Raw genomic sequence first — 102,545 nt, 5'->3', positions numbered from 1 at the left:
CAGGGATTCGAACTGCCAAATTGCCGACCTTTCTGATAGACACTGAGTCGTCTAGTCAGGCTCGGAGTCCTCTATCGCTCCAGGGGAGAGAGAAGAATAGAGTTGGAAGAAGCCTTGGAGGTCATCTAGTCCAGCCCCTTGCTCAGGCAGGAGACTTGCCTTCAGACGTTGTGGGAACTTCATCCCTGGAAGCTTTCAAGAAGAGACTGGATTGCCCATCTGTCAGAAATGGTGTAGGCCAGGGTCTCCTGCTTGGCCAGGGGGTTGGACTAGATGACCTACCAGGTCCCTTCCAACTCAATCTAAATCTAAAAAAAATCTAAACCTGTACTAGGGATTCGAACCGCCAAACTTTCTGATTGACAAGGTTAGTGTCTTAGACACTGAGCCACCTAGTCAGGCTCCCAGGGAAAGAGAAGAAGAGAGTTGGAAGGGGCCTTGGAGGTCTTCTAGTCCAACTCTCTGCTTAGGCAGGAAACCCTATGCCATTTCAGGCAAATGGATGTCCAGTCTCTTCTTAAAAGCCTCCAGTGATGGAGGCACCCACAACTTCTAGTGGCAAGCAGTTCCACTGGTTAATGGTCCTCACTGTTAAGAAAGTTTCTCTTTAGTTCCAGGTTGCTTCTCTCCTTGATCAGTTTCCATCCATTGCTTCTTGTCCTGCCTTCTGGTGCTTTGGAGGCTAGCTTGACCCTCCCCTCTTCTTTGGGGCAGCCCCTCAAATACTGGAAGGCTGCTATATTCGAGGGGCTGCCACCGAGGGGCACACCCAGCATCTAGCCCTCAAAGAGAACAAGCATCTAGTCCTCATGACTACTGTTACACTGCAAAGGTGCGGCTTCAAATAGAGACAGGAGCTGTGGTTTGATCTCCTCCTTTCAGCCAACGCCAGGCAATTTGAAAGCCTTCCGGCCGCCGCAGAACTACAACTCCCATCACTCCCAGCTGGCACGATCGTGCCTGGGTCGTGCCATGTACTGTAAAACCCTTGGGGGCGGGGGTGGGGAGTGGGAGGGGGCGGATGGCCGCTGTTGGCAGCCGTACTTCGTGTGACGGATGGGGAGGGGCATCGAAAGGCAGCAGCCTGGAGCTCCTTGGTGATGGAGAAGTGGCATGTTGGCACTGGGCGATCCTGGAAAGGGAGGGAGGGCAGCTGCCAGGATTCCTGCCCAGCCGAAACTCCTGGCAAGAGAACCGGGACACACACAGACACACACACACACACACTGTGGCTGTCACTCACTGGCATGCCTATAAATACAGTGACTTTCAGAGAAAGGTCACAGCTGGGCTGCAGCAGCTTGGACCAGTCTTAGCCCAACCTCAAGGCCCTGTACCTGTTTAAGGCTGCCCCAAGGCAGGTTGGGAGATGTAGTCGTCTCACACCTGGGCTTTAGGTTCGAAGGAGCCCCACCAACTGACGTCCAACCGAGCAATGGCCGTTCGGTTCCCCAAAAGCCCCTTGAAAGAGTGGCAGTTTGGTCTAGTGCCGTGATGGCGAGCCTGTGGCACGCGTGCCACAGGTGGCACGCAGAGCCATATCGGTGAGCACGCGAGCGTTGTCCTGGCTCAGCTCCAGCGAGCCTGGGGAGAACGAAAAACGGGCCTTCCGGTCCCACCGGAAGTCGGGAAACGGGCCGTTTCCGGCCTCCGGAGGGCCTCTGGGGGGAGGAAGGCTGTTTCAGCCCTCCCCAGGATCCAAGAAAGCCTCTAGAGCCTGGGGAGGGTGAAAAACAGGCCTGCCGGGCCATCACGTGCCAAAAGCGGGGAGAGCCTGGGGGGATTGCGCACGCATTGCAGGATGTAGAGCACTGAATTATGGATGTGGGCACACGTACGTGCGACCCGTTTTTGGCACGCGACGGCAAAAAGGTTAGCCATCCCTGGTCTAGTGGTTAAGGTGCCATGGTAAAAAGCAAGAGGTCACGAGTTCAAGTCCTGCCATGAAAGCCAGCTGGGTGACTTTGGGCCACTCCTTCTCTCTTAGCCCAACCCACCTCAAAAGTTGTTGGTGTGGGGAAAATAGGAGGGAGGTGTGTTGGGATACGTTTGCTGCCTTGAGTTATTTGTAAAAACAAAGGCGGCATATAAATAAAAAAATAAAATAACATAGTCCTCGACTTATGACAATTGAGCCCCAAATTTCTGTTGTTAAGTGGGACATTTGTTAAGTGAGTTTTGACGCCTTTTAAGGCCGTTCTTACCGCAATTGTTAAGTGAATCCCTGCAGCTGATAAATTAATAACCCGGTTGCTAAGTGAATCTGGCTTCCCCATTGACTTCGGCGCCAAAAGGGGATCATTCACTGCGACCGTCGTAAATCTGAACCCAGTTGTCAAGCATCTGAAATTTTGCTCCCAGGATCATACGGATGCTGCAAAGGTGGCAGCTGTGGAAAACGGTCATAAGTCACATTTTTTCAATACCATTTCAACTTTGCATGGTCACTGAATGAACTGTCGTATGCTGAGGACTGCCAGTAAACACCAAAAATAAAATAAAAATAAAACACCTGTGCATTTCCAGGTCAAGCAGGGGATTGCAAAGGTGCTTTGGGCCTTCAGGATGTCAGGTGCCCTAAACAGAGAGAGATCCAGGAAGGTGCAACAGATCCAAGGATTGGAATTGGGTCCTTGTTCCATCGCCTGCTCTTCCTTAGATGTACACTCTATATCAGTGATGGCCAACCTTTTCGGCACCGAGTGGCCAAACCGGAACACGCATGCATGTGCGTGCATGTGTGTGCGCCAGAGTGCCGGAAATCCAAAGAGCATGTCTGTTTTTTGGCTGTTTTGGGGGCCGTTTTCAGGCCATTTACAGACTGTTTTTGGGGCAATTTTCAGGCTGCTTTTGGAGCCATTTACAGGCTGTTTTGGGGGCATTTTTGGGCCATTTTCAGGCCATTTTCCGGCACTTGAGTACCCGCAAAGACTAGCTTGCGCACCGGAAACCAGAGCAGTAGCTGGCGACGGCACGCGTGCCCACAGATGTCTCTGCGTGCCACCTCTAAATAATGCCATCACGGCGTTATTTATTTCCCATTCTTGTGGGGTGTGTTGCACGTTCGATGCAGAGAAAGGAAGTTTTCTGGAAAATGCGTTTTTTTTTTCCCCACTTTGCAAACGGGAGCCCTCCGTAGCTCCGAAAAGCGAGAGCAATTCTCGGCAGATTCCATCCAGCTTTTAAAACTTCCACGCCCACCGTATGAAATATCCACCAGGAAAAAAAGGCCGAGCTTCAACAAAGCCGGCCAATGGCTTTGAAAGGACGGGGCGCAAACAATTGAGGCTGGATCCAGCTTCGATCCCAAGGCAACCGAGGAAAATCTCCAAGGGAAAAGGACAAAGACCCCAAGGTCTTTATACAGCTAAATTCAGCTCCTTTTTGCAACGATAATGAAGGAAAAAAAAAACAATTTATACAGAAGTCAGCAATTTCGGGTAGCTAAGATCTTTTGTGATAAATGTTCAAAGTTTGCATTCCCCCGGGATCTTTTTTTTATATATATATTTGAATATTGTTTTTCGTACCCATGTAAATATATTTGAGGTGGACGTGTCCGTAAAGTCACCAGATTTTAACTTATCCCCCAAATATTTTCACACTATATTGTCCTCGATTTAGCGACCATTTGGCGATCAAAGTTACAAACTTATGGCCATCACAGCGTCTCTATAGTCGTACATCTGGAGGCTGGACAACTGGCACGTTATTTACAATGGTTGGAACTATTTCCGCAACCATGTGCCCTCCAGGTATTTAAGACTACAATTCCCAGAATCCCCTTGCTGGCGTGACTACTCTCTTTTGAGTAGGAATTATGGGAGTTGGAAGGTACTAAGTCAAGGATCCCTGACCACTGGACAACCATGGTAATATCTTTTGAAAGTTTTATCAGGTTTGATAGTGACCAGGGTCCCATGAATCAGTCCTTAAGACTTTCTCCTGTAAGTTTCTAGTCCTCATTGTTTTAAATAGGCGGCCAACTTAAAACAGTGTATTAGAAAGGCTGCTTTGATATTCAGAGTCTACTGCTTCGATGTCATGGCTGTTTGCCCTCTTAGCATTATTGTTTCTCAGGTGCCCAAATTCCTGGGGATTTAAGCAGGATTCCCTGAAAGAATGCAACAGGATTCCCGTTGCATTCTAGGATGCAGCGAGGGAAGAGATCCCAGCCCCATCAGATCAATTGTACAAAATCTGCCTTTCTTAGCCCAGGCTAGTGCAGTCTTTCTCAAGCTTGGCCACTTTTTTAAGACCGGTGGACTTCAACTCCCAAAATTCCCCAGCCAGCCAGCCAGCCATGGGGAATTCTGGGAGTTGAAGTCCACCGGTCTTAAAAAATAGCCAAGTTTGAGGAAAACCCAGCATAGCGCATCAAGAGCCGTGAATTTCAACAGCCCGAGGTTCCCGAATGATAAAATATATGGGGGGACCCTATTGGAACTTGAGATGAAAGATCTGGTGGCTGAGAAAACCCAGGGTGGATTTTGTTAGGCGGCTCCGAAAACCCACCCTGCCCGAAAATGGCAGATGGAAACTTGAATCCTTTCTCAACACACCCAAAGCTGTTTAAGAACGAGACAAGGAGCAAACGCAACCTTCTCCGGCCTGCCAGTTAAAGGTCAAATATGAAACTAGGAGCTGAAATCCGATCAGCCGGAAAGTTATGCAGGATCCTCAAGGATGGCAGACCCACTCAGGCTCCAAACTCCTGCCACAATTCAGCAAAACCGTTTCAAAACGCGGCCACGGAAATGAGCATTTCTAACGGTTAAGAAATTTGAGGATTGTTTCTATTTTAAATACATGAGATATTTGAGCCCCAGGAGCTTCAGTCCAGCCTGGTGGCTTTATCTGGTCTGATAACTCATTTAATAGGACTTGCAGCCAAGTTGGCTTGAAGTTGGTTTGTTAGGCCTGCAAACATTAAGAGTTCACCCATTTTCTCCCAAGACAGCAACTGTTTTTAAGGATGCTCCTTTTAAGGCTCAATAAAGACTAAAAACTAGGCCCCATCCATTTCACTAAATGGCCTTATGGCTTTGTGTGTTCAGGGTCAACCAGCTTTATTGTGGTTTGTTCTGTAATTTAAAATTCATCTGGTCTGGTACAAAATACAAACCCAGCCAAGTTCCCTGATGGCATTTCCCTCTGTATCTACTGTTGCTCATGGACTTTAAAAGATCCATGGACTTAAAACTCCCAGAATTCATAGGTGCATGTATGCATCTACTGTGTTTCCCCGAAAATAAGACCCTGTCTTATATTTTTTAACCCCGAAATAAGCGCTTGGCCTTACTTTCGGGAAGGTATTATTTTGGGGCGTGTGGAGCAAAATGGGGCTCCTATTGCCATCTTACCCGATTTCCAGTTCTGGGTTTAAATATTTTTGGGGAACGCTTATTATTGGGGGGGGGAGTATTTTAGCACATACGCTCAAAAGCCCAATTGGGCTTATTATCGGGGGAGATCTTATTTTCAGGGAAACAGGGTATCTAGTATCTGTCTCTTCCCACTTATGACTATACTCATGTTGCTTTTATCCATTTATATTATTTTTGTTTCCTAGTACGATTTGATAGCTTATTAGTGACTTTGACTATCACTAAGTGTTGTATCTTTTTATTCTCAATGAATGTATTTTATTCTCCTTATGTACACTGAGAACATATACACCAAATTCCTTGTGTGTCCAATCACGCTTGGCCAATGAAGAATTCTATTCTATTCTATTCTATTCTATTCTATTCTATTCTATTTTCTATTCTATTCTATTCTTTCTATTTCTATTCCATTCTATTATTTCTATTTCACTTTATTCTATTCTATCCTACCCTGAATCCTATTCTATTCTGTTAAATTCTGTGGACTTCAACTCCCAGGATTCCGTGATCCATGCAGGCTGGGGAATGCTGGGAATTGAGGTCCATGCCTCTTAAAAGTCAGAGAGGTTGAGATGCATTTGGCAAAGACAAAGGGAGGACTCTGGACTACAACTCCCTCCACCCCTTGATGGAAGCAGACTTCAAAACCAAACCAAACCAAAGCAAACTGAAGAGCTCTTGGGGTGCCTTCTGCTGAGCCCCCTTACAGACTGCCCTGGAGGAAGGACCCCCTATTTTCCCCACCCCAAGCTCCTTATTCTAATCTAAGCCCACCTCTTGGCTGGACTCTGGTGGGAGGGAGAGAGGAAAACGCAAATACTCTCCTTTTCCCTTTGCTGCCTAATTGAAATTCTCCAGCGTCCACCAGAAACAGGGAAGGTCTCGCTTTTGACACACCATGTTTTCTGGCAGAGGTGAAGGAGAAAAAGGGACAGGGCCAAGTGCTCGGGAAAGGAAAGCCCGGCGCAGGTTACTAGATTTCAGCCACTTTGGATTACATTGTCCCTGTTGTTGTCGTCCGTCCCCCACACCTCTCCCCAAAAATTGGGCTCTGAAGGCCACTTCTGGGCGTGGGTCAAAGGGTAGCAGAGACAATTGCAAAACTCCTGGAGGCTCAGAACAGCCTATTCTTTGCCGAGGATGTTTTTTTGTATTCAGGTGGCGGATAAAGTCATCCACAAAGGGGCCTTCTTGGAAAAAAAAACGTTACCAGAAACACAGAATTTAATTTATCCCATCACGGAAGCCGCCGCAGCAGCAGTGACGGCTGTTTGCACAACACGCTAAGCCCATCACGGCTAGGTTCGAAAGAGCAGACAAGGGGCTTATAAACTACGGTTTATGGCCTGCCAAGCCAAGCCCTGCAACCGTTCCTGCTCACTGAGGCTCTTAAACTTTTCCCGACTTGGCCCTTGTTTCCCAGCATAGGGAAGAAAAAAAAAAAAGATTGATCTACTCCAGTTTCTGGCAAGCTTCTTGCCGGTGAGAAAAATTTCAGAGTCAGGAACCCCTATTTCTTTTTTTTAAAAAAAATAAATGGCCCTTTGTCAACAATTTTTAAAAGGAAACTGCCCTAAAACCTCATGGCTACTACTGCCAGGAAAAAAAAAGTTAGACTTGTGTTGCAGCAGGACAACTTTTGTTGACTTTTCACCAGAATTGTCCCCCATGATGACCCATGGCAACCAAATGGGAGAGGGAGAAAGGCCCTTCCCCTCCCCTGCTTCCAGAGGACCCATGTGGCTGATCCCGAGGCCTCCATCTGCCGAGACCAGCAGCCAAAAGACGTTCCCTTTAAAACGAAAAAGGAGAACGACGAGAGGGCTATTTTAAAAGCGGCATTTATTTGGAACCTCCTTTTTTTTCTGCATGGGGTTTTATTCTTACACACACACACACACACACATACATACACAAAAAAAAGTAATTAAGAAAAATGGTTACAAAGAGACAGGGACCTCCACATACACACGTCGTTGTCAACAGAAGCCATTCAATCAAGGGAGGGGAGTGAGTGTGTGTGTGTGAGGGGGGTCACCACGGACCCACAAAACTTGCTGTGTAAAAAAAAGAAGGGAGAGGGAGGGAGGGAAAAAAAAGTTTCCAGGCTGATGGGACTTCAGGAGAGGCCGAGAGGCTCCCTTGCCTTTTGCTTTTCAATCGGGAGGGAGGGATTTTTAAAAAAAGCTCCCTCTGGAAGGCAGACACGGCCCAAAGTGACCGGAGACTTTTGGGGGTGGGGGGAGTTAGAGAGAAACGCCCATTGACAGCCCCCACCCCAAGCCCAATTTGGTGCATGTGGCCTCCAGACACATCCGTGGATTTCATCAAACAATTGTTGAGGGGTTTAAAGCAGAGGATTCAAATGGCTGCAGAGAGAACTCAAAAACAAATCCTATTTGGCAAGAAGAAGTCCAAAGGGACGCTAATGCTGTCCTTCCTCCTGACCATAAGCCACAGCCTCTCCGGCCCTTGCCAGCCTGGACCTGACCCCATTCAGCCAGGAGATTCTCCCCCCCTCCCCCAAAGTTTCTTGGTCTCTCTCTCTCTCTCTCTCTGAAGGGGAAGGAGGAGCTCCGAAAGGAGAGAGCAGGAGTTCAGAAAAAGCAGGCTCAGCTACTGAAAGACACCTGTCAATCAGCCCAGAGGAAGATCGCAGAGTCACACACAGACGACAAGGGCACATACCTTTCCTGCTTTAAATTTCATCTCTCTTCCCCCCCTCCCCCAAAAAGTCCAATTCCTGGCTCTGTATTGGTGAGGAACGGGGGAAAAAAAAAGTAGAAAAAAAAAAAGGGGGGGGTTTCTTCAGTTCTGGGGAGGGGGCGGTGGGGGAGCCGGGGGCATGCCGAACGGTGGCAAGGCCGGTACCCCCACCCCCATCATGGTGACAAAATTAGAAGGGTCCATGGGAGGCGGAGGAGGGGGAGGCGCGTACATCATGCCCGCGGAGCCAGGCGGGGGGGGCGGGGGAGGAGGCGGGGCCCCGGGGGGCAGCGGAGGCTGGACCCCGGGTGGCAAAGGCACCATGGAGGGGCTGCCTTGCATCTGAGGGGCCCCCGTAGAAGTTGCCGCCCCCGCCCCCTGCTGCTGCTGCCATGGAGGGAGGCCCCCGGTGCCAGCGCTCGTGGTGGTCGTCGTATCTAGAAGCGAACAAGAAAAGAGCCCCAGGTCAGCCCGGAGCTCAGATCCGGGGTGGGGGTTGAAGGGGGTGTCCCACGTCCCGCTAGGGAGGGAAATGGCTGACCCCTCCCTGTCCTGCGTTGCAAGAAAGGTTCATCTGTTGAACTGTCCTGAAAAGATTTCCCCCGCCCTCCCAGGAGTGTGGACCCCCCACCCCGCCACCAGGCCCGTGACTGAAGCGCCAGACTCGCACTGCCTGAGGGGGGAGAGTAACTACTCATCTTTGGGAAGCTGCCCTGGGCCCCCCGAGAAAGGCACCCCCTGGGAGACCCGATGGATTTCTGCAGGCATGAGGTGGCTCTAATCAAGGGGAGCGGACGAGGGGGACCCCTACCCCCAGAGAGGCAGAGGGTGGGGGGGGCAGGCCTGACCCAGGGCGGGGGGGACGGGGACCCCGCGGAGGGGGAGACGGACGGAGGGAAGTCAAAATTCAAAGAAGTGCTCTTACTCACTTTGCTGCCATGGCAAGGGAGTACTGCTGCTGGGAGGCGGGGGTGGCGGCTGCTGCTGTTGCTGCTGCTGCTGCCATGGGGGGAGAGGACCAGAGGGAGGCGGGGGAGGCTGGCCACTGGGCGGAGGGGGCGGAGGGGGCATCATACCCATCGGAGGCAGCATCATACCTGCAAGTGCGGAGGGGGGGGCAGAGAGCCCGTTGAGCCCAGAAGACGGGAACCACCCCCTCCCGTCGCCAGCTTCCTTCCCCCCTCCCTTGCCTTGCCCCGCAACGCCACCACTCACCTTTTCCTTGGAGGCGATAGGCCCCAGAGCCCACTGGCGCATTGCCCAGGTACTGATCTTAAGGGAAGGAAAGACCGCAGCCTTAGCAACAGCGGGAAGAAAAAGCAGCCCCCCCCACTTTTCCCAGGACTGAGCTAGCCAGGCTTCCAACGAGGGACCTCCCCTCAAATTAAACAAAGGGGGCGGCCCTCTCCTGCTCAGGAGGCCAGGCCCCGGCTCTTCCCTCGGGGGGTTTCTGGCTCGTACTCACCCATGTGGTGGGGGCCAGGGGGCCCATGGGGATGTGGTCCCTGGTTCATGGGGGGGTTGTGAGGCTGCATCCAAGGCGGGGGGCCACTGGGGTTGTGCTGCATGGGGTGACCCCCATGTCCTCCCATGCTCGACATGTGGTGAGGGAAATTGTGGGGGCCGCTTGGGCCTGTGGGACCCCCGCTGCTGCTGCTGGCGCTGCTCCCGCTCCCCCCGTGCATGTTATGGAAGGGCCTGCTTTCCGAAGGGCCGGAGTTCATCCAGGGTGGACGGTTCTAGGAGGAGAAAGGAAGGCGGGAAAGGAAGGTCAGGCCAACCATCAGAGAGCGAGGAGAGCCACTTGGTTCCGTCACACAATTGGGACCTCCCCTCCAAGCAGTGTCTGCAGCCGAACAAAAGATGCAACTGCCCCTCATCGTGTCTGTCTTTTGGGACGCACGCTGTGGAAAAGCCACCTCCCTGACGGGAAATGTGCACCAGGCGGGTTTTTCCGACGATGGGAAGATTTCGGATACTCACAGGAGGCGGCTGGCTGTTTCCCGGCCCTGATGGTCTTGGGCCACTGGGCAGTGGAGGGTTCGACGGTCCGGAAGAGGATCCCACGGAAGCTGGCACCGGAGCTTCTCCCAGTTCAGCCATGAGAGACAAATATTCCTTGTCCATGCGGGCTTTGTCTTGCGCCGACTGGGGATCGCCAGGCCTGTCCAGGGAAAACCATGCTTTAGGTCACATGCACACATGACCCGGGAGAAAGAGATGCTGTCCAGATACGATTAGAGAAGGGAGGCAGGAGCCCCCAGCGGCTTAAGAGCCAGAAACTTAGGAAGGATCTGTCATGGTTGGATCACTACGAAACCCCTGCTCACAACCAGACAGCAGCAATAGAGGGAAGGAAGCCACTAGGATGCGGGGGAGGGGGGAGTATAATCGGGGAGCGCAAAGGAACAATTCCAGCACTCCAAAGTCATCGGCTGGGAAAGTCCAAGGCGGAGAGACAGTTCCCCAAAAGTGAAGGAGTGTAGTGATTGGTTAAGATGAATGGACAAGTGGGAGGACCAGAGGAAAAGGGAACATTTTCCTATGCTGTTTGCATGTGAAACTGTCAGAATTGGCTTTTCTACTTCTGTAGCCCTTTGGAATCTTCCGGTAAAGTTATTACTCTTGGTAAAAAAGATGTCCCTTTACTAGTTTAGCCAATGGGATGGTTTGCTGTGGTCCGCCAGCAACCTGCGGAGCTGGCAGCGGAGTCGGACAGTGAGGAACATGGGCCAGTCCTGGAGTCTGGGGAAGGCCCGGACGAGGGCTCTGTGTCGGAGGCAGAGATGGGGCCAGGGCCATCTGGGAGTGATGCACGGACTCTGGAGCCTCCAGAGTCAGATATCAGAGAGGCAGTAGGAACAGGAGGAGCCTGTTCCTAGTGCGCGCATGCGCAGAGCTGCCAGAAGGCAAGAACAGTGAAAACTACAGGACCGGCCCTAATGGATCAGGTGGTTAAAAGGAGGAGCCGGCAATCTGTACCTTCAGAATTGCCACGTTCTATTAATGTAGCCTTTAACAATAAAGTGCTCCGGTAGTTGTGCTTCAGAGGCTTACCGGGCAAATTTGCAGTCTGATGCTATGTGTCCGGCTCCTCCGCATTTGGTGCACACGGTGGTATTTGTGATGCTGCGAGTCTCCGTATTTTGCCATGGACGTAGAATCCTTTGGACAAGAAGAGAAGAGAATCAGGACAGGGATAAAGGAGAAAGGGCTCTTTCCTCCAGCATCTCCTTCAGGCGGTCCCAAACCTTACCTGTTGTCATCTTCACGCAACGTCCCATTGAGACGGGCCAGTTCCCGCAGCTGCATCTTGCGCAGGTCGTTCTGATCCTCGGGGGTCTCGATGCCTTGCTTCAGAATATTCCTGATCTGGGAGAGACAAAAGGCCTGAAATGTTGTTTCTGCCTTCCCTGTGCACCAACTGGCCTCACCGGTCTTCTCAACAGCACCGGGGACTGCCAGAGCTTGGACATGTTTCCGGAACAGGACCGAGCTAGTCAAGGATTGTATGATAAAATGGGCACAAAACATAGGTGAACCAATAATGATGGCTACATGGGAAAAGATATGGGTTAGAAATGTAAGATTCACACAAGCTCAAAACTTAAGAGAGAACTTTTACAAAATGTTTTATAGATGGCATTTAGATCCAAAAAAACTAGCCTGTATGTATCCAAATTTACAACCTAAGTATTGGCGATGTGAGTGTGAAGATGCTACAGATTTTCATATATGGTGGACATGTAAAAAAATTAAGGCTTTTTGGATAAAAATATGGTGCATTATTCAAAATATTTTAAAGAAAAAGATTAAATTTACACCACAGTTTTTTTTGTTGGGAATAGTCACGGATTGTACTGTAATAGAGACCAAGTTGGTTTTGAATTTAATAACAGCTGCCAGGTTACTGGTGGCACAGTACTGGAAGAAGGAAGATCCACCCACCATTGAGGAATGGACACTAAAAGTGGTGCATTTGGCAGAGATGGCAAAAATTTCATCATATCTTAAAGATCATTCGAATGAAAGATACATATCAGAATGGAGAAGATGGATTGACTATATACAAAAAAAGTATCCGAACAAGAAGATTCATATAGCTTATGAATGAAATATTTTTAAGTAGTTTATGTTTATAGTTTTTGAGTTATAAGGAGTTAAAGACTTAGGGAGAATATGAATGCAATAATTTGTTAGTATATTTTAGCTTTATGTTTGTGAATACTATACCCTGTGCCTGTTCTGGGAAGTCTGGGGGGGGGGGGAAGAGGGGAAGGGGGGTGGGAGGGAGGGGGTGGAGGGGGGAAGGGTCGGGGGGAGAAAATGTTTGTATTTCCTATAAAACTTTTCAATTAAAAAAAAAAAAGTCTTCCTTTGGGGAAATGCAGCTGTGCATTCCAGGCCAGAAACGTTGCTCACCATCCAAGAGTTCTGTCACCCAACCTTTCGCTGCTCCCCTCCCAATTTGAAAGGGGATGGCTCAAGAACCTATCTAAGAGTAAGCCAATCGTGTCTTGCCCTCCGTTTGGCAAAGCAGCCAAATAATTTGACAGGCGTTCCAGGCAAAGCCCTCATTTTTGCCACCTTTTCTGCCAAACCAGAGACCCTCCTCAGAGCAACTTTCCCTTGGAAAAAAGACTGTGATGTTTCTCTGTGTCATATATGTATGTGGGTACCTGCCTAATGGTTATCTTTTGAGAGCTGAATGCAATGCAATTTCATTTTAATGTATGCCAATTAGTGTATATTTAAAGGGACAATAGAGTTATATTCTATTCTGTTCTACTCTAGTCTTCTGGAAGATCATACAAGGGACTGACATTGGATCAGGCTTAGGAAGAGAAGCCCTGGCAAATCGATGGGGAAGAAATGGAGGTAGTGACAGATTTTATTTTCCTGGGCTCCAAGATCACCACAGATGGGGACTGCAGCCAAGAAATTAAAAGACCCTTGCTCCTGGGGAGGAAAGCCATGGCAAATCTGGACAGCATACTATAAAAAGCAGAGACATCACCCTGTCAACAAAAGTGTGTCTAGTCAAGGCTTATGGTTTTCCCAGTTGCAATGGACGGCTGTGAAAGTTGGACCCTAAGGAAGGCTGAGAAGGCCAAAGGATGGAGGCCTTTGAACTCTGGTGCTGGAGAAGATTCCTGTGAGTCCCTTGGATTGCAAGGCCATCCAACCAGTCAGTCCTAGAGGAGATCGACCCTGACTGCTCTCTAAAAGGCCAGATCCTGAAGAGGAAACTCAAATCCTTTGGCCACCTAACGAGAAGGAAGGAAGGACTCCCTGGAGAAGAGCCTAATGCTGGGAACGATGGAGGGCAAAAGGAGAAGAAGGGGACGGCAGAGAAGGAGGTGGCTGGATGGAGTCACTGAAGCAGTTGGTGTGAGCTTAAATGGACTCCAGGGGATGGTAGAGGACAGAAAGGCCTGGAGGAACATTGTCCATGGGGTCGCGATGGGTCGGACACGACTTGGCAACTACCAACAACAAAGGAAATTTTAATATAGAAAAAGGAACAAGGCAAGGTTGTCCCTTGTCTCCATTGTTGTTTATTTTGACACTGGAAATTTTACTGAGTAAAATACGTGGGACAGATACAATAAAGGGAATTAAAATTAGACAGCATGAGTATAAATTACGAGCATTTGCGGATGACCTGGCTGTTACCTTAGCCCAACCAGCACAATCGATTACAGCCTTGACGGATATAATTAACCCATATGGACAGGTATCTGGTTTTAAAATAAATACAGCTAAAACAAAGATAATAGCTAAAAATATGACTAGAAGCCAAAAAGAAGAGATAGAAAGGGTAACAGGATTTGAGATAGTAAAAAAGGTTAAATATTTAGGGGTTTATATTATGACTACAAATATGAAACTATACCAGCACAATTATGAACCGTTGTGGCAAAAAATACAGAATGAGATGGAAAATTGGAAAAAATTACAATTGTCTTTGCTGGGAAGGATAGCGGCAGTAAAAATGAATGTCTTACCAAGGTTTTTATTTCTTTTTCAAATGATACCTATACTTAAAAAAGATGAAAATTTGAAGGAATGGCAGAAGGGCATAAATAAGTTTGTGTGGGCAGGGAAGAAACTGAGAGTAAATCAAAAGATAATACAAGATACACGAGAAAGAGGAGGTCTTAAAATGCCCAATTTAAGATTGTATTATGAAGCCGCTGCCCTCTCAGCAGTTACTGATTGGATAAACTTAACAGAGGAAAGGATATTAAACATTGAAGGATATGGTCTGGTCTACGGCTGGCATGCTTATTTATTGTATGATAAGAAAGTAGATAAGACTTTTAAAAGTCATATATTAAGGAATGCTTTATTGCGTGTCTGGAAGAAATATCAATACAAATTAAACGATAAGTTACCAATATGGACAGTACCCAGACACGTGATAGAGAATATAAATGTGGAGCAGAAACAAGATAAGATTACATATAAGGAACTCCTTTATAAAGAAGGAGTTAGACTACAACTAAAATCTATGGAACAATTAAGAAGGAATAATTAGAACTTGGTTTCAGTATGGACAGCTGCAGGCCAGATGGGGAGAAGATCAGAAAATTGGTATTTTGCAACAGGATGAGAATTTGATAAAACAAGAGACAAAAGTCAAATGCACATAAAAAGGTTGTATAATGTATTAGTGGAAATAGATTCAGAAACAGAGCTAGTCAAGGACTGTATGATAAAATGGGCACAAAATATAGGAGAACCAATAATGATGGAAACATGGGAAAAGATATGGGTTAGAAATGTAAGATTTACACAAGCCCAAAATTTAAGAGAGAACTTTTATAAAATGTTTTATAGATGGCATTTAGATCCAAAAAAACTAGCCTGTATGTATCCAAATTTACAACCTAAATGTTGGCGATGTGAGTGTGAAGATGCTACATATTTTCATATATGGTGGACATGTAAAAAAATTAAGGCTTTTTGGATAAAAATATGGTGGATTATTCAAAATATTTTAAAGAAAAAGATCAAATTTACACCACAGGTTTTTTTTTGTTGGGAATAGTTACGGATTGTACTGTGACAGAGACTAAGTTGGTTTTAAACTTAATAACAGCTGCCAGGTTACTGGTGGCACAGTATTGGAAGAAAGAAGATCCACCTACTATTGAGGAATGGACACTAAAAGTTGTGCATTTGGCAGAGATAGCGAAAATCTCATATCTTAAAGATCAAAAGATATATATCGGAATGGAGAAGATGGATTAATTATATTCAGAACAAGTATCAGACTAAGAAGTTTCATATAGCTTATTTTTAATCTTTAGTTTATGTTTATAGTGTTTTGAGTTATAAGGAGTTAAAGACCTAGAAAGAATTTGAAGTCAACAATTTGTTAGCATATTTTAATTTTATGTTTGTGAGTGCTATACCCTGTGCTTGTTCTGGGAAGTCTAGGGAGGGGGAGGGGGGAGGGGGAGGGGGAAAGGGTGGGTGGGTAGGCAAGGGGGTGGGATGGGGTGAGGGTGGGAGAAAATGTTTGTATCTTTTATAAAACTTTTTAATAAAAAAAAAACAAAAAAAACAAAAAACAAAGGAAGAGAAGCATGTTTCATTGGGAGGATCCTTGGCACCTTCTCTGTTACTGCTCGTACACTAGTTTCTGTGGCAACCTTGGATTCTTCCTTTTGAGGGACTTTGCGTGAGAACATCAGCAGAACATTCAGGCACTGAAAGCATCCAGTCTAATCGTATAACTATCCTGTGGGATGAACGCAGGTATACCTCCTGATATACTTAGGTGAAGCACCCTCTGGAGATGGCTATGAACATTGTCTGAGCAGCCTCTCCCAGCCTAGTGTGCCTCAGGTTTTGGGACGGCGACTCCTGGAAGCTTTACTGGCTGAGAAGTGTACAATCCTGACACAACTGCAGGGAGAGCTTTCAGTTCCACAAGGCCAAGCCCATGGACATTACTTAAACTTCTAGCTACAAGGTAAATGAATGCATTTCAGAAATAAATACGGGTAGTCCTTCACTTACGACTGTTCGTTCAGCAAGTGTGCAGAATTACGATGGTGCCAAACGAAGGGATTTAGGGATTTCTGCCTAAAGTTACAGCCGTTGCAGCATCCCCGGCACCATGGAAACAAAATTTGGGAATTTGGCCAACGATTGTAACATCCCAATTATTTCATGTTTGCTTTCTCTCACTGCTTCATTCTATAAATAATGCATCGCCAAAGCTGTATTTATCCTCTGGTTACAATTTTTTGGGGGGCCACTTTGGATATAGCAGTGATGGCTAACCTTTTTTCCTTGGGTGCCAAAAGTGCGCGCACGTGATAGTGCACACACGCATGCCCACACCCATAATGCAATGCCCTCCCACGAGCCCCGTGCTGCCCTGTCCCCTGTGCATGTGCACCCCCTACCCGAGTTCCGTTTTGGGCCTAGCAGGCCTCCCCTGGAGACTGGAAACGAACTGTTTCCCGACTTCCGGTAAGCCTGTTTTTTTGCCCTCCCCAGGCTCCAGAGGCTTTTTTGGAGCCTCTGGGAGGGCAAAAATGACCACCCCTGGTCCTCCAGAGGCTGGAAACTGCCTGTTTCCTGACTTCCGGGAGGCCTGTTTTTCACCCTCTCAGAGCCTCCGTGTGAGCCCTGTACTTACCTGGCATCCAAAACGTGGAGATTCCTGGGAGGGGAGGCGTGGGCAGGGCCAGCTGAAAATCAGCTGGCCGGTGCGCAAACATGCACGGTGGGGCTGACCTAGGGCAATGGCTCGCGTGCCCGCAGACATGGCTCCGCATGCCACCTGTGCCATAGGTTCGCTATCAAAGGGATATAGCATGATGATATTTCTTCCTGGCTCCTGAGTGTAGGGCTACATATCTTTTTAGCCGAAGTCTAAGAGGCCCAGGTGGCCTACCTGTTCCACAGCCTTCTTCACATTCTCCATCGTATTGGCAGTGACCAAAGCATGCAGTGGCTCGTCTTCACCAGGTAACATCTGGCCATCTTTCCGTCCGACCTTTCCTTCTTTCACGGATCCTTTACCCCTGATCATGATCTTGGCATTACACTCTTTTTCAATGTTTTTCAGTGTGTTACCCCTGAAAATGGAAGGATTGAGAGATTACATCAGGCAGCCCATGCTGGACAACCTGGTTAACAGAGAAAAGCGTTTCCACCAGTAACAGCCTCCAATCTGGGAAATGAGATAAAGGTTCTCACAAGAAATATACACCTAAGACTTCATTATATAAAGGAATAGCAATAGCACTTAGACTTATATTCCGCATCACAGGGCTTTACAGCCCTCTCTAAGCAGTTTACAGAGTCAGCCTGTTGCCCCCAACAATCTGGGTCCTCATTTTACCGACCTCAGAAGGATGGAAGGCTGAGTCGACCTTGAGCCTGGTGAGAATTGAACTCCTGGCGGTTGGCAGAATTAGCCTGCATTTTAGCCACTGTGCCACCAGGGAATGATGTGATGGGTTGTAGATGAGCCTCCCCTTAGATTAAAATAACTGAAGAACATAAAAACTACGTCAGGAAAATATAGTTTCCGTATTTCATCTAAAAGCAAAAAGCATGTTTGCCCCATTAGAGAAGTGGGTAAAGCACTGCCACCATCATTCGTATGCATCTGCCTATTCTGTCATTGCCACCCCATCCGTCTACCCACCCATCATCCTTGAAGCATTTCCATACCTGGGTCCAATCAGAAGCCCAACAAAGTTAATCTCAGGATATTCATCCTGCGGAATCATCACTTTATCGCTCACTCGAGTTGCTGGAGGTCTGGAAAGAACGGAGAAGAAACATTTACAGTTACCTCCCCCATAAAACAAGGCTGCACTGACTCAAAGTGTTTTTTGCGTTCAACAAACTTAGAGAACTTTTACCTAATAAACACAGGGCAAAATTAGCCAACGAGGTTGTCAGCTGCAACTTTTCAGGAAATGGCTGTAGGGACTTCGAAGTTTTGACCGGATCTTCCTCAAAAATAGTACAAATAATACAGGTAGTCCTTGACTTACAAGTTTGTTTAGTGACCGTTCAAAGTTACAACGGCATTTGTACAGATAAGACAGCATTACCTGCCCAGCAGTAAAGGACCACAAAGTCACTTCAGGATTAAAAGCAACCTAAATGCCACGTATTCCCACTGTTCCTGCTTCACCCTTTAAAGTCCTGGGGGTGGGGGTGGGGGGTCAGTTCAGTGGGCTCCATGTTCTAAGATGCAGCAGGTGGTCGTGGTGATAAGGTGGTGTACAAGCCTGTCAGATCGCCATGTTAGCTGAGGTCAGGGGGACACCCAAAGAGCCCTTTAGCCTCTATTTCATGGGTGTCAAACCTTCCGTGTCACATTGCCATCCTGGGACATTTCGCGATGTATTTTCCCCTTCGCGGAGCTGGGGTGGGCGTGGCCTGCACATGACACATCCAGCTGCCAGTTTTGACACCCCTGTTCTATTTGAAGCCCCCCCCGCCCGCGCAGATCAAGGAATCCGCCTTTTGACGTACTTGTAATCAGCCGGCGGCTTGAAGTCTGGATTGAGAGCTACCATCTCCGTTATCAGATTGTGCCTCTCTTCTTCGAGCTTCTTCCGCGTGCGGAATTCCCGGGTGTTCAAGCGCTTCCCCTCGCTATTGTAAATGGGTTCAGGGGAAGGAGACCTGCGGGGGAACAACATCCAGTGATTTCTCACGGGAGATAAAAATATTCAAGGCCACTTATTAAGTACTGGCTCACCTCAACTCTAGTGCCACTCAGAAAAAAATAATTAAAATTAAAAGAGACCACAGGAAAAGGAAGGTGTAAATTTTCAAATCCATTAATGTGACATGGACAAGGCAGTTAGTGGCAAACCACTGCCAGAAGGAAAAATCTGGGTGGGGGGTGGGGTGGGGGGTTTAATGGGGAGAAGGAAGGAAAACAGGGTCAGACCTAGCCATGACAACAGCTCTGCCATGAGTGTGCCTATTAAAAAAGGGGAGGGGGCAGGGAAGATGGAGAAAGTTGATTCACACAGAGAACAAACTTTCCAACTTCATTATTCCACGGAGCCATACATTAGAAAGAACCCTGCCGCAGGAGATAAATCAATGAAGAATTATTCAGGTTAACTTTTGGACTTTTTTTTGTTTTTTGTTTTGTTTTAAACATCAGGAAGTAACAAGACAGGTTAGGCTTCTATCGAATTCTTGCTGGCAAATATAGATTAAGCCTATTCAACTGGCACCAACGTGAAAAGGGTTAATGTTTCTGTGCTGGCCTTTACCTTCTGCTGCTGCATCCAGACCAAATGAAGCTGTTTATTGTGTTTAAGAGTCAGAAAATGCTTAAGGTACAAATGGAGCAAATGTACCCTTTTCTCATGCCACCTTCTGGGCCTTTAAAACCACTAGAGACAGACCTGCTTTCTCCATGAGGTTCAGGTACCCAGAGAGCAGAGATTTTAACAAAGAAAAACGTTGCAGTTAAAAAATCAAATTAATTTTACCACAGCTGGGCTTATGGTTTATTTATTATTTTTAAACCACACCTCTAGAATTCTGGTTAAGATTATGGATCTTTTCTCCCCCACACCCCGAAACATATTGCAATAAAAATTTAGAATCAGCTGCAAGAAGGGAAGAGATGTTGGTCATGTTATGTTAAAAAAATATATATACATCCTTCAAAGAATGAGAATCTAAACCCTGTGATTTTAGTTAGACAATCTCTCTTTTCTAGCTGGTTAAATGATTGATTACAGCCAGTTGATCCCCATGTCTTCTCAGCCTGAAGTGAATCATCAACACAAGAATATGAAATAAAATTGTCAGGTTTGGTAAGGAGTGATCATGTCTAAATTACACTTCCGTTACTAGGACCCAAATTGGCCTAACCAACCCAAAAGGCGAACATTGTCCCTCATCCGCAATTGCTAGCCAGTTTTTTTTTGAAAAACTCATTCACTAATTTAATAGATAATTTTAAGACACATGCAGACATGAAATAAATTGATTAAACCTTATGAGTTTCAAGCTTATTATATACCTAATAGTTTCACATTTCCAATAATAACAGCTGCCCTTTTGCAAGTATATAAAACAATTCATTTTTAATAAATGAAGAGGTATCAAATCTTTTAACCAGTATGGTCTCATCCAAGGAAACATTATTCAACCAACATCTTATATATATATATATATGAGTAACAATAACCCCTTTTTTTGCATTAACCTTTTCATTCACCTGTTAAATTAAAACCAACCACCCCATTTCATTCTTATAAACATAAAAAGAACATCAATCTAGTCCCACCATGAAGTTCACCTATTATGTTTAAATCTAAACCCCATTATTATGATTTAAAAAGCAAGCCAAAAAGGCATTTCGCAGCCCTTTGTAACAGGCAATATACGTATCTCAAGAGCTAGCATTGAAAAAACTCTTGCAAGGCATCCAAAAGTTTTAGCAGCCTCACTTTTATTTATACTTCCAAATTGCCGTTTCAGATGGGCTAAATTTAAGGAAAAGCTTTCTTCCATATTCCCATTTTTAACAGTAAGTACTGGCTTGCAAGTCGTGTAACGTGGCTAAAACACAACTCCCAGCTTACACCTTCTGATAAATTAATTTTTATGAGCCAATTTTCTTTTAAATCAAACCATGTGCATGTTATTTATTAAGGGATTACCCTTGATCCCAACAAGGCCACAGGTGCCCAATTCTGTGCACTTGTACGTACATAGTGCCCAGACCACAAGATACTGGCCACTGCTATGTAGTAGCTGTTACCAAAGAAACTGGTTAGTGCACACCCTTCAGCCACCACTGCAAAATACTGCAAAATCAGCGGTCAGAAAAAGTTCCCAGACTGCTCTGAGTCAGCGACTGGGCTGAGAATTCCTCAGCGTGAACCTGTGAGAAAGACCTCTGGACTCTGCCAGGACCAGCACTGCACATGTTAAAATGAGTTGGCCACCATGCATTTCCCCCCACCCCCACCCCCACCCCCAAGTCAGGTTAAGCATGACAGCCTACACAGGCTTATCAACAACCCCACATCAAAGATGAAACCTGATCTCTTTCTGGTCTGGTTTCACATATTCCCTACCAGTCAGATCTTGGCTACCATCTGTCAAGTCAGATCACTGAAGATATTTCATTAGGAAGGAACTTCATTGAATTGACATTATGATGCCACCAAAAATTCATTGAAAAAGGTAAAAAGTGTTACTGTCAGCTGGTTAAAACTGTTTTCCCAACCTGTCCTCAGGGTTAGGGGGGATGCCCAGGTCTCCTGTGCGCAGTTTACGAGTCAGGTCTTCTATCTGCAGTTGCACTGGAAGAAACCAGGTTAGGAAAGAAAAAAGGATGGAAAAAAAGACAATGTTACCAAAAAACATCTGAAATCTCAACATCAAAGCATGAAGAACTGGAGAATTTGCAAGGGATGACTGATAACATCAACATAAGAATGAGGAGACCTTACAATGGTTATGTCAGCCAAATAAGTTTACCAGGAATCCAGAAACGGCCCTTTTTATTTCTAAGCAAGTCTTAAAAAAACAATTATTCGTCAGAAAGCAAGACATTCATTTCAAGATTTTTTTTAAAAAAGGAAGTTTTTGATTGAGTCTGACACTGAAAAATAACCATCTGAACTTGCTGTAACTTGCTGACAGATTTTCATAGGAATTAAAATATCATTAATTCTTACTCTTTTACATCAGATCAGCCTCAAGTGTCTTATGCATATTATAATTACAGTTCATACCGGAATCATGTTTTTGGGGATTATGGTTTACAGGTCTTGTTTCTCTTAACTCATAAATACTAAATGCTGGTAGCTTATGGTTGATTAAATCTTATGCCTGTATCAACTAACCACCGAAATACACAATTATGCAAAATCTTAACATGCTTTCTTTCACTTGCTGGTTATCCAATTCTGCATAGGGACAATGGACACCTAAAGGCAGGACTAATAAATGTCAAGTATTTAGTTACCCCCCCCCCTTTTTTTTAGATCCGTAATATAACATTCTAATCAGAGTGCAAGACAACTAATATGACCTCAACTAATGAAGGGTATCAAGAGAGCCACAGTCCTTAAACTCTTTGATGGAAAGTGGCTTTTGGTCAGGGCCCACTGGCATTTCCCCGTGGATTTAATTTGGAGGCCACAAGTTAAAGCACCACAAAGCAAAGGTACACCCATTGTCACAGGTGCAGAAGTACATGGAAGAGGAAATTAACCATGTCTTGAAAAATCAATTCACCGGGGATAATGCCATCATCTATACAGTACCTACTTCTCTAGCATGTGACTTGTGTTTTATGTTTTTGCCGAAAACTGGGGTTTACTTCTGGCTTTTGGCAAAAATGGCCTACAGCAAATCATCAGTTTGCTTTACAGAGGTGGCAGTCAGGTTTACAAGGAAGTACAAGGTCGGTCATAAAAACGGGTCCGGTCACGCGGTGACCTGTTTTACGACAGTCACAACTTATGACTGTAACGGGCAGGCTCTGCAGGTATCAGGTATCTGCAATCTGTGGCAAACGATGGGTGGTTTTAAGTTCAGAAGAAAACATTTTCCACTTCAGGCACACCTGTACCAAGGTCCCTTTTCTACAGGGATAAAAACCTGGGAAAATGCCACTGGTTCTTAGAAAAGTTCTTTCAGTATGTCACTAACTTGTGGGCATATTTGAAATGGCTTTTATGAAATGGGGGGAGGGGGATACAGCCAATCAGAAAGTACCCATTTACCAGGCAGGAAGCTAGCAAGGCTGATCTCTACTACTCTTCCACTATCCCAGGACTTTAAACCAAGGGTCTCCAACCTGCAGTACGTAGCCCAATACTGGGCTGAATTGGGCTGCAAAACCAGCAGGCAAGTGTGTGAAGCTCCATGGGTGCAAGCAGTGGGCGTAAGCATTAACCCATTCTCCCTCCCTGGTGGTCCATGGAGCCGGAAATATTGGGGGTTGATGTTTTTAAACTCTTTGCCTCTTTCTGGGCAGAGGAGCAGACTTAAAAAAAGAAGTGGGCTCGGTGGCCTATGTGGGGCCCAAGGACATTGTTCAAAGTAAAAGCTCAGACTTGGGGCAAATCTTTCCTGCACAAACTTTTTAATTTAATTTTTTTTTAAAGTTCAATGAGGCAGGGCAGAAAGCCTAGTAGGCATCAAAGAATCCATTTCCAAAACTACATTAGAGATCCAGGAATCCAAGAGCAGAGCACTTGTAAGCTTTTAGGAGATTATATTAACTAACGCAACCGTGGCCTATCGACATTTTTCATTCTTTCCCTTTACTGGTTATTGTTTGCTTTTCATGATCTTTCGCTTATTTTCAAAACTAGCAGGATACCTTTCAAAACAGAAAGGATGGGCTATAAAGATGCAAAGCAAGAAAATTCATTAGTTTCTGATTTTCATAAAACAAAGCCTATACAGAAGGTATCTTTTTTTACTAATCAGAAAGTGTCTCTATAAAATCACACAGCAAATGATTTTGAACTGAACTGTCATTCCAAATCAACTTTTATTTTCATGCTCAAACAGAAATACTGGCAGTAAAGGACGTGGATCTAGAATTACGTATTAATTTTTAGGAATGTGCACATTTTATCAAGCCAAAAAACCCTTTCATTTGTTGTTAAATGTAAGAGTAAGTGCAACTATACTGCAGAGACAAGGGGTAAGATCAAGCATTATTATTTATTGGAAGGCAGAAAAGATATTTTAGTTAATTTGTCTTAAGGTGAAGAAGGCTCAGAATACACTGAAGTGAAAACAGAATTCATTTCCAAGAATCAAACTGTAGAGCCTAAAATTCAGAGGCCAAGCATTCCAGTTTCAGAACCCGTAATAGTGCTTGGCTCTTTTTCAGATTCTGTTATAAGATACAAGTGGTTTTGTTTCCTTTGATCCATTATATTTTAAGAAAACAGAAAACTCCCAAAACCTTGCATTTTGTACTATTTCTAAATGTTTATAATCTCAAACATTTTAAACTCTTTCCTTCAGAAGAGTCTGGGATTTTTCACAACTGCTCTCTCTTTAGTGGAATTTGTACTATTAAAAATAGGTGATATTTCATATCTGCTATTAATAGTGCCAAATGATAAATTATCCACTTGTACGCAGTTTCATGTATCAGGAGCCTCTTACAGATATGCCCCTGAATTCTTGTGGATGCGCATGGACCTTTGCTTGGTAGGGATAGTGACAGCCACACCTCACCCTCCCATTAATTATCTTTATTGACTGAACTGGGGACTGGAAAGCACATCTTGAACACTCCAGTAAACGAAGGGTGGCACTCCTATCTCCGCACAGACTGAGAATTCTGATCCAATTCTATCCATTCACACACTGAATTGAATTTTACAAAAAATGTTAGAAATTTACATTTTTAAATCCAATGACTCAAACACCAGAGAATGCTTGACTATTCATTTGAATAAACTAAGTTTACTGAATCAGTATCATTTATTTTCTGCAGAATTAGTTTACACTGTGCATCTTCATTAAGCTGAATAGTGTTGAGCCCATTGAAATAAGCGAAGTCAACTTTAGAAATGTAAAGAAAACGGCCCCTTTTCAACTGCAGGGTAGAAAGAAATATTGATTTTTCAAACCAGCATTAAATGACACGTTTTTCATTGTCTTGATGCAGAAACTCAGGGATCATGATGACAGTCTGATAACGGATTTCTGAGCAGCCTTCAGTAGTGCTATGGATAGCTGATTATTTTATTTCAAAATTCTCAGTGAATTTATGCAAAAGAAAGGAGTTTTAAAATTGCTGTGCAACCCCAAATGCAACGAATAAGAGTTTAAACAGCTGTAAGTTATGAAAAACCTGTTTTATATAAAGGCAAGGATTGCATATAGTAATCAACATTAGAAAATCCTAGCTGATTTCAGGCCCGGCATTGATCGACATTGACATATACATATCACATTTCCTAACACAAAATAAAAATAATGTTCATTCCTTTGTACAATACAATGACAGTTACCACTCCCAGTTCCACAATTAACAACAGATCCAACATAATTCCCATTGAACCAAGCAGTATTCCTTTCCCAGAAACTAAATACATTTGACTTCAGAGCTCCAAGCTAACCTAACAGAGCCCACTCTCAAGTATTTGAGGATGTCAAAAAATAACAAAAAACACAAAACAAGTTAGAAGACTTTCCTCTCATTGGTCTTCACTCTGGATACTCAATTTTAGATTTGAAAAATTAGCATCAGCACACAAGAGAAAATGAAAGGCAACCATGGTTAGATTAGTCTGCGAAAGAGGTACTTGCTTTCAAACAAAAACAGCTTGAAAAGGGACTCTTAAAAGTGTTCTCCGCTAGCAAGGAGTCTGTGAAGAGAACAAGAGACCCTGCCAATAAGTTTGCCAATCAAGTGAATGTCAGCAAGTTTTAATCCCCGTCATCTCGACCGACTGTGCCACTTCTACCTCCATGCCTGTGGAGGACACTGGTTCAATTAAACAGGACAGGGAGCTGGGATGGAGCACAAGTCACTCTTAAAGTGGAGACAGGTTTGTTTATTTAAATAAGGAAGACAAGGCTGCCATAACCTGAGTTCTCAAAAACACACATTGAAAATGCCTCAGACAAACACAGATTAACTAGAAATGGCTTCTGGGTTGGTATTGATAGGAAGAACAAAAACTAGAAAAAGCATTTACCTATGTAAGCTCTTTCCTGTTCACGGGTGAGCCCAGGAGGGATGACCGTGGGCATGCCGGGGATGATGGTCTTCTGCTCCATGGTGTCTTGATTCCACCGGCTCCTCTTCCTCTTTTTGTTAGGGTAATCTACAAACAAAATGTTATTTATAGGACCAGGTATCCCATGGCAGTGTGCTAGAGTCGGAAATATAGCTAACTTTGGGCCCAGCATAACGTGCACTTTTCATATTTCACTATGAACACATTTCATGCACCAAATCCTTATAAGCAAGCTCTGACTGGGAATATGGGCAACAGACTGTCTTACAACCAAGAAACCATTTTGTTTTAGTTCTCCAAAATTGGGATTTTTCCTTCTTTAGACATATATGTCCAGCACAAATCTTTGATAAAAATTCAGATGTGTGTAAAGTGAATAAATCTTATTGTTGGAAAAGCAAAGCAAGAATCGGGTACAAAACGTAAAAATTAAGCCATCTCGTTTTGCCTATACATCTTAAAACATTTCCAAGTTTGAGAAATACCATCTTTAATAATTTAACTGTGGTATATTATTATTATTGAAAACAAAAATTATTCTTCTTTTATACTATATCTTCATAAATGTTTTCCCCTCAGTAATCCCTGTCTAATGTGAACGTTGATAGAATTGTATTTTATTTTGAAGACTGTTAGTAAAATTCAAACAATAAAGACTAAGGTAATTAACAGTTAAAAGAAAACTATTATAATCATGTTAGTGCTGTCATGTAAAATTATTCAAAGTAATCAGTTATGACATCATAATCATCTCTTTGGATACAGGGAAGCACTAGATAGTTCCATACAATTCCTTATATACAAGTATTAAACACATGAAGATATAAAGTTGGCATAAAAGAGTTTATGATATATATGCAAAAGATTTTATCACAGGAAATGTTAACTTGGAGACTAAATTAACCTTCCTGGATTTGCTCAATATAGTGAACAATCACAAATTGTATGGGTTGCACCAGAGGGAAAAAAAACTAGTGTTATACATGACTAAACTTGACATGCACTATTACAAATGGGTCATCACTGGCCTGCCTGCGAGTATAAACGTCTGTTTAAGTGTAATTCAACTGTGTGCATAGACTACACTGTATTTTTTCATCAGATTTTAAATATTTTTATAGTTCAGTATTGTACACCACTCATGGTGCCTCCCCAAGGAAGATGAGCCTTTTCAAAATTTGATAAAAGAAATGGCAGTATTTCCAAATCCTAGAATGCAGTTCCAGATACCTATAAAGCGAGCACATTTTAGTAAAGGTTCATGTTTACAGAAGAAATGGAAATTCACATAACTAGCATATCTGTAAAGATGGGGCACGTGTTTTACACACTGGCTGATTATAGAAAAAAGGAAAAGGGGGGAGGGAGGAAGTCTGGCTAGCGCAGTGGTTCTCAACCTTTGCAGCGTGAAGATGTGTGGACTTCAACTCCCAGAATTCCTCAGCCACCATGCTGGCTAGGGAACACTGGGAGTTGTAGTCCACCCATCAAACATGCTGGGGGGGGCGCTGGGAGCTGTAGTCCACTCATCTTCAAACATGCTGGGAGACGCTGGGAGTTGTAGTCCATCCATTAAACATGCTGGGGGATGCTGGGAGCTGTAGTCCACCCACCTTCAAGCATGCTGGCTAGGTAACACTGTGAGTTGTAGTCCACCCACATTTTTTTTAAAATTTGATTTATATGCCGCCCTTCTCCAGAGACTCAGGGCGGCTTACAATGCGTTAAGCAATAGCCTTCATCCTTTTGTATATTTATACAAAGTCAGCTTATTGCCCCCACAAACTGGGTCCTCAATTTACCTACCTTAGAAAGGATGGAAGGCTGAGTCAACCTTGAGCCTGGTGAGATTCGAACTTACAGTAATTGCAGACAGCTGGTGTTAATCACAATGCTATCAGTCTGCTGAGCCACCAGGCCCTTGAAGCATGCTGGCTGGGAGATGTTGGGAGTTGTAGTGCACCCATCTTCAAGCATGCTGGAGGACGCTGGGAGTTGTAATGCACCCATCAAACATGCTGGGGGGCACTGGGAGCTGTAGTCCACCCATCTTCAAGCATGCTGGGGGACGGTGGGAACTGTAGTCCACCCATCATTAAGTATGCTGGGAGATGGTGGGAGTTGTAGTCCACCCATCTTCAAACATGTGGGGGACGCTGGGAGTTGTAGTCCACCTATCTTCAAGCATGCTGGCTGGGGAATGCTTCGAGTTGAATTCCAGGCGCCTTAAAAGCAGCCAAGGTTGAGAAACACTGGGCTCGTGTTATCTGATTTATAGGATGCATGAAAAACAAACAGGAAAGGCCTTCCAATTCACTTTTTTTAGCCCGCATCGAAGTTCCAAATCCGCCCTCAGCTGTTCTCCCCCCCAAAAAATGAAGGAAAATAAAGGAAAACGCGACAAAGGAGGATCGGCGCTTGCCATGCGCGACCACTACGCTTACCGACCGTCGTAGATTAGAACGAGAAAGGGGATCAGGGCCTCCCACCCCACGTTTACCGCCTCAGAGCGCGACCACCGCCCTACTTGCCTGAATTGCCGGCCCCGGCCTGGCCGCCCTCGTCCTGCTGGAGAAGGTGGAGGTGCTGGGGCGGCGGCTGCGGCTCGAGGCCCATCGGCTGCTGGGGCGGCGGGGGCGAAGGGAAGCGGTACTGGCCGTACTGGGCCGGCTGAGGCTGCTGGGCCTGAGGGGGCGGCGGAGGCGGCGGCTGAGGCTGCTGCGGGGGCGGTTGGGGCTGCTGAGGCGGCGGCGGCGGAGGAGGAGGAGGCGGCGGCGGCGGCAACGCGGCGAAGGGAAACCCGGCGGCCGCCATGAGGCTCGGGATGGCCGGCTGAGGCTGGGCCTGCGCGGGGCCTGGAGGCGGCGGCGGAGGCGGCGGGCCTTGCATCACTAATCCGGGAGGAGGAAGCGGATAGCCGGTCTTGCCCGGCGGCGGGGGCGGATGGAGTTTCCCCAGCGGCGTCGCGTTAGCCCCGGTCGCCATAGGCGGAGAGCCGAGACGGAGGGGCGCGATGGCGTCGGCGGTTTCGCGAACCTTCCACGCCACCGCTTTCCCTCACAAAGGCGGCCGGCGCCGATTGGTCCCCCCGCTAATCCCTCACGCCCCTGCTCGGACTCCTGTTGGCTGGGTGTTACGTCGCGCCCTAGGCGTCGTACGGCGATTGGAGGAGATTTGTCCCGCCGGGAAAAGATTGGCGCGGAGGAGCGATAGAGGCGGGTGGAAAATTCATTGGAGGGAATCTTTGTCACCGAGATGGGAAGCGCGGCTTCGCCGTTGCGCATTGGCTCCGGGTCTCGGAGGGCGGGATGATTTAGGAACGAAGGGAGGCTAGAGGGTGGGCGGGTCCAGGGACCTGAACACGGGAATCTGATTTGTCAAGCGCCAGAGCTTACGCCCTCGGGGACCTTTGCTTTCTTCTGGAGGACGCTTTGCTGCACACGGCCTTGCGAGAAATATGACGTTAGGCTTGCTCCTATTGGCCGGAGGATTAGAAAGGAGAGCGGGGTGTGTATATGTGTGGCAAGTGCAAGACCTTTGATTGGCTCGAATTCTAAGAGCTCAGGGTTGTGATTGGTGAGGCGTCAAGTCCTCCTGCCTCGCCCCTTTTGGCAACTGACGCGAAGAGGGCGACAGAATTTATGGTAGCAGCAAGGGATTCTGGGAAATGATGTCAAATGCCATGCTTAGTTAAAAAGCGAACTAACCCAGTTTCCTTGTCTGGGTGTGACACAAGATATCAAATTAAACATTGGCTGGCTAGTTTATAGCCCAGTCTCTTATCTGAATACCACTTCATTCTACCAATAAAGCTACTGGACCTCAACTTCCAGAATTCCCCACCCCAGCTGGGAGTTGAAGTGCAGCCATCTGCCAGTTAAAAAGCTTGACAAACCCTGCTATAGAATATAATATAACGTAATATAAACATACATGATTTTTCAAGTAGAATTTGGCTCCTAATAAATCCCAGCAGGTCTATGTATTTTTCCTGGCAAGTAGATTGTTTTGGCCTTTTTCCAAGATTTTTTTAAAAAAATTCCCTTTATAACCAGTTAGTCCTGCTGAGAAAGCTTGGTCTAAAACCCCTTTTGTAAAAATTAGAATCAGGAATATGGACTGGAATACAGAGTAGTCCCCCAATCCAGCCCTCAGCAAGTATAAAAGATAAGCACTAAGGTGTAACTGCACCTATTTGGAACAGGGATTGGCTTATTCCAGTGGTGAAATCCAAATTTTTTTACTACAGGTTCTGTGGGCGTGGCTTCGTGGGTGTGGCAGGGGAAGGATACTGCAAAATTCCCATTCCCTCCCCACTCCTAGGGGAAGGATATTGCAAAATCTCCATTCCCACGCCACTCTGGGGCCAGCCAGATGTGGTATTTGCCAGTCTCCAAATTACTCAAAATTTCCACTACCGGTTCTCCAGAACCTGTCAGAACCTGCTGGATTTCACCCCTGGCTTATTCTTTATACAGATGAAAAATAAAAAAAAGATGGGGAAGAACTTGCTCAGACTCAACCCCTCCAAGACCGAGTGGCTATGGCTTCCGGCGCCCCGATATAGTCAGCAGGTGCCATCACTAACTATTGGGGGTGAATCTCTGCCCCCCACAGAGAGGGCTCGCAATCTGGGTGTCCTTCTGGATGCACGGCTGTCTTTAGAAGAGCATATGACGGCCGTGGCCAGGGGGGCCTTTTATCAGGTTCGGCTGATTCACCAGTTGCAGCCCTTTCTGGATGGGGACGCCCTACGCACGGTCACTCATGCCCTTGTTACTTCCCGGTTGGACTATTGTAATGCTCTCTACATGGGGCTCCCCTTAAAGAGCACTCGGAGGCTCCAACTGGTCCAGAATGCGGCCGCGCGGGTGGTTATGGGCGCAACTCGTTGTGCCCATGTGACACCCCTCCTGCGCGAGCTGCACTGGCTCCCAGTGGTCTTCCGGGTGCGATTCAAGGTGTTAGTTACCATCTTTAAAGCACTCCATGGCATAGGACCCGGGTACCTCCGAGACCGTCTTCTGCCACCAATAGCCTCCCACCGACCAGTCCGTTCCCACAGGGAGGGTCTCCTCAGGGTGCCGTCAACCAAGTTATGTCGACTGGCGGCGCCCAGGGGGAGGGCCTTCTCTGTGGGAGCCCCATCCCTGTGGAACGAACTGCCCCCGGAAATTCGTAAGATCTCCGACCTCCGGGCGTTTTGCTGCGCACTGAAGACCCTATTATTCCGCCAGGCCGGACTAACAACACAATAGCTTTTAAATTGGGATATTTAAATTTATTGGGGTTTTAAATCTGAGCCACTTTATTTAATTATTTTAAATTTTATATTGTTGTTTTGTTTGTGTTTTTAAACAGGCTGTACACCGCCCTGAGTCCTTCGGGAGAAGGGCGGTATAGAAATAAAATTATTATTATTATTATTATTATCTAAATTATAGATTATCAAGTTATATGCCGTATCTTTGCATCAATTGGGTAAAGTTGCTGATGTTGTATACAAAAATGATTTAGATCCCAGATCTGTTGTGCTTTAGCCCCCGACTTCGATGCCCATCTTGTAAAAATTAAGGTTTTCAAGAGCAAAGTCAATGTGGAAGCCAAATTCACTTAACAACCGTGTTACTATAACAAGAACTGCAGTAATTCACTTAACAGCTGTGGCAAGGCCATCAAATGGGGCAAAAAACTCACTTAAGTGTCTCGCTTAGCAACAGAAAATTTGGGCTCAGTTGTGGTCGTAAGTCGTGGACTACCTGTATATATATCCAAAACAGAAGAAAATTCCTTGCATTTCCACGAGCAAATGATCCCAAATCTCCATCTGCAAGAATCCTCTACTTTTTATTTTAATTTTTTTAAAAACAAAAATCAAAGCCATTCCACCGGGGAGTAAAATATCACGATTTAATATCCTTCTCTATGTTAAATAGCTATATTTTCTTCTCTCTTTTGTTTTCAAGTTTCGATTTTCTCAGGACAACGACATTCCAGCTTTAGCAGTTATAAAACACAAGGAGAAAAAAGGAAAAATAAAAAAAGATGAGCAGCATTCTGGGAAGGAAAAGCCATAGCATCGGAGTTCGGGAGGATTGTGGTTACTACCTTAACAAGCCAAGATTGAGATTCTGACGTTTGAAGAGTTTGTTCTGGGCTTCGGGGGTTTGCAAAGAATAACCGTCACTTCCTAGTGACCTCAGATTCGATCAATGTTCCTCAACTTTGGCAGCTGTAAGATATGTGAACTTCAATTCCCAGAAATCCCTAGTCAGCCAGGCTGGCTGGCTACGGAATTCTGGGAGTTGAAGTCCACACATTTTTACAGCCACCACAATTGAGAAACATTGAAAGATGTTTTGTCATAGAAATATGTCAACCTGTTAGTTAAACGTAGCCTTTTAAAATCTCCATTTGGGCTGCCTAAAGATACCTCTCTCTCAATTTGGGCAATTAATTCCTGGCACCCTCACATCTCCAAATTGCTCCCCCTGGGGCCTTCAAATCTTGTCTTTCCATGAACCAGCCCCATCCACCCACAATCATCATCTTCGTTTAACGACCCCATAATTCCTTGCAGGGTGGAGTCTGGGCAATTGAATGGAGTTGAGTGTTTACTGGCCAGATGCCTTTCCTGTCACCAATGCGGAGTTTTGTTCAGCAGGTATACATTCTCATTGTGCCCAGAGAGAGAAAGATCGGCCTCTACCTAGGATTGAACTCACAGCCTCCCGATTGTGAGGCAAGAGCTCCACCTCTAGGCCACCGCACCACTCTCCCTACCCATCCACAATGCCCCCTGGTTATTCAAGCAGCTGGACCCATTTCATGGTCTGCAACTTGCACATCTATCTGGCTGGCTTTAGGGCCTGCACAACTGCAGACATCTGCACTTTTAACTGCTTCTTGGGGTAAGCAAAGAGAATGCTGCTTTTCGCCTTTGAAGCTGGAGGATGGGGAGAGGATGGGGAGGCCTCGCCGCTATCTGAAGGAGGGGCGAAAGGGTTTCTTTCTTCTCCTAATTTATCCTGAAAACCATCTTTCTCCACCGAGAAGCCGGTGGCTGCATAATTCTCCTGGAAAAAAATAGCTTCAGAAACCAGCAGGCAAAGGTTTTTTCTTAATGTATTTGGCACCTAGGGAAAAGATTCTCCAGGGGAAAAAATATATATTTTTCCTGTGTGCCACTTCCTCCCTGACGAGGAATCCTTCCCACAGCTGCTATTTTTTTTTTAAAGAAGTGGGATGACACATTCAAGCATGGGCTACATCTAATATTTTGGAGGTTTGTTTTCTTTTTTCTCTTTACAAACCAAGCATCACTTAACAGATGCATGCATTTAGTGTTTTGGTCCCAGATGTGAATAACTGATGATTGGGAACTGTGGTTTTATGGAAAGGTGGATCACAACTCTGACGTTTCGTAGAAGAGGAATGAGAAATCTCTCAACCTTGGGAGTAATTCTAAACTACGACGCCCAGCAATCCAAACAGAAACAAAACAGAACTGGGAATGCTGGGAATTTGCATTAGAGATAAATCCTCACTTAACAACCAGTCGTTTTAACAACCATTTGAAGTGACGACAGCCACAGAACGAGTTGTGGAACGTTTGAAGTTAAGACAGCCATCAAGCTGAAGTTACGATGGCCATGAATAAGTCACAAAACATCTCCGGTCGCGCTGCTCCTCCCTATATGACACGTTAGCTTTATATTAGCCACATGGCATTTCATTTGCAAGTGATTTGGTGGTTTTTTTTGCCAGTTTCTGGCATTTTTTTTATTTTTATTTTTGCTAATTTCTGGCAAAAATTACCCCTTCGAATGAATGATTGCAGTCAAACAGACCGGAAAATTATTTCTGGTCGTGTGGTTGTCTTAACCATACAATCAGAATGACTTGAGGCCATAATTCCCGGCTCAATTACAGTTGTGAGTCAAGAACTACAATACCCAGAAGGCCACACATTTTCAACCACGTGTTAATTCTGTACTTAAAACCCGCTAAACAACCAGTTTCCTCCCCCTGAGATTTTCCAGGTGGGTGGGACTAAAAGGCACCTGGCCACCAAGAATACAAGGAAAAGTTTCTCAGCACATCTGAGAAGATGTTTTGGAGCACGTCCAGATGTTTGGAGTTGCTTTTCCAGAATTCTGGATATAGTGGCTGGGGAATTCTGGGGGATTGAAATCCATACACCTGAAGAGTGACCTTCAACTCCCAGAATTCTCAGCAACGGTTATTGACGGTTAGGGAATTCTGGGAATTGAAGTCCGCATCTTTGGAAATGGTACACTCACCCACATCTGGGTTCTTAAAATTGAATTGTTCTCCCCTGCCGTCCATAACTCGAAATATGTGGGATCAATTCTTTTCTAGCAACGGCTTATCATCCTTTGGGAATTCTGGGAGTTGGCCTCTGCAGAACCATTGATCTGGTTTCCAAATCGGAATTGCTCACCTCGCATCTCCTTTAGCCATTCAAAATAGTCATTAAAAAGAAAAACAAAACAAAACCAGAAAACCACAATTACTCTTACCTCCCGACAGATAAACAACCGCACAGAGTCAAACGATCGCATTCATTCCTGTAACAGTCACCCTGTTTTGCTCGTCCTGGGCAGGACCCTACATTTCTCCAGTTGACTGGCCCCCAAATAAACAATTTCTCCCTCGTTCCCTATTCCGGAATAACAGCCCAGAACTTCAAAGTGCCCTGAAGACGTTAAAAGCTGAAGCTTAGGAAGGAAGCTGCCTTCTATACCCGTGGCAAACGATTGTCTTCACTCGGTCGGCCATGCCAAGACGCGGCGACCGCACGCCGTCACCGCGCACGACTCCTAAGCATTTTAAAAGAAGAGGAAAGAGGAGCTGGGAAGGGTGGGGAAAAAAAGGAAGAAGCATTCAAGCAGGCACAAGGTGTCAGCCGGGATCGGGTGCGAGTTTCTCCCGACTGACAAGCGGTTGAATTATTGCAGAATTATCTCAAGAAACACTGGCCCCCAAATATGGGGAGCCGTGCTCGCCAGGCACCAAGACGACCTCTGGAGGCCCAACCAGCAGTCAGTCCAGGATCCAGGGCCGTATGAGCCGTCCTCTGTCGACGCCCACCTGGAGCATCTCCTATGCCGACACATTGGCTGACATCGGCAACTGGCTCTAGGAAGGATCTGTTGCACACTCGCGTGCGTGCCAGAGTGGCTGTCGGGAGGAAATTAGTAGCTACTTTCATGACCCGTCAGGATGTAGAGGTTGCTGTGCGCCGTGGGATTGTCAGTTGGGGTACTCTCAAGGATGATGTCCCTGCAGAGAAAGGGGAGAAGTAAGATGGACGATAAGCAAGGAAAGCAGTTGTGAATCTAGGATTGTGTTTCTTAACCTTCCCAATTTTAAGATGGGTGGACTTCAACTCCCAGAATTCCCCAGCCAGCCTGCTTTAAGATATCTGAATCCTACAATTCCCTGGCCAGAATACCTGAATATAGGTGGACTTTTAACTCCACCTATAACCTCAGAACTTCAAATATTCTCAACCATGTCAACTTTAACATGGGTGGACGTCAGCTCACAGAATACCCCAGCCAGCATGCTTTAAGATGGAAGGACTTCGACTCCCAGAATTCCCTAGCCAACATGCTTTAAGATGGGTGGACTACGACTCCCAGAATTCCCCAGCCAGCATGCTTTAAGATACAAAGACTTCAGAATTCTCCAGTTAGCAATTCTGGGAGTTGAAGAAGTTCACCCATGCCTTAAAAGCATATTGCTGGGGAATTCTGGGGAGATAAAAATCCACATATCTTAAAATTGCTGAGGGTTAACAATGGTCCAAGAATCCTCCATTTATCTACGCTGTCTTCCTGATGTTACAAGAGGCTGCCAAGGAATTAGGAAAAAAGGCCCATGCTTCGTTCATGCCAAGTTGTGACTCCGAACGGGTCAAAAAGCAGACTTCCGGAATGTCAGAGAATTATACATAATGTGCAAAATGTTTTAGAAAGTGGGACATTTCAGATTTCAGACTGCGGTATCCCACTTCAGATGGATTTTTTTTCCACCCCGTACCAGAAGGATTCTGAATTCTCCGATGTCCGTCTTAAGTGGGGAACTGGGATTTTTGAGCTTGGAATGCTTCCGGAATAGCCGAGAGAACAACAGGGTGTTTCCTGCAATGGCCGGCATATTTCTAACTCGAATAACAAAATGGTTTTCTTTCCTTGAAAATGTGCAATAGGGATCCGTCGTGGGAATTGCGGCGTGGGGTGAGAGCAAAATTAAGAGGCCTCTATTGGCAGCTCACCTGTGAGCACCCAAGACTCGGAAAACCCTGGATTCGTCTGTGACCTCCTGAGTCACCTGTTGGGGAAGCAAAAAAATGTATTTATTAAATTTATGTATACCGCCCATTTTACCGTCAAGCAACTCTGGGAAGCTCACAGCATTGTAAAATCAAATATATTGTACCAATGTTAAAATATGAAACATTACCCGTCCAGAATCGCTTGGGAGTTGGGCGGCATAGAAATGCGACAAAATAAATAAATAAATAAATAAATAAATAAATAAATAAATAAATAAATAAATAAATAAATAAATAAATAAATAAATAAATAAATAAATAACAGACCAACAGAGTTGGAAGGGACCTTCTAGTCAGAGGTGGGATTCAGCCAGTTCGCACCGGTTCAGGTGAGCTGAACCGGTTGTTCCAAGGACTGGCTGACCTCGCCCACCCTGCCCCACCCCTCCCAGGAGTCTCCATGCGGCCTGTTTCGGATGCCAGGTAAGTGCAGTGCGCATGGAGGCTCTGGGAGGGTGAAAAACGGGCCTACTGGAGGTCCGGAAATGAGTCTGTTTCTGGCCTCCGGAGGGCCTCCGGTGCCTGGGGGAGGCAGTTTTCGCCCTTCTGGAGGCTCCAGGAAAGCCTCTGGAGCCTGGGGAGGGTGAAAAATGGGCCTACTGGAAGTACCGGAAGTCCAGAAATGGGCCTGTTTTTGTCCTCCTGGAGGCTCCAGGAAAGCCTCTGGAGCCTGGGGAGGGCGAAAAACGGGCCTACTGGAAGTCTGGAAACGGGCCCATTTCCGGCCTCCGGAGGGTGCGTGAAGCAAACCTGTTGTTACAACTGGTGAATCCCACCGCTACTTCTAGTCCAACTCTCAACCCTATACCATTCCAGACAACTGTTAAAAACCAACATACAAAGGGATGGAGTTGGGATCTTCAGCAAGCTCTCCAATTATATAATCCTTATTGATTCGTTCAATGCCCTGGGGTCTTCATCACACATGACTCGTGGGTCATTCACGCACGTATGTTGCAAGAATCAGCCTCTTAGTTGGAAGCTACAGCATGATTTGGTTGTCTCCAATTTTTTACTGTACTATTCAGGGGTGGGATTCAAAAATTTTTGCAACCGGTTCTCTGCCCAGGTTGCTGGGTGGGTGTGGCCATGGTAGGCGTGGCCTATTCAGCCTCCTCCACCACGGGGGGGGGGGGGGCTTTTCGCCCTCTCCAAGCTCGGGAGGTTTTCTTTGAGCCTCCGGGAGGGTGAAAACAACCTTCCCCGGGCTCTGGAGGCCGAAGGCCAGAAAAGGGCCCCTTTCCAGATTTCCAGAACTCCCGGGAGGCCTGTATTTCACCCTCCCAGAGCCTCCGCGTGGGCCCTGCACTTACCTGGCATCCAAAACGGACCGCGTGGAGACTCCTGGGAGGGGTGGGGCCAGCCAGTCCTTGCAACTACCGGTTCGGTGAACCAAATGTAAAATCCGAACCGGCTGAATCCCACCCTGTACTATCATTTTATGGCAAAAGACTTCTTTTGTGCATTTTACTCACCTCACTAGATTCCAGGCTTCGGCCTTGCATGCCATGTTTCCAGAAAGCCAAGACACTGTCTTGAAGGCACACTGCGGGGAAGCAGAGAAGAGGCTTCATTAGAGGGCGCCTTGTTTGTGCTGGGAAGCTAAACAGTCTTCGGATGGGAGACCACCAGGTATAGACCCAGCTGGAAAGTTTATATGATCTCCACGCTGAACTGCTTCCATACTACAGAATTGCCAAGGGAATTTAACATACCTCTAAAGCAGAGTTTCTCAACCTCAGCATCTTAAAGAGGGGTGGACATCAACTCCCAGAATTCCCCAGACAGCAGAGAATTCTGGGAGTTGAAGTCCACCCGCCTTCAACTTGCTAAGGTTGCTCTGAAGTCACACCAGGCAATGCTCTCACTTGAGAATTTGTTTCTATTCTTTTCAGCCGTCGGCAGAGAAAGTTAACCCAGAAAAAAATTCCAAGCAGGATAGTGTTTGGTTAGTAGTGTTAGGAAAGGATACCACAAGGAGATCACAGATGGGACGCCCAATTGGAAACTCAAAAACCTATCCCACAGAAAGGCAGGAGGAAACTTCTGCCTTGTCCTTGCCAAGAAGAAACCAAGTCAGCTAGGGAAAAAAAATCACTTCAACCAGATAACATGTTGATTCTGATCTACAGTGAGGTGTTTGCTTGTTTTCATTTCACTTGTGGCATTGAATTTTTTAAAAAAAATTAAATAAACCCAATTCCAGGTGAGGTCTTCGCTGAGATGGACTCCCAGATAGGAGAGGTCCTTGGTCCTCTCTGAGCTCAGTCGTGTTCTTGCAGACCTTGCACGACCAAATTAGGTAACATCATCAGTGCTAAAAGGGATTAGGGTTTTTGGAGAGCAGGATGCCGACAACGCGACATTAGGATCCTTGGTGCTCTCTGAACTCGGTTGTCTTCTTGCAGACATTTCACGACCCAATTAGGTAACATCATCAGTGCTAGAATGAGCAAAACCCCACTCCCTTCTAGCACTGATGATGTCACCTACTTGGGTTGTGAAATGTCTGCAACAAAATAACCAAGCTCAGAAAGCACCAAGTACCCCTTGTTGTGGTCCGCCAGCAGCCTGCGGAGCTGGCAGCGGAGTCGGACAGTGAGGAGGCTGGGGAGGAACATGGGCCAGTCCTGGAGTCTGGGGAAGACCCGGACAAGGGCTCTGCGTTGGAGGCAGAGATGGTGGCAGAGCCATCGGGGAGTGATACGCGGACTCCGGAACCTCCGGAGTTGGACAGCAGAGAGGCAGAGGAACAGGGGGAGCCTGTTCCTAGTGCCCACATGCGCAGAGCTGCCAGAAGGCAAGAGCAACTGAAGTAAACAGGACAACTCGGGAGTAAGGCCAGGAGATGATTGGCCCCTCCCATAAGGCTTAAAAGAGAAACAAAGGCACTTGGGCCTTTTGCAGGAAAGCAACGTTGCTAACTCTGTTTCCAGTCGGCATCTCTTGTTTGTTTCTGAATTCTGTGGGGCTTTGCCAAGTAAGACCTTTGGCAGGGTGTCAAAGTAGATAAAGGTTGGTGATTATCCCGAAGGACTTCTTCCGAAGGATTTGTTTTGCAACTAATTGGGACTCGGCTGGGAATGAACGTAATTCTCAACTGTTACAATAAAATAGGTTTCTTTGGGACTAATTGTGTCTTGCAGTGACTCAGTAAGCCTAGGTCACAACACCCCTATTATTTCAACCCTGAGCTACAAATATCCTTACATACCAATGGTTTCGATGGGGAAATTGAAAACGAGCTCGGGTGCAAACACTCCTTGCGGCGTCCCTCGCAGATTCACGACCCGGACGCAGCCTGGGTGAGAAGAGGAGGGGTTTTGAAGGACAAAGATACAATCCAAGAGTAGGAAGGGGGAAAAAATGGAGGCCAAGAAAACCTCCAAAAGAAAACATTCATATGACAAACAATTGAGGGACCTAGGTATATCTAGTCCAGGAGTCAGCAACCTGCGGCTCTGGAGCCGCCTGTGGCTCTTTCATCCCTCTGCTGCAGCTCCCTGTCACAACTGCCAGCACACAATTTATTGAGCTTTTCAACCCGGTAGGCCAACCATGGATAAATCCAAGAAAAGAAAAGTTTCAGGAGAAAACAGAACATTTAATTCAACTACGTATGTTAGTTTTGTGGCCGCTCAGGAAATAGTCAGGCATGGGAAGGGTTTTTGTGGCTCCTGGAGTTTTCTTTTCTGTGGGAAACGGGTCCAAATGGCTCTTTGAGTGTTTAAGATTGGTGGCCCCTGGTCTAGTCTATTGAAGAGAAGAATCGGGGGACATGATAACTGTAGTCCAACATGTGAGGGGCTGTCCCAGAGAAGATGAGGGGGTCGACTTATTCCCCAAAGTACCAGAGGGCAGGACAAGAAATAATGGGTGGAACATTATGGAAAGGGAGATCAACCTAGAATTAAGGAGGAATTTCCCGATTGTGAGAACAATTAATCAGTGGAACGGCTTCCCTCCAGAAGTTGTGAATGTTCCAATACTGGAAGTTTTTTAAGAAGATCTTGGATAACCATTGGACAGGGATGGCAAATGGTCTCCCACCTTGAGTAGGAGGCTGGACTAGAAGACCTCCGAGGTCCCCTCCCGTCCTAGGATTCTATGTTCTAAAAGAACTCACGTTCAAAACAAACAAGGACAGTATCTCGGTCCATCTGAGTGACGTGGCTGGCCAGGACGAGAGGACGTTCTACAAGAGGAGAGAAGCCAAATGCTGAGAAACAAACCTTGGTCAGCAAAAAAACAAACAAAAAAACCCTGGTGTTTAAGTTGCTTTCTGGGAATTATGGGAGTTGAAGTCCACACGTTGGAAGGATGGTGATCTTCAAGGTGAGGATCAAACTCCTGGCACTGGGGAGAGTTAGCCTGCAATACTGCATTCTAAACATTGGGAAGGAAGGAAGGATGGAGGGAGGGAGGGAGGGAGGAAGGAAGGAAGAGAGATAGGTTGGAAGGAAGGATAAGTTAGAAGGAAGGAAAGGAAGGAAGCAAGGAAGAGAGGGAGGGAGGGAGGAAAGAAGGGAGGGAGGGAGGAAGAAAGGAAGCAAGGGAGAAAGGAAGGAGAGATAGATTAGAAGGAAGGAAGGAAGGAAGGGAAAAGGGGAGGATGGAGGGAAGGGAAGGGAGGAAGGAAGGAGGAGAGATAGGTTGGAAGGAAGGAGTGATAGGTTAGAAGGAAGGAAAGGAAGGAAGCAAGGAAGAGGGAGGGAGGGAGGAAAGAAGGGAGGGAGGGAGGAAAGAAGGGAGCAAGGGAGGAAGGAAGGAGAGATAGATTAGAAGGAAGGAAGGAAAAGGGAGGATGGAGGGAAGGGAAGGGAGGAAGGAAGGAGGAGAGATAGGTTGGAAGGAAGGAGTGATAGGTTAGAAGGAAGGAAAGGAAGGAAGAGGGAGGGAGGGAGGAAAGAAGGGAGGGAGGGAGGAAAGGAAGGAGGGAAGGAGGAAGGAAGGAAGCAAGGGAGGAAGGAAGGAGAGATAGATTAGAAGGAAGGAAGGAAAAGGGAGGATGGAGGGAAGGGAAGGGAGGAAGGAAGGAGGAGAGATAGGTTGGAAGGAAGGAGTGATAGGTTAGAAGGAAGGAAAGGAAGGAAGCAAGGAAGAGGGAAGGAGGGAGGAAAGAAGGGAGGGAGGGAGGAAAGGAAGGAGGGAAGGAGGAAGGAAGGAAGCAAAGGAGGAAGGAAGGAGAGATAGAAGGAAGGAAGGAAAAGGGAGGATGGAGGGAAGGGAAGGGAGGAAGGAGGAGAGATAGATTGGAAGGAAGGAGTGATAGGTTAGAAGGAAGGAAAGGAAGGAAGGAAGGAAAAAGGAGGATGGAGGGAAGGGAGGGAGGAAGGGAGGGAGGAAAGAAGGAAGCAAGGGCGGAAGGGAGGAAGGAAGGAAGGAGAGATAGATTGGAAGGAAGGAGAGATAGGTTAGAAGGAAAGAAACGAAGGAAGGAAAAGTGAGGATGGAGGGAAGGGAGGAAGGAAGAAAGGGAGGGAGGGAGGAAGATAGCAATAGCACTTAGATTTATATATCGCTTCACCATGCTTTCCAGCCCTCTCTAAGCGGTTTACAGAGTCAGCCTCTTGCCCTCAACAATCTGGCTCCTCATTTTACCGACCTCGGGACGGACGGAAGGCTGAGTCAACCTTGAGCCGGTCAGGATCGAACTGCAGAAGCAGCCTGCAGTACCGCATTCTAACCACTGCGCCACCACGGCTCTTAAAAACATTCAAGTCTTAAAACGCAGGAAAGAGATATCCCCTTTCCTGACCCCCCCCCCAAAATACCCGCTCTTACTGGAAGGGCTGGAGGTGGTGTGGCCGGTGCTGAGCGAGAGGACGCTGAAATGCAGCTCGGCCCCCGGCTGATCGCTGCCGGTGACGCCGAAGCACACTTGCGGGTATTCCTCCGTCTCCACGACCAGCAGCTCGAACAGGGAGAGGGGATCGGGTAGCAGCACGGGGACGTGCTGGCGAGACGAGACAAGACAAAAATCAATCAATCAAGCCGAGAAAACGTTTGTGAGCCCCCAGCCAGAATCTGGCTGGGATCTAGAACTCAACGTTAGAGACCGTTCGCTTACCTTCAGTAGCATAAATTTCTGCAAAGGTTCGTACCACTGAAGGAGGGCCAGGCTGGACGGCAGGGCGGCACACAGAAAGGTGTTTCCTGAGTAAGGATTTCGGACTGAAATGGGGGGGGGAGGGGGAGACAATGGGATTAGCTGGTCTCCACTTTTGCTGCTAGATAGGTAGACTTCATCTCCCAGAATTCTGCATGGCGAATCCCAGATGGTCCTTCCTTCCTTCCTCCCCTTTTTCCTTCCTTTCTATCTCTCTCTTTTCCTTTCTTCCTTCCTTCCCTCCCTCTCCTCCCCCTCCCCTTTTCCCTTCCTCCCCACTTTCCGCCCTCCCCCTCCCCTTTTTCCTTCCTTCCTCCCCATTTTCCTCCCTTCCCTCCCCTATCTCCTTCTTTCCCTCCCTCCCCTTTCTCCTTCCTTCCTCCCTTCCCATTTTCCTTCCTTCCCTCCCCTTTCTCCTTCCTTCCTTCCCCTTTCTCCTTCCTTTCTCCCTCCCTTCTCCTTCCTTCCCTCCCCTTTCTCCTTCCTTCCCTCCCTCCCCTTTCTCCTTCCTTCCTTCCCCTTTCTCCTTCCTTCCTCCCTTCCCATTTTCCTTCCTTCCTTCCCTCCCCTTTCTCCTTCCTTCCTTCCCCTTTCTCCTTCCTTCCTTCCTCCCTCCCCTTTCTCCTTCCTTCCCTCCCTCCCTCCCCTTTCTCCTTCCTTCCTTCCCCTTTCTCCTTCCTCCCTCCCTCCTCTTTTCTTTCCTTCCCTCCCCTTTCTCCTTCCTTCCTCCCTCCCCATTTTCCTTCCTTCCTTCCTTCCCTCCCCTTTTTCCTTCCTTCCTTTCCTCCCTTCCCTTTTTCTTCCTTCCTTCCCTCCCTCCCATTTTTCCTTCCTTCCTTCCCTCCCTCCCCCCCCCTTTTTTTCCCTCCGTCCTTCCCCTTTCTCCTTCCTCCCTTCCTTTCCTTCCTTCCGCCCATTCCTCACAAAGGGACTAAAAAAAAACCTGAGCTAAGGAACTTTATGAGCCTACTGCAGCCTTAGAATTCAAAAATTAAAGAGCTGCTGAATTCCAATCCTTGCAGCTCCAGGAGAAATATCTGCATTATTATTTTTTTAAATACAAAAGAGATACTTTATCACATGTCACGGGCCTGTTCTCAAAGATAAATCAGGCTCAAGCCCTCGGGATTTTGAATGAAAAAGGTAATTTAAACAGGCACTAACGAACCTGCTATATTCCAAGTCACGTCTTGGTCCCCCCACCCCATAATGCAGGGTTTTCCAATCTTGGCAACCTTAAGACTTCAACTCCCAGAATTCCTCAGCCAGCCATCTTAGCTGGGGGAATTCTGGGAGTCGTAGTTCGCACTTTTGAAAGGTCACCATCCCAGAATTCTCAGCAAGGGCCATGCTGAATGGGGAATTCTGGGAGTTGCACAGAACCACTCTGAAAGTGGGGGGGAACATATGGTAAGAATTCAGAGGCTAATTCAAGAAATGTGGAAAATCTGCTGATAAGAAAGAGAGTTTGGCCACTCACCAATTTGACACTTAAGGCACCCTTTGGTATCTGCTATCTTGGCTGACAGAGCAAACTTCCTGCCACAAAAGGAAAATGGTTTACAATATATACCGGTATATATATATGGTGTATATATATATATACATGGTGTATATATATATATGTTCGATCCTAGGTAGAGGCAGATATTTCTCTCTCTGGGCACAATGAGAAATATACCAGCTGAACAAAACTCCATACTGGCAACAGGGAGAGCATCCGGCCAGTAAACACACTCTAGCTCCATTCAGTTGCCCAGACTCCACCCCGCAAAGGATTATGGGGTCATTAAATGAAGATGATAATGATGATGATCCTTTTAGAAAATTAGCAGATGTCTCATTCCCCCTCAAGCATTAATTAAGACTCAGTGAGTCAGTTACCAATGGGTCCAAATTTTGATCACCTAACCATAGGGATGCAGCAAGGATTGTAAGTGTGAAAAAGTCATGCCACTTTTTTTTTTCAGGGGCATTGTAACTTCATATGGTCACTCTACAAACTAGTGTAAGTCCAGACTTACAGCCACTTGTTTAGTGACTGCTCAAAATGACAATGGCACTGAAAAAAAAAAGTGACTTGTGACCGTTTTCCAAACTTACAACTTTGCAGCATCCCCATGATCAAAATTTGGACGCTTGGCAATTGCCATATATTGTTTGACAGTGGGAATGTCAAACATAAATGGGGTTACGTGACCACTCTGTGCAACCTCCTGACAATCAAAGTCCATGGGGAAATCAGAAAAGGGTAGAATAGAATAGAATAGAATAGAATAGAATAGAATAGAATAGAATAGAATAGAATAGAATAGAATAGAATAGAATAGAATAGAATAGAATAGGACCTTGGAGATTTTCTAGTCCAACCCCCTGCTTAGGCAGCAAACCCTACACCACTTCAGACAAAGAATAGAATAGAATAGAATAGAATAGAATAGGGTAGAATAGGGTAGAAATAGAGTAAATAGAATAAGAAGTAGAGAATAGAATAGAATAAGAAGTAGAGAATAGAATAGAATAAGTAGAGAATAGAATAGAAATAGAGTAGAGCAGTATAGAATAGAATAAGAATAGAATAGTGTAGAATAGAATAGAATAGAATAGAATAGAATAGAATAGAATAGAATAGAATAAGAAGTAGAGAATAGAATAGAATAAGTAGAGAATAGAATAGGGTAGAAATAGAGTAGAATAAAATAGAAATAAGAAGTAGAGAATAGAATAGAATAGAGTAGAAATAGAGTAGAGTAAAATAGAATCAGAAGTAGAGAATAGAATAGAATAAGTAGAGAATAGAATAGAAATAGAGTAGAAATAGAGTAGAATAGAATAGAATAAGGAGAGAATAGAATAGAGTAGAATAGAATAGAATAGAATAGAATAGAATAGAATAGAATAGAATAGAATAGAATAGAATAGAATAGAATAGAATAGAATAAGAAGTAGAGAACAGGGTAGAAATAGAGTAGAATAAAATAGAAATAAGAAGTAGAGAATAGAATAGAATAGAGTAGAAATAGAGTAGAGTAGAATAGAATAAGAAGTAGAGAATAGAATAGAATAGAATAGAGTAGAAATAGAGTAGAGTAGAATAGAAATAAGAAGTAGAGAATAGAATAGAATAGAGTAGAAATAGAGTAGAGTAGAATAGAATAAGAAGTAGAGAATAGAATAGAATAGAATAGAGTAGAAATAGAGTAGAATAAAATAGAAATAAGAAGTAGAGAATAGAATAGAATAGAGTAGAAATAGAGTAGAGTAGAATAGAATAAGAAGTAGAGAATAGAATAGAATAGAATAGAGTAGAAATAGAGTAGAGTAGAATAGAAATAAGAAGTAGAGAATAGAATAGAATAGAGTAGAAATAGAGTAGAGTAGAATAGAATAAGAAGTAGAGAATAGAATAGAATAGAGTAGAAATAGAGTAGAGTAGAATAGAATAAGAAGTAGAGAATAGAATAGAATAGAGTAGAAATAGAGTAGAGTAGGGAAGAGCAGAATAGAATAGAATAGAAACAGAACAGAACAAAAACTTTTTTGTCACTTTAAATGTACACTAATCAGCATACATTAAAATGAAGTTTCATTGCATCCAGCTCTCAAAAGATAACCATTTTGCATATGCCCACATACGACACAGAGAAACCCTGCAGTCTAGTTCAGATGTATACATAACCTGTGTATACACAGATTCCCTGAACAACTGTACTAACATAATAACTGCAGCGATTCACTTAACAACCGTGGCAAGTTGTAAAACGGGGCAAAATTCACTTAACAACTATCTGGCCTCACATCCGAACTGTTGGTCGTAAACCGAGAACGACCTCTACACAGTGTGCAAGGGTCAGGTCTTATCTCAACCCAAAATCCAAGAGACGGGGGCCTGAAAGATGGCAGCCCATTTCCACTCTCCTCTCTCAAAGGGTCCTCAGCCCGCCCCCCACCCCCAAACTTCTAGCTTCCAGTCAACCTTCCCAGGTAGTCCCGCAGGAAACACAATCACCTGAGCTAATTCTACTTTATTGTAAGGCTACATTAATACAACCTTGCAGGTCTGAAAATACGAATCTCCCGCTGTCTCTTTTACAGCCTGATTAAGTGGGAGTAGGGGTCAGCATCAAGGCAACCTGAGAGCTCCGAGGAGGAGGAGGGAATGGAGCTGGCAGAGAGAGAGAGAGAAACAGAGGTGGAGTCCGGGCCGTCCGTCAGCCCTCAGATAGAGAGTCAACAGCCCCCAGGTCTGGAGGTGGTTGATGACGAAGAGGAGGAACAGCTGGGCCCAGTGCCTGAGAAGTAGATGTGCAGAAGGCAGAGGAGAGGAGAACAGTGGAAATCTATGGGCCGGTCCTTGGGACGGAAGAGCCACTGCTGCTAGTGAAGCCCCACCCTAGCTCTGGGGATAAAAGGCAGGGGGCGGAGATGAATAGATGGGGCAGACAACTACTCATCTCCCAGACGGACAGACTTGTTAGCTTGCGGTGAGAGAGAAACTTTTTGCCGGGGCTGCCGGCGCTCCTAATAAAGGAATGTTTGAGTTAACTTCAAAGAGGGTTTGTCGTGTTTGGGGAACTGGGTTAGAACATTAACTAATTAATGTTCAAGCTGCATTTACTCTAGTGCTGACATAAGAAGGAGAAGCGGAGGCATCTGGAAAGGGACGTTTGACTTTTCACCTACTTATTTTCCCTGGAGATAATATCTCCTAGGAGATGGGATGGGAGGGGGGAAATTCCTTTGAGCTGGAGCAGTAGATTAGGGGTAGAGTGACTTGGAAGATGGCCAATGAGTGCAGGGGAGCGGGGAACGGAAAGGGAGGGTTTTGGGTCTGGAGGTCAGTGTTGGCTGCAATGGAGTCGTAGTCAGAATGTCGTGCTTAATAAATGGGAGTTTTTCTTCAAAGACTTTTGTTTGAAATGCAATTTATTTGAGACGACCTCAAAACCTTACAGAGAGATTCCTTCCTGAGTTTCTTTCCCTGCCCTTTATGCAGCTGTGGGCCATGCCTGCTCTTATCTAAGAGGCCAGGGGTCCTCAACCCCAGATCCATGGAGTGGCACCAGGCTGCAGCATGCCAGAAACCAGGGTGGTCAAACAAGCAAAGCCTGGTCCATGGGATGCAGAGGCAGCACACGAAACCACGCTGCCTCCGGTCCATGGAAAAACCACAGAACTGATCCCTGGTGCCCAAAAGGGTAGGGGCCACTGCCCTAGGCAGCATCTCTTCTTCCCATTTCTCACAAGGCCATTCACACTCCACCCCCATGCCATTACTCTTCGTTAGAGACCTCTGGCTTTTCCTCCCCCTCACCCAAGGGTGGACTCTTGGGGGTTCGGCAGGGTTCGGGGTGATCCTCTAGCCAATGATCGCTGGGGTTCGGTAAACCCCCAAATGCCAGCCCTGGCTGGCCATGCCTGCCACACCCACCCCATCCCTCCCAGGAGTCTCCACGCGGCCCGTTCATCATTCTAGGTAAGTGCAGGGGCCGCGTGGAAAGTCTGGGAGGGCAAAAAACGGACCTGTTTCCGGCCTCTGGAGGGCCTCCGGAGCCCGGAGGAAGCAGTTTTCGCTCTCCCGGAGGCTCAAAGAAAGCCTCTGGAGCCTGGGGAGGGTGAACCCCCCCCGCCATGGTGCAGGCGGCCAACTAGGCCACGCCCACCACGCCCACGCCCACCCAGCAACGAACCCGTTGCTAAAGGCTCTGAAGCCCACCCCTGCCCTCACCTCTCCCCACCTGGGGATGATTCTCTCCGTCAGTCGGTTGGTGGCAATGGAAAGAGGAACCGGCCGCTTTTGAAGCTGACGACGTTGTTCGAAGAGACCCAAGAGGTTGTGTGAAGAGATCTGGGGGGATTTTCCTGAAACACCAGAAGAAGGAATGAGCCTAGGAGGGAGCAGATGAGTCCTTGTCCTTTTTAATACATTCAACTCAGCCAGATGTCTGCAGAATCAATCTCCTAAACTCGTTTCCTTCCTTTCCACATTTGGCTTCGCCTCAAACTCTGGAAAATGACAGGTAGTCCTCCAGGGTGGATTTGATTTAAATCAAGTCGATTTAAATCATGATTTAAATCATGATTTAAATCACTAGTAAAAAGACTTGATTTAAATCAACTCGATTTAAATCATAATTTTTAAAGAGCAACTGTCATCTCTGCTACTCCTTTGACCCACTGTTGACTCACCGATAGTCCCAGTGTTGCAGAATATACAGCCTCGTGCTACATAACTAAGCTCCATTTCATGCTGAATAAATTAAATTATTTATGTATCTTAAACAGAAAACTATCTTACGATAGATTTTTACCCCAAAAGTTTTTTATTAAAATAAATTCAATAAAAATAAAAAAAATCTGATTTAAATAAAAAAATCCGATTTAAATAAAAAAAAAACGATTTTTTTTTATTTTTTAAAAAAAATCATTGATTTTTATCCACCCTGTAGTCCTCACAGGTGGGTGTCACACATACCATAACAACCGGTTTTCTGAAAACTCCAGAAGTCCTTTGCACAAATAGCAGGCACTCCACGCAAGAGGAATGGGTTCAGCAGGACTGAACTTCCTTTGCAAGTCTTTTTAAAAAGGAGCTCCCCCCGCCATCCGTCCTCCCCAAATATAGCTGGCTCTAACATCCCCCATCACAGTCACTGCAACGTCCCGCCAGCCCAAGAGAGGAAGTTTGTTGCAGCCAAACCTTCTGTCCATCCCAAAGCAGATCATCCGGGCATGGAAAATTTGTCCCAAACAGGAAAAAGAAAAGTTATTTCCCAGGCCCAGGTGTATCCCCGGAGACTCACCTGCCAAAGTCAGGAGGGTATTGTTAATACAGTAGAGCCAAGAGCATCGGTGGGGAAGGAGCTGATGAGAGAAACAAAGAAGAGAAGAAATGGAGAGAAACAGAGGAAGAGAGAGAAAAATGGTCCATCAATCTTGGTAAACTCCGATTAGGGAAATGTACATAGTCAGGGTCCTGCCTGAAGGCATCAAACATGACAGTCAGATTAGTTTAGTTAGTAGTTAAGGCACCAGGCTACAAACTAGGCGATGATGAGTTCTAGTTCTGTCTTGGGAACAAAAATTGGCTGGGTGACTATGGACCAATCACCAGGAGACTGTGAGTTCTAGTCCTGCCTTAGGCACTAAAGATAGCTAGGTGACTTTAGACCAATCACCAGGAGAAAGTGAGTTCTAGTCCTGTCTTAGGCATGAAAGATGGCTGGGTGACTATAGACCAATCACCAGGAGAAGGTGAGTTCTAGTCCTGTTTTAGGCATGAAAGATGACTGGGTGACTATGGACCAGTGGACTAGAAGTCACCAGGAGAAGGTGACTTCTAGTCCTGCCTTAGGCACTCAAGATAGCTAGGTGACTTTAGACCAATCACCAGGAGATGGTGAATTCTAGTTCCACCTTAGGCATGAAAGCTTATTGGGTGACTTTACACCAATCACCAGGAGACTGTGAGTTCTAGTCCTGCCTTAGGCACGAAAGATGGCTGGGTGACTTTGGACCAATTACCAGGAGAAGGTGAGTTCTAGTCTTGCCCTTAGGCATGAAAGCCAGTTGGATGACTTTGGGCTGGTCCCCCCCCCTCTCAGTCCAACCTCACAGGGTTGTCGTTGTGGGGAAAACAGGAGGAGAAAGGAGTATTAGGTACGCTCGCCAGCTTGAGTGACCGATAAAAACAATAAAAGTGGGATATAAAAAACTAAATAATTTAAAGAAATTTCAAGCAACTTGCTAAATTACAGAGAGTTGGGAATCCAAGTCCATTTGTTGCAGTTTAAGCAGAGAGCAGAGGGACTGGCCTGCTACAAGATGGCTTAATCGTGGCTTGTAGCAGTCAAACAGGCAAAGGGCCCCTCTCACCGGTTCTTTCCTTGTGTTTCTCTGAGGAGAACTCACCTTCTCCATCGTGTCTTCGTGGAGCTCATGAAGATTCAAGGTATATATACCTTCCTCTGCTCCCACAACCAGATACAGATCTGCAAACCAGAAAAGGAAGTTTATAAACCATGGTTGGCAACATTGAAAGAGAATACGGTGGATTAGGAATGGAGAGATCCAAGTTCTAGTTTTCTCTTGACCATAGATTCCTACCTGGTCCAACACCTGGCTGGTGTTAAGAGGGAAAAAAAATTATCACTGTTTCTCAATCTTGGCAACTTTTAAGATGTGTGGACTACAACTCTCAGAATTCCCTAGCCAGCATGCTGGCAGGGTATTTCTGGGAATTGAAGTCCATCCATTTTAAAATATTCTGGCTGGGGAATTCTGGGAGTTGAAGTCCACCCATTTTAAAATATTCTGGCTGGGGAATTCTGGGAGTTGAAGTCCACCCGTTTTAAAATATTCTGGCTGGGGAATTCTGGGAATTGAAGTCCACCCATTTTAAAATATTCTGGCTGGGGAATTCTGGGAGTTGAAGTCCACCCATTTTAAAATATTCTGGCTGGGGAATTCTGGCATTTGAAGTCCACTTGTTATAAAATATTCTGGCTGGGGAATTCTGGGAGTTGAAGTCCATCTGTTCTAAAATATTCTGGCTGGGGAATTCTGGGAGTTGAAGTCCATCCATTTTAAAACATTCTGGCTGGGGAATTCTGGGAGTTGAAGTCCACTTGTTATAAAATATTCTGGCTGGGGAATTCTGGGAGTTGAAGTCCATCCATTTTAAAACATTCTGGCTGGGGAATTCTGGGAGTTGAAGTCCATCCATTTTAAAATATTCTGGCTGGGGAATTCTGGGAGTTGAAGTCCACTTGTTATAAAATATTCTGGCTGGGGAATTCTGGGAGTTGAAGTCCACTTGTTATAAAATATTCTGGCTGGGGAATTCTGGGAGTTGAAGTCCATCCATTTTAAAATATTCTGGCTGGGGAATTCTGGGAGCTGAAGTCCACAGCTCTTAATTTACCAAGATTGAGAAATACTGTTATAGATGCCATCTTCTGATGGAATACAGATTGCAGAAATCAACCAGAAATAAAATCCCTACCTCGTGTTTCCGGATGGATCCACGTCGTAGCTGAGTTGATCTTCAGTGGGCAGCCATTGAAAACCTTGGAAAAACAAGCTCCCATCTAAGAAAGGAGGAAATGGGAATATTGGGGTGTGTTTGTGTGTGCAGGAAATGTTGTCAACTCCTTTCAGTGCTTTTAATCTCATTTTTTGGACTTCAGATCAAATCTTTCTTTTAGTCCAGCAGTGGGGAACTGTGGCTCTTTTTATGACTTGTGGACTTCAACTCCCAGAATTCATGAGCCAGCCAATGCTGGCTCAGGAATTCTGGGAGTTGAAGTCCACAGATTGTAAAAGGGCCATAATCAGGGGTAGGCTTCAAAAATTTTAGCAAGGGGTTCTCTGCCTGGTTGCTGGGTGGGCATGGCCATGGTGGGTGTGGCCTAGTCGGCCTCCTGCACCATGACTGCGGAGGTGTTTTTGCCCTCCCCAGGCTCCGGAGGCTTTCCTGGAGCCTCCAGATGGACGAAAACGGCCTCCCCAGGCTCCAGAGGCCAGAAACGGGCCTGTTTCCGGCCTTCCCGAACTTCCAGTAGGCCCGTTTTTCGCCCTCCCCGAGCCTCCATGCGTGCCCTGCGCTTACCTGCATCCAAAATGGGCCGCGTGGGGACTCCTGGGAGGGGTGGGGCCAGCCAGGAGTGGGATTTGGGGGTTCTCCGAACTGCACAGAATCTTAGCTAGAGGTTCTCCTGAACCCTTGCGAACTCCGAGCAGCTCACCCCTGGCCATAATAGTTCCCCAACCCAGTTTTAGTCATAGGCAGATTTGAGACTTTTCTAACCCTTCAAAGTGAGCAAAACTACCACATTTTCACAGTTTGCCCCCCAGAATTTTGCAAAGTCGCCCACTTGCGTTCTCTCCAGGCAGAAGTTCGTTTGAACTTACTTTCCCATCTTACGACTTTCATCACGCACCACACAAAAACTCAACAGCCACTGAAATACACACCACTGGCCTTAAATAACATATTTCAGCTGCTCTTTGAAAAAAGTTTTTTTTGGATTTTTTTGGGGGTAGGGAAGAAGGAAATGTAACTTACATGAACTTTGGGTGTAGGGGGCAATCCGTGGCATAGCAATCTCTGGAAAGAGAGGGGAGGATTAAAGGAACGTTACTAAAAACTTCCCAATATTTTCCTTTTTTAATAAAAGAAACAAGTCTCTAACTCCATCCCTCATTCAATCGCAGAGTTACCATATTTTTCGGAGTATAAGATGCACCCCCCCCCCAAAAGAGGGTGAAAATTTGGGTGCATCATACACTGAACGTAGCCCCACCCACCTGCCAGCCCCCACCCTTTGGCCTCTGCCTCCCAGCAATTTACCTCCTTGCAGCAAACAGCCCGTTTCAGCTTCAGCACAGCCTGATTAACACAAGCAGCTGATTGTCGGTTGGATCGGCCTCCAGACCCTCAGCTGTTTCAGGCTGCAGGGATTTGCCATTGCCTATTGCCGCGCGGGCCTCCTTCAAGCAGGCAAATTGCTGGGAGGCAGATTTTTTTTTTCTTGTGCTAATCAAGCTGTGCTGAAAACAAAACTAAAGCCAACTGTTTGTTGTGCTGGGAGGCAGAGTTATTGTAAGTGTTTTATGAGTCTTCTTTTCTTCTTGGTGTCCTTTTGTTGTAAAATTTCTGTTTAGAATCACAATTGGCTGGAATTTAAAAAGCATTTCTCTAACTTAATTAAAATGTTACCTGAAGTAAAATGAAGAGAGGGGAAACTAACTTCTAACAGATTGCGTGCTGAATAACTTACTGATTCTGATTACAATACCAATCTATGCAAAGAAAAAAAACCTTAAAACTTAAAACAAATATATGCACTAGCATATATCTTGTTTTCCTCCCCAAAAAAGGAAGCTGCGTCTTATAGTCCGGAGAGTCTTATACTCCGAAAAATACGGTAGTCTTCCTGCTTTGGTGGGAGAAAACCAGGAATTTGACCAGAGTCATTTCACAGAATCAAAAAATAAAATAAAAATTCTAGCCTTGGAAGGGAACTTAAGAGGTCCTCTAGTCCAACCTCCTGCTCAGTGCCCAGGATTCTCGACAGCATCCCAGAGACATGACCGTCCAGCCTCTGTTGGAAAACTTCCTGCGAAGGGAGACCTCACCACTACGGGATCATACAATCGGCGGCTTCCTTCCCAAAAATCTAACCAGAATCCCCTTGCTTGCAATTTTATCCCGATAATTCTGGCCCCGCCTTCTTGGGGCCACCAATGAGAAGCCCGTGTTCTCTTCATGTAGTCCTCCACTTACAACCATTCGTTCAGTGACCGTTCAAAGTCACGACGGCACTGAAATTTTTCACACTTACGATTGTTTCAGCATCCCCATGGCTGTCCGCCAGCAGCCTGTGGAGCTGGCAGAGGAGTCGGACAGTGAGGAGGCTGGGGAGGAACATGGGCCAGTCCTGGAGTCTGGGGAAGGCTCAGACGAGGGCTCTGCGTCAGAGGCGGAGATGGGGCCAGGGCCATCTGGGAGTGATGTGTGGACTCCGGAGCCTCCAGAATTGGACATCAGAGAGGCAGAGGAACAGGAGGAGCCTGTTCCTAGTGCGCGCATGCGCAGAGCTACCAGAAGGCAAGAACAGCTAAAGCAAAAGGGACGACTCGGGAGTAAGGCCTGGAGATGATTGGCCCCTCCCATAAGGCTTAAAAGAGGAGCAAAGGCACTGGGCCCTTCGCAGGAAAGCAACGTTGTTAATTCTGTTCCCAGTTGGCATCTCTGTTTGATTCTGGACTCCGTGGGGCTTTGCCAAGTAAGTTCTTTGGTAGAGTGTCGAGGGAGATAAAGGTTGGCGATTATCCCAAAGGACTTCTCCCGAAGGACCTTTTGCAACTAATTGGGACTCAGCTGTGAATGAACGTAATTCACAGCTGTTGCAATAAAAGAGGTTTTTGGGGACTACTCGTGTGTTTTAATGACTCAGGAAGCCGAGGTCACAACAACGGCCAAAAAAGTCAGACAGTTGACAACTGGGTTATGTTTATGACAGTCGCAGTGCCCCAGGGCCATCTGATCCCCTTTTGCGACCCAGAATTCCCCAGCCAGCCTTGTTGAAGTCCACGGGTCTTAAAGTTACCAAGGTTGTATACTCCTGCTCTTGGGACAGAAAGTTGGTTGTATCTGTATCTGAACTGATCTTTTCTTTCCCCGAGTCTCTCGTAATTGCTCCTTTCAACTTGGTTGAACTCTGGTTTTTAACTTGGTCTAATCTATAGCTTTTATATCACTTTGCTGCTTTGATTGGATACCACACAGAGTTTGATGTAAGGTACTGAAAATTACCATGCCGCCGGCGTCTCCTGAAGCCACCGCCGTTGGAGCCGCGATAGGGATGGGGGCAGCTCAGTAAGCTGGGTGCCTGAAAACGGTACGGAGGTGCTGGGGGAAGGCTGGGAGGGGGTGCAATACGCGGGAGGCTCCCCGCAGTTCCTTGGATCGTCTGGGCCGCAGCTGAGTCCGCTGCCTTGAGCTGGCGGAGTGGGTTGCTCCGGCTGCAAACCACGAGGAAGGCCCGTCAGAGGCGAGAAGGGGCGCTTTTCGGCCAGGAAGGGCAACGGAAGGAAAGCCGAGGCGACCACCGCCACCCCACGCATCCCGACCTGGATATGGGGCCGGAGTGTCAAAAATTTTAGCCACCTTTTCGGTGGGCGTGGCTTGGGGTGGATCATGTGACTGAGTGTGTGAGTGACATCACGTTGGCCATGCCCAATCAGTCACACACACACACACATACACCTAGCCACACCCACCGAACCGGTAGTAAAAATTTTTTACAACCCACCACTGATGCAGGGCCACCCAAGATGGACAGATCACCGCAGATGGGGACTGCAGCCAAGGAATTAAAAGACACTTGCTCCTGGGGAGGAAAGCCATGGCAAAGCTAGACAGGATACTAAAAAGCAGAGACATCACCCTGCCAACAAAAGTGTGTCTAGTCAAGGCTCTGGTTTTCCCAGTTGCAATGGACGGCTGTGAAAGTTGGAGCATAAGGAAGGCTGAGAAGGCCAAAGAATGGAGGCCTTTGAACTCTGGTGCTGGAGAAGATCCTGCAAGTCCCTTGGACCGCAAGGCAATCCAACCGGTCAGTCCTAGAGGAGATCAACCCTGACTGCTCTCTAGAAGGCCAGATCCTGAAGAGGAAACTCAAATCCTTTGGCCACCTAATGAGAAGGAAGGACTCCCTGGAAGGAAGAGCCCAATGCTGGGAACGATGGAGGGCAAAAGAAGAAGAAGGGGACGGCAGAGAAGGAGGTGGCTGGATGGAGTCACAGAAGCAGTCGGCGTGAGCTTAAATGGACCCCGGAGGATGGTAGAGGACAGGAAGGCCTGCAGGAACGTCGTCCATGGGGTCGCGATGGGTCGGACACGACTTCGCAACTAACAACAACAACAAGCCATACCCAATTCCTTCAACCGCCAAACACAGTTTGAACAATCCTGATTTAGCATGCTTACGGTGGCTTCCTCCTTCTTTTTCATGGTGGCCCACTCAGTGGAGAGGAGGCTGTCTGGAGGTTTGGGAGAATCCACCACAGGAGCGTCTGGCGTCCCACCGAAGGCCGTGTTGCCTATTGTCGAAAGAGGAACCACAAAATCACTTGCAGGAAAAGAGTTTGGATTTCTCTTTAATAAGCTTCCACCCATTATTTCTGCCTTCTGGTGCTTTGGAGAATAAGTCAATCCCCTCTTCTCATGACAGCCCCTCAAGTATGGTAGACCCCTATCATGTCAAGCCCTAATCCAGGGGTCTCCAAACTCGGTCCCTTTAAGACTTGTGGACTTCAACTCCCAGAATTCCTCACCCAGCCATGCCTGGTTTTTTTTTTCTCCTAGCCCCTAGAGCAGAGAGATTGCAGAGGAAGGGATTACAAGAGAGTAAACAGGTTACAGAAGAGAGATTGCAGAGGAAGGGATTACAAGAGAGTAAACAGGCTATAGCCGAGAGATTGCAAAGGAAGGGGTTACGAGAGAGTAAACAGGCTACAGAAGAGAGATTGCAAAGGAAGGGGTTACGAGAGAGTAAACAGGCTACAGAAGAGAGATTGCAGAGGAAGGGATTACAAGAGAGTAAACAGGCTACAGCAGAGAGATTGCAGAGGAAGGGATTACAAGAGAATAAACAGGCTACAGCAGAGAGATTGCAGAGGAAGGGGTTACAAGAGAGTAAACAGGCTACAGCAGAGAGATTGCAGAGGAAGGGGTTACAAGAGAGTAAACAGGCTACAGCGGAGAGATTGCAGAGGAAGGGATTACAAGAGAATAAACAGGCTACAGCGGAGAGATTGCAGAGGAAGGGATTACAAGAGAATAAACAGGCTACAGCGGAGAGATTGCAGAGGAAGGGATTACAAGAGAGTAAACAGGCTACAGCGGAGAGATTGCAGAGGAAGGGATTACAAGAGGGTAATCAGGCTATAGCGGATAGACATATCAAAAAGGAATGCATTAGTTCCAGGGAACTCTGGGAATTGAACTCCACAAGTGTTAAAGGGGCCAAGTTTGGGGACCCCTGCCCTAATCCTTCAGTTTGGTACACTAGATCAGGGTGTCCAAGCTTTGCTGGCTAGGGAATTCTGGGAGTTGGAAGTCCACAAGTCTTAAAATTGCCCAGTTTGGAGACCCCTGAACTAGACGTAAATACAGCTAGTCCTTGAGTTACGACCACAATGGAGCCCAACATTTATGCTGCTACTTGAGACATTGGTTGAGTTTTGATCTATTTTACGACCTTTCTTGCCACGGTTGTTAAGCGAATCCTAAGTGAATCTGGCTCCCCCCCCTTGACTTTGCTTGTCAGGAGGTCCCAGGGACACTGCTACCGTCATAAATATGAGCCGGTTGCCCAAGCATCTGAATATTTGATCACATGTCCGGTCACTAAATGAGCTGTTGTAAGTCGAGAACTACCTGTAGACATCGTTATGAAATAAATGTGGAATATTTATTTATTTATTTATTTATTTATTTATTTATTTATTTATTTATTTATTGGTTCGATTTATATGCCACTCTTCTCCGGACACTCAGGGCAGCTTACAATGCGTTAAGCAATAGCCTTCATATTTTTGTATATAGCTGTTTAATAGGGCTTTTGCTCCCACCCCTCCAAGCAGTGTTCTTTTTTTTTATACAAAGTCATCTTATTGCCCCCACAAACCGGGTCCTCATTTTACCTACCTCGAAAGGATGGAAGGCTGAGTCAACCTTGAGCCTGGTGAGATTCAAACTTGCTGTAATTGCAGGCAGCTGGTGTCACTTAACATCACTTTAATCTGCTGCACCACCAAGGCTCTTGTATATTGAATATTTATTAGCCGTGTGGAATAAAAGGCCTGACTCATCTGACACTGATGATGAAAAATGGTGTTAGGGTCTCATGCTCGGGGGGGGGGGGGAGGGGGTTGGACTAGATGACCTTCAAGGTCCCTTCCAATTCTATTATTATTATTCTATTCTTTGATGGTTTACTTGGTCTCGTAATACAAAGTGAAAGATACCTCTTTACCTGGGACGGTGTGGTCCCTGGGCCCCTCCAGATCCGACTGCTCCCCGTCCTGCTCCCAGGGAGCCTTATAGGCGAGCTCAAGGTTAAGGAAATCCCAAAAGGGGCCCCTTTTGATAGTGCTGGAAACATCTTCCCCAAGTCCGCCCGTCCGCTGCTCTTCCTCGGTCTGCAGGGGAGAAAAAAAACAAACAAACCCCAGAACAGATACAGATGAACAGAGTTGGAAGGGACCCTGGAGGTCATCTAGTCCAACCTCCCCTGAAGCAGGAGACTTGACACCATTTCTGACAAATGGCAGCCCAGTCTCTTCTTGAAAGCCTCCAGGGATGAAGCTCCTACAACCTCCAAAGGCAACTTCTCTTCCATGGGTTGATTGCTCTCACTGTCAGAAAATTCCTCCTTATTTCCAGGTTGAATCTCTCCTTGGTCAGTTTCCATCCAATTATTCCTTGTCTGGCCTTCGATTGCCTTGAAAAATAGCTTGACCCCCTTCCTCCTCTCTGGGGCAGCCCCTCAAATATTGAAAGATGCTCCCATGTCTCCCTTGGTCCTTCTCTTCACTAGACCAGCCAGGCCCAGTTCCTGCAACCGTTCATCGTATGTTTTAGCCTCCAGTCCCCTCATCATCCCTTCCAACACACTTTTCAGTTCAATCATAATGGAAGGGACCTTGGAGGTCATTTAGTCAAACCTCCCTCCCCAGAAGAAGACCCTACACAGTGTAACTTCTGTTCTTATTTCCTGCAACCGTTCTTCGTATGTTTTAGCCTCCAGTCCCCTAATCCTCCTGCTTGCTCTTCTCTGCACTCTTTCTAGAGTCTCCACATCTTTTTTGTATAGTGTGGCGACCAAAACTGGATGCCGTATCCTAGGTGTGGCCTTACTAAGGCTTTACAGATATAGTCCCTCACACTATAATTTTGCAGAACGATATTCTAGAATGATAGAATTCTCACAATCGTTTGCAGAACCCAAAGAAAGTGGCCGTTTCAAGAAACATGTGCAGTTTGGATAATCCCGGAAGCATACCTGCTCTGTAGGACGTGCTGGGCGGATGGTTAGACTCCTAAAGGAAGAAAAAAGCATTTAAAAAAAAAAAATAGAAAACAGAATAAAAGAATGGGGGGGAAATCCAAAGTTGTCAACCCTCCCATTGGCATGTGCAGCAAAAGAATAGCGATAGCACCTAAGACTTATATACCGCTTCACAGTGCTTTCACAGCCCTCTCTAAGTGGTTTACAGAGTCAGCCTCTTGCCCCCCCCCCCCCCGACAATCTGGGTCCTCATTTTACCCACCTCGGAAGGATGGAAACAATGGTGGGTTGCTACCGGTTCGCCCTGGGATCTGCTCACCCGCCCGGACATCTCTGCACATGCACAGAAGTGTCGCTCGCACGTACATGCGCACTCACCCACGAGCAAACCGGTAAGCAGGGGGTTGGACTAGAAGACCTCCAAGGTCCCTTCCAACTCTGTCATTCTATTCTATTCTATTCTATTCTATTCTATTCTATTCTATTCTATTCTATTCTATTCTATTCTATTCTATTCTATTCTATTCTATTCTATTCTATTCCTATTCTATTCTATTCTATTCTATTCTATTCTATTCTATTCTATTCTATTCACGAAATTGAAACCCACTACTGAATGGAAGGCTGAGTCAACCTTGAGCCTGGTGAGATTCGATCTGCCAAACTGCTGGCAGCCGGTGATCAGCAGAAGTAGCCTGCAGTACTGTACTCTAACCCCTGCGCCACCTCAAGAAACTCCCGAGATATGATTTTTACCAAGAAAATACAGGTAGTTCTCAACTTTACGACCGCAACTGAGTCCAACATTTAAGTTGTTAAGTGAGAAATACGTCAAGTGACTTTTGCAATGAGCCAGGGGAACGGAAGTTGCCACCAGAAGTTGTGGGTGCTCCAACAATGGAGGCTTTTTAAGAAGAGACTGGACAGCCACTTGTCTGGAATGGCATAAGGTCTCTTGCTTGGGCAGGGGGTTGGACTAGAAAACCTCCAAGGCCCCTTCCAACTCTTGTTATTCCGTTAATGGGGACAGCCAGATTCACTCAACGACCAAACAGCTGCAGGGATTTGGCTAACAACCACGACAAAAAAAGGTCGTAAAATCAGGCACAATTCTCTTAACGACCACCTTGATTAACAAGAGAAATTCTGTTCCCAATTGTGGTCATAAGCCGAGGATTACCTGCTTTGGGGTGGGGGCCATATTGAGGCTACTATCATGATGGTCCCAAAAGCCCATCCACCCCCAAATTATGCTGAGCTGGGCAAGACCACCATTTAAAAGTTTTATTGGGGATAGAAAACAACAGACCAGGTTTAATGTTGGCCTGTCTGGGGAAATTTCTGCTACTTCCCCAAAGTTTCTAGGTCAGGGGTCTGCAACCTTAAACACTGAAAGAGCCATTTGGACCCGTTTCCCACAGAAAAGAAAACTCCAGGAGCCACAAAAACCCTTCCCGTGCCTGACTATTTCTTGAGCGGCCACAAAACTAGCATATGTAGTCGAATTAAACATTCTGTTTTCTTCTGAAACTTTTCTTTTCTTGGATTTATCTATGGTTGGCCTACCAGGGGTTGAAAAGCTCAGTAAATCACGTGCCGGCAGGTGTCGCACGTTGGCGGTTGTGCCGCATATTTTGAGTGACAGGGAGCTGCAGCAGAGGGGTGAAAGAGCCACATGCGGCTCCAGAACCGCAGGTTGCTGACCCCTATTCTAGGTTAATCTCCATCTTCTCTTACCTCTCTTCCAGGGCCTCTTCGACGGACTGAAGCAAGCTCCTAGGGAAAGTGAAAACATGGCACAAGGTTACCCATCAGTTGCTCACATCAAGCCACAGTTTGCTCCATCGAGGTTTCCCCAAACATACTTTTTCAAAAGCCAACCGGACTTTGGGTTTTTCCTCGAAGGTTTTCGTTTCTCATCCAAGTGGACAATCACTTAAATAGGAGCCAGCCGTGTGTTGCCAAAAATGCCAACACAGTTCTAGGCTGCATTAACATAGAATCAAGACAGGCGTGGGATTCAGCCGGTACGAGCGAATCGGATGCTAATTTTACATCTGGTTCGCCGAACGGGTAGTTGCAAGGAATGTCTGGCCCTCCCCACCCAGCCCTTCCCCTCCCCAGAGTTTCCACGCGGCCTGTTTTGGATGCTAGGTAAGTGCAGGGCCCAAGCGGAAGCTCTGGGAGGGCGAAAAACAGGTCTCCCAGAAGTCTGGAAACAGGACTGTTTCCAGCCTCCGGAGGCCGGGGGAGGCCGTTTTCGGGGGAGGTTTGCGCACATGCCCACACCCGTAATTCTATGCGCCCCACCCTGCGCATGCATGCACAACCCTCCTCCCCCCCTGCTCCTGGCATGCGATGGCCTGGTAGGCCGTTTTCGGTAGATTCTGGAGGCTGGGGACAGCAAAAAACGTCACTTCCTGTCCAACCGGGAGTTGGGAAATGAGCCGTTTCAGGCCTCCGGAGGGCCTCCGAGGGGGTGGGGAAGGCTGTTTTCACCCTCCCCAGATGCATAGAGAGGATCTGGAGCCAGGTGAGAAAGAAAAACGGGCCTTCCACACACCCCCAGGCCCTCCGGAGGTAGGAAACAGCCTATTTCCCTACTTCTGGCGGGCTCGGAAGGCCCGAAAATCAGCTGGCTGGCACGCACATGTGTGCCAGAGCTGAGCTGGCGTGCCCACTGATATGGCTACATGACCTGGATGACTGAGAATCTCCATAGACATCTGTCAGGGTTTATTGGTCAAACCACAACTGGCTGGGTTCGGGCAGCTCACCGGCATGAAATTAAACCCCGCTATACAGCACCTGCTTTATCCAAACCCTGAGTTAACAAAACTCCGTGTTTCTGTTTGCACAGCATGTTTCAAACAGTAGTTTTGGTCCAGACTGCATTCTGCAGCCAGTCAAGTTTTAGACTAGTGAACTCAGCTTAAAAAGTTTCAAAGAGGCCGAAATTAGCTGCTAATGTTTTCACGCTCCGTCGCAAAACCAAGTCAATGGCCCAAGGCAGGGGAGGGGAGGGGGAGGAAAATCCCCCCCCCCGACCACATCTTTCATCTTCTTTTAAGGACCACACAATCCCTTGCGGGGGTGGAGTCTGGGCAACTGAATGGAGGGTGTTTACTGGCCAGATGCCTTTCCTGTTGCCAATACGGAGTTTTGTTCGGCAGATATATTCTCATTGTGCCCAGAGAGAAAAATATCCGCCTCTACCTAGGATCGAACTCACAGCCTCCTGATTGTGAGGCGAGAGCTCCACCTCTAAACCACCGCACCACTCCCACCCTGACCACATCTTTGCCCCCCTAAATTCCTTACTCTCCGTCTCCAAGTACCATCCAATTCTCTTCCTCTTCTTCTGCCTGCGAAAGAGACAAAAACGGTCATATTAAACGGGCCAGTATAAAAGCGATCTAGTTTTATTTTTCACCCTCACAACTGGAGCTCAGAGGCTGAGCTGCTTCGCTTCCCAATTCTGACCCCCTCAGGAAAACAGGATGGGTGGGAACGTAGAGGCAGTCCTCAACTTACGATCGCAAAATTTCTGTTGTTAAGAGAACCAGCGGTTAAGTGAGTTTGGCCAGCCTTCCTTGCAGGAGTCGGCAACCTTAAACACTCAAAGAGCCATTTGGACCCGTTTCCCACAGAAAAGAAAACACCGGGAGTCAGAAAACCTGGTTGGGCGTGACCGACTCGACGTCACTCACTTCCACCAGTCACATGACATCCCCCTAGCCACGCCTACCCAGGCGGTCATTAGGCCAATTGTTAAAAAACACCTCTCTCTCCCCCCTCTCTCTGTTTCTCTCTCTGTCTCTCTTTCCTCCCCTCTCTCTGTATCTCTCTGTCTCTGCCTTGGCCGCTTCTCCATCACCCGCCGTCGCCCTTACCTTCTCAGGCCAGGGGAGGAGTGACTGGGAGGGGAGGGTGAGGGGCGGGGCCAGCCAGTGGTGGGATCACCTGACAGGAAGCCACAGCAGAGGGCCCAAAGAGCCGCATGCAGCTCCGGAGCTGCAGGTTGCTGACACCCATGTTAGGTGAACCACTGCAGTTGTTAAGTTAGTGACACGGTTGTTAAATGAATCTGGCTTCCCCATTGACTTTGCTTGTCAGAAGGTCGCAAAAGGGAAATCATATGCCCCCTCCACCCCCGGACACTGCGACCGTCATAAATATGAGCCAGTTGCCAAGTGTCTGAATTTTGATTGTGTGACCACGGGGCTGCTACACGTGTGAAAAAAAGAGTCATAAGTCACTTTTTTCAGTGCCGTTGTAACTTGGAACGGTCACTAAATGAAACTGTTGTAAGTCGAGGACTGCCTGTATTCCACATCTAGCAAACTGGAAGGAGAAAAAAGGAAAACAGCCAACTTTCGTTATGCGTGAACAACCCTAAACCCAAGTTTGTTTCCTCACCAGTTAAAGGATTGATACCCTCAGCTGCAAAACCACATTTTACAGCCTGACTATGGCTGGACTCACGCAAACGTTAAACCGAGACAAACAAGTAAAGGTAAAGGTAAAAGTTCCCCTCACACATATGTACTAGTCGTTCCCGCCTCTAGGGGGCACTGCTCGTCTCCGTTTCAAAGCCGAAGAGCCAGCGTTGTCCGAAGACGTCTCCGTGGTCATGTGGCCGGCATGACTCAACGCCAAAGGCGCACGGAAAACGCTGTTCCCTTCCCACCAAAGGTGGTCCCTATTTTTCTACTTGCATTTTTTTTTACGTGCTTTCGAACTGCTAAGCTGGGACAAGTCACGGGAGCTCACCCCGTTACGCGGCAGCACTAGGGATTCGAACCGCCGAACTGCCGACCCTTTCGATCAACAAGCTCACAGACACAAATACACACCTACGAGTGCCACTTACTGGTTTGCCCCACGGCTCTGTTTCTTTCCTTAGCGGAGGGCCGAATTTAACCTGGTTAACTGGAAAGAAAAGAGGAACAATTCAAAGATCAGCCAGATAGACAGAAATGAGATTCTACTCACCGAGTTTGAAAGCCCCAAACCCCAGATTTTAAAAAGCAATGCAACAAGAAGTTAAAAAAGTGGATTGTTTTGTGCTGATTTTGGACCACAATCTGCCAAGATTAGTTAAGAACAAGGGAAGTTGTTCCCAAAAGTGCTTTTTCAAAGGTGCTTTTTCAAAAACGGGCCCGTTTTTTTTGCAAAAATGGGATGCAGAGAGGGTATGGGATGCTTGCAGAGTGCTCCTGGGGCCCAGAGAGGGCAAAAACGCCCCCATTTTTGAGAAAAGCGGACCCTTTTTTGGCCTCCCAACCCGCCCCACATTGCATTTTTGCCCTCCCCAGGCCCCAGGAACACTCTGCAGGCCTCCCAAACCCTCTGCGCATTCCATTTTTGTGAAAAAATGGGTCTGTTTTTGGTGAAAATGGGATGTGCAGGGTGGGGTTTCGGGAGGCCAAAAATGGATGTACTTGGTGTGACGCACCAATACTTCCACCCTCTTTTTTTGGCGGGGGGGGAGTGCGTCTTATACTCTGAAAATTAAGGCAATCTTTTCTCTCTCTAGCAGGCCTCCCACATCTTAGAAAACGGTGTCAGCCCCGGAGCCGCTGCTTGTATTGCAAACATACATTTGCATTCTGACATACGGGTTTAAACTTACGCTGGATCTCCGACAGAGTGCCTTCTGACGGCCCACGGGGCTTACTCGAGCAGATTTTATCAGGGAAAACATCGTAAGCCTGAATTGGGAGGGAAAATCACACTTTTTGTTTCCATTAATTAATTAATTAATTAATTACCTATTTACTTATTTACTTACTTACTTAAGGTAAAGGTAAAGGTTCCCCTCGCACATATGTGCTAGTCGTTCCCGACTCTAGGGGGTGATGCTCATCTCCGTTTCAAAGCCGAAGAGCCAGCGCTGTCCGATGACGTCTCCGTGGTCATGTGGCCGGCATGACTCAAGGCCAAAGGCCCACGGAACGCTGTTCCCTTCCCACCAAAGGTGGCCCCTATTTTTCCACTTGCATTTTTTACCTGCTTTCGAACTGCTAGGTTGGCAGAAGCTGGGACAAGTCACGGGAGCTCACCCCGTTACGCGGCACTCAGGATTCAAACCGCTGAACTGCCGATCTTTCGATTGACAAGCTCAGTGTCTTAGCCACTGAGCCACTGCATCCCTCTTACTTACTTACTTATTTACTTACTTACTTACGGAATTTATATTGCCACCTATTCGTACATGGCGACTCCAGGTGGCTTACAGAATATAAAACCTCATATAAAAACTAATAAAACTGATAAAAGAAGAGTCGTATAATAAATTAATATGATAAAATCACCCCACAATATATATGAAAACGATGCTGCTCACACCAGAATGGCATCCTTAGAGGGGACAGTCTGCAGGTCCCAGAAAAAACCAGTTTACATACATTCATCCATCAACATCAGTAGTGCAGAGAAGAGCAAGAAAGAGGATTAGGGGACTGGAGGCTAAAACATATGAAGAACGGTTGCAGGAACTGGTATGTCTAATTTAATGAAAAGAAGGACTAGGGGAGACATGAGAGCAGCCTTCCAATATCTCAGGGGCTGCCACAAAGAAGAGGGAGTCAAACTATTCTCCAAAGCACCTGAGGGTAGAACAAGAAGCAATGGGTGGAAACTAATCAAGGAGAGAAGCAACCTGGAACTAAGGAGAAAATTCCTGAAAATGAGATCAATTAACCAGTGGAACAACTTGCCTTCAGAAGTTATGGATGCTCCAACACTGGAAGCTTTTAAGAAGTTGGACAGCCATTTGTCTGAATGGTATAAGGTTTCCTGCCTGAGCTGGGGGTTGGACTAGAAGATCTCCAAGATCCCTTCCAATTCTGTTATCAGAGGCGAGTCTAACACAGAATGGCTTAGAACAAGTGTTTCTCAACCTTGACCGCTTGAAGATGTGTGGACTTCAACTTCCAGGAGTTGAAGTCCTTACATCATCAAGTGGTTAAGATTGAAAAAAGAACTGGCATAGAATATTACATGTGGTTGCAAGATCAAAAACAGACAGTCACCTCTTCAGACTCCAGGAATGCTGTGACTTGTAGATTTGGGAGGGCAAACATGGATGCCAGTCACTATTCCCAACTTTGCTAGAGAGAATAAGGTTGACCTCCTCTTCTCTGTGACAGCCCCTCAAGTATTGGGAGATGTTATCAGGTCACCCCTAGTCCTTCTCCTCGTTTAACTGGACCAAACCTGGCACCTTTTAAGACTTGTGGACTTCAACTCCCAGAATTCCCCATGCTGGCTGGGGGAATTCTGGGAGTTGAAGTCCACAAGTCTTAAAAGTTGCTGGGTTTGGAGATCCTTGGATTAGATTAGACGCACCCAGTTCCTGCAACCGTTCATCGTATGTTTTAGCCTCCGGGCCCCTTAATCCTCTTTCTTGCTCTTCTCTGCACTCTGTCTAGAGTCTCAACATTATTTATTTATTGATTGATTCGATTTATATGCCGCCCTTCTCCGGAGACTCAGGGTGGCTTACAATGCGTTAAGCAATAGCCTTCATACTTTTGTATATACCTGCTTAGTAGGGCTTTCGGGCCCCCACTAAGCGGTGTTCTTCTTTATACAAAGTCAGCTTATTGCCCCCACAATCCTGGTCCTCATTTTTATCTACCTCGAAAGGATGGAAGGCTGAGTCAACCTTGAGCCTGGTGAGATTTGAACTTGCAATAATTGCAGGCAGTTGGGGTTACTTAACAGTGCTTTAGTCTGCTGCACCACCAAGGCTCTTTATGGTGACCAGGTCTGGACTTTCCCAGGTTTGAAGTGAAAGCGATCAACTTAACCCCCCCCTCCTCCTCCACCCTCCCCCCAATACATCCAACACAACTGGACAACCGTACCTCGAAATCCCCATCGTCCAAGGCAGAAGCAGCCAATTCAGGGTTTGTGGCTTTATCCAGTAATTCTACGGCAAGAACGCGAGCTAAAGGCTGGCAGACGAAAGGATGCTACAGGGAAAGAGACACAAAGGGATCAAAAATCCTCCCAACTTTCATTGGGAGCTTGGTTCCCCAAAAGGGACCCCGAGATTTGCTACAGCAAATGGCACCCCGGTCCAAAAACCTCCCATAATACGTTAAAGCTGCTTTAGTGTCAGCACTTCAACCTGCATTTACTCTAGTGCTAACATAAGAAGGAGAAGCGAAGGCGTCTGGAAAGGGACGTTTGACTTTTCACCTACTTATTTTCCCTGGAGATAATATCCCCTAGGAGATGGGATGGGAGGGGGGAAATTCCTTTGAGCTGGAGTAGATTAGGGGTAGAATGACTTGGAAGATGGCCAATGAGTGCAGGGGAGTGGGGAACGGAAAGGGAGGGTTTTGGGGCTGGAAGTCAGTGTTGGCTTCGATTGGAGTCGGGTTAGAATGTCGTGCTTAATAAATAGGAGTTTTTCTTCAGAGACTTTGTTTGAAATGCAATTTATTTGAGATGACCTCGAAACTTGACATTTAGTTTTATTCATTCATTTCATTTCGTTATTCACTTCATTCATTATTTATTCATTCATTCGATTAAAAAGAAACAAGGGGGGAAAAAAACTGCTTTAGGGATGAACGTAGCAAAGAAAGACAAGCCCGCCGGAATGGGGAAACTGGAAGCCCAGTGAAATATCCCAAAATTCCTCCAGAGTGACACTACATCAGGAGACAGGAAGTCCTTAGATTACTGAAAAAAAGTGACTTATAACCATTTTTCACACGACCGCTACAGCACTGCCCCCCCAGGGTCACATGATGAAAATTCAGCTGCTTTGCAACTGACTCACATTTATGGTGACCTTCTGTCAAGCAATGGGTAAGCTAGATTCACTTAATAACTGTGTTACTACCGTGTTTCCCCTGAAAATAAGCCCTCCCTTGAAAACAAGCCCTCCCACAAAAATATTTAACCGCATACACAGCCGGTCCCCGCCATTTCCTCTGGTTAGGGTTAGGGAGACAGAGCTGGAAATCAGATAAGATGGCAAAAGGAACCCCATTTTGCTCCTTGCGCCCCAAAATAATAAGACCTCCCCAGTATTGGGTTGCTCCCGGTTTGCACCGGTTCAGAAGAACCGGTAGTAAAACTTTTTAGTAGTTCGGAGAACCGGTAATAACATTGGCTTGGCCACGCCCCCAAATCGGTCCCCAGCCCGGTCGCCTCTCGCTTACCCTGCCCACCTCATCAGAGGCTTTTTTTTTTAACTTTTAAAAGCATTTTTTCTACAACCTCTTCAGCCGAAGAGGTTGTAGGGAAAAAAATACCTTTAAAAGCCTCTGGCCATCCCAGCTGAGTTGCCTGATCATCAGAGGCTTTTAAAAGCATTTTTTTCTGCAACTTCTTAAGGTTGTAGAAAAAATGCTTTTAAAAGTTAAAAAAAAAAAAAGTTGGCCACGCCTACCCAGTCACATTACCCACCCACCCACCAAGCCATGCCCACAAAATAAGACACGCCCACAGAAACGGTAGTAAAAATCTTTAGAACCCACCTGGACCTCCCCGAAAATAAGGCCAAGCGCTTATTTTAGGGTTCAAAAAAATGTTAAGACAGGGTCTTATTTTGGGAGAAACACAGTAACTTAACAACTGCAATGATTCCCTTCGCGACTAAAATGGGGCGAAACTCGCTTAACAAAGGTCCCGGTTATCAACATGGACCTTGGACTCCATTGTGGTCGTAAATCGAGGACTACCTGCATTCTGGGAAAATAAAATGGCCGGTCACAAATCTCTCCAGCATCCCCAGTGAAGACGATGCGGTATTCCTTTCCTTTCCTGAGTTGTTTCTAGACAATTTTGATTTGGGAGGGGAGGTTGGGGGGGGATTATTTTTTTTTGCCTACTTCCCAGCCTGGCTTCACCTGCAAGAGTTTTTCTGCCACTGGTCGTTTTCTTGGATTTTTGGTCAAGGAGAGTTTGAGGAACTGGTGAAAATCAGGAGACCTGGAAGGATAAAACAGGAGCGCCAATGAAGAGAAAAATTCCTAGTGCCCCAGGAGAACAATTGTGTCTCTTACACACCCATACACACTCACCAACACGCCTTATCTTTTAGCTTGGGGGGCTGGAAGTTGCTCTTCGACATCAACATCAGAGCCCTACATGGCGAAACAAAACAGAGTTAGAATTACTTTATTTTTCTCCTTTGTTTTAAAGCAGGGGTGTTCATATTTGGCAATTTTGTGGACTTCAACTCCCAGAATTCAATTCAACTCTATAGCTGGCTGGGGAATTCTGGGAGTTGAAGTCCACAAGTCTTAAAAGTTGCCAGGTTTGGCTCACTGAGGAATTCTGGGAGTTGAAGTCCATAAATCTTAAAGCGGCCAAGTGTGGCTGGCTGGGGAATTCTGGGAGTTGAAGTCCAGAAGTCTTATGGTTGCGAAATTTGGCTCGCTGAGGAATTCTGGGAGTTGAAGTCCACAACTCTTAAGTTTGCCAAGTTTGGCTGGCTGAGGAATTCTGGGAGTTGAAGTCCACAAGTCTTAAACTTGCCAAATTTGGAGACCCCTGCTTTAAAGAAACGGGAACCCCGATCCCTTCTCTACAGAAATTATTCTCTCCCATTGGCTGATTCGTGGTGATGTCACGGAATGCTCAAACATTCCACCGAAATGAAAGGATCATTCACAAAAATGCTCCATCGCTTAGTTCTCCTTTGCTTGTTCAAACCACCTATTACAGGGAGTCCTTATGACCACAATTGAGCCCCAAATTTCCATTGCAAAGCGAGACAGACATGTAACTTTTGTCCCGTTTTCTACTTTTCTCGCCACCGTTGTTAAATGAATCCCTGCAGGCGTTAAGTTAGCAACACGGTTTGTTAAGGGAATCTGGCTTCCCCATTGAGTTTGCTTGCCAGGTCGTAAAAGGGGATCACCGTCATAAATATGAACCAGCTGCCGTCCAAATTTTGATCACATGCCCATGGGGATGCTACAATGATTGCAAGTTTGAAAAATGGTAATAAGTCGCTTGTAACTTTCAATCGTCACTAAATGAACGATTGTAAATTGAGGATGACCTGTATTGAACAGTGGCTGAGGCTGATGGGAGCTGGAGTCCCAACCCTCGGGAAGGTGTCAAATGGCCAGGATCTTTTTGCAGACAAATTTGGAGCTTTGGTGATTCTTAACCAGGAAGTGGCTATGAAGGACAGTCAAATATACAGACACACACGTCAAGATGTTGTGTAGCTGGTTTTTCTAGAAAGTCCAAACCAGTGGCAATTTTTCCCCCCTGCTATTGTGGGTGGATTTAATCCTGCCTCTCCCAAGGACCCAAAATTGACATGCTGATCTTTCGGGGATGGGAGCAAAAATGTGGGTTTTGCACCCGTCGGCAAAGCGAACCCCCCCCAAATTCTAGGATTTTCGAAACTGTAATTAGGAATTCAGAAATACACGCCTACCGAGGCAGCTTGTTTTAAAGTTGTTGTTTTTTTAAAACCGGAGGGACTGAAAAGGTAGTTGCTTGCGTTAAAGATAAGAAGGGAAATCAGGGCTGTGGCCCATTTTAATCAGGAAGTAAGGAATTTAAATCAGGAAGCTAAGACCAAACAACTCACAAAGCAATGTTTCGTGAGACCCCAGATAAAACTTATTTATAACTTTTGCAATTCTGTTTTTTAATTGTGAGATCACGTATTTTTAAATGGGTGGCCGTATAATTTTAATAAAAAAAGAAATAATACAGAAATCAAAGGGGAAATAAAAATGAAGTGATACACCCAAGAGGCATCCTCGATTTTCCACTGTTTTTCCCCCACCTAAGGATCCTGAAATAAGATATTATAATTCAATGTTTCCTAGCCTACTAACTTTCCGATATGTAGACTTCAACTCCCAGAATTCCCTAGCCAACATGCTGCCTTTACCCAAATTTAAACATGCCAGCTAGGGACTGCTGGGACTTGTAGTCTATACATCTTAAAGCATGCTGGCGGGGGAATTCTGGGAGTTGAAGTCCACCCATCTTAAACCACGTTGGCTAGGGAATGCTGGGACTTGTAGTTCACATACCTTAAAGCATGCTGGCTGGGGAATTCTGGGACTTGTAGTCCACCCATCTTAAAGCAAGCTGGCTGGGGGATTCTGGGAGTGGAAGTCCACCCATCTTAAAGCATGCTGGCTGGGGGATTCTGGGAGTTGAAGTCCACCCAACTTAAAGCATGCTGGCTGGGGGATTCTGGGAGTGGAAGTCCACCCATCTTAAAGCATGCTGGCTGGGGAATTCTGGTCCACATATCTGAAAGTTATTAAGCTTGAAAATCACTGTTCTAAATCCACGCTAGACTCTACATCCAGCTCAGTCTCCCTCGCTTTCTCTCATCCAGCTTCCTTACCTCATGGGGTGCAGGTCAAAGAGTGGGGGCTGCAGCTCCGCCAGTTCAATAGCGGTGATACCCAGGGCCCAGATGTCGCACAGGTGATTGTAGCCGCCTTTCTTCTCCACCGCGGCCACCTCTGGTGCCATCCTGGAGAATCAGACAGAATGCAAGGTTAAGACAAGGAAGGGGCTCCAAGCACACTCACTATCGGTTGTGATAAATCAACAAAGGCAACAACTTCTAAGAGCTGGATTTCAGGCAACGTGTTGTAGCTTTGCAGCGAAGAAGCCTAATCAATAAAACCAGCAACGGAGTTTGAAGGCGAACAAATAATTTTTAGCCCTCTCTCAACTGCTGTGGCCCAAATTTTCTTCGCTCCCTTCGCAAACGCAAATTTTCAACCATCTCCCTTTTTCCTTTTGTCACTCGTTTTCCTTTTTAACCGAAGACTCCATTCTGGATGAATGAATTGAATTCATTCATATTTCATGGTTCCGCCTTGTGTGGCTGAATTTTCACGGGAAGGTTTTGCAGGACCACCAAGTTTAAGACTCGCTCGTTCCTCCGCAGGACGCAGACAGCGTTGATCTCGCCACGGCGGCTGCGGGAGGCAGATTGTAAAGTAGCGGAGCAAACACACGGGTTTTACCAATAGGGCGTTCCGATGAACGATTTTCGCTTGGCCACCGAAGCGGTCAGTTCTGCCGAGACCCCGAAGTCCGCTGGGGAGGAAAGAGAAAAGGAGGAACAATATCAGAGAGGGCTTCAACTGGGCCAGCTGGAATGGCTGGTGTAGGTATACAAAGGATGGGAATTGTAGTCCAATTTCAATGTCTAGTCCAGTCTAATTTTATTTTTATTCTAATTCTATTTCTAATTCTACTTTTATTTTAGTTCTGTTTTTATTCTAATTCTATTCTATTCTAATTCTAATTTTATTTTTATTCTACTTTAATTCTAATTCTAATTCCAGTCTAATTCTATTTTTATTCTATTTCTACTTTTATTCTAATTCTACTTTTATTCTAATTCTACTTTTATTCTAATTCTATTTTTATTCTAATTCTATTCTATTCTAATTCTACTTTTATTCTAATTCTGTTTTTATTCTAATTCTATTCTATTCTAATTCTATTGTATTCTAATTCTAATTCTACTTTTATTCTAATTCTACTTTTATTCTAATTCTACTTTTATTTTTATTCTATTTTTATTCTAATTCTAATTTTTTTTTTTGCTTTAATTTATATGCTGCCCTTCTCTGGAGACTCAGGGCAGCTTACAATGCGTTAAGCAATAGCCTTCATACTTTTGTATATTTATACAAAGTCAGTTTATTGCCCCCACAATCTGGGTCCTCATTTCACCTACCTTTGAAAGGATGGAAGGCCGAGTCAACCTTGAGCCTGGTGAGATTTGAACTTGCAGTAATTGTAAGCAGCAGATATTAATCTGTTAATAACAGTGCTTTAGTCCACTGTACTACAGGCTCTTAATTCTACTTTTATTCTAATTCTACTTTTATTCTACTTTTATTTTTATTTTTATTCTATTGTATTCTAATTCTAATTTTATTCTATTTCTACTCTATTCTAATTCTACTTTTATTCTAATTCTAATTCTATTCTTACTCTAATTCTAACTCTACTTTTATTCTAATTCTAATTCTATTCTTACTCTAATTCTAATTCTAATTCTATTTTTATTCTATTCTATTCTATTCTATTCTATTTCTATTTCTATTTCTATTTTTAGAATAGAATTAGAGAGCAATCAGAGAGCAATGGGGGCAGGAGCCAGAGGATGAAGAAATAAATGATCGTATCATCATCACCGTCATCAATGTGAACCCTGAAGCGGACTTCAGCACAGAAGTCTCCGTTGGAGGGGAAGATGTGTCAAAAAAATTCAAGATGGTGGCCATGGTCATGCAGCAGAAGCCCCGCCCTCTTTTAACGAATAATCCACACTAAAAGGAGGGGCGGGGTTTCCACTGCAAGGCCCCATCTTGAGGTTTTTGACCTGCTCTGCAAGACAAACCGAGATGCTGAACAGGAAGGGAAACTGGGAAGAGGAACTGACCCAATTTGACGTCGCCGTTGGTCGTCAGCAGGATGTTGGCCCCCTGAGAGAGAGAGAGAGAGAGAAAGAGGTTCAGAAGATCTGGTGGCCGTTTGGGGGGAACACTCTGCCCTCCCACTTGGAGCCCCCGAACTGACAAAAACTAATCTGTTTCACCTTAATGTCTCGGTGCATTTTCCCTTTGGTGTGTAAGTGGTGAAGTCCCTAAAAGGGAAACAGATAAAAGTCAACAATTCTGATAGCTTGCCAGAGAGAGAGAGAGACTGAGATTCAACTAGGTTTGCAAGATGGATTAACCCATGGTTTATTGAATGAACCCTGATTCGTTAAGGACACTGTTTCTCAACCTTTCCCACTTTAAGATGGATGGACTTCAACTCCCAGAATTCCAAGCCAACATGGGAGTTGAAGTCCACTTGTTTTAAAGTAAGCTGGCTGGGGAATTATGGGAGTTGAAGTCCACCCATCTTAAAGCAAGCTGGCTGGGGAATTCTGGGAGTAGAAGTCCACCCATCTTAAAGCAAGCTGGCTGGGGGATTCTGGGAGTTGAAGTCCACCCATCTTAAAGCAAGCTGGCTGGGGGATTCTGGGAGTTGAAGTCCACCATCTTAAAGCAAGCTGGCTGGGGGATTCTGGGAGTTGAAGTCCACCCATCTTAAAGCAAGCTGGCTGGGGAATTCTGGAAGTAGAAGTCCACCCATTCTAAGTTTGTCAAGGTTGAAAAACACTGCCCTATATTTTGCTTTTATAGTCATCTGCATTGCAGCCACACAATCTATGTTATGTCGTGTTTCATTTATTGCAGCTCGAAAGAAAATAAACTTGCTGAGGTGGAAAAATGAGAAGAGAACAATCCTAAGGAGAAATCAAAATAATTTAGAAGCCCAGAGCAATTCAATAGGAAAGATTTAGGTCAGAGGAATGAGGAAAAAAAAGGAGAGATAACAGGTAGGATTATTTATGGCATGGAGAAACAGATATATAATGTATATATCTCTATATATCTTTATTATAATACAAATAAATCTACTGTAAGACTCAAACGAAATAAAACATTTCTACATCTAGTCCTCAACTTACAACCACGACTGAGCCCAAAATGTCTGTTGCTAAGTGAGATAGTTGGTCATAAGTTTGAGGACCAGACAAATCCCTTTTTTCAGTGCCATCGCAACTTCAGTCAACACTAAACAAATGGTTGTAAGTCGGGGACTAGTTGTATCACGTTTCTCCCCATTTATATTTTCTTCCAAACCAGAAATCTTTAAGCTTGGTAAGTTTAACACTTGTAGACTTCAACTCCCAGAATTCCCCAGCCAGTCATGCATGGCTGGCTGGGGAATTCTGGGAGTTGAAGTCCACAAGCCTAAAACCTGCCAAATTTGGAGACGGCAGTTCAGCTTCTTGCAGGCTCCAACACGCATGCGCACCTGCCTGAATGCACAAACACCCCACACAGCCAACAATATTTCATATTTCAGCCCTGTCCTTGTAGCTGTCTCCGCTACAGGAAGGCAGGAAAGGAACAGGATGCACAATGGATCAACACAACTTCCTTTCCAAGGCGCACATCGCTGAGCTCCAATTGCTATTTGACAATTCTCAAAAAGAGAAACCCAACAGCTCGTCACTCGTTTTGTGTCAAGGCATGAAAACATCCTCTTAAAAACTCAACGGAACACATAGCTGGGCTCAAGAAGCTGGGACTGGCAGAAATATACAATAGAGAATTGAGATATTTGATTGTGAATGTTTTAACAGCGGCCAGAATTGTGTTTGCGAAAAACTGGAAAAATGAGAAAATACCAATGCAAGATGAAGTTATTAAGAAAATGATGGAATGTGCTGAAATGAGTAAATTGACATTAGAAATCAGAGAACAAGAAGATAAACATTTTTTAAAAATATTATCTAATTTTAGGTTCTATTTAATTGGGTCAAACTATGTTATAATAATAATTTTAATTAGCAATTTTATGATGTTTGTATATCTATATTTTTCTTGACTATACACCGCCTTGAGTCCTACGGGAGAAAGGCGGTATAGAAATATAATAAATAAATAATAATAAATAAATAAACAATGCTATAAGATATGGGATTTATTTTATCAGTGGCTAGACAAGAAAGCATGGAAATGAAATATGAAACATGAAATGAATGTTATAAATATAATATTTGAAAATAATTTTTATGAAGCGGTGAAGCCATAGTTAAATAAATGATAAATGAGGATGTTTATTAGTTTGACAATATGAGAAACTAAATAACTAGTAAATTCTGATTATGGAGATGAAGCACAAAAGATTTGTAACTGACCGACACACTGTTTGAAATTGTAATGGAAGATGGATTTATGTTTTATGTTTTGTTTAAAAAAGAATTTTTTTTTCAAAAGAAAAAAGAAAAAGAAGAAGCTGGGACTGGATAGGAAAAGGATGGGAGACCACCAGGAAACCGGGAAAACACCTTGTAATTATAATTATAATATAACGATGGGTAGTTCTTGACCAGGAGTGGCATTCGAATAATTTAACAACCGGTTCTCTGCCCTAATGAAGGGCTGGCTGGGCGTGGCCATGGTGGGTGTGGCCAGGGGCATGACAGGCAGCACTTCCCCCCCCCCGGCCCCCTGTTTTGGGCCTAATAGGCCTCCCTGCACTTACCTGGGAGCCAAACTGGGGCACGTGGGAACTCCTGGAAGGGGCGGGGCAGAGCGAACCATCAATTTAATTACCGGTTCTCCTAAACCGGCTGAATCCCACCACAGTTCTCGACTTACGATCATAATGGAGCCCTAAACTTCTGTTGCTAAGCAAGACAGTTGTTAAATGAAGAGTGCCTTGTTTTATGGCCTGGCTTGCCGTTACTTGTAAAGTGAATCACTGCAGTTGTTCAGTTAGCCACACGGTTGTTAAGTGAATCTGGCTTCCCCAATGAAATCTACTTGTGAAAAGGTCACATGACCCCAAGGACACCGCAATCGTCATAAATATGAATCGGTTGCCGAACGTCCGGATTTTGATCATGTGACTGTGAGGTGTTCTGCCCCAGCTACGGACCACAACATGGGGAGGGGGCAACGGTCATAAGTGTAGAAACGGGACCTAAGTCACTTTTTTCAGTGGTGGTGTAACTTCAATCACTAAACGAACGGTCGTAAGGTGAGGACTACCTGTCCTGAAACTCAATATTGTTTGCTTTTCCTGTCAGCGAAAATGGAACCCACCTACACACTCACCTGGAGGGTTTCTCTGCAGACATAGGCAATCTGTTTTTCGGACAGAGGCCCAGTACCTGAAAAAAAAAGAGAAAACGGAATTATTTTAGAACATAGAACTTATAATAACAGAGTTGGATGGGATCTTGGAGGTCTTCTAGTCCAACCCCCTGCTTGAGCAGGAAAGCCTATACCCGTGATGGCGAACCTATGGCAAGAAGGAGCCATATCGGTGGGCACGTGAGGATTGCCCTAGCTCAGCAAACGGGCCATTTGCGGCCTCCAGACGGCCTCTGGGGGGGGAAAGGCCGTTTTCGTCCTCCTCAGGCTCCTAGAAAGGCTCTGGAGCCTGGGGAGAGCGAAAAACAGGCCTACCAGGCCCACCGTGCCATCACGTGCCAAAAGCGCGGGGAGCGCGTGGGGGTCACACACGCATGCGTGGGGGGGGCGGGGCACATTGAATTATGGGTTGTGGGCACACACGTGCATGACCCATAACTGGCACGCTTTTGGCACGCGATGGCAAAAAGGTTAGCCATCCCTGGCCTATACCATTTCAGACAAATGGTTCTCCCGTCTCTTTTTGAAAGCCTCCAGTGATGGAGCACCGACAACTTCTGGTGGCAAGCAGTTCCACTGGTTAATCCTTCTCGCTGTCAGGAAGTTACTCCTTAATTCTAGGTTGCTTCTCTCCTTGATTAGTTTCTATCTGCTGTTTCTTGTCTTGCCTTTTGGTGTTTTGGAAAATAAATTTAACCCCCTCGTCTTTCTAGGAGCCCCTCAAATATTTCAAGACTGCCCCTAGTCCTTCTGTTCATTAAACTAGACATACCCAATTCCTGCAAACGTTCTTTATATGTTTTAGTCTCCAGCTCCCTTAATCGTTTTAGTTGCTCTTCTCTGCACTCTTTCCAGAGTCCCAACATCTTTTTTTATATGGGGTTGAGCAAAACTGGATGCAATATTAAGGCTTTGTAAAGCGGTTACCAACACTTCACATGATCTTGATTTTATCCCTTTATTCATAACTGTTAATCTTGAGTTTCAGCATCTACTGGCCATTCACCACCCCAAAATCCTGCAGAAGTTGAATCCGCCCAAAAAAAAAAAAGCAAATTTCCATCATTCCATTATTTTGGGATTAAACGGCACATGACAAAGTACTGTTCAGTTTTTCCAGAGCATTTTCCCAAACTTCCCCCCATGGAAACAAAGGGGGCATTAATTCATGGAGGGAGGCCCCATATTAATCATCTTTCATCCACTCTAATCCCTTAATTCAGAGCAGCAAAACTGGCACTTTTGGTTTAAATTCTGCATGGGGGCGACGCCATGCTGTTTCTACTCCTCTCCGTCACTGCAGCCATCACTTCCTTTTCTAACTTTGTCCCCCATTGCGAATTTTCACCCCTCCTGGCCCACAAGGCACCAAGAACAAAAAAAAAGGAAGTAAAATTTTTCCAAAAGAGAAGTAGACAAGGCTGGATCATTGACAGGTTTATTTCTGTGAGCTGCAGGTGGGGGGAAGGGAAAAATAGATGGCCAAGCCAAATGATTTAATCTCCTATTTGCAATTTCTCTATTTTCTTTCCGTTGTGCCCAATTCTCGGCGACTGCCTGGACAGACCATACCTATACCCTGTTTTCCCCAAAATCCCCTGATAAGAAGCCTGATTGGACTTTTGAGCGCATGGCAATAAGGCCAAGCTCTTATTTCAGGGTTCAAAAAAATATAAGATGGGGTCTTATTTTCGGGGGAACTAAATAGATAGATAGATAGATAGATAGATAGATAGATATAGATGAGAGAGATAATAGATAGATTGACTGATAGATAGATAGATAGATAGATAGAGATGATAGCTAGATATAGAGAGATATAAATAGATATAGATGAGGGAGAGATAATAGATAAATAGATATAGATAGATATAGATGAGAGAGAAATGATATAGATAGATAGATATAGATAGATAAATAGATAGATAGATAGATATAGATGATATATAGATACAGATGAGAGAGAGATAATAGATAAATAGATATAGATAGATATAGATAGGTAGGTAGGTAGGTAGGTAGGTAGGTAGATAGATAGATAGATAGATAGATAGATAGATAGATAGATAGATAGATAGATACCCTGTTTCCCCCAAAATAAGACCTCCCCTGATAATAAGCCCAATTGGGCTTTTGAGCGCATGGCAATAAGGCCAAGCGCTTATTTCAGGGTTCAAAAAAATATAAGCCAGGGTCTTATTTTCGGGGAAACATGGTAGAATCCTGCATCCAGTTTTGGTCCCCACGTTTACAAAAAAGATCTTGAGACTTTGGAAAAAGTGCAAAGAAGAGCAACTAAGACGATTAAAGACCTGGAGACTAAAATTTACAAAGAACGGTTGCAGGAATTGGATATGTCCAGTTTAATGAAAAGAAGGACGAGGGGAGACGTGACAGCAGTCTTCCAGTATTTGAGGGGCTGCCCCAAAGAAGAGGAAAGGGTCAACCTATTTTCCAAAGCACCAAAAGGCAGGACCAGAAACAACGGATGGAAACTAATCAAAGAGAGAAGCAACCTAGAACTAAGGAGAAACTTCCTAACGGTGAGAACAATTAATCAGTGGAACTGCTTGCCACCAGAAGTTGTGGGTGCTCCATCACTGGAGGTTTTTAAGAAAAGACCGGACAGTCACTTGTCTGAAATGGACTCTAGGGTCTCCTGCTTGAGCAAGGGGCTGGACTAGAAGACCTCCGAGGTCCCTTCCACCTCTATTCTGATTCTGATTTTGAAAAAGTCCCTGCAGTTTCCTTGGCAAGTTTTTTTTCAGAAGTTGGCTTGCCATTGCCTCCTTCCTAGGGCTGAGAGAGAATGACTGGCCCAAAGGCACCCAGCTGACTTTCATTCCAAGGTGCTTTTTCAAAAGGGAACTGGATTTTGTTTTGTTTTTTCTTGAAGACATTTTGCTTTTCCCCCAAGAAGCTTCCAAGAACCCACCGATTTTCCAGGAGTGAATTCTTGGCCTTCCATTAAAGAGGAGTTCTGGATGCAAGTTAGTTGTTGGCATGATCCTCTCTACCACACTGAACATGTTAGAGCTCCAGCCTGCCCGGAGGCTGTGGATGATGGGAACTGTAGCCCCACCTTTCCAAGAGAACAGCTGGCTAAAAGAAATATGGTCCCCCCTCAAGGCAAGGTGGCGATTTACCCAGAGATAAAAGTTAGGAACACCTGTATGCAAAAGTTGTTTTACCCACAAGCTCGAATTCTTCTGCTAAAAAAAATAATAATAATTAAAAAGTAATATTTGAAATATTTGAGGTTCTCTGCTCTTACAACAAAACCATTCTGGAATAGTATCTGAATACATCCTTTTTTTTTTTTGGTAAAGTTTTTAAGGTTTGACTCTGGTGTGGAAAAACATTCTTGAATCAACAGTCCAAGCAGCTGAAAGCACATCTGCGCCCCTAATAGAACTGATTTATTCAGAGTCATGAGGACTAGAATCTTGCTTAGCTTCACTGGTGTTCTGGAATTCAGGGGAGGCAACTGTTCAAGCAGGGAGCAGTCAGGGTTTTATTTCGCTCCGTCCCTTTCCTTAGCCAGATGCTTTCTGAAAAAGTGGGGCTAACAGCTCCCATCGTCCACAGCTTTTCCAGGTACTGGCAGGGAAATGGCAGAGCGCAGACTTAATACAGGTAGCTCTCAACTTACAACAGCTCACTTAGTGACCATTCAAAGTATAAATTGGGTGTTTTAATCTGTGTTTCGGCCAAAATATTTAATAATTTTAAGGGATTTTTAATATTTGTGTTATCTGTATTTTATCTTGGCTGTTCACCGCCCTGAGTCCTTCGGGAGTAGGGCGGTATAGAAATTTGATAAATAAATAAATAAATAAATAAATAAATAAATAAATAAATAAATAAATAAATAAAGTTACAACAGCACTGAGAAAAATGACCTATGACCTCTTTTCACACTTACGACGGTTGCAAGCATCCCCTTGGGTCATGCAATCAAAATTCAGATGCTTGGCCACTGACTCACATTTATGATGTTGTGCCCCCCCCCACCCCCACGGGGAGTCACGTCATCCTGTTTTGCGACCTCCAACGGGGAAAGCAGATTCGCTTAACAGCCGCGTTATCTAACTGAGCATCTGCAGTGATTCACTTAACAACTCCACTGCAGTCATTTGCTTTCACTCGGCAAAGAAAAGTCTTAAAATGGGGGCGAAATTCCCTTAACAAATGTCTCGCTTAAAAGCAACAGAAATTCTGGCCTCAATTGTGGTCGTAAGTCGAGGAGCAAGTGTATAACAATTTCAGAAAAAGCCAGCCGCATTAAAATTAACATATCAGGTTTCCTCCTGCAAATTATGCTGGAATGTAGGCTGATCCCAGGAATGTAAGCTACCAATCCCATCTTCCCCCATCTCTACTATAATTTGTTAGCTATAATCCACTTAGAAATGGATCCTAAAAGAACACCAGATAATATTTTCCCTCCCTCCTCCAACAGGAAGAAACTCACTGTGATAGATCTCCTGAAGGGACCCCCCTCCACAGTATTCCATGCAGATCCACAGCCGATCATTCCTAAAATCCAGAAATAACAGGAAATGTGTAATAGAGACCTGGATACACACACACACACACACACACACACACACACACACACACACACACACACAGATATCATTATTTGGGAAAGCAAGCTTTGCTGGTTGGGTGAGATTGGATTCCCAAAATCAACGGCTCTCAAGCTTGGCGGCTTGAAGATGTGTGGATCAACTCCCAGAATTTCCATGCTGAATGGGTAATTCTGGGAATTGAAGTCCACCTGTTTTAAAGCAAGCTGGCTGGGGGATTCTGGGAGTGGAAGTCCACCCATCTTAAAGCTCGGGAGCTCTGAGGGGGGAAGAGGGAGTGCTGTCAGAGAGAGAGAGACAGAGGTGGAGCCTGGGCCGTCTGTCAGCTTCAGATGGAGAGTCAACAGCCCCCAGGTCTGGAGGTGGCTGATGAGGAAGAGGAGGAACAGCTGGGTCCAGTGCCTGATGCACAGAAGGGAGAGGAGAGGAGAGCAGTGGAAATCTATGGGCCGGTCCTTGGGAAGGAAGAGCCATTGCTGCTAGCGAAGCCCCACTCTAGCTCTGGGGATAAAAGGCAGGGGGCAGAGATGAATAGATGTGGCAGACAACTACTCCTCTCCCTGCCGGACGGATTTGTTCACCTGTGGTGAGAGAGAAACTTTTTGCCAGAGCTCCCGGCGCTCCTAATAAAGGAATCATTGATTTACATACAGAGGGTTTGTCGTGTTTGGGGAGCTGGCTCAGAACAGGGTGCCTCTGAGCATGTAGGGAGAGGAGCTACATTTCACCGCATCTAAGATTTGGGAACTGGAAAAAGAGGATTTTTGGGTTAGAGAATGAAGAGTTGGATGGTTGAGTTCCTATCTTTTGGTGTAGAAATCAGGCAACGATTATACCATGCCCAACTTGCTATCCAATAATTTTGATAAAGCTGAGAACAAGGGACTCCGGAGGCTTAAGTTAAGTCGACCGCTTCCAAGTTCCCGTTCTGTTGTTCCGCAGGAGGAGTTTCTCTACCTGAGGTAGCTTCCAAAATACATCACAACGTTGTGGTGGCGACAATCCCTGAGGGTGGTGATTTCTTGCTGAACGGATCCGATGTCATCTCCTAAAATGGAGATCCAAGGGAGAAAATACGTCAGTCTCTGAGAGGGTCTTCCTTCAACGACTGTCTAGCCCAATGAGGGGTAACCTTTTTCTCGTTGTGGGCTGACAGCACGCGCGCATGTCAGCACCCATAACGCAATGCGGGGGGCCTTGCGCATGGGTGCACGCCCCCCCCCTGGTGAATACGCACATGACAACCTCCCCGCGGCTGGCCGTTTTGGGCTTAGTAGGCCTCACTGCAGCCTCCTGGGTCCCAAAACAGACCACAGGGGTGGGGGCACCGCACCTCCCCGCCACGCCCCGTTTAGGGCCTAGTACAGTGATGGCTAACCTTTTTGCCATCATGTGCCAGGAGCGGGGGGAGCACGGTGTGTGTGTGTGTGTTGCGCGCGTGTGTGCCCACACCCATAATTCTATGCGCCCCCCCCGCACATGCGTGCCTGCGTGACCCCCCCCTGCTGCTGGCACATGATGGCCCGGTAGGCCTGTTTTTCTCTCTCCCCAGGCTCCAGAGTCTTTCTAGGAGTCTGGGGAGGGTGAAAATGGCTTCCCCCTCCCCAGAGGCTGGAAACGGCCGATTTGCCAACTTCCGGTGGGACTAGAAGGCCCGTTTTTTGCTGTCCCCAGGCTCCAGAGCCTTTCTAGGAGTCTGGGGAGGGCGAAAACGGCCAGCCCCTCCAGACGCCCTCCGGAGGAACTGAGCTCGTGTGCCCACCGATATGGCTACACATGCCACCTGTTGCATGCGTGCCATAGGTTCGCCATCACGGGCCTAATACACCTCCCTGTAGCCTCCTGGGCCCAAAAACGGGCTGTGGGGGAGGGGGTGCACTGTAACCCCCGCGCTCCCACTGTATGCACACGCGACCCACGCTCCCCCCACGCATGCACACGCATCTCCTGCATGTGCCTCATCCCCTCCCTGTGCATCCCCAAAATCAGCTGGCCGGCGGGAGGTGCACATCCATGCGCAGTGGAGCTGAGGTGGGCAACGGCTCGCGTGCCCACAGAAAGGGCTCCACGTGCCACTGTGGCATGCGTGCCATAGGTTCACCAGGTCTAGGCCCTCTTCTGTGACAGCCCCTCAAATATTGAAAAGGCTGCTATCATGTCGCCCCCCAATTCCTTCTCTTCGGTAGGCTAAATATATCACACATAAAACAGGGGTGTCAAATTTGATTTCATTGAGGGCCACATCAGGGTTGGGTTTGACCTTGAGGTGGGGCAGGCTGAGTGTGGCCAGAGTGGGCATGGCCAGCTCAATATCACTTGTGTCGGGGACACCTGTGGTGGTCGGAGAGCTCTGCCAGCAAAAATGGGCTTTCAAACTCCGTTTTTGGCTGCGACAGCCTCCCGCAACTCTCTGCCAGCAAAAATGGAGCTCAGGAGGGCCGCGCGAGCTCCGGTTTTGGCTGCGACAGCCTCATGCAACCCTCTGCCAGTGAAAATGGAGGTCAGGAGCGCTGCACGAGCTCCGTTTTTGGCTGCAACAGCCTCCCGCAACCCTCTGCGAGCGAAAATGGAGCTTGGGAGGGCCGCCTGCGGCCTTCCCGAGCTCCATTTTCGCTCGCAGAGCATCACGGGCTGGTCTGCTGTTTCCAGAGTCATGGGCACCCCATAGGCCAGATCTGGCTGCTGGGCCTTGAGTTTGACACCCTTGACATAGAACAGTAGGGTTCTATGTTCTAGGTACCTTGGAGGTCATCTAGTCCAACCCCCTGCTCAAGCAGGAAACCTTGTACCATTCCAGTCAAATGGTTGTCCAACTCTTCTTAAAAAACTCCAGTGATGGAGCACCCACAACTTCTGAAGGTGGCAAGCTGTTCCACTGGTTAATTGTTCTCCCTGTCAGGAAATTTCTCCTTAGTTCTAGGTTGCTTCTCTCCTTGATTAGTTTCCATCCATTTTTTTTTCTTGTCCTGCTCTCACCTGCAATGAAGAATTCTGGACAATTGGCTGTCTTATCTTTTCTTAAACACTTCCGGTGATGGAACGCATGTAACTTCTGGTGGCAAGCTGTTCCACTGGTCGATTGTTCCGTCAGGAAATTTCTCCTTGGTTCTGGGTTTGCTTCTCTCATTTATCTATCTATCTATCTATCTATCTATCTATCTATCTATCTATCTATCTATCTATCTATCTATCTATCTATCTATCTATCTATCATCTATCTATCAAATTTCTATACCGCCCTACTCCCGGAGGACTCAGGGCGGTGAACAGCCAAGATAAAATACAGATAATACAAACATTAAAAGTCCATTAAAGTCCTTGATTAGTTTCCATCCATTGCTTCTTCTCCTGTCTTCAGGTGGCTTGAAGAACAGGTTGACCCCCTCTTCTTTGTGGCAGCCCCTCAAATATTGGGAAATGGCTATCATGTCGCCCCTAATCCTTCTCTTTGTTAGATGAGACATACCCAGTTAGAACATGGAACGTAGAATAACCGGGATGGAAACATGAGAACAGCTCATAAGTCACTTTCTTTCAGCATCAATGTAAGTTTGAACAGTCCCTCAACAAATAGTTGTAAATCAAGGACGACCCGTATTATCTTTGCAAACTGGATGGTGACATTAACACAGAATATAGTTGGGGGGCTTAGTATTTCTCAAGTGTTAGCTGAGGAATGGTGGGAGACGAAGTCCGCCCATCGTCAAGTTGGAATATTGCATTCCGTTTCAGTTACCACATTGCAAAAAAAGACGACGAGATTTTGGAAAATGTGCTGAAAACAGGAGCAAACATGAGTAGGGGCCTGGAGGTGAAAACATACCAAGAATGGTTGCAGGAACTGGGTATGGCTAGTCAGGACTAGGGCTGACATGATAGCAGTCTTCCAATATTTGAGGGGGTGCCAGAAAGAAGAGAGAGTCAAGCTATTCTCCAAAGCACCTGAAGGCAGGACAAGAAGCAACAGATGGAAACTAATCAAGGAGAGAAGCAACCTGGAATTAAGGAGAAATTTCCTGATAGTGAGAATAGTTAACCAGTGGAACAGCTTGCCACCAGACGTTGTGGGTGCTCCATCACTGGAAGTTTTTAAGAAGAGACTGGACAGTCACTTTGTCCGGAAGGTTATAAGGTCTGTTTCAGCAAGAGTTGGACTAGAGTCCTTCTGGGAGAAGGGCGATATATAAATTAAATTAATAAATTAATAAATAGAAGACCTCCAAAGCTTCCCTTCCATGCTCTATATTCTGATTCTGAGAAGCAGGCTTACAATCGAGTAGTAGCAGCTCCTCGCGGAGTTTATTTCTGTGAGCCGGCCTATCTTAAAAACGGCTAAAATTCGGAGCGGTGGTACAAAGAAGTCACCGACCGTTTTGGAATATGACGTTGCCACAAATCGGCACTTACCTGGGTCGATTTTCACAATTTTAATGGCTGCCAGTTCTCCAGTTTCTGTATCTCGCCCCTGCAGAGAGAACCAGAGGTGATAAGGAAAGAAAAAAATGGGAGGTTCAGGAAAGCATTCTCTGCATTGCTTTCTCCGTGGGAGAAGAGATTTGGCGAAATTTTTGGCTGGGAGGAATAGGGGGGTGGGGTATCCTCATTTTGCACCTCGCCTGTCCTGCTCCGGCTTTTTCACGATCCTGCCATATGCTCTTTGGCTTAAGAGACGGAGATGACCACTGCCCCATAAAGTCGGTCTCACAACTAAGTGGGGTAAAAACCCATAGGGACAGCTTTATTTTACCTTACCATATGCTCTGCTATCATGTTCCACCCTGAGTAACACGGAAGTTATCCCAAAGAAATTGCTTCCTGTAAAAAGGATGTGGCCAGTCTCAGGTCATTCACTCACTCACTCACTCACTCACTCACTCACTCACTCACTCATTCATTCATTCATTCATTCATTCGACTGAGTTTGGGCCAAACACCAGGAGTTGGTGAGTTCTAATCACACTTTAGGCAGGAAAGCTGGCTGAATGACTTTGGGCCAATTACCAGGTGATGGAGAGTTCTAGTCCTGCATTAGGCAGGAAAATCGGCTGGGTGACTTTGGGCCAATCACCAGGAGACAGTGAGTTCTAGTCCCGCCTTAAGCATGAACACCGGCTGGGTGACTTTGGGCCAATCACCAGGAGACAGTGAGTTCTAGTCCTGCCTTAGGCATGAAAGCTGGCTGGGTGACTTTGGGCCAATCACCAGGACACTGGGAGTTCTAGTCCTGCATTAGGCAGGAAAGCCTGCTGGGTGACTTTGAGCCAATCACCAGGAGACGGTGAATTCTAGTCCCACCTTAAGCATGAACACTGGCTGAGTGACTTTGGGCCAATCACCAGGAGACAGTGAGTTCTAGTCCTGCCTTAAGCATGAACACCAGCTGGGTGACTTTGGGCCAATCACCAGAAGATGGTGAGTTCTAGTCCCGCCTTAGGCATGAAAGTTGGCTGGGTGACTTTGGGCCAATCACCAGGAGACAGTGAGTTCTAGTTCTGCCTTAGGCATGAACACCAGCTGGGTGACTTTAGGCCAATCACCAGAAGATGGTGAGTTCTAGTCCCGCCTTAGGCATGAAAGTTGGCTGGGTGACTTTGGGCCAATCACCAGGAGTCAGTGAGTTCTAGTCCTGCCTTAGGCATGAAAGCTGGCTGGGTGACTTTGGGCCAGGCATACTCTGAGTCCAACCCACTTCACAAGGTTGTTGCTGTAGGGAAAATAGGAGGAGAAAGATATGTTGGGAATGTGCTCCTCCCTTGGTTATTTGTAATAATTGTGGGTTACAAATACATTCATTCCTCCATTCATTCCTCACAAGAAACCATCCCATAGGATCTCAGCAATTTTACAAGAATGCAAATATGAAAACACCCACAGTCCAGTACGATTCAGAAAATAAAATAAAATAATGCAAACTGGAAAAGTGGACATTGGATCCCATTCTGAAAAAGAGTACGTAAGAAATAACTTTGAGATACAGGAGGATCAATAAATCAAACTTTATACAACCTGTGCACTTACAGTTCGTTTAATGACCGTTCAAAGTTACGACGGTACTGAGAAAAACTGACTTACGACCGTTCCTCACACTTACGACCGCTGCAGCATCCTCACGGTCACGTGCTCAAAATCCAGGCCCTTGGCAACTGATTCGCATTTATGACGGTTGGCAGCACCCCAGGGTCACGCGATCCCCCCCTTTTGCGACCTTCCGATCAGCAAAATCAACTTGGAAGCCAGATTCAACTCAACGACCGTGTTACTAGCTCGACAACTGCAGTGATTCACTTAACAACGGTGGCAAAAAAAAGGCTGTGAAAACGGGCCAAACTCACTTGACAAAATGTTTCACTTAGCAACGGACCTTTCGGGGCGCCAAACTTGAAATCCTTAAGTGGAGGACTTTCCTGTATATTGTGCTTAAAAGTTTTTGAAAGTCAGATGGCCACATCAATTCTCTCCAGACCCCAGGAGAGAAAGGACCTCGGCAGTTGGACACGGGGATGAAGCCTTGGGACAGGAGCCAGTCATCGGCACCTGACAAGCACATGTCTTGACGATTGTGTAGTCAAAACACATCCTTCCAAACTGTCTTGTTCCGCTGGACAAAACTCACAAGAAATTCCATCCATAGAAACAAGAATTTCTATGTTCACAAAGAGGAGGAAGGGAGTCAAGCTATTTTCCGAAGCACCTGAAGGCCAGACAAGGAATAACAGATGGAAACTGATCAAGGAGAGAGATTCAGCCTAGAAATAAGGAGAGATTTTCTTACAATGAGAGCAATCAAATGATGGAACTGAAGTTGCCTTCGGAAGTTGTGGGAGCTTCATCCCTGGAAGCTTTCAAGAAGAGACTGGACTGCCCATCTGTCAGAAATGGTGTAGGGTCTCCTGTTTGGTGGGGGGTTGGACTAGATGACCTCCAAGGTCCCTTCCAACTTTGTTAATCTGTTAAAGTGAACTTTATAATGCCTTGATAAGACCCCAGTTGGAATACGGCATCCAGGTTTGGTCACCACACTATAAAAAAGATGTAGAGACTCTAGAAAGAGTGCAGAGAAGAGCAACCAGGATAATTAGGGGACTGGAGGCTAAAACATACGATGAACGGTTGCAGGAACTGGGCCTGGCTGGTCTAGTGAAGAGAAGGACCAGGGGAGACAGGAGAGCAACTTCCAATATCCGAGGGGCTGCCCCAGAGAGGAGGAAGGGGGTCAAGCTATTTTCCAAATAACCAGAAGGCCAGACAAGGAATAATGGATGGAAACTGATCAAGGAGAGATTCAACCTGGAAATAAGGAGGAATTTTCTGACAGTGACAACAATCAACCCGTGGAACAGAAGCTGCCTTCAAAAATTGTGGAGCTTCATCATTGGAAGCTTTGAAGAAGAGACCGGACTACTATCTGTCAGAAATCGTGTAGGGTTTCCTGCTTGGGTGGGGGGTTGGACTAGATCACCTCCAAGGTCCCTCCCAACCCTGCTAATCTGTAAACCCCCCTCCCCAGAGTCAGGATCCTTTCCTCTTGGGATCCCTACGAAAAGCTCATCAGAAATGTCAATTTGCGTATCTTTGGCACAAATAAGGCACCCTAAATAAATACAGGTAGCCTTCAATTTACAACAGTTCATTTAATCAGAACAGAGTTGGAAGGGCCCTTGGAGGTCTTCTAGTCCAGCCCCCTGCTCGAGCAGGAGACCCTATACCATTCCAGACAAAATGTCTGACCAAACTCTTCTTCAAAACGTCCATGGATGGATGCACCCACCACTTCTGGTGGCAAGCTGTTCCACTGATTATCTGTTCTCGCTGTCAGGAAATTTCTCCTCAATTCCAGATTGCCTTTTAGGGACTGTACGACGTTGCAACGGCACTGAAAACAGTGAGTTTATGACCGTGTTTCGCACTTACGGCCTTTGTAGCTTTCCCCCTGGGATCAGCATCCACGTTTGGCTCCCTGGTATGGCAGTCGGACTGCGTTAAGCCATGATTTGTCAGAAACACCTAAGAGGCACAGATATGCCCCACTTCTTCAGATCCTGTTCTGTTTAGCAATCGGGCAACTTCCTGCCTTCCTGGCTGAGCCAGCTCAACCGCCACAAAGGGTGTGAGGAGCACGGCCGCTTGCGAGGTTGCGAAGCACGTGTGTGATGCAACCAAAGAGGAAACCGGTGGAATGGCTCGCCTTCAGAAGTGGTGGGTGCTGCATTTTAAGAAGAGGCTGGACAGCCACTTGTCTGAAATTGGGTCAACCAATTTCCCAAAGCACCAGAAGGCAGGACAAAAAAACGATGGATGCAAACTCATCAAGGAGAAAAGCAAACTGGAATACAGGAGAAATGTCCTGACAGTGAAAACAATTAACCAGTGGAACTGCTTGCCACCAGAAGCTGTGGGTGTTGCAAAACTGGAGGCTTTTAAGAAGAGGCTGGACAGCCACTTGTCTGAAATTGGGTCAACCTATTTCCCAAAGCACCAGAAGGCAAGACAAAAAAAACGACGGATGGAAACCAAATCAAGGAGAAAAGCAAACTGGAATTCAGGAGAAATGTCCTGACAGTGAGAACAATTAACCAGTGGAACAGCTTGCCACCAGAAGCTGTGGGTGCTCCAACATTGGAGGTTTTTAAGACAAGACAGGACAGCCACTTGTCTGAAATTGGGTCAACCTATTTCCCAAAGCACCAGAAGGCAGGACAAAAAAACGATGGATAGAAACCAAATCAAGGAGAGAAGCAAACTGGAATTCAGGAGAAATGTCCTGACAGTGAGAACAATTAACCATTGGAACTGCTTGCCACCAGAAGCTGTGGGTGTTGCAACACTGGAGGCTTTTAAGAAGAGGCTGGACAGCCACTTGTCTGAAATTGGGTCAACCAATTTCCCAAAGCACCAGAAGGCAAGACAAAAAAAACGACGGATGGAAACCAAATCAAGGAGAAAAGCAAACTGGAATTCAGGAGAAATGTCCTGACAGTGAGAACAATTAACCAGTGGAACAGCTTGCCACCAGAAGCTGTGGGTGCTCCAACATTGGAGGTTTTTAAGACAAGACAGGACAGCCACTTGTCTGAAATTGGGTCAACCTATTTCCCAAAGCACCAGAAGGCAGGACAAAAAAACGATGGATAGAAACCAAATCAAGGAGAGAAGCAAACTGGAATTCAGGAGAAATGTCCTGACAGTGAGAACAATTAACCATTGGAACTGCTTGCCACCAGAAGCTGTGGGTGTTGCAACACTGGAGGCTTTTAAGAAGAGGCTGGACAGCCACTTGTCTGAAATTGGGTCAACCAATTTCCCAAAGCACCAGAAGGCAAGACAAAAAAAACGACGGATGGAAACCAAATCAAGGAGAGAAGCAAATTGGAATTCAGGAGAAATGTCCTGACAGTGAGAACAATTAACCAGTGGAACAGCTTGCCACCAGAAGTTGTGGGTACCCCATCACTGGAGGCTTTCAGGAAGAGATTGGACAGCCATTTGTCCGGTTTTTAAGGTTTTTAAGACAAGACAGGACAGGCACTTGTCTGAAATTGGGTCAACGTATTTCCCAAAGCACCAGAAGGCAGGACAAAAAAATGATGGATGGAAACCAAATCAAGGAGAGAAGCAAACTGGAATACAGGAGAGATGTCCTGACAGTGAGAACAATTAACCAGTGGAACTGCTTGCCACCAGAAGCTGTGGGTGTTGCAACACTGGAGGCTTTTAAGAAGAGGCTGGACAGCCACTTGTCTGAAATTGGGTCAACCTATTTCCCAAAGCACCAAGAAGCAACGGGTGGAAACTAATCAAGGAGAGAAGCAACCTAGAACTAAGGAGAAAATTCCTGACAAGTGAGAACAATTAACTTGCCTCCAGAAGTTGTGGGTGCTTCATTATTTGGAGAATTTTCAGAAGAGATTGGACAACTATCTTAGAATAACTTTGTCACTTTGGACGTACACTAATCGGCATACATTAAAATTAAATTTCGTTGCATACAGCTCTCAAAGGCTCATCACCTCCTATACTACATAAACATGACAAAATAAATACATACATACATACATGCAAAATTATGCATATGCCCACATATATTACATGACAAGGAGAAATAACACATCTAGTTCAGATGTATACATGTACATGGCGAGAAAGGGGACTCTTGTGACTTTACCAGACGGATGGCATAAGGAACAAAGCTGTTACAGAATCTGGTAATCCTGCTAGAAATACTTCGAAACCTCCTCCCAGAAGGGAACGACAGAAACAGAAAATCTGTCTGGAATGGTGTAGGGTTAACAGATTAACAGAGTTGGAAGGGACCTCGTAGGTCATTTAGTCCAACCCCCTGCCTAAGCAGGAGACCCGACACCATTTCTGACAGATGGCAGTCCAGTCTCTTCTTGAAAGCTTCCAGGGATGAAGCTCCCACAACTTCCGAAGGCAACTTCTGTTCCGTGGGTTGATTGTTCTCACTGTCAGAAAATTTCTCCTTATTTCCAGGTTGAATCTCTCGATCCATTATTCCTTGTCTGGCCTGCTTTGGAAAATAGATGGACCCCCTTCCTCCTCTCTGGGGCAGCCCCTCAAATACTGGAAGACTGCTCTCCTGTCTCCCCTGGTCCTTCTCTTCCCTAGACCAGCCAGGCCCAGTTCCTGCAACTGTTCATCGTATGTTTGAGCCTCCAGTCCTCTAATCATCCTGGTTGCTCTTCTCTGCACTTTTTCTAGTCTCATCATCTTTTTTATAGTGTGGTGACTAAAACTGGATGCAGGATTCTAGGTGTGGCCTTACTAAGGCTTTATAGAGTGGTATTAGTACCTCCTTTGATCTTGATTGTATCCCTCTGTTAATGCAATTTAGGATTGCATTGGCTTTTTGGGCTGCTGCCGCACATTGCTACCCCATATTTAATTGGTTGTTCAGGGGGTTGGACTCGAAGACCTCCAAGTTCCCTTCCGACTCTGTTATTCTGCTATAAACTGCCTCTGCTTTCCCATAATAACCCAGAGACCACCCAAGCAGGCGGATGAAGAGCTTTGGGCAATCTGTTCATAAGGCAGTTTTGCTACGGCTTCTTACAGAATGCAATTTGCCCGTGTTGGACGCTGGAGATCAGAATGCTTAGGTAGCATTTCCTTTGATGCGTCAGAAGATGGCTGGAGTTTCTTGCAATTAAGGCCAGAGAGAAAATATCCACGACTCCGCCTGGGAGGCCAGGGAAGAAAATTAAGGCAGGTGTAGGACATGCAAAAGCCGTCCAGAGGCCTTCTTCTGCACTTCCCTTTGGATTCCCCCTCCGGCAAGCACCATTTAAAAAAAAATAAAAATTGATTTATATGCCGCCCTTCTCCGGAGACTCAGGGCGGCTTACAATGCGCTAAGCAATAGCGCATTTCAGTCAACTAACGTACAAGAAAAAGGCTGAGACCCTAGAAAGAGTGCAGAGAAGAACCACAAAGATAACGGAATAACACAGTTCGAAGGGACCTTGGAGGTCTTCTAGTCCAACCCCTTGCTCAAAGAGAAGACCCTCTACTATTCCGGACAAATGGCTGTCCAATCTCTTCTTGAAAGCCTCCAGTGATGGGGCACCCACAACTTCTGGTGGCAAGCTGTTCCACTGGTTAAATATTGTCACTGTCAGGAAATTTCTCCTTAATTCCAGGTTGCTTCTCTCCTTGATTAGTTTCCATCCGTTGCTTCTTGTCTTGCCTTCAGGGCGTTTGACTCCCTCTTTTTTGTGGCAGCCCCTCAAATTTTAAAAGACTGCTATCCTTAGTCCTTCTTTTCTTTAAACTAGACATACCAAGTTCCTGCAACCGTTCTTCGTATGTTTTAGCCTCCAGCCCCCTAATCCTCTTGGTTGCTCTTCTCTGCACTCTTTCTAAAATCTCAACATCTTAGTTTATATCGTGGCGACCAAAATTGGATGCAATATTCCAAGTGTGGCCTCCCCAAGGCATTATAAAGTAGTATTCACACTTCACGTGAGCTTGATTCTGTCCTCCTGTTAATGCAGCCTAGGATTGTGTTTGCTTTTTTGGGCAGCTGCCGCACATGGCTGGCTCATAGTTGGATGTTTTAAATTTGGCCGATTGATTGAATTATTTTAATAAGCTTTTAATTTTCGTTGTACATTGTTTTTACCATGGCTGTTCATTGCCCTGAGTCCCTCGGGAGAAGGGCGGTATACAAATATAATAAAATACAAATACAAATACAAATTTAAGCGACTGTCCTCTTGCAGATCATAAAAAAACTGGAGGCCAAATTGTACGATAAACGGCTGAAGGAGCTAAGTACGTCTAGCCTAATGAAGAGAAGGACCAGGGGAGACAGGAGAGCATCTTAAAATATTTGAGGGGCTGCCACAGAGAGGAGGAAGGGGGTCAAGCTATTTTCCAAAGCACCCGAAGGCCAGATACGAAACAATGGATGGAAACTAATCAAGGAGAGAAGCAACCTGGAACTATAAAGCCTTAGTAAGACCACACTTGGAATCCTGCATCCAGTTTTGGTCACTACACTATAAAAAAAGATTTGGAGACTCTAGAAAAAGTGCAGAGAAGAGCAACCAGGATGTTGAAGGGACTGGAGGCTCAAACATACGATGAACGGTTGCAGGAACTGGGCCTGGCTGGTCTAGAGAAGAGAAGGACCAGAGGAGACAGGAGAGCATCTTCCAATATTTGAGGGGCTGCCACAGAGAGGAGGAAGGGGGTCAAGCTATTCTCCAAGGGAAGACAAGGAAGAATGGATGGAAATTGATCAAGGAGAGATTCAACCCGGAAATAAGAAGGAATTTCCCGACAGCGAGAACAATCAACCCACGGAACAGAAGTTGCCTTCGGAAGTTGTGGGAGCTTCATCCCTGGAAGCTTTGAAGAAAAGACTGTACTGCCCATCTGTCAGAAATGGTGTAAGGTCTCCTGCTTGCGCGGGGGGTTGGACTAGATGACCTACAAGGTCCCTCCCAACTCTGTTAAGGAACTAAGACGAAATTTGTCCAAATGTGTATCTGCGCCCGGGTTTTGATCCCGCGGCCACAAAAGGGATGCAGCAAACGGTTCTAAGGGCGACCGATGATCGTGTCCCTTTTTTTCAGCGCTTTCGTAATTTCCAACGGTCGCTATGTGAGACCGTTGCAAGTGGAGAACTACCTGCCCTCTCCTCTTTTATTGTTGTTCCTCCCGCCACGGGGAGAAAGACCCGTCTCTCCGCCCCAACCCATCAGATCCATTTTCGAAGCTGAAAATAGAAATCCTGGCTGCCAGCTGACCAGCCCTAAGCTATTCCTGAATTAAGAATTTCAGGAAATGCCATGCTGGCTTCTGAACAATGTCTGCGCAGCGGGCATGAGCCAGGATCCGAAGAGAAGCAGCCCACTCCTAATTCAGTTTGTAGTCCAGAGGGCGGGAGACGGAGGGGGATGGGGCGGGAAAGTCCAGGAAATGGAGTGGAGGGCTGTTTTATGCTCCTTTGATATGCAGATGCAGATCTGTCCCTCCTTATTAGGATCAAAAAGGAGTCACAAACCAGGATGTGGAGAATGTGTCTCTTTCGCATCGAGGCTATTATGTTAGTTCAGGGGTCAGCAACCTGCGGCTCTGGAGCCGCATGTGGCTCTTTCACCCCTCTGCTGCAGCTCCCTGTCGCTCAAAATATGCGTCACAACCGCCAATGTGCGACATCCACTGGCACGCAATTTATTGAGCTTTTCAACCATGGATAAATCCAAGAAAAGAAAAGTTTCAGAAGAAAACAGAACGTTTAATTCCAACTACATTTGCTAGTTTTGTGGCCGCTCAAGAAATAGTCAAGCACGAGAAGGGTTTTTGTGGCTCCCGGTGTTTTCTTTTCTGTGGGAAACGGGTCCAAATGGCTCTTTTGAGTGTTTAAGGTTGCAGACCCCTGTGTTAGCTAGTGAGACTGGGCTGCGCTAACCATGGTTCGGTTGCTACCCGAGTGTCCGTCGTAAATAGGAGTCAGTTCAATTCAGTTCAATTCAAGCGACTGAATTTTGAATTCAATCGGAGGATGCTGCAACGATTGTACGAAAAACGGTCATTATAAGTCACTTTTTTTCAGTGTTGTCGTTTCAGTGACTTTGAACGGTCACTTAATGGAACCGTTGTAAGTCAAGGACTGCCTGCAGAATAAAACACAGCCTGAAAAATAATACAATTTTACCAGCAAGCCAATAGGGCTGAATTTAAAAAGAAACGCAGAAGCATCAGAAAATAGGATTGTCATAGGATTATGACTACTGGCATTAACGATGCTAAGGGCACCTCAGAGGCTTCTAAGGAGCAACACAACCACATGCACACTTAATTATAAGAAAACAACATATGGAAGCTTCACAACAGCTGTTCCTCCAACTGCCTTCAGTGAATACAGAATCTGTTCCAAAACGCCTATGCTTTATAATATTTTTGTTCTTCTCTATTTTCTCTCTGGCCACAACAGGCTAAACCAGATTCACTCAGAGTGGCAAGTATATGAAAAATATATATATTGAGGACTAGAAACTTGAATGAACCAGTCAAAGATGCATTTTGGGGCAAAATGGCCTTATTTGTTCCAGTCTCCCAGTCGAGGCTCTTCTACCAGCATAAAGATCGTGCTGGTTAGAAATTTTAAGCAATGAGGCCCCAGCATAATTTTATAGCAGTTTTTTAAGATGTGTGGACTTCAACCCCCAGAAGTCCTCAGCCAGCCATGTTAAATGGAGAATTCTGGGAGTTGAAGTCCCACACGTCTTATAGGGGCTTACAAAGGTTGGAAAACATTGTTTTATAGGATCCATTTTAATCGAGAGATCCTTTTCAACTCTGGGTGTGATCTAACGAGCCGGGAAGAAGCCAGTTCGATCGACTGCCGTGCCCAAATAAATATATCACTTGGATAAGAAGGGCAGTGAAGACACACAATATATCTGCCTGGATTCATTGCACAATTATTTATATCAAAACATTGGAACGATATTTCTCAACCCTGATAACTTATAAGATGGTTGGACTTCAACTCCCAGAATTCTCCAGTAAACATACTTTAAGAGGAGACAACTTCCAGCCAGCTGAATTCTGGGAGTTGAAGTCCACCCATCTTAAGTCGCAAAGGTTGAAAAAAAAACCACGCAATCCCCTTTTGCGACCGTCGGACAAGCAAAGTCGACGGGGAAGCCAGACTCACCTAACAACAGCGTCGCTGACGTAACAACCTCACCGATTCGCTTAACAACGGTGACAAGAAAGGTTGCAAAATGAGGCAAAATTCACTTCCAGGTGTCTCACTTAGCAACAGAAATTTTAGTCCTCCGTGATGGTCGTAAGTCGAGGACCCCCTGCATGTCACCATTCAGTATAAAACAGATCTGTTTCTGGTTTCCATCAGCACAGCTGATCCAATTTTCATCTTTAATTGGTCTGTCCTTGGTGCTCCCTGAGCTTGGTTGCCAATCTAGGTAATATCATCAAGGGGTAGTAGGGAGTGGGGTTTACTCTCATTTTATATTCTTTTGCTTGCCCTATCAGTATCGGTGTGGATGGTATTAGATAAAAATCCAATAAGTAAATAAATAAATGTATTTATTTATTTATAAATAAATAAGTAAGTAAATATTTCTGATCTTCTCGATCAGAAAGGTCGGAAGTTCGGCGGTTCGAATCCCTAGTGCCGTGTAACGGGGTGAGCTCCCGTGACTTGTCCCAGCTTCTGCCAACCTAGCAGTTCGAAAGCAGGTAAAAAATGCAAGTAGAAAAATAGGGACCACCTTTGGCGGGAAGGTAACAGCGTTCCGTGCGCCTTTGGCGTTGAGTCATGCCGGCCACATGACCACGGAGACGTCTTCGGACAGCGCTGGCTCTTCGGCTTTGAAACAGAGATGAGCACCGCCCCCTAGAGTTGGGAATAGCTAGCACACATGTGCGAGGGAAACCTTTACCTTATCAAGAATCTCAAAACATGCCTGGGCACCAAGAATTCATACTTTCTGTAAACCACTGAAAAATTCCTGAGAGTCGGGCAGCCTATAAATTTAATAAGTAATATTTTAGTCCTGTTGTAACAGGGCTATATCCATCAATCTTGGACACCTGGGCCCACATTTATATTTTCTTTGGGTCTACGTTTTCAAATTGGCAAGTATAGGTAGATTTCCACACACACACACCCCAGTTACTATGAAATAGCAAAATAACTACTGTAGTAGGAGATCTGTGTTAGTGTACAGCAATATTTTTCAATGTCAGTTACTTTTAAGGTGCCTGGACTTCAACTCCCAGAATTCAAAGCAAAGCTGGCTGGGGAAATCTGGGTGTTGAAGTCCAGGTATGTTCAAGTCACGGAGGTTGAGAAATTGTGGCCTGCAGTGTCAAAAAACCTAGAAATCAGATAAGCTTCCAGCAAAGGAATCCCTGTTTAGTAGCTTCCTCCTAGGGCTCCAAAGTTTCAGGACGACCCCAAACAGGGGGCAAGAAACGGATGATGGGTTCAAAAACATTGCCAGGGTTCCCAAAGCCAATTTCCTCTCTTAAACTCTTTCTTCTTAAAACAGCCCCATATGCCTCCCTCCCCTGTGGGGCCTGCTCACCCACCCTTTCCAAATCTCCTGCAAAGGCAACAATTTTAATTTGCAAGGCTCTTCCTTCAACAGCTTTTCTTTCTTTCTTTCTTTCTTTCTTTCTTTCTTTTTCTTTTTTCTCTTCCTTCCTTCCTCCCCTCCCACCCTTCCTCCTGCTCACCCACCCTTTCCAAAACTGCTGCAAAGGCAACAATTTTAATTTGCAAGGTTCTTCCTTCAACAGCTTTTCTTTCTTTCTTTCTTTCTTTCTTTCTTTCTTTCTTTCTTTCTTTCTTTCTTTCTTTCTTTCTTTCTTTCTTTCTTTCTTTCTTTTTCTTTTTTCTCTTCCTTCCTTCCTCCCCTCCCACCCTTCCTCCTGCTCACCCACTCTTTCCAAAACTGCTGCAAAGGCAACAATTTTAATTTGCAAGGTTCTTCCTTCAACAGCTTCTTTCTTTCTTTCTTTCTTTCTTTCTTTCTTTCTTTCTTTCTTTCTTTCTTTCTTTCTTTTTCTTTTTTCTCTTCCTTCCTTCCTCCCCTCCCACCCTTCCTCCTGCTCACCCACCCTTTCCAAAACTGCTGCAAAGGCAACAATTTTAATTTGCAAGGTTCTTCCTTCAACAGCTTCTTTCTTTCTTTCTTTCTTTCTTTCTTTCTTTCTTTCTTTCTTTCTTTCTTTCTTTCTTTTTCTTTTTTCTCTTCCTTCCTTCCTCCCCTCCCACCCTTCCTCCTGCTCACCCACTCTTTCCAAAACTGCTGCAAAGGCAACAATTTTAATTTGCAAGGTTCTTCCTTCAACAGCTTCTTTCTTTCTTTCTTTCTTTCTTTCTTTCTTTCTTTCTTTCTTTCTTTCTTTCTTTCTTTCTTTTTCTTTTTTCTCTTCCTTCCTTCCTCCCCTCCCACCCTTCCTCCTGCTCACCCACCCTTTCCAAAACTGCTGCAAAGGCAACAATTTTAATTTGCAAGGTTCTTCCTTCAACAGCTTCTTTCTTTCTTTCTCTCCCTCTCTTGCTTTTTTCTCTTCTTTCCTTCCTGCCTCCCAACCTTCTTCCTTCCTTCTTTCTTTCTTTCTTCCTTCCTTTCCCTCTCTCACTTTTTTCTCTTCCTTCCTCTCTCCCAACCTTTCTCTTCTTTCTTTCCCTCTCTTTTTTCTCTTCCTTCCTCCCTCTCACCCTTCCTCCTCCTCTTCTTTTTCCCTTTCTTGCTTTCTCTCCCTCTCTCTTGCTTTTCTTCCTCCCTCCCTAACCTTTTCTCTTTCTTTTTCTTTCTTTCCTTCCTTCCTTCCTTCTTTCCTTTCTCTCTGTCTGTCTCTGGTCTTCCTTCCTTCCTTCCTTCCTTCCTTCCTTCCTTCCTTTCTCTCTGTCTGTCTCTGGTCTTCCTTCCTTCCTTCCTTCCTTCCTTCCTTCCTTCCTTCCTTCCTTCCTCTCTGTCTGTCTCTGGTCTTCCTTCCTTCCTTCCTTCCTTCCTTCCTTTCTCTCTGTCTATCTCTGGTCTTCCTTCCTTCTTTCCTTTTTCCTCTTCATCCCTCTTTCCTAGCCCTCAGCACCGCAAGATCCGCGCGTGCCAAACTCTCTGGCAACCCGGACAAATAAGCGCATTGTGGTCATTCGGTCACTCCAGGAAAGCGGAGCGAGCGAGCAAGCAAGGGAGGGGATCCCCGCCCTCCCACCGTGCCCACACTTGTAGCAAAGCCAGCCTGCCTGCCCCACAGAGCTCGACCTTGGCCGGGGAACCAACCAACCAACCAGCCAGCCAGCCAGCCAAGCCTGCCCAGTGGCCCCCCCCACCCCCACCCGAAGACTCGCCTCGCCTCGCCTTCTCCAAAAGGCGCCCTCTCCGCTTAAGGGGCAAGCAACCCTTTGGGGAGAAAACTCCCGGTGCAAAACAAAACACAAAAAAAGAGGCTGGTCCCAAGAGACCCGGACACGCCCCGGGAAGAGAAGCCCTGGACCCCCCCTCCCCCGGCCACAATTCCCTGCTTCCCCACTCCCCCACCCCTCTGCACCCCTTCCCCAGTCCGGTCCTCACCCCACCCGGGAGCTGGGGGGGGGCTGCAAATCCCCACCACCGCGCCACAGCTCCAGCCTCTCCATTACGCATCTCCAAAAGCGCGCTTTGGAGAAGTTGCCCAACTATTTGGGGGGGGGAAGAAAAAAGAAAAAAAGGGGGGGGCCGCCAGTGAGTGGACCCCCCCATTAGAAGCCCCCTCCCCTCCTCTCTCTCTCCCCCCTCCTGGGGACCCCCCCCACCCCAGCCAGGATCGCTCCCCCAAAAGCGCGCCCGCGGGGAGGGAACCCCTCTCCAAAGCCGGCCGTTGCGCACCTTGTAGACGTCGCCGTAAGTGCCGGAGCCGATGCGCTGGATGAGCTCGTAGCGCAGCCGCGGGTCCTGCAGCGAGACGTCCCGCAAGGCGCTCATGGTCCCCTCGCCCAGCAGCCGCCGAGCCAGGGCCGGACGGCGTAGCCGGGGCCAGCAGCGGCCGAGGCTGGGGTGGGTGGGTGGAAGGGGGAAAGGCGCCGCCTCCGGGGCGGAGAGGAGCCGCAGGGGCGGCCGAGCGAGCAGGAAGGAAGCCGAGGAGGAAGAGCCCGAGCAGACCAAGCTCCGCCTTGTAAGCCCGCTTCGCCCGCCCGCCCGGGCTCTTCCTCCGCAGCAGAGAAAGGACGGCCGGCAAAGCCACGGAGAGGCGGGCGAGAGTCCCTCTGGGCGCGTGCAGAGCGCTCCGCTGCGGAGGAAAGGCGCGTGCGCGCCTGTTAACAGGGGAGTCGTCCCCCCACTTACGACCTCAAGGGAGCCCACCTTCTGTGAAGGCAACTCCACAAGCCAGTTCTATCTTCTCTCTCTCTCTCTTTAATCATCTATCTATCTATCTATCTATCTATCTATCTATCTATCTATCTATCTATCTATCTATCTATCTATCTATCTATCTATCATGTCTGTCTGTCGGATAATCTATCATCTATTTTTCTATCTACCTATCTATCCATCCATCATCTATCCATTTCTCTCTGTCCATCCATCATATCTATCTATCCTATTTTTCTATCATCTATTTTTCTATCAATCCATCCATCCATCATCTATCATCTTATCCATTTGTCTGTCTGTCCATCCATCATTATCTATCATCTATTTTTCTATCTACCTACCTATACATTCATCTATCCATTTGTCTATCTGTCCATCCATCCATCATATCTATCATCTATTTTTCTATCTACCTCTCTAACCATCCATCCATCCATCGTCTGTCCATCATATCTGTCTATCTAATCTATCTACCTATCATCTATTTTTCTATCATCTATCATTTTTCTATCAACCTATCTACCTATCCATCTATCCATCCATTGTCTATCATCTATCCATTTGTCTATCTGTCTCTGTCCATCCATCCATCCATCATATCTATCTATCTATCATCTATTTTTCTATCTATCTAAATGATTAGATTGGTTTTTCAAAATATAAAATAAAATAAAAAGTAGTGGAAAACTAAGAAGCGGGGGAGGGAAGGGGAAAAGAAAGAAAAAACATAAAGGGAGAAAAGGAAAGAAAAAAAGGCACCAACTTCCGACTCACTTTAGCACAGTAGAAGAGAGTAGCATTATCAAGCTACAACTGTTTGCTTTTACGCAACAGCTTGTACAAGCGATTTCTATGCCAATAAGCCTGTCTAGTTAACAAAACCAAAATCAACGTTTCGTGTGGTTTTTTTCATGGTAAGCCCAAAATCCGGAAGCAATTTCAGAATAGAAACAAGGTTAGATATATTCTCTACTTTGGATAAAAGAATCAATTTTGACCGTCTCTGCTTCTCTTTGTTGCAGGGAGGAATATATGCTTCTGTTAACTCATTCATTTTTATCACAAATTTATATTAAGAAAATCCTCTATATTATTTCAATTACTTTTCCCTTCCTTCCCCCTCTTCTTGCTTTTCCACTGCTTTTTAAAATTTCCTTTGATTAGAAAAATTATGGAGTGTGTGGAAATGGATAAGCTCACAAAGGAGATACAAGAAAAAGATGAAACAGAATACTACTTAGTCTGGGAGAAATGGTATAAACGGTTCAAGGAGAAAAGGGGAAAATAAAAAAAGGGACAAAAGAAAACTAAACAATGGTTTAATTAGGTGGGGAAATATGGAAACAAATGTGAAGATATAAATTGTGGAAAGGAAACTAGGTACCTGTTTATGTTAAATGTAAATAAAATATTTAGATTAAGAGAATATATATATATATATGATATACTAGAAATATTTGTATAACAGATAAAGATAAGAAAGAGAAAATGTATATAGATAGATTACTGATGCGAAGATATTGAAAAGAAGATGTAAATATCTGTTTTTGTTGGTTGGTTTGTATGTTTGTTTTTAAAAAATGTTCAATAAAATTATTTTTTTTAAAAAAATTAAATTTCCTTTGTCTTTTATATTTTGAAAAACCAATAAAATCATAGGAAGCCAATGGAGCCCGATATTTCTGTCGCTAAGCGAGGAATTTCTTCAATGAATTCTGCCCCATTTCGTGAATAGAATGTAAAATATAGACTAGAATAGAATAGAATGTAAAATATGGAATGTAAAATATAGACTAGAATGTAAAATATAAAATAGAATAGAATAAATAAAATGTAAAATATAGACTAGGAATGTAAAAAAAGATGAATAGAATAGAATAGAATGTAAAATATAGAATAGAATGTAAAATATAGAAAAGAGCCGTGATGGCGAACCTATGGCACGCGTGCCACAGGTGACACGCGTAGCCAGATCAGTGGGCACGCAAGCTC

At 45.8% G+C, this 102,545-nt stretch overlaps 2 protein-coding genes across 7 annotated transcripts; both read right to left on the bottom strand.

Annotated features, from left to right (window-relative positions):
* Window positions 1-7,212: 7,212 nt before the first annotated feature.
* SF1 (splicing factor 1) lies at window positions 7,213-29,281 on the bottom strand. 6 transcript variants are annotated; one of them, XM_034424364.3, is made up of 13 exons: window positions 28,375-29,281; window positions 25,802-25,930; window positions 21,346-21,421; window positions 18,612-18,764; window positions 17,796-17,885; window positions 17,011-17,194; window positions 11,350-11,465; window positions 11,151-11,258; window positions 10,077-10,257; window positions 9,559-9,832; window positions 9,309-9,360; window positions 9,023-9,190; window positions 7,213-8,530 (listed from the first exon to the last, which is right to left on the bottom strand). In XM_034424364.3, exons 1-13 carry the CDS (start codon window positions 28,826-28,828, stop codon window positions 8,284-8,286), a joined length of 2,232 nt encoding a protein of 743 aa, XP_034280255.1. In that variant the 5' UTR covers window positions 28,829-29,281; the 3' UTR covers window positions 7,213-8,283. The 6 variants fall into 6 exon arrangements, with proteins under 6 accessions (XP_034280255.1, XP_034280254.1, XP_034280253.1 ...); XM_034424363.3 differs by having other exon boundaries at window positions 9,019-9,190; window positions 9,309-9,365; window positions 28,375-29,278; XM_034424362.3 differs by having other exon boundaries at window positions 9,309-9,365; window positions 28,375-29,278.
* Window positions 29,282-31,739: 2,458 nt separating this feature from the next.
* MAP4K2 (mitogen-activated protein kinase kinase kinase kinase 2) lies at window positions 31,740-100,476 on the bottom strand. The gene is made up of 32 exons (XM_060694346.2): window positions 100,068-100,476; window positions 85,597-85,654; window positions 82,147-82,237; window positions 81,072-81,136; window positions 76,559-76,614; window positions 73,474-73,521; window positions 73,318-73,360; window positions 71,885-71,957; window positions 71,251-71,382; window positions 68,945-69,007; window positions 68,771-68,852; window positions 66,770-66,877; window positions 64,531-64,609; window positions 63,769-63,827; window positions 62,217-62,260; window positions 60,633-60,671; window positions 58,890-58,926; window positions 57,861-58,026; window positions 55,811-55,923; window positions 52,382-52,423; window positions 51,320-51,404; window positions 50,227-50,306; window positions 49,119-49,179; window positions 48,054-48,177; window positions 43,796-43,854; window positions 42,277-42,380; window positions 41,991-42,162; window positions 40,333-40,401; window positions 39,421-39,507; window positions 37,682-37,752; window positions 36,147-36,202; window positions 31,740-35,149 (listed from the first exon to the last, which is right to left on the bottom strand). The coding sequence occupies exons 1-32, from the start codon at window positions 100,161-100,163 to the stop codon at window positions 35,062-35,064; spliced, it is 2,550 nt and encodes an 849-aa protein (XP_060550329.1). The 5' UTR covers window positions 100,164-100,476; the 3' UTR covers window positions 31,740-35,061.
* Between the last annotated feature and the right edge of the window lie 2,069 nt (window positions 100,477-102,545).

This window comes from Pantherophis guttatus, chromosome 18 (genome assembly GCF_059756535.1).
Source record: "Pantherophis guttatus breed Tessera chromosome 18, ASM5975653v1, whole genome shotgun sequence".
Lineage (NCBI taxonomy): Eukaryota > Metazoa > Chordata > Lepidosauria > Squamata > Colubridae > Pantherophis > Pantherophis guttatus.
This window is presented reverse-complemented; position numbering and strand designations above follow the sequence as displayed.

Bases quoted from the DNA above. Each gene is read 5' to 3' on its own strand.
- SF1 (XM_034424362.3), bottom strand. From the start codon at position 28,828: ATGGCGACCGGGGCTAACGCGACGCCGCTGGGGAAACTCCATCCGCCC. The intron at 17,195-17,795 runs GTATGGAAATGC...TTCCATTTTCAG, and splicing joins GGGCTTCTGATTGGACCCAG to GGGTAACACACTGAAAAACA. The intron at 10,258-11,150 runs GTAAGCCTCTGA...TTCCCTGGACAG, and splicing joins TCAGACTGCAAATTTGCCCG to GCCTGGCGATCCCCAGTCGG.
- MAP4K2 (XM_060694346.2), bottom strand. From the start codon at position 100,163: ATGAGCGCCTTGCGGGACGTCTCGCTGCAGGACCCGCGGCTGCGCTAC. The intron at 71,383-71,884 runs GTAAAACCCGTG...CTGATTCTCCAG, and splicing joins TTCATCGGAACGCCCTATTG to GATGGCACCAGAGGTGGCCG. The intron at 40,402-41,990 runs GTAAGAGCGGGT...CTCCTCTTGTAG, and splicing joins CACCACCTCCAGCCCTTCCA to AACGTCCTCTCGTCCTGGCC.